Source organism: Tasmannia lanceolata, unplaced genomic scaffold (assembly GCF_043159265.1).
Source record: "Tasmannia lanceolata isolate RefF3 unplaced genomic scaffold, GAP_Taslan_0.1 ptg000021l, whole genome shotgun sequence".
In the NCBI taxonomy this organism is placed as follows: domain Eukaryota; kingdom Viridiplantae; phylum Streptophyta; class Magnoliopsida; order Canellales; family Winteraceae; genus Tasmannia; species Tasmannia lanceolata.
The window spans coordinates 5,579,045-5,723,223 of record NW_027518698.1 but is presented as its reverse complement, the minus strand read 5'-3'; the positions used below and the strand labels follow the sequence as shown (position 1 = coordinate 5,723,223).

General features: G+C 40.3%; 3 protein-coding genes and 1 pseudogene across 5 annotated transcripts; 2 read left to right on the top strand and 2 right to left on the bottom strand.

Moving 5' to 3' along the window:
* Positions 1 to 42,710: 42,710 nt before the first annotated feature.
* LOC143855482 (glyoxylate/hydroxypyruvate reductase HPR3-like) lies at positions 42,711 to 68,739 on the top strand. Its single transcript, XM_077365598.1, has 2 exons — positions 42,711 to 43,271; positions 68,055 to 68,739. Exons 1-2 carry the CDS (start codon positions 42,816 to 42,818, stop codon positions 68,574 to 68,576), a joined length of 978 nt encoding a protein of 325 aa, XP_077221713.1. The 5' UTR covers positions 42,711 to 42,815; the 3' UTR covers positions 68,577 to 68,739.
* Positions 68,740 to 79,049: 10,310 nt separating this feature from the next.
* LOC143855488 (putative receptor protein kinase ZmPK1) lies at positions 79,050 to 82,102 on the bottom strand. Its single transcript, XM_077365606.1, has one exon. It carries the CDS (start codon positions 81,681 to 81,683, stop codon positions 79,260 to 79,262), a length of 2,424 nt encoding a protein of 807 aa, XP_077221721.1. The 5' UTR covers positions 81,684 to 82,102; the 3' UTR covers positions 79,050 to 79,259.
* Positions 82,103 to 86,933: 4,831 nt separating this feature from the next.
* Positions 86,934 to 130,015, bottom strand: LOC143855485 (uncharacterized). 3 transcript variants are annotated; one of them, XM_077365600.1, is made up of 4 exons: positions 129,859 to 130,015; positions 128,058 to 128,256; positions 88,166 to 88,261; positions 86,934 to 87,716 (listed from the first exon to the last, which is right to left on the bottom strand). In XM_077365600.1, exons 2-4 carry the CDS (start codon positions 128,171 to 128,173, stop codon positions 87,152 to 87,154), a joined length of 777 nt encoding a protein of 258 aa, XP_077221715.1. In that variant the 5' UTR covers positions 128,174 to 128,256; positions 129,859 to 130,015; the 3' UTR covers positions 86,934 to 87,151. The 3 variants fall into 3 exon arrangements, with proteins under 3 accessions (XP_077221715.1, XP_077221716.1, XP_077221717.1); XM_077365601.1 differs by lacking the exon at positions 128,058 to 128,256 and adding an exon at positions 89,032 to 89,110 and having other exon boundaries at positions 129,859 to 129,886; XM_077365602.1 differs by lacking the exon at positions 129,859 to 130,015 and adding an exon at positions 89,032 to 89,110 and having other exon boundaries at positions 128,058 to 128,176.
* A 2,157-nt stretch (positions 130,016 to 132,172) lies between these two features.
* LOC143855397 (2-dehydro-3-deoxyphosphooctonate aldolase pseudogene) lies at positions 132,173 to 135,153 on the top strand (annotated as a pseudogene).
* The last annotated feature ends 9,026 nt before the right edge of the window (positions 135,154 to 144,179 follow it).

Genomic DNA, 144,179 nt, shown 5'->3' with positions numbered 1-144,179 from the left:
ACAAGAGATCCGTTTACGCACCATAAAGGTACTAGGCTAAGGGTGGAATGCTTCTCTAGCACAGAGGCACCAGGTGATGAAATCCCAGTCAACCATGCTAGATAACACTCCGGGTTCCTAAAATAGGACGTGTGTGCATGTGAAATGCAAGGGTTTAGATGCAAGTGATGTAAGTGTGTGCAATAAGTTCGCGCAATCTATGATGCCTTCAGGTTTTGTTAAATTAAGTTCGAGTAAAATATGATGAGAAAATAAAACGAGACAAACTAATCTAACAAGTATAGAGTTTTTATGAGCCAGTTAAATTAAATTCAAATGAATTATCTTTTGAAATTTTAATGAAGTTAGGTGGTCCCCAGCAGAGTCGCCAGACTGTGGGACATGATCCCGCGAGAGGGGCGTGGGGCGCGAGCCGCCGCGCGCTCTCTCTTTGGTCTCTCGTTCCCACGCGATTGGCGTGTGCATTTTATTTGTTGATTTGAATTCGTCTTTCCTGTGAACTTGGGATCACTAAGGCAATCCGAATTCCACACGAAAGAGATTGACAGAGTCGCCACCTAGATGTGGGATCTAGGACCCATAATTAACCAGAAATCTAGACTCGCTACCTGGTTACGAGAATGGAAGGTATGGGGAGTTATCCACCACATGCACCATTCTTGTCCGATAATCGGTCTTCGATTCCAAAAGCTAACTCTTTTAAATTTATTTTAAATGGCTCATTCAACTCTATGTTAATGTGCGAACTAAGTGACATGCATCCTAGAATCTAATTTCAATGTGAATCCTAGATGTGTATCTTGATTTATTAATTTGTCTGGATTCATTCTAAGTGAAAGTTCTCCTAGAATTCTAATTTCATGGAAAACCCTAACTGATTTGATTAAGTATTTACAAGAAAATTAATATACAAAACACCACAATTTGTTGTGGTGCCGACTCGCGGGTGGTATGCCGTCAGACATCCAAGCTGCCTACGTACCCAAGCCTCACTGGGATCAGAGTCGACGTAGTTCGGTGCACCTAAGCTAAGCTACATATGCCTAACTCAACTAGGACACCGACTTAGACGGATTTGACTGTTTCAACAGTTTTAAGAGGAATTATTTAATTCAAGTTGAGGATTTTATTATCTTAGGATTTCATCTAAGATGCTATATGATTCTTATCTGAATGCAAGTTGTCCCTTAGACTAATGCAGGTTTTGCCTACATCCTAGTTTACTAGGCTTGTCCTAGGGAAAGATCGGGTGACTAGTGTAACTAGACCTATGGTACGGTTGCTATTCATAGCAAGCGTCCGTGATGAGGCTGGACTCCTAACTCTAGGACTCCCTAAAACCTAGGACACGGCACGACACCAGTGTTCCTAAATTGGGCTCTAATGGTTCTTAGATTGGAAACCATAATCGAATGGTTCCGGAAGACTTGAGACAAATCGATTCAAATTCTTGAAGTTAACGAATTTCAGATTTTGAGGATTTTCAGTTTCTGGACATTTAAGGAATACCAACGGTTCTAGGGTTCGCCAATTTCGGCTAAGAATGGCATCCAAGGAAGGGAATCGTGCTCTCTTTCCTTGTGCAATTTAATACTTAGGTTATAGCATCTTATTGCCTGGCAAATCTCAGGATTTCCGTGGACAGTAACCTCGGAGCCAACAACATGCTATAGCTTAAATATTAAAATTGTCAAAGATCGGTTGCAATTAGGATACGATTAGGGATGCACTGGCCATTTTTCCAGGAAAATCTAAAGACCCTAAAATTTCTGTTTCAATGGATTAAGGAATGAACATGTGACAGAATTTAAGGTTCTTTGGAAATTTTCACAATAATTTTTAATTGATTTCGAATTTTCAATGGATTTTATCAATTTTAAGCATATGAGTGATTTTACAAGTGAAATTGTTGCAAATAAATTCGAAATGATTTGAAATTTCTACAGCAGCAAGATGAAAATGTATGTAGCTTACAGGATGAGTTTTGCATATTTTTACATTAAATTCACATTTAATCTTGATTAAACCATTAAATGTCCAGATTGCACAATTAACACATAAACTAGTAGAAATATAACTCTAAATTCTATGAAATTTCTACAGAAATACTATATGAATCAAAATAGCATGCAGTGAGATTTTCATGAATTTTAGAAATTATTTACTACCAATTTCGGATTTTACAATTTCCAGACCAGATTATAAATTAACACTACATCCCATATTAAAACAGATCCAAATCATACGAAAATTTTACAGTAACAAGTAATATGGAAGATAAGACTACTGTAAAAATTTTATGAATTTCAATGATGATCTGATGTTAGTAAAAATTCTCCTAAAATCTGATAAGTTTCAAAGAAAATATTAAATAATATACCAAATAAACTCCAAAAATCTTTACAAATTCATGGTAAAATGAATCAGTAACATATTATTTTCCCACGAAATTTCATTAATTTTAGAATCTGTTTGGTATATAATTTAATTTTTCTTCGTCAAAAGATGTTTTTTGAAGAGTTTTCCATTTTTAAAACACAATTTGCGGAAAAAATCAGAAAAATTCGGAAAAATACAGAAATATTTTGAGAACAATGCACCTACCTGTGGTGAAGATCTCCGCCCAATCCAAAAAAATATAAAAAATCCTGCCGCCGCCGATCCGCTCCGCCGTCTTTCGCTTTCTCTGGAGTGTTTAGAGGGAGTGATTGAGGGAGTGAAGAGATAATGGAAGAAGAATATTAGGGAGAGGGATGGAAGAATATATTGAGGAAAGGGATTGGAGGGAGTGATTAGAAGAGATAATGGAAGAGAAAGAGATAATGGAAGATAAATTTCCTTTTTTTTTTTTTTTTTTCTCTTATGGATGGGAAGGGAGATATATATAGGGAGAGAAAGAGAGAGAGAGAGATATGTTGGTGGAGAGCTCATCATGTTGTCCCTCTTAGTGGAGAATCCATCATTATTGTTCTTAGTGGAGGGCCCATCATGTTTCTTAGTGGAGAATCCATCATTATTGTTCTTAGTGGAGGGCCCATCATGTTTCTTAGTGGAGAGTCCATCATTATTGCTCTTAGTGGAGGGCCCATCATGTTTCTTAGTGGAGAGTCCATCATTATTGCTCTTAGTGGAGGGCCCATCATGTTTCTTAGTGGAGAGTCCATCATTATTGCTCTTAGTGGAGGGCCCATCATGTTTCTTAGTGGAGAGTCCATCATTATTGCTCTTAGTGGAGGGCCCATCATGTTGTCTTAGTGGAGAGCTACCATCATTGCTCTTCATAAGAGGCCTCACAAGAGGCCCCACAACGCGGGCCCCACAATGTGGGCCCTCGGTTGATTCGATTTTAAACAAATGTTCAATGCGGGCCCACCAAACGAGTCCAAATTTAATCAAAATGCATCATGCGGCCCCAGCAAATGGGTCCAACTTTCTCGATCCAAATTTAATCGAAGCACCCAATGCGGGCCCACCAAACGGGTCCCAATTCTCTCTGGTTTAGATTTTTCTGAATAATCCTTCTCAACATTTAGCGGGAAAATACGAAACACGACGGAAACGGCCAAAAATATTTAGAAATGTAACAAACGGATGCGGGAAAGAAAGACATTGGAAAACCGACGGAAAACAAACCCTAATTTCTTTATCGATTAAGGTAGAGCAAAATGGGGTGTCTACACCAGGTTAATGGGCAATGGAAAACTCGAGAAGACAGATTGATCCCTTACAACACCTATTTGGAATCTTTAGTCAAGAAGTTCAGGAGTATTACTTTCACTCATTTGTCGAGGACTAGGAATCATTTTGCAGATGCTTTAGCTACTCTTGCTTCGATGTTAGATATTTCTGCTACAATGGAGGTCCAACCCTTAACTGTGAGATTACAGTGGGCTCCATCTCATGTGAACACAATTGAGATATCAGCCAGGTATCCAGATGGTAAGCCATGGTATACGGACCTAAAGAACCTCATTTATTGGAAAGGGCATCCTCCTGAAGCTTTGAGCAAAGAGAGGAAGACTCTTCATAGATTAGCTGCCAATTTCATCATTTGTGGCGAAGAGCTGTACAGGCGATATTTTGATGGTATACAACTCCTATGTGTTGATGAGGACAAAGCTACAGAGCTTATTGAGCAGACTCATGAGGGAGTCTGTGGCCCTCATATGAATGGGAAAATGTTATCTAGAAAGATTTTGAGACTTGGTTTTTATTGGCTCACAATAGAAGCAGACTGCTTTGCCTTTGTGAAGAAATGCCACAAGTGCCAAGTCTATGCGAATCTCATTCATATTCCTCCTTCGGAGTTCCATTCTTTGTTTTCCCCATGGCCATTCTCAGTATGGCGAATAGATAGCATTAGAAAGATTTATCCAAGATCCATGAGTGGTCATGAGTACATTTTAGTAGCTATGACTATTTTACAAAGTGGATCGAGGCTGCCTCTTATGCTTCCATAACTTCGAACACAGTTGTGAAGTTTATCCGTACAAACATTATTTGTAGATACGGAGTACCTCATGAGCTGATTTCTGATAATAGATTACATTTTAAGAAAGAGGTAGTACACCTGTGTGAAGAATTTAAGATAAAATATCATAGGTCATCTCCCTACAGACCTCGGACAAATGGGCTGTAGAGGCAGCGAACAAGAATATCAAAGTCATTATCAGTAAGATGACTGAGACTTATAAAAACTGGTCGAACAAGCTACCATATGCCTTGTGGGCTTATCGGACATCGATCAGGTCTTCGACAGGTGTGACTCCGTATTCTTTGGTGTACGGAATGGATGCGGTTTTGCCAGTTGAGTTGAGAATTCCCTCTTTAAGAGTGATGATAGAGGCTGATTTACCAGAGTCTGAATGGGCAAAAGCCAGACACGATGAATTGCAGATGATAGATGAGAAGAGGCTAAGAGCCTTATATCATATTCAGGGATATCAAAGGCGGATAGAAAGAGCTTTCAACAAGAAAGTTCGAGTCCGTGACCTAAAGCCAGGAGATCTTGTCTTGAAGTCCTACAGGACACCGGTGTTTGATCCCAGAGGGAAATTCAGGCCAGACTGGTCTGGTCCATACATTGTTGATGAAGTTCTGCTTGGAAAAGCCGTAAGGCTCCTCAATGAAAATGGAGAACAATTAAATGAACCAACAAACATGGATCAACTCAAGAAGTATTATGCTTAAGTACACCAGGAGGCCATCCTTGAACGATTTGAGCCTTCAAGCTAACATCCCAAATGTTTTAAAACCATTTGCACACCCTTTGGGCCTAAAAAAAATTATTTTCTTTTATAGCCACAAATTAGGAGCATTTTATTTTTTATTTTTGTTTTGAACTACGTTATGACTTGATCCTTTTTTAAGGGTACGTAGGCAACCGGTCAATTCAGGTTCGGTCGCAACCTTTTAGAAAAACAAAAACAACAAACAATCTTTGAAACCCCAAGTGGGCGAACTACGCAGACCTGATTCACATTTTCTTTAGGGATACGTAGGCAGTCTGGAGGGTTCAGATTCGGTCTAAATACATTCAAACACACCAATGTTTTAATCTGTTTTTAACCTAAGCCTACCTGAAAGTCCTTCTGGTGTATTTTAGGCCCAGGTTTGTAGAGAAACAGAAAGAAAGAAAAATGATGGAATCTTATACTCGCTAGACTGAAAACCCAAAGGGGCGGTCTAGGCAAAAGTTAGGGTCATTCACCCGCTAAGCTGAAAACCCGAAAGGGCAACTTAGGCAAAAATTAGGGTGCTGAGCCTGCTGGATGGAAAATCTGCAAGGGCAGACAGTCCAGGCAAAATTTAAGGCATATGGTCCGCCAAATTGAACACCTGAAAGGGCGATTTGGTAATGGCAGTGACTTCATACAGAAAGGACAGAACTTCCAAGAGCCAGCTAGACTTTCATTTTTTTGTTTGGCATTACTTCAATGTCTGAGTAAGCGCATTTTAAACACGATATTCAAAAGACTCTAAGAGTGGTAGACTTTTAACCATTTTAAAATATTTATCAGACTAAGAAGCAGATTTCAGTCTCTCTTAGTGTTGAAGTCATGTGTCTATAAACGTCATCGTTCATTGTTTGTCAAAGTCCTTCCTTTGTCGAGTCGAGTTCAAGTTTCGAGGTCTTGGTAGCCCAAGTTCTCCCAAAGCCGGGGTGATAAAAAACAGAGAAAAAAAGAACCTGTGGCTCCTGTGGACAAAATGCAAAGCAAAGCAAAGTTCAGAAGGTGACAGGCTGTTAGCTCATTTTCAGCATCAGCAGATGGCATAGATGAAAGAAGATTTTGAGCAGAGCTATGTTCTTGTACTTGTGAAACTTTGTAAACCCAAGTGATCATTAATGAAAGCCTTTGGCCAATTCTTTTTGTGTTGCTCTCCAATGAATTTTATCACGGAAGTTATCATACTAGGGTTATCTTTAATGACTTACGTCATAAAAGATGTCAAATCAAACAATGATGCTTGAGATGTGTATACTCATCAAATAGAGATTAGAGAAGTTTGAACACTTTTTGAGATGAACCTCTCAGTCAGCTTGTTCTCTTTTGGAGTCAAGTCTTTTGACAACTCTTATCCCTAGTAGAGTCTAAAATTCACTTTTGCAATCTTTAAACCTTTAGCATAATGCTTTGCATCTTTTGAAAAGGGTTACAACCCGAAAATTCCTTCAAGTTGCTTGAGTGTGCTCTTTTGGAAAAATCATGCATCTCTTTGAGAATTGATTCTTTCATCAGTAAAGTCGATTTGAGATAATTTTTTTGATTTGCTTCTAATAAGGAAGAAATTACTAGATTCTGTGATTCATGGCCTAGTTTCTTCCTTTCATGTTAAAAAATAAAACCTTTGGTTTACATTTGTTTTGACAAAAATTCCAAAATAGCAATAAAAACTCTTTGAGTGATTAGTGTATACTTGTTTGATTTGTACTCTTTGAGTATTTGATTTGTGCCGGCTTTGATAAAAAAAGAGAGGAGACTCATTGAGTGTTACAGACTCTTTGAGTGTTGGAGGTGTGTTTGAGACTCTTTGAGTAATTGAGACCCTTTGAGTGTTGCAGACTCTTTGGGTAGTTGAGACTCTTTGAGTATAAAGTTTTTTGTGTGTTTGAGACTCTTTGAGTAGTTGAGACCCTTTGAGTATTGCAGACTCTTTGGGTAGTTGAGACTCTTTAAATATAAAGTTTTCTGCGTGTGTTTGAGACTCTTTGAGTAGTTGAGACCCTTTAAGTCTTGCAGACTCTTTGGGTAGTTGAGACTCTTTGAGTATAAAGGTTTCTTACTTGCAGACTCTTTGGGTAGTTGAGACTCTTTGAGTATAAAGGTTTCTTAGTGTGTTTGAGACTCTTTGAGTAGTCGAGACCCTTTGAGTGTTGCAGACTCTTGTGGGACCCGATCCCGCGAGAGGGGTGGGGCGCGAGCCGCCACGCTCTCTCTTGGTCTCTCGTACCCACGCGATTGGCGTGGGCATTTTAATTATTGATTTTAATTCATCTTTTATGTGAACTTGGGATCACTAAAGCAATCCGAATTCCACACAAAAGAGACTGACAGAGTCGCCACCTAGACGTGAGATCTAGGACCCATAATTAACCAGAAATCTAGACTCGCTACCTGGTTACAAGAATGGAAGGTATGGGGAGTTATCCACCACATGCACCATTCCTGCCCGATAATCGGTCTTCGATTCTAAAAGCTAACTCTTTTAAATTTATTTTAAATGGCTCATTCAACTCTTTGTTAATGTGTGAACTATGTGACATGCATCCTAAGATCTAATTTCAATGCATTTCCTCAATGGGGTGAATGTGAACTTTATTAACATAAATGCATTCTAATTCTTTTAGTCGTTCACAGTTTAGACTCATGCGGGCCAGGAGTGCATCCTACATGCAACTACATGCCTATGTGCCTATGTGATTGTTTTAAGATTGATGAGATTTGTTTTGAGTTGAATTAGGTTGATTAATTTGAAGTGGAGTGACTTATGCTATATGAACCTAGGTTTAATGCAATGGACCTAAGTTACATTCTTAGTATATTTGTGAACTTTGGATTCTAAGAATTCTATTTTGAAAATCTAGAGTGTGGTCTCTAAGTTTAGAGCCTAGAATTTTATGATTGGGATTTTTCATCTTAGATGATTATAAGTTCTTATATTCTTTTAAGATTTTTGAATTCTTTTGAGTTCCAAATTTAACAAACACAACTAATCATGCAAAGAAAGCAACTAGCATACTAAAAATCAAAACAACTAGCATGTGATTCTAAGCTTACGATAAGAATAATTTAAAGAAATCTAAACATGCAACTAATCATGCAACTAAGTAAAAGAAAATATCTAACATGCAAAAAGGGTTTAAGGAAAAGGAAAGAGTGAATAGGGGAATGGAAGGAATGAAGAAGGGTGTAGGGGAACGAGAAGGATGGAGAAAGGTGCGACTGAACTTGGGATTTGAGATGAGATCTTGGAGTAAAGACTCAGGTTTGGATTTTGGAATTGGGCCTTCGGATTTGGATTTGAATTTAAGCTTTGAAAGAATCATTAAGAAATTGGATTGTGAGGATTCAAGAGGCGAATCTATGAGATAGGCCAAGCGAGATCGGTTTTGAAACCATTGGGTATTTTGCTAGTGGGTTTTAACTCTGGTTTGAACTGGACAAATTGGTTTTGAAAATGGTTGTGATTCGGTTATGCGGAGTCTGACTTAGTTAGGAAGTTGGGGACACAACTCGGTTACTCAGTTGAGTCATTGGGTTGCGACTTGATTGGGTTGGAGAATATAAAAAGATGACTCGGTTTGAATTAATTGGGTTCGGCTGGATCCTTACACACTGCTGGGTTTTGAACATTCATGTACGTGTGTTGCTGGGCATAATATATAGCATGGTTCATGTGTTATGGGTATGATGGGGTATAGGGAAAGTTGGTGGAAGACTGCCATGGAGAGGGGTTGGTTACAAGGTCAGAACCTGGTTGGGCCTTGGTTCAGCCATGAGACCATGATTTTGTTGGGTTGGTTGGTTGGGTCGAGTTCAAGTTGAACTGGGTCAAGTCGGATTGGGTCCAAATGGGTCGGGTTAGATCCAAATGGTTAGGTTGGGGTTGAGTTGGGTCTGGGTAGGACTGGATTGGAATGGGTTGGAAGGGCTGGGAATCGGGTTGGTTTTGGTTGGTCGGGCTGAACTCGGGTTAACGGGTTGACTCGGCTTAGACCGGGTTGGACTCGGTTACGAATTCGGGTTGCAAATCGAGTTGCGGTTCGGGTTCAGGTTCAAGGTGACTCAGTTAGGTGATTCAATTAGGTGACTTTGTTATGGCGACTCGCTTGAGTTGAATGGGAGAGGAAACTGTTGGGTCAGTTTATGGTGAATGGTCGAGTGATGTGGAATATAAGGGGTTAGGGTATGGGGATAAGCATGTTGGGTCTGTTGGAATGTATGTGATGATGTATGGTGTATGGGATGGGGATAAGGCATCAATAGATGGAGCATGGGAGTGTATGAGGTCTGTGGATGGCTATTGTAGGCTACTGGTGGTGGTGAACCTGGATATTAGTGGATGGAAGTAGGGTGTTGGGTTAGGTTCGGTTGGATCAAGTCAAATGGGTCATGGGGTGCGACTTGATGCGTATTGTGTGGCCATGGGTTCTGGGCATAGGATTGGATGCATCGGCGTGGGTATGAGCATTGGGATGGATAAGTAGTGTAATTTCGGGTAAAGGTCTATGCCGAGATCGGTGTCGGGCTAGGTACGGGATGGACCAATTAGATTGAGCCGGACTGGGTTTACTTGGATGGGCTGGGTTGAACTTGGGCTGACTCGGTTTGACTCGGATCGACTCGGGTTGAACAAGGGCTGACTCGGTTTGATTCGGATCGACTCGGGTTGAACTTGGGCTGACTCGGTTTGACTCGGGTTGAACTTGGGCTGACTCGGTTTGACTCGGATCGACTCGGGTTGAACAAGGGCTGACTCGGTTTGACTCGGATCGACTTGGGTTGAACAAGGGCTGACTCGGTTTGACTCGGATCGACTCGGGTTGAACTTGGGTTGGCTTGGGCTGATCTGCTTGGATCGGGTTGGATTATATTCGGTTGGGTAGAGGTTGACTCAAGTTGGGTCATGCTGGGTTCGAGTTGGGATGTGGCTGAGTGGATGTGAGTAGGGGTTTGGCTATGATTGGCCGAATGGCCATGATTTGGGTGAGGGTTAGATTAGGCCGACTAGGCCATGGGAGGTGGGTTTGGACCAAGCGCTAGGCGGGTTTGGGCTAGGGCCGAATGCTAGGGGTTTGGGCTTAGGTGATACGGGTTGCCTAGGATGAAACTAATGGATGTGCATGTATGGGTATGATGGTTATGCAACAGTGGGGATGATGGTACATTGTTCGGTGGGATGATGCTATGGATGGGCTGATGGTGTGAATGAGATGAGAACATGGGTCATGGGATGTAGCATTTAAGATTTATGCCACGGATGAATGGAGTGATGGGGTGTGAGAATGGGACTATTGGATATGGATAGGCTGTTGGATAGAGATGAGAATATAGGGTGTGTGGTTCGGATGAAAGTTGATGGTTGGGGAGGTGAGGAAATAGCTATGAACGATTGGGATTAATTTAGGCATGGGGATATGATAACATTGCAGAATAGCTAAGAGAGGTGGGATATTGGGTTCCGCCAGGAGAGTTGTGTCGGGTGAGCCGAGTGGGCTGCGGCTTGGGTCAAGGCCGACTGAGCCAGGGGTTGGGGTCAAGGCTGATTAGGCCGTGGGCTTTGGGTTCGGGGTGCCGATGGGGTGCGGCTTGCGGGGCTGAAGCGGGTTAGGAGTGCGGCTTAGGTTGGGTACAGTTTCAAGTTGAACCAGGTTGGGTGGGGTTTGATTAGGCTGGGTTGGGTTGGACGTAGGTCAGGTTAGGTTGAGTGGGGTTAGGGATTGGATAGGGCGTGGGGTAGGTTCGGGTTTGGGTAAGGCTCAGGTGGGGTTAATGTGGAATCTGGGCCGGGTTGCGAGGTTCGGATTTGTGGGGCTGATGCGGAATCAGGGTCGGATTGCGGGTTTAGGTCTGTGGGGCTGATTTGGCATGGGGTAGGGTGCTGATTGGGCGTGGGTTAGGGTTGTAGCCAAGGAGTGCGGATTAGTGCTGGATTGGGTTAGGTGCATGGGTGAATTGGGGCTGGATTGTAAGGACATGCATAACACAGTGCATGGGTTTTGGTTCACATAGTGCATGATAATTTTAGAATTAAAAGGGTCATGTTCACAAAGTGTACAGCACATACAGGGGGCAAATTATCCACAACATAGGTTCAATTGGGTTATGGGTAAAAAATGAAAAGAGAGAGAGAGAGGGGAGAGAGGATGCATGCAAATTACTTTTAGATCAAAATTAAAGAATTTCTTCTCTTTTAGTTTCTTGAAATCTATTGAACAAAGACTTCTTTTTTTCTAAGATTTGTGAATTTGGGAGTCTCTCAATCCAAAAATTCTAGTAAATTGAAGAAATTTGTATGCTTCCCCATTTTAGAATAAAAGAAAATTCCAAGTTGGCCTACCTTTTCCGAAGCTTGATGTTGCTCCCCCGTGAGTTTCGAATTCCCTTGTGAAGTCTTTTGGATACGATGCTTCCTTTGATGGTGATTCTCAAGATGATTCCTAGTTGATGTGCAATTTCAACCCAAAACAATCCAAGAGGATGAATGACGCCAAATAGATGTTTTGGCCGAAATATAAAAAACAAACAAAGAGAGGTGGACTAGAAGAATTTAGAGGGAGATGGAGAGAAGACTGAGAATGGAGTATTGGACGATCTTGATGGGGGATGGAGAGAAGGCTAAGAATGTTTTTCCTTTTTTTTTTAGATGGAGCAATAAAGGGGGTATTTATAGGTGAAGGTTACCTATAAATACTGGAAATTTATAGGTAACCTTGCCTCTTTTAGTTTTAGGCAATCCTTTTGACCAATAAGCTTGAAACACATGCCTCTTTTCCAAAGTTTGTAAAATTAGCCCAAAATCATTTCAAATCTCTAAACAATAGGGGAGGAGGAAACAAGCCACGTTTTCCCAAGCTTGGGAAAACGTGTGGTGAGAGGAGAGAGAGGGTGAGGAAAGAGAACTCTCTCGAAAACGAAAAAATGTCGTTTTCCGGAGATTTTGGCATCCGACTCCGATAATTCTTTCGCCTATGGAATCCCTGATTTTTTCTCGTTCATTTAAGCCCAATATTGCCATAGAAAACTGTTTTCAGAATTTTCGACCAATGCGAGCCTTCGATCTCCGTCGGTAGATCATTTTTTCAAAGATCGAGCAAATTGGTGGTCCGAACGAACCAACTGATTCGATCAACTTTGGGCCAACGGTTAAAACCATTAAATCATGATATTGACAATAGTTGAGACATTAGAAAGTTTTGATATTGATGATTTAACGGGACAATTTCGACGGATCTCTCTTATCCCGCCTTGATCCGTGACTTTTCACTAGGTTTTTGCTCAATTAAGTGACACAATGTTTAATCTGAATTTGAGATTAACCTTGATCGATCCTATTTTGACTAAATGATCACAAATTCTTAGTAAGGAAAGACACCCAGGTTAAGATCTGCCCTTGATCTAACGATTTACGGAAATCGGGTCTCGGAATGGAATCAGGTCCCGGGCTGTGAAGTGACCCTAGCTTATTTTGTCCCGATTGATGATCCGTAAAGTCAGATCGAGATATTAATGACCTAAACATATAAATCCATGATAGAGGGGCTCTCACATGGATTTAACACACTAAATTCACCAATCAGGGTATTTTTCAATTTTTCGGATCTAATCATCTCACCAGGTACATTTCTTTATCATTTCGGTTTTCAGAAAATTTGAGGATGCATACTTTACCAATGAAATTCCACGGATCAATATATTATGCTATTGTTGGTTAAAGTGTAGCAAAATGAGGGTGTCTACAACTCTTTGAGTAGTCGAGACCCTTTGAGTGTTGCAGACTCTTTGGGTAGTTGAGACTCTTTGAGTATAAAGGTTTCTTGGTGTGTTTGAGACTCTTTGAGTAGTTGAGTCCCTTTGAGTGTTGTAGACTTTTTGCGTAGTTGAGACTCTTTGAGTATAAAGGTTTCTTGGTGTGATTGAGACTCTTTGAGTAGTTGAGACCCTTCGAGTGTTGCAGACTCTTTGTGTAGTTGAGACTCTTTGAGTGTTGTGGTTTCTTTATGTGTTTGAGACTCATCTGAGTGTTATGGATTCTTTGAGTGATTAGATTGAGACTCTTTGAGTGTTGTGGTTTCTTTATGTGTTTGAGACTCATCTGAGTATTATGGATTCTTTGAGTGATTAGATTGAGACTCTTTGAGTCGTTGATTTGTGTTTGTTTGAGTAAATGATTTGAGACACTTTGAGTGATTGGTTGAGACTTTTTGAGTAATTGATTTGCATCTGTTACAGTGATTGATTCGTACTTGTATGATTGAAGTGGTTTATACTCTTTGAGTGATTGAAATTGTATTCGCTTTTGCAAAACCTTGATTTAGAAATAAAAGAATATGTTGTGCTTTGTGCCTATTTATTAGTTGAGTCGTGAGCGTTAGAGAGAGGCTATCTCTTTGAGATGTCATAGGTTGTCTTGTTAAAAGTTGGTGAGAGATTATCTCTCTATTGTTTGTAGTTTTAGAGTCTTGTTAAGAGTAATTTTGTGGCTTTACCCTTGGGAATAAAATTTTTAGAATTGGAAACCCAAAAATGTGCTTTGTTTTATTTTCGGGTCGATCAAAATGTGTTGCTTGTTCAGCTTTGGTATTCGCGCGTCAAGCACGCTCTGCCAAAGAGGGGCATATGTAGACACCCCATTTTGACCGAACCCCAAATGACCTTGTTTGAATAAACATCCTATCAAATAAGTGAACTAGAGTCCCAAATTTGTTCCTAGAGTAGTTTAGGGTCGCAATTAAGTACCTTCAAAATTTTGTTAAAATCCGCCAAGAAATGGCAAATAAGACAAGTGTAGTTAGAATAGTAGTGTTGAAGAGGGGAATGTATTATCCAGGCTAGGGGGTTGCTTGGAAGAAATGAAATGTGAGTAATTTGCAGTGAAAGGGTTGTCCTGGGGCAACTAAAGGACCTTGGTTTATTTCCTAAATTTTCATTAAAATCTTTTCTTGCAGACTACCTAACCCAGTCAAAACCAAGTTAAAATGTACTTAGAGGGAGTGTCCAGACAACTTAAGGGGCAAAAAATTAGGGGATTTTTCTATAAATAAAGTGCAAAGGCCCTCATTTTTGCTAATCTAGGGTTTCCCTAATTTCTAGAAAGAGAGAGAGAGGGAGTGAGAAAATTAGAGAGAGAAAGGGGATCTTATGCACAAACAATAACTCCATTCACAGATCATCTTCTCCGGTGAGTTCGCAGGAGCTCCGGCCGGAATTTTTCCTCCATGATTAAGCCTATTTTTCTTTCACAAGTTACAAATCTTCTTCATCTTCAACCTTGTAACCCTAGTTTAAGCAATATCTTAGAATTGATCCTAAAGGTTTTTTATCTTACTTCTTTATTAGTTTCAGCCACTAAATCTCAGATCTGATTCATTATCTTCTCATAGAAATCCAGCTTAAGCCCTAAATTCCATTTTTATTTCTTAAAGCCCTAGTTCTGCAACTTCGGGCCATAGATCCAATTATCACCGAGACAAATCTATGATCTGTAAGACAAGAAAGAAATTGCTAACCTCATTACAACAGCAACTGGTTCATTTATTTCATTATCCTCTGTTAGAGAAGAAAAGGTAAAAATTGACAATTTCTCATTTAGTATATTGATCTTATTTTATTTTTTTCTTACTGTTGAAATGTTTAGAATAAGTTAGTATTTTTGTGTTTTATGGATATTCGTTTGAAAGATGTTACCTTAGAGTTTTTTTTATGAGATTACTCAGTAGTTGTTGTCAATTTTGAAGACTTTTTTTTGGCATAGCACTCATGAATTTCATCATTCTTCTAAACCGGAATTTGATTTTTTTTTATGATCTTTGTATACTTTGTGATTCTATAGATTGAATCTTATATGAATTCGTATTAATTATACAGCCATGAAGGCGTGAGAGAGGAAAATGTGTATATTTTGTTCATATGATTGGGCATATATATATATATATATATATATATATATATATATATATATATATATATATATATATATATATATATATATATATATATATTTTGGAGGTTCAGGTTCATGAACATGTGTTGAATGCTTAGATTGTTCAACTTATTTTGAAAAAGCATTGCTCACAATAAGTACTTCTATCCTGTATAGTGTGTGAATGTTTGAGTTTTATATAGGATGGCTGAATACATAAAGGACTAAAGATGTGAATAAATTCTCCACTGATCATTGCACTTATACATTCTGGACCAAGTTGGATGTTCTTCTTACTCTCACAATTCACAGTTACATAGTTCTATTTGGGACGAAATTTTCAGGCTAGCATTGTATTTTTTTTTTATGCTTCCATGATAGGCTGTTCAACCTTAAACTTAACTTCATTAACCTATCATTCATGTACTGACATAGGCATTATCATTGTCTCCCACCTCTCATTTTACAAGACACTGCTGCATTATACAAACTTTCTCTCTAAACAAGATTTTATAAGTGAACATTTCAAACAGGTTCACAGTTATCATCTTCAATCTTGGCAGCCCATACCTCTTTGACAGTGGCAGCCCTTATACCCTTGATAACACTTGATTTTGGCATCCATATCTTCACATTGATAATGACAGCCCTTTCATGTCATCGAACCTCCCGTTTCTTTTTATTATTAAAGAGTTGTTGTTACTTATATTATAATATAAATGATTTTGGATGTTTTCTGTCATTTAAATATATGTGCTTCCTCAATTTGGGAGATGAGAGCCATATTAAGTCATTCATATGTTTTACAAGGGAAGGACTTGTTTTCCTAAAGGCATGCTTAAGTAGTTTGTCCTATGGAGGTGCTACAAGTGTTTGAACGAATTTTGAGTGACTAATGAATATCAATAGGGGAGCTGTTAGTATATAGGTTTTGATTAAAAAAGGTGGTTGTGATTGATATGGTAAGTAGATAAATACATATTAGGTTCAGTTCATATTATATTATCATAAGAGATTTCTTTAGGAAAACTGACGCTTAATGATTTAGCCTTATTTGCTTCATTTATTTGGCTAAGTTTGATATTTGTACAATTTAGTCCTGAGCAATGGAATTTAGTCAGCTCTCTTATTTGAATTTTCTTTTGATCTTGAAGGGTTATAACTATATAAATGTCTTACTTCACTGGTCTTGCCGATTTGGGAATTGTTCTTTATTCCTACTCCCCGTAGATTTTGACAACATCCAAATGAGTATTCTACTCCAGGTCATAAAACTGATCAAGACATGGTTGAAGTAAAATTAATGGAAGTTTATTTTTTTAGTATATCTACATGTATTTTGTTTCTTTATAAGTTCAAGGTAGCAATAGGTAGGCGTGTAAACGAGCCGAGCCGAGCCGAGCTTGGCCAGGCTCGGCTCGGCTCATTAAGCTCAAAAGCTCGGCTCGGACTCGAACTAGGCTCGGCTCGGTCAGGCTCGGCCAGGCTCGCGAGCCTTATCGAGCTCGAATTATATTAATTTCACACCCCTCATCTTCCCTGGATAGCCCTATCTAGTGTTTTTTTACTACTCTTTTTACACTACGGGGGGTGGTCCAAGTAACAAATGGGGTTCCAAAAAAGAACTGACATATTTTGCCTCCCCCAAGTAACAAATGGGGTTCCAAAAAAGAAGTGACATATTTTGCCTCCCCCTTTCACTCCCTGGACAACCCTTTTAGTGTATATATTAATATATAATATATATATTTAAATATATTAAATTCTTAGCGAGCCTTAACGAGCCAAGCCGAGCCGAGCCTGGCCTAAGTCGGGCTCGGCTCGTTAGCTTGACGAGCCTAGCCAGCCCTCTCGGCTCGGTTCCCTAAGGATTCGAGCCGAGCTCGAGCGAGCTTCCGAGCCCGAGCCAAAATTGACACCCTTAGCAATAGGGAGTTATTAATTAACCTTGCAGGATTCCTTTAGGACATTGCAAAGGCAATGAAGGCGTTAGCCCAAGCCCATCATTATAGAGGACTTACCAAGTTCTAGTAGCTCTCCCTTCTTTATTTAGTAAACTTTCTTAGTCTTTTACACGCCCTTAGATATTTATTCTTTCATTGCAAGGGCAATGAAAGAGTCATCTAGAGCCCCCACTAGGAGACACACTCTGTCTCACTAAGGCGATTCTTCTTTGAAGACAAGCCTTGTCATTTAGAGCCTATCCCTCAGGGAGTTTACCTTGGTCACATTAGAAAGCTACTCATAAGAGGGATGTTTCGCCTCATTTATAGAACCCTCTCTAAGTTGTACCCCGACTTGTTCCCCCTACTAGTTGGAGACCAACTTGATTTGTTGGTAACCTGTACCCTTACTTATTCATTGCAAGGGCAATGATAGGGATACTTGGAGCCCTCCTCAATGTCTAGGAGACTTGCTCAGTCTCACTAGCACCCTTGTTTATCTCATTTCGTTTAGTAAGTCTTTGACTTATTTGCCCTCATGTTGGTAGCGTTATTAGAGGTCTTTGACTTATTTGCCCCTCTTCTTAGAGTTGTTAGACATGTTTTGATCTACTTGTACTCCCTCCTTAATAATGTCAGTTATGAGTTTATCCTTTAGAGTTGTCATTCTCTTTGGTTAGAGACTAATTCAGTCTTATTAGTGCTTACCTACTTGGGGATCTTATCATTATTTACTATGGGACACTAGTTTATTTATTTTAGGACCTTACTATTTCATTCTCTTTGAGGCATTAGTTCATTCATTTTGAGATCATTTTACTTTTAGTGAGTTTGTTTGTTTAGGGGTTTCCCCTTTAGCACTAAGGTTAGACCCTAGTGTGCTGTTTGCGTATTCCCTTTTTAAGGGTTAAAACATTTTAAAATTCAAAAAAATATTGAAACATTTGAAAAATTAAAATTTTTAAGAGTAGTTAGAAAAGTTTGTTTCCGAACTACATTGGCTTGATCCTCTTCCACGAGGTACGTAGGCAGCTTGGGATTTTTATCTCAAGTCCAACCAAACTTTGTAAATAAACCGTTCAAACCTTTCAAAATAAGCATTTCAAACTTTGTAAATAGAACTTTATAAATCTTTAAAATACCATTCAAACAGCTTTAAAATCTTATTTTTTTCAAAAACACTTCCTCTGTAGTTAGGAGTTTGTCTTAGATAGAGAGTTTTATGGTTAGTAGTTTGTCCTTGATATGTTGTTTGATTGTTGTGTGTTTATTTTAGAGTTAGGAGTTTGTCCTAGCTAGGAGCGCCTCCGTTATCGCCAACTGATGACTAGAATAGGATGCGTTAGTCTGCCCATTGTTTTTCTTAGGATATACAGCCTAGTTACACATAGGGTATAGGAACCACCTGCATTAGTTTAAGGCTAATTTATATTTAGTTAGGTCATACAGGGAGTCGTAAAATTCACAATCCACTGGAATATAAATAATCGCACAAGAAGCTTCAAAACTCAGTCCGGTCTTTTAAGATTTAGTCTACTTTAGTGGTCTAGATGTCTTAGGCATCATAGTTTAGAATAGGCGCGAAGAAATACGTTGCTTTGATTCTCGTGGAGGCAGGGATACGTAGGCGGCTTTGGATGAATACCAAACCATCCGAAGAATCGGACGAAAACATTTAGAGTTTAGGGTTAGTTTTTAATATTTTGGGTTTTCAGTTTGTTATTCAACATTGTTTCTTGCATAGGATCGTGTTAGAGTGCTTTCATTCTTTGATTAGATTGTTTGTGATTTGTTATTCACATATTTTAGTTAGAGTTTTTACTCGTTTATCATAGACATGTTTAGTTGTAGTTTCACCATGTTTAGCTGTAACTCTTATAATTCTTTACTGCTTTCTTTTATTGCTTATACTCATGTTTAGTTTTAGCTCTTCATTGTTTTCTTTATTGTCATATCACATGTTTATCTATGGCTCTTTTAGTTTTTATTGCTTATCACATTTGTCATTATCTATTTAGTTCTTTTAATACTTTACTGCTTATCATACCCGTCATTATCTGCTTAGCTGTACTTCTGCATGTGTATGTTTACTGCTTTCTAGATGGGATGTGTTATGATCTTATATTATATTAGGCGCTATGTGTTCGCCATAATGTAGATAGGCCCTATGTATTCGCCCTAGGTTTTTATTTCATTATTGTTTATCCTATCTGTCATTTACTACTTTCTAGATGGGATGTGTTAGGATCTTATATTATATTATATTAGGCGCTATTTGTTCGCCCTAGGTTTTATTTCATTATTCTTTTATCTGCCTGTCATTTTGTTTATTCTTTATTTCTTTTACTGTATTCTTAATTCATTTCATGATTAACTGCTAGTTTTAGATTTCTCATCCTGTACAGACCTTATACCTTTAGCTGTAGCGTGTATGTGTTTGTCCACCAGAACCTAGACATCCATTAGGCATGTCACTTATAACTTAGCTATGCTTAGGTGACACTTCTTTTATTTATTTTGTATGTTCTTATTATCCCCGGGTCATGCATGTTTAGGTAGACGTTTTCTCAGGAATATTTGTTCCCATTTCATATGATTTTCACAAAAAACTATTCAAAGTTAATAATAAATGGCATAAGAGACCAAGTGCTTGCACTCGGGCGAATTGAGGGTGCTCTTCGGACCTTCTCCATTCGTAATCGTGCACGGACCCATATATATTTCTGGTTATCTATTGCAGAGAGAATTTTGTTTTTTTGGGATCCATAGCCGTATACCATGGATGGCGACTATGAGTTTGTTTAGATACGTCTCGAATCTCGACTTGTTCCCGAATCGAGAGGTATCTCATTTATATCGCCACTCGTGCTAAGTTATGAGGGTGGCATCTGTTTTGAGATTTCCTTAGTAAAGCTCTCTTTCAAGTGGATGATCTAGAGGATGTGGGGGCTCGTCCCCCACCTCTCTCGGGATCGGGGTCCACACTTTCCGGTTGTTTTCTACAAGATAACAAAGATTTTTGGAAATCATGTCCTTTTGTAAACACCTTAAAGAGAGATTGAGAGAAACACAACTGGTGCTCTGGGACTCGTCATAAGGTTCTTCCTCGCAAGCCCTATCGTTAATACTACCTTGACAAAATTGGGTGTCTTCAGATTGGTATTGATATTTGACCCAGGTGGGAGAATGAACTGCTTCTTTTCTAAAAGGTCTTCAATAGCATGTTTCAAAGTGAGACATCTATCAGTTTGGTGTCCTTTACCCTCATGGTACTCATAATATTCTCTGTTGTTCCAATTCCTTGGCAGAGGATTGGGAGGTGGAAGGGGTCCAAGTAGAAAAATCTTCTTTGCTTGAAGAAGTAATTTCATGATGGTGGTAAGGTTGGCTGGTAAGGGAGTGAATTCTCTGGGTGTTCTGTTCACAATGGCAGGTCCAGGAGGAGCATTGCCTTGTTGTCAAACAGCTGGAGATTCAGAAGCTGGTTTGGCCTCATTAACTTCCTTAGATACGGGTGGCTTTTTGGACTGAGCATTTCTAGAATCAGAGGAGGCTTTGTTGAGCCATCCGCGGGCTATAGAGTCCTCAATTTTGTTGCCGGTATCTATGAAGTGTTTGAGACTAGTGAAACTCTGAATTGCCATGGGACACTGGAAGGACAAGGTTAGGTTCTGCTGCATCATGTCGATCTGCTCTTCCTCGGTGGGCCGCTTGAGCATCTGAGCTGTCTTATAACGCCAACGCTTCACAAAATTGGAGAAGGACTCCGTGGGTTCTTGTCTGGTGGTCTAAAGATTTCGGCGAGAGGTGTCAATGCCATCCTCGTAAGAGAATTGCTTGATGAACTCATTTATGATTCGTTCCCAACCCATAGTTGATAATTCATGCAAACTTAGAAGCCATTTCTGTGCTACACCTTTCAGAGACATCTAGAAGACAAGATGTAACTGATCTGGGGACAGACCCTATGATAGGAGCATGCTTTCAAACATTGCGAGGTGATTACAAGGACAACTGGTTCTGTCGTACTTGTTGATATCACGCCATTTGAAGCTGGCTGGGAGCTGTACATCTGGAAACAACGAGACATCTCAGAAAGAGAGTCCTGTTGACCCCTAAACTTTGATAACTTTGAGGTCTTTGTTGACCTTAGCAAACTTATCTTCCCACTGTTTCAGAATCTGGGCGAAGGGATGACTCTCATCGGCATACTGTTCTCCCAAAAACGGGTCCGGAGGCTGAGTTGTAGACTGGTTGGTGGGCTGGACAGGTATGGTTTCCTGGATAGGAGGAATAGGTTGTTGAGGTATGGTAAGTGCCACGGTAACTTGAGGAGGTGATCTTAATATGGCATTCTCTTCTGAGAGATGACGGAGACTTTGAGTGAGTTCAATTACTGCCTGTTGCAGTTCTTGGATAACCTGGGATTGGTCTGAAGGTTCTGCCATAATGGCAAGAGGAGTTGAATGACTAGAAGATTCTAAAATTTCAACTGAAGGAGTAGGAATTGAAGGACTAGGTAGATCCAAGGTTCTTTCAAGACGGGTGTGGGAGCCGGTTTTTTCCATCGCATGTAGGGCGGCAGGGGATCACCACATCCGGGATCTCTAGGAGTGTTCGTTTGATCTGTGTTTCTTGCGGACTCGGGACCGGCGTCCTAACTTCGCAAAAAAGAGAAACTCAGAGTCGCCACCTAGGTTAGGGCCTAGGACCCGTGCATGTTCTTTTGATTAAATGAGTACCGGTACTTGACTTTCATTGGAGGAACAGTAACCAAAGGGGTTCTTTTGCTCTGGGCCTTTGAACCTTATATTTTGCTCTGTTTGCCTTAAGGCATGGTCCTTACAAATATCTAGGTAAGGGTTATGGTTACAATTGGGGAAGGTGTTAGGCACCCCTCTTGCCCGTATTAATCCGGTCTCTTGACTTGAATTGGCATTTTTCAAAGAATTTAAATAGGATAGCTTATCATTTTATCCTTTGTTCAAATTATGCTTAATTCCAAGATGTAAATAAAGTGAATTTACAAAAAAGATAAAAAAAGAAGCGGTAGTTTCCTGTTTGAGACCATAGGTCACAAGTCCCGAAAGATCTTGCAACTGATCCCAATTAGGTTTCCAAATCTAACGAAAAAGACAGTGCAGAAAGTAAGAGAAAGGTAGAGGGATTTATATTATAAGGTCCGGGCATTCGTAGCCGAGTACCTTATAACGTCACCACCTCGTACCTTACTCTGTAGAGGAAATTGCAGAAAGTAAGAGAAAGGTAGAGGGATTTATATTATAAGATCTGGGCATTCTTAGCTGAGTACCTTATAATGTCATCATCTCGTACCTTACTCTGTAAAGGAAATTGCAGAAAGTAAGAGAAAGGTAGAGGAATTTATCTTATAAGTTCCAGGCATTCTTAGCCGAGTACCTTATAATGTCACCACCTCGTACCTTACTCTATAAAGGAAATTGCAGAAAGGCTAGTAAATGAATATAAGTTTTACCAGAATTTAGGTAGCGTAACGACGCTATGAGGAACTAGGTGCTCCGAAATCACTGAGATTTTGGCGGCGCAAGGCGCTATGCGGCCGAAAGAGGCTCCGAAGTTGTCAAAATTTCGGCAGAACAACGACGCTACTATTGAAAAGTAAGTAGCTCGTAGTTATGCGAAATTCGGTAGAACAACAGCGCTGAATGAAGGATGTCGCTCCGAACCTTCAGAATTTCGGCAGAGTGCTGACGCCCAGTGTGAGCTACCTAGAGATTTCTCTACTTTCTCTCTTCTAGAAAACAAAGAAACTAGGGTTTTTTTTTCTGAAAATTCAACAGAGGTTTGGAATGGATTGGCTAGAGGGAAAAAACCAGGGTTTTCTAAAAATAAGAGCAGAGAGAGGAGAGATAAAACCCTACCAAAACCTTTGTTCTCTCTTTTTTCTTTTTTTGACCTTACCCCGCTATTTATAGTTTTTTTTTGGGGGGGGGTGGGGGGTAAAAAAAGGTAATTTTGACCAAATTTTGCCCTGGGCGAAATTTGATGTTTTTCTAGATGACATCATCCTTGGTTAGCGCAATGTTTCATCTTTTCTCCCGTTTGTCTTTTATCTGTTAGTTTCGAATGTTCATAACTTCTCCAATTGAATTTCGATTTACGCACGGTCAGGTCCATTGGATTCCTAGTTCTGTGGACTTTCCAATGAATCTAATATCTCATTCTTTCGGGAAACAAAGTGCCCTTTGGGTAAAAATGGAAGTTTTAGACCCAAAGCTAACTTACCGATTTAAATGCCGTGTGAAAACGAGTTTGCCGGTTCATGCCGTAAAAGGCGGGTGCTGTGTAAGAGCGGGCTTTCCGGTTGTAAAAACGGCTTTCGAAAATTATTTCTTTTTAAAAATACTCTAAAGAGAGATTGAGAGAAACCTAATTGGTGCTCTGGGACTCGTCATAAGGTTCTTCCTCACGACACCTATCATTAATACTGCCTTGACAAAATTGGGTGTCTACAGATGGCCCTCTTTGGTAGAGGGTGCAAGGCACATGAATGCCAACGTAAGGAGACAATAAAATTTTGTCACTGGAGACTAATGATAGGCTTGCAAGACTCACAGCGGATCCTAAGGCGTACAACCCTCACCGAGGAATCTTGCTGTCAGGTCATCGAGTGGAAACCTCTCGCCGAAGGTTTTGGGGTTTTAAAAATATGAGCGTTAAAACGACTCTTGGGCGGACGTCGCTACTAACAGCCGGGAGGGTCATCGGTAAGTCAAGTTCGGTGCCTGGCTTGGGGAGGGACCTCGGGGGATGTCGTTATGACATCCAGTGAGGACACTGATAACAGAAATGCAGAAGAGGCATCCTGCCGATTGATATGACAGATCGTACGCAAGGTTTCGATATGATACTTTGTTTTAACAGTATATGATTTTGACGAGTTACCGTGTACAAACGGACTTACTCAGGCTTTGATTTGATTTGCAGGATCACTGCATAGAAATAGATTTATCCCAATTTGGAGGGGTACCACGTAGAAACGGACTTACCCTGAAGAGCTACCGTGTGATAACGGGTTTGCTTGAATTGGATAACGTGTAATAATGGGTTTACACTAGTTTGGAGGGCTCTACCGCGTAGAGATGGACTTACCCTGAAGAGCTAACGCGTGATAACGAGCTCGCTCTGATTTGATACTGTGTAATAGCAGGTTTAGAGGGTTACCATGTAGAAACAGACTTACCCTGAAGAGCTACCATGTGATAACGGGTTTGCTCGTATTGGATACTGTGTGATAACGGGTTTACACTGATTTGGAGGGTTACCGCGTAGAAACGGACTTATCCTGAAGAGCTAACGCACGATAATGGGCTCGCTCTGAGTTGATACCGTGTGATAACGGGTTTACATTGATTTGAATTGCCTAAGTGAGCTTCCATAGTCTGGAAATTCTAGGCAGATGCTCTTAGGGAGACTTTGGTTGTATACTCAGGGAAGGTGGTCTCAAGGAGACTTTAGTTGTATGCTCAGGGCAAGTGCTCTCAGGGAGACTTTGGTTGTATACTCAGGGCAGGTGCTCTCAGAGAGACTTTGGTTGTATACTCAGGGCAGGTGCTCTCAGGGAGACTTTAGTCGTATGCTTAGGGCAAGTGCTCTCAGGGAGACTTTGGTTGTATGCTCAGGGCAGGTGCTCTCAGAGAGTCTTTGGTTGTACGAGATGCCCCAAGGGACTCACTCTAGTTTGATGCCTCAGGGGACTCACACTGGTTTTATGCATCAAGGGACTCGCTCTTGTTTGATGCCTCAGGGGACTCATAATGATTTGATGCCTTAGGGGACTCACACTGATTTGAAGCCTCAGGGGACTTACACTGATTTGATGCCTTAGGGGACTCACACTGGTTTGATGCCTCAGGGGACTCACAGTGATTTGATGCCTCAGGGGACTCACTCTGGTTTGATGCCACAGGAGACTCACACTGATTTGATACCTCAGGAGACTCACACTGGTTTGATGCCTCAGGGGACTCACTCTGAGTTGATGCCTTAGGGGACACACTTTGGTTTGATGCCTCAGGGGACTCACTCTGATTTGATGCCTCAGGGGACACAGACTGGTTTGATGCCTCAGGGGACTCACACTGGTTGGGATGCCTTAGGGGACTCACACTAGTTTAGATGCCTCAAGGGACTCACACTGGTTCGATGCCCCAGGGGACTCACTCTGGTTTGATGCCTCAGGGGACTCACTTTGGTTTGATGCCTCAGGGGATTCACACTGGAGATGATTCAATATATTTTTTGAATTGGTTTTGCCAGGGAATCGGTTACAGACTCTGCTGGGGATTTGGTTATAAACTGCTGGAGAATCTGGAAACGTACGTCCTTTGTTAGGAACTGGATACGAACGACTCTATGAAGTGCACGACTCTCTGGGGATATGAGGTGAAATACTCTCTAGTGATATGAGGTGCTATGACAATGTGTCATCTTAGCCTTAGCGAGAAAGACCGTGAAGTTAGCAAGGTCCTTTGAGCGCCTTAAATCGGCTGAGTGTCAGGCAGAATTGATTCTGATTGGAAGGGATCCGACTATGTCGGGGGAGTCAATGTCATACCAACGGAATGAAGAATTGACTCTGAAGAGGATGGTAAACATCCGCCAACCGAGTTTTGACAAATCTGTTTGTAGCCGGATTGCACAAGCAAGGGTCTTCGTTCAGGGAACACCTGAAAGACATTTGTATGCCTCGACTCTGCTAAGGAGAAGGACTTTGGCATTCAATTTTACAAGATATAAACCAAAGTTTATCAATCTTTTGAGTTCATGTCACGATGGTGAGGACTCTCTTGAGAGTCTCTGGGTGACCTTGTACTTATTGAAGAGTACATTGGGCTCTGCCAAAGAGGCTTCAGATGGCAGTAAATTGCCTTGGAATAGTTTCATTGGTGAGTGACTGTTAATACACTCAGCTGGATTCGATTTGAAACAGCAGGAGACTCCTTTGGAGTGATTGGACTCTATCATGGATGATGTAAGATATATTGGATTGTCACTAAGGATCTAGGGATCCCGATGGAAAAGATTTTTAGGAGGCATTGGTTGCCTTGAGCATTCCTTACACAGAGTCGGTGCGGAAGGATATATGAATCCCTAGTTATTCGGGAATACAGACAACTTAATTCTGCTGGGAGGACTCCGAATAGACGCACTTAGAAGTCTTGAGGGACACTTAAAAAGGTTGATTGATTCATCGTTGAATGATTTCGGGAATCCATGGGAGAGACAATCAGTGAAACAGGCTGAAACAGGCGAGAGTTCGGGAACTCTTTGATGTGATGATGATGGTGAGCTCTCTAGAGTGTCACCTTGGAGAGATATCGGCTGAGGGATCTCGAGATCCAGGGGAGTCTTCACTCTCCCAGCCCAGAACAGACCCGTCGTCCGCCTCAGATGCAGTCCAGGATCCTTAGGAGCAAGGTCCGACAGATCCTCCTGCTAAGCAATGATCTCATTTGTTTTCTTTTTGGTGTTTCCCCTTTTGGGAATGAGATGTATTTATCTTTTTGGATTGATCAGACATACATGGATCACTTTTCTTGTTTTGGTTTTATCTGCATTTTATTTGTGTTGTTGTATTGAAATTAAGTGCATTTTTTTGTATAAATAGACACCCGTTCTAGGTGGATATTTATACAAAAATGCCCCTAGTTTAATTCTTTTGAACAACTTTGATTTTGAGCATTTTGCATTATTAGTGAAGGCTAATAATGCAAAATGCCCCTTGCATGGTTTTCTTAGTGATTTGATCATACATTTTGTGTTATTAGTCATATTTCTATGACTAATAACACAAAATGCTCCCGTAGATTTATTCCCATAGACAAGAAAAAGTTAATATAGGGTAAGAAACAATGATAACAATTTTGAGAGGAAGGGACATTATGAGTGTCCCTGATTGTGACGTTACATTCTTCTGAACATTTTGGTTCTGTACACGGAGTACTGAGCTGAATCCTGATATGATCTTCTGAAACGGGAGAGAAATCTGCTGTGTTTTCCTTCAACGTATTATTACCTTCGCTGGACGAATGACTTAGCTAAGGGAAATGAGCTTTTCTTTTCTGAATTATGTAGACACCCCCATTATGCTACACTTTAAAAAAGTAAAAGATTCGGTAGTTTGTCAAGTTTCGAGTCCGTATTCCACCTAGGATTAGGCATCTGTACATTTTAGGGTAGATTTCGCCTGGTTGAAGGAATTCTGAAGTTGATTCGCGATCCTAAAGGTTTCTAGGGTGTTCTAATGGTATCTAGAAAATGAAAATTCAAGTTTCCAAGCAAGTGAAAAAACCGGCTATTTTTAGGATTTTCGGGGTTTCCCTCATTTTTGCCCATTTTCACACTACAGGGGTATTTTGGTCATTCCCGATGTATCTTGTTTGACCCCCGAGTTATATTTGAGAAATCTTGAGTGATTTTACAAATTTTTAGAAAGCTGCTATTTTTAGAAACTCATGGGGCTTCCACATTTTCATCACCTTATGTATATTTCAATCATTTCTCATATATCCAAAACCATCTTGAAGGTACAGCTGATGAATTATGAGTAATTTCGTAAGATTTGAAAAACTTGTTAAATTTAGATCTCTCAAGGTTTTCTCTTAATCTTGCACTTCGGGGGTATTTTAGACATTTCTAACATGTCATATTTGGTCCCTAAGTTGTGTCTAAGGAAATCTTGAGTCCGTTCATAAATTTTTGAAAATCTGCTATTTTTGGAATTTCTCAGGCTTTTCCCTAGTCTCGCCAAATTCTTGCACTTCGGGGTAATTTGGTATTTTCCTGTGTAATTCATTTGATCCCCGAAAGGTGTCTGAGAGATTATGAATGATTTCCTGAATTTGAAAAACCTACTAACGTTAGAATTTCTCAAAGGTTTCGCTTAATTTGGAAATTCTAAATGTTGAGGGCATTTTGGGTATTTTCAGGGGATACCAAATGATCCTGTTTGATATTGCTCACCGAACGGACCAAACTTTAGAAGTTTCTATTTTTTAAAGTTTGACCACAGAGACTTTCTATTTTTTTTATTTCTTCCTTTAGGGGTGAACCAATTTGAGGGTATTTTGGTTGCATTTGGGTGTATAATGGTCAAATAGGGGCATTTTGGTCTGAAAAGTTGTTTTCCCAAAAAAAGATGTTCGATCACATGTTATAGGTGCACTATAAAGATCATATGGGTTGGGTTCAACAATCAAATTTTTGAATTTAAAGGATTTTATTGAATTTTCATTGAAAAAATCCCAAAATACATGTCATAAAAGCCTATTGGGCTAAAGCCCACAAGGGGGGTCCATGTGGACCTACCCATGTGAGTCGGCCACATAAGTGGACGCCCCACATGAGGAGGCCACATGCAAAAACGTCCAACATGGGATGAGGTGGTTGGTGACATCATATTTGTTTTAGAAAAATAATAAAGAAAGGAAGAGTTATAATTAGAAAGGGCTTGTATGGTCATATTACTAAAACTCCCATAAATTTTTACCTTTTTGTCTAAAAAATTTGCCAGTATACTTGTTTCGAACGTCTCGAAAAAATCTACAACTTTCAAGTTTATGACTTTTCCTGAATCAGCCTTTAAATAGGTCAAAAATTAGGTTAAACGTTGGACAGCCCTTTTTGGGCGAAAATCATTCATAAAAGCTAGTTTCCTATGTGAGAAGGCTTCTAGATTGATCTTGAAGGATCTCCATTGTGTAATTTAGGATTTGCTTGGCTTGCAAGAAATCAATATTAGAAGTAAATACAATTTAGAAGGTAAGGGAAAAGCAAGACATAGGTGAGAATTAGAAACTAACTAAATGTAGGAGCCCTCCCATTGGAAACTTCCAAATCTAATCTAACCCTAAATTTTTCTATAAAAACAAAGCAAGCACAACCTTTGGCCTGGCTCCAGAAAATTCATCTCCCTCTCTCTTCCTCCTTGGAATTCATTCCTCTCTTCAAGTGTGTTCATCTCTCTCTCAAGTGTTCTTCACAAAAGGAGTTCTTGAACTTCTTCTTCTCAAAGGCATCATATAATCAATGATTATTAGAGTGTTCTTTGGATCTTTTTGAGCTTTTAAAATGGTTGGACAAAGTGTATATCTCGGATCACCAACCCTAGAGGCAAAGATCGCGATCAAAGGTAAGGATCTCTCTTCTTTGCGAATTAGAACAAGCATGCTAGGATTTTATTTTTGAAATATCAAATCAATGAGTTTTCTTTTAAAATTCTAGTATGTTATAGTATAGATTAAAGGCTTTCAAAATCCAAATTTTCAACAAAAAATTAGTTTTCCTCCATATAAATATTAATTTTCTTTCTTTATTCTTCAATATGAGTTTAAATTCAATTTTCAAGGCAAGTGTTTGAAAACATAATCTTTTTCAAAAAATGAATTTTTTTAGGTGAATAAAAATTTTAAAACTACTGGAAAGTGAAATCTTGGACCACGGTTTGACCGCCTCGATTTTCGTTTTATTTTTCGAAAGATAACCCAGCAAAGGGTTATTTCTTGAAGAATAAAATGGAAAACGGGTAAAATCAAGTCCAAATTTCATAAAAATTTGGTTCCAAACCGGTTTTCTAATTTCCAGTTCACCATAAAGTTTTTGGAATTCTTTGATTTTTTATTCCAGTTTTAATTTATTTTAATTTTGGGTTATTTTTAATAAATATCAAACGATTTTAAAAATTGATGAAACTTTTTAGAACTCATGTTTAATTATAAATTGAAGTTTTCATAGAATAAAATTTTGAAAAAAAATATTTTATTTACTGTTTGCTAATCGATTCTTCGGTTTACGTGCCGTAATTCTTTTTCGTGTTAAATTAATAAATGTTCAAACATTTTCTTTACAAACCAGTAACTTAGGTTACTGGAATGTCAGATAAAAAATTTTAATTGGTTTTGCAAAGTTTTAGTATTGTTTTGTAATTTATTTTAATAAACGGGTTTCAATTCCTAGGAAACAAATTAACTTTTTCTATTTAAAAATCAATTTTATGGAGAATATTTAATTTTTAAGTTTTGAAATTTTGATAGAAAATTTTATAATCTATTATATATCTACTGAAATTTTTTATTTGATTTTAGGATACCATTAGGTTTGCGTTTTAAGTAATTCTTTAGTTTCATCCGATTTTTATGTGAATTTCAATTGGCATTAAATCATAATAAAAATCCATGAAAGTCATACACTAGTCTAATCTTATGATTATCTTTATACTGTAAGAGTTTGAGTCGATTTAAAATTGATATGCTATAGGTTGCTGTGTTAATCTATAATCTGATTTGAATTTTGAAAAATCAGAATCTGATATCAAACCTTAATGATAATTCATGAAACCTTTTTAGTAAGCTATAATCATCTATATCTTTATTCTGTGAAAGTTTGGATTAATTTGAAATTGATATGCTATAAGTTACTGTGTTAATCTATGAATTGATTTAAATTTTGAGAAATCGGAAATTGATATCAAATCTTAATGAAAATTCATGAAAATTTTTCAGTACGCTATAATCATCTATATCTCTATTCTTTGAAAGTTTTGATTAATTTGAAATTGATATGCTATAAGTTACTGTGTTAACCTGTGAACTCATTTGAATTTTAAAAAATCGGAGATTGATATCAAATCTTAATGAAAAATTCATGAAATATTTTTCGTAAGCCACAATCATCCATATCTTGTTACTGAAAAAGTTTCAACTGATTTGGAGTTCGATTGCTTAGGACTTCATGTTAAAATTCAACGCCGAATTGGCCCAGCTTTCTAACATGGACGTCCAAATAGCGGTCGCAACACTGAAGCATGCCACCACCGACCCGAATCTCAAGCTGCATCTTACCCTCAAACCACCACCGGACCTGCAAGAACTAGAATCCAAGGCTGATAAGTTCGTACGAGCGGAAGAAGCCTATGCCCGAGAGCAGAGCCACGCCGGCCCCGATGAAAGAAAAAGCAACGACGGCCGAAGGGCCATGAGGCCACGGGCCGAGGAAAAACAGGCGAGCCGGAACACCGTCCCCATCTTCAAAAGACTAGGAAGCGCCCTACTGAAGGTTTCCCTCTCCCACGTCCTACTAGCTCTCAGAGATCAGGGTCTCCTGACCCCCCCCCCCCCAAGAGAATGGCCACGGACCCGAAGAAGCGGTCCGCAAGAAAGTTCTGTGAATTCCACGGGGACCACGGCCACAAAATTGACCATTGTTTCCACCTCTGCCTCCAACTAGAAAAGCTGGCCGAGGAAGGGCACCTAAATCAATATCTCAGGAGCCCTGGCGAAAACTCGCGCGAGGCCCATTACCCACCCGACGAACCCAGAGGCAGGTGTCAGTCACACAGTAGGCGCCGGTCCAGCAGGCGCCGCCGATCCACAAGCCGACACCGATCCCCGAGCAGGCATCACTCCTGAAGCAAACACTGATCCCGCAGCAGACGCGAACAGCCGCCTACCATTATTGGAAAAATCAATATCATCACGGGCGGGCCGGGGGCGGGAGGGCCAACGACAGCTGGTCGGCGGGCGTATGCAGAGCGGGTGTTTTCCATGGAAATGCCTTCCAAAAAGGCCCGAACGGATCCGCCCCATGAAGATCAGGTCATCACTTTCTCCCATGAAGACCTCGACGGACTACAAGTCCCGCACGACGATGCACTGGTTGTCAGGCTAGTCGTCGCCAACTTCGACATAGGAAAAATTCTGGTTGACACGGGAAGCTCCGTCAATGTGTTACACCTCGGAACCTTCGAAGAGATGAAACTGGGCAAAGAGAGGCTGGGACCCGTGGAGTATTCCATCTACGGGTTCTCCGGGGCGTCCGTACGGGTCAATGGCAAAATCGACTTACCCGTGACCTTTGGGACGTACCCCCTCCAAAAGACCATCCTGACCACCTCCATGGTCGTAGACATACCTTTCACCTACAGCGCCATCATAGGGCGCCCCGCTCTGAGAGACTTGGGAGCGGTAGTCTCCACCCCTCACCTCAAGATGAAATTCCCCACTCAAACCGGAGTAGGGGAAGTCCGGAGGCAGCAGATGATAGCACGCCAGTGCTATGCGGCAAGCCTAAGAGGAAGCAACGCCCCGGCCGAAAACTTCACGATCGGGAGTGAAGACCCCCGGGAGCGGGCCCGCACGATCAGAGGAGAGCCCGCCGAGGAGCTAGACTTCATCCCCATAGACCAAGATCAGCCAGAGAAACAAGTCTGGATCAGTTCACTGCTGAAAGGCACCTTGCGAGACCAAATGATCGACTTCCTCAGAACCAACAAAGACGTGTTCGCATGGTTGTCTAAGGACATGCCCGGGATACCCAAGGAATTGGCCGTTCACAGGTTAAACATGAATCCAACCCTCAAACCCGTCCGACAGAAAAAGAGGAACTTCGCGGTAGAGTGCCAAACTCACATAAAAGCCGAAGTGAAAAAACTGCTACAAGCCTGATTTATCAAAGAGATCCGGTACCCCGAGTGGCTGTCAAATGTGGTCATGGTCAAAAAAGCTAGTGGGGGCTGGCGAGCCTGTATAGACTTCACAGACCTAAATCGGGCTTGCCCAAAGGATCCTTACCCCCTCCCGCGTATAGACCAGCTCATCGAATGCCACATCCGGGCACGAGCTCCTCACCTTCCTAGACGCCTTCTCGGATTACAATCAGGTGAAAATGCACGAACCAGACATCCCGAAAACAGCGTTCTTTGCCGATCAGGGCGTCTACTGTTACACCGTCATGCCCTTCGGGTTAAAAAATGCGGGCGCCACCTACCAGCGGCTCGTAAAAAAGCTATTCCGGGCACATATCGGAAGGAACGTGGAGGTGTATGTTGACGACATGCTTGTAAAAAGCTTGGAAGCCTCCAAACACATCTCCGACCTTCAAGAAACCTTTGACACCCTGCGACGGGCCCGGATGAAGCTGAACCCCGCAAAATGCGCCTTCGGGGTGACTTCCGAGAAGTTCTTAGGGTTCATGGTTAGCCAGAGAGGCATCGAGGCCAACCCCAAAAAAATCCAGGCCATCCTGGACATGGAGCCCCCGACAACAGCGGTAGAGGTGCAGAGGCTCGCAGGAAGAATCACCGCCCTCGGCCGTTTCATGCCCAAGTCGGCGGAGAAATGTCAGCCCTTCTTCAAACAGCTAAAAAACATACGAGAATTCGAATGGACCCCGGCCTGCCAAGAAGCCTTCGACGCCTTGAAATAGTACCTTCAGACACCGCCCGTACTCGTCAAACCTGAGCCGGGGGAAGAACTATTCTTGTATCTGACCATCAGCCCTAAGGCGGTAAGTGCGGTATTGGCCAAACAAAGCGACAAGAAGGAACACCCAGTGTGCCATGTGAGCAAGACTCTCCCGGGTGCGGAGGTCCGGTACTTAAACATAGAGAAATTCGCCCTCGCAGTCGTCAGCGCCGCCCGGAAACTCCGCCCCTACTTCTAGGCCCACCCCATAGTACTTCTGACTGACCAGCCCCTAAGGAGAATTCTCCAAAAACCAGAGACCTCGGGCAGGATGGTAAGCTAGGCCGTCGAGTTGGGAGAGTTCGACATACAGGTCCGACCGAGGCCGGCCATTAAATCCCAGACCCTTGCCGACTTTATAGTGGAATCCACAGCCCCTGCCACTGAACCAGCAATAATGGAGAATGCTAGGGGCCCCACCAAACAGACTACTCGCGAAGACACGAGGCCAGATTCAGCGGAACAGAGCGGCGAGATCGACTGGACCCTGCACGTTGATGGCTCAGCAGGTAAAACAGGGCGCGAGGCGGGAGTGGTCCTCCATGGCCCCGAAGGATTCACACTAGAATACGGCCTCCGGCTAGATTTCAAAGCCTCCAACAACAAGGCTGAATACGAGGCCTTACTAGCAGGGCTAAGCCTAGCCACGGAGCTCGGCACAGGAAAGTTAAAAGTCTATAGCGATTCCCAGCTCGTCGTCAATCAAGTAAACGGGGCATACGAGGCCAAGGGCCCCAGGATAAAGCGATACCTCCAGAAGGTAAAAGAAAAGCTGCAGAGAATGGGGGAAGTTGAGATCCTCTAGGTACCACGAGACATGAATAATCGAGCGGACGCATTGTCGAAGATGGCCTCCGAAGAAACCCATGACTTCAGCACCCTGCTTACGGAGATACTGTCCCACCCCAGCATCGATGAGGTACAAGTCTTGGAAATTCCGCCAGGACCAAGCTGGATGGATCCCATCATGCGATACCTGAAAGACGGGATACTACCCGAAGCCAAGCGGGAAGCCCGACGCCTAACCGCAAGAGCCGCCCACTACGCGGTCCACGGACCAAGGCTGTACAAACGGTCATACACATGGACGTACCTCCGATGCCTGGTACCCTCCGAATCGGAATACGCACTACGAGAGGTACACGAAGGAATCTGCGGAGACCACGGAGGCGGCAGGATCCTAGCTCAGAAAATCGTAAGGCACAGCTACTTTTGGCCTACGATCCTCAAGGACGCCAAGGAGTTCGTCAAGAAACGCAGCCCGTGCCAGAGATACGCAACCACCCCCCATCAACCGGCCACACCATACACCGCGATGGCAGGGCCCCTGCCTTTCGCCATGTGGGGCATGGACCTGCTCGGGCCATTCCCAAAAGCCCTCGGGGGACACACGATGTTGTACGTCGTCATCGACTACTTCACCAAGTGGGTCGAAGTTAAAGCCGTGGCAAAGCCCAATTCAAAAGCGACGGAGAAGTTTTTCTATCATGACGTGGTCTGCCGCTTCGGCATTCCAAGGATACTTGTAACAGACAACGGACCCCAGTTCGTAAGTGCTGAATTCGGCAGATTCTGCGATAACCTAAGCATCGAACACCGTTTCGCCTCCGTAGCACACCCGCAGGCCAACAGGCAGGTGGAGGTAACTAACAGGATCTTGCTCTAGAGCCTCAAGAAGCGACTGGGAGAAGCTGGAAAGAACTGGGTAGATCCCTAGCGTCCTCTCGGCCTACCGAACGACGCCGCGGACCGCAACTGGGGAATCCCCTTTTAGTTTAACCTTCAGAGCCGAAGCAGTCATTCCGTAAGAAATCAGCCTCTCCAGCTTCCGCACGGAGAACTACGACGAACAAGGAAATTCTGAGCTCCTCCGGAACGCTCTCGATCTCGTGCTCGAAAAAAGAGAACAAGCCCTCCTCCGAACCGCCTCCTACCAGCAAAGGGTGGCACGATACTACAACACCCGAGTAAGAAAGCGCACAGTAAAGCCCGGAGACCTAGTACTACGACAGGCGGAGGTATCCGACCCCCGCAACACCAGGAAACTCGCACCAAAATGGGAAGGACCCTACAGGGTCGTTCGAGCACTCCGCCCCGGGGCCTACCAGCTAGAGCACCTCGACGGGACCCGTCCCTCGAAGTTGGAGCATGGATAACCTCCGAGAATTTTACCAGTAAGAAGGTAGGGTAAGGTCCGTGTTTTTCTTTTAAGATATGACGCATGTTTTGTTTGTTTCCTTTTTGTGGTTTTCTAAAAGCAAAGCCGTGTTTTCCCCTTTACAAATCAATGGAATAGCGTTTCTACCTGAGCCATGTGTATCTCCACTTTCCGGCCCATGATGAATAAAGGGCCGGAAAAAGACAGGGAGTGAGACAAAGGTAGCATCGGGGCCGATCTCCCCGAAAATACCCTAAAATGCTCCCCATGAAAAAAAGACCTCCCCTTTAAGGGCAGGCGGGACCCATTAACTCCGAGCTGATCACTCGAGGGGAAGATGGTCCTTCCACGAACAAGACACCCTACAAGGGTGCACTAGAAGTACTCTCGCCAACCAAGATTACGACTTAATAGCTCGAAGAGAAATACCGAAAAGCTCAAGGGGCCCACGGCGCATTATATAAAAAAAAGAGAAAAATATATATAGTTCAAATGTTATTACAGACCAAGCATGTCAATAATACCATGAAAAAGAAACAAATCCCCAAGGCATCCGAGCCTCACTGAGCCCCCGCAGAGGTCTCAGTAACTGCAGGAACTTCCAAGGCAGCCGCCGGATCCCCGACCGGTGTCGGTGTACCACTGGTGCCGGCAAAAGATCCTCCGGAACGCTTTCCTCGGCCTCATGCACCAACTTCTCGAGAGGGAAGGAGGGATCAACCTCGCGAACGCGCCGCCGGCATTCAACAAAAGCATCTATCTCAATATCCACGCTGAACGAAGCTGCGGCCTTGAGAAACTCCTCGGAATACCGCCATTCCTCCCGCGCCTTCACCAGCTCCTCAGCGTGCTTCTGTTGAGCCACCACCAATCTATCTTCCGCACGGCTTCTCCCATCCACTGTCTGCCGGAGGTTCACCCGAAGCTAAGCAACAGTATCATCAAGCGCCACCTTTTCCGCTTGGGCCTTCTCCAAGTCCTCGCTCAGCTTTCGGACTCGCTCCTCGAAAGCACCTATCTCAGACTCATCCTCGACCAGGTACTGCACCATCTTCCTGGCATAACTTTGAGCCTGCAAAGAGCAAACCGTTAGGAAATTTCCGCTTACGGTCTCAAAGGCAACAAAAAGGGAAAAACACAAGCAGGGAAGCCGGCCACCCGGTACTTACGCAGGATGTCGACTGAAAATACCGAGCCCCCAGGGCCCTGCGGTCGAAGCCTTCTAACTCAGCCTCATCGCCAGGAAGGCGGTTGTCACCCCTAGCTCCACCCCGACCCGGGGATTCGCAAGTACGCCATCCTCAACACCAATCTTCCAGTCAGGTTTAAACAGCTCTCCGCGCGTCCGAAAGCACTGCGAAGAAAGCTCCATCCACTCCAGAAGCAGCTTGGTCATAACCGACCCTTCCAGCCGACTCGGTACGTCCTCCGTAAAGGCAAGAGAACGCACCGCACGGCCAGCCTTCCCCTGTTTAGCGCCAGAAGGGGCAACCCTCTTAGCGGAAGGCTCCAACTCCCGGTGAGGAGATCTGGCCGTACCCTTTTCTCCGACCGATTGACCAGAGGAGTTAGATGTTCCGACCGGTCCAACCTGGCCGCGGCCATAAAACCGGAGGGAATCTTCTTCCGGCTCACAGGACCCTTCGTCGCCGCCGCCGCGACCCCCTTTCCCCTGCCAGCATCACCGGAAGAAGACATACCTGCTGCCAAAAACAGAAGAGCAACAACCACTCAGAGCAAAGAAAAACAACAACTCAAAAAAATATATGCTTAAGGCGCATATGGACAAACCCAGGGAAAAAGGCTCACCGCGATGACTGGCGGAACTCTCCCCCGTTTCCTCGCCCGTACAGCGGGCCCTCCTCTCCATAGCTCCCAGCGAACCGAGCCTCTTCAAACCCCTCTCCCATCTAAACTCGGAAACATCAATAGCCTCCCCAGAGGCGAGCTTCCCCAAGTCAAACTTACTACAGTCGGACTCGTTGGGGAGGGACTTCCTTCGCCACTCAACGGAGCACTTCCAAGAACGAGGAAAGCCCCAACCAGCGTCCGACAGAGGAATAATGAACACGTACTCCTCCTTCCACTTCTTAATGGAAGAAGGCAAGTTCGCCGTAATTTTCACCTGAGGACGCTGGGTCAGATACAACCAGCTGTCCTCCCCCTTCACCAACGGGCTAAGGGCAACACAACCCCGGAGCAGAGGGAGGGTAGGCTGAATCTTGTGAAGACCCGCCTTGGCCACAAAGGCCAAGAGAGTACGCCAACTATTAGGCGCCAGTTGGGAGGGGGCCACCCGGTAAAACTTGAGGGCCTCTACTATAATACCCAAGAGCGGAAACCTAATCCCCACCCGGAAATCCTCCACGTAGAAAGCTACCTCCTCCTCCGTGATACCCTCACACACCCCCTCCACAGAGGAAGGAACCCTAATCCCATAATCATCATGAATGTGAAACTCCCTCCTAATCTTCTCTGCCGCCCCCTCTTCCAAAGTACTCCTATAACACGCCACCCGACCAGGGCGGATAACGGCACCAGACCGAATGTCCCTAATCTCCGCCTCACGAGCGGAAGAGACTCGAGCAGGAGATTCCAAGGGAGCGGCCCTCAACGACGATCCAGAAGCCCCGGAGCTATCCTCCGACTCCCTGGGCAGTTGTACATCTCGAGAGTCGCCGCCCCCGCCCTTTACCAACCGCCTCCTTTTCCTTGGCGGAGCCCTCTCCACTACTTCTACTGACTCGGAAGACGGACTCTGAGAACCGGTTGCGACAGACATCGTAAAATAATCAAATGTCGGACGGAATAAAAAGCACAGAACTCACCAGGGCAGACAAACGAGAAAAAACCAGAAGAAAGTTGGTGAAGAGCAACACGTAGAAAAATCGCTGCAGAAGAAAGCCCGCTTCACCCGAGGAAGACTAAGAAATGAAACAAAGAATGAAATCCCCAAAAAGGCTTTAAAAGAGCTAGGGTTTCAACACACGTCGATTGGTCTCCCTTCCCTTCTAATCCGATGGGACGCGCACACGTGGCGCCGATTGGAAAATTCGAGGGAACCGCCGAAAATCGAAAGTGCCATACCCCCGACTGAAAAGATGTTGCTACCCCTACCACTAGGTGACTTCCCCAGCAAGCCATCCCTAAATTCTCCCCATCTAAGGGGAAGAAAGGGTCTGAATGGAAAATACCACGTACGGTGGGACAAGGCTCGGGACCCATCACAAGGGCCCGGCATACAATTCCACAAGATGGAAAATACCACGTACGGTGGGAAAAGGCTCGGGACCCATCACAAGGGCCCGGTATACAATTCCACAAGATGGAAAATATCACGTACGGTCGGGAAAGGCCCGGGACCCATCACAAGGGCCCGGCATGCAAATTCACAAGATGGAAAATACAACGTACGGTCGAGAAAGGCTCGGGACCCATCACAAGTTTCCGGCACACAATACCACCAGAAGAAAAAATACCAAGCACAGTGAAAAGGGCTCGGGTCGCATGGCAAAGGCCCTATCTTACCTCTACCGCTCCGCTCGGAATAATTTGGCTACTATGCAAAGGGAAAGGAAACATAAGGTACAAGTCGTAAATGCAAAAAAAGGGAGAGGGCCATTCATAACTATTTCCTTCTGGCCCACGGGCCTACAAAAAAAGGGGGAGGAGGGTGAAGACAAAAAAAAATAAGGGCACGCAGGCCCGGGCCCCCAACAAGACCCCCAATAAAGAAAAAAATAAAAAGAGGAAAAAAGGGAAAAAGCCCCTCCAAAGTCCCCCTCAACCCACTCCCTCCCGCCTAAAGCGACTAGCCACTGAAAGAATTTTCCGCGTCAGAGAGCTCCTTATCACTATGCTCCTCCTCCGAAGAGCTCCCCCAACGTGGATCCTCAGCAAATCGGGTCGGTCATTCAGCCACCTCACCCGGTTCCTCAACAAGTCGTTCTCCGCACGCAGGGCTGCTATCTCTCGATCCATGTCCGTCATCCGGCTACAGACCTCCATTTCCCTATGATGGACATAAGAGAAGAATGAGCGGTGATGATGAACAAAGGCTTCATGAGACTCCCTCTCGTAAAGGGGGGGAGGATGAGAGCGCGGGGGAAGCCCTTGAGGCGGGTTCCTCTCGGGAATTATTTGCTGAGGCCCCAACCCGTCAGGGTTTGTCTCGGGGCTACTGGGAGGACTCCCCTCAGTAGCAACTCTCCCCTCGCCACTTACAGAGAGACCCTGGAAAGACGACGACATCTCTGACGAGCCCGAAGAAAGGCCGAAAGAAAGCAAAAAAGGAGAAAGGAGCGAAAGGGCGATCTGCATAAAAAGCAGGAAAACTCACCCCTTATGAATCCTATGGGAAACCCTTGGGTAGGAAAACGAAGCAACTTGCCCTACGCGTGTCCGTTTCCTATTGGATGACCGGCCAGCACCGCGTGATGGCACCACAATTCCTCGGGAAGGAACCGCCGGACGAAACAGCACGTCCTCTCGTATCCCAAAGCTCCCATAAATGCCTTCGTCACGATATTCCTTAACCAGGTAAACAAGCCTGCTCTCGTGGTCCATTCAACAAACCAAAGGTAGTGTTATGATGAGACATAAAAACGGCGCTGCTCTCAGATCTCGCCACGTGCCGCCCATGCACCAACACTGCCTAACCATCATAAAGAAAGGCGATGGGAAACGGCAAGACCGTACGAGTTCGACACGTGTCACTTCCTCAAACAAATCACTTCCAACTCCTCCCCACCTAATAAAAGGGAAGGGTCCAGAGGTGGGAAACCAAGCAGAGAGGTCCAACCTCAATTCCACTAGAGGAAAAACGCGCGCCCAGGCCCGGAGCCCCGGCACGAGACCACGGCGCACAAACACAACAGGTGAAGGAAACTAAGCGCGCTAGGAAAAGGCTCGGAATCCCGCACAGGTTCAAACAAAACGCCACAATCCCTCACAACAAAGATAATCTATGCCAAACACGGTAAAAAAAAAAAATAACCAAACAGATGGAAAAAGCAACACAAAGAGACACGGCACAAACTCATAAAGATCGTCCATTCACATCCTCCTGGGCCACAGGCCTACAAAAAGGAGGGGGGATAAGAAACAAAGCATAGGGCACGCAGGCCCCAAAATCCCCGATAGGAAAGGGGAAGAAGAAAAAAGAAATACACAGAAAAACAGGAAAGGCCAGAAACTAATTGGAATAAGACTCCTCTCCCGAAGGGTTCCCCTCCTCTTCCCAGGAGCTCTCCAGCAGGGGGTCCACCTCATATTCCAGCAGCTGCTCATTGAGGGAGTGAACCTTTTTCTGCAAAGCCTCGTTCTCCCACTTCAAGTCCTCGATCTCCTTACCCATCTTCGAAACACGGCCACGCAGTTCCATTCCCTGGTGATAGGCTCGGGAGAAAAAAGAGCATTCCCTGGCGACACGGGACTGAGACGACTTGTCCTCCCTAGGCAAGGAGGAAAGGCTAAGGGGGGGAAAGCCCGAGGAAGGGCCCGAGTCCCTCCTAGCCCTCTTCCGACGAACCGCAAGGTCCTCCTCCGGATCGGAAGACAAGTCGGGGTCACTCGATAATTCCTGGGAAAGAGAGGCCTTGCCCCTAACTCGCGAAGGGGAACCGGACATGTTGTTGAAAAAAGGCACGGAGAAACACCTACCTCAGAAAAAGAGGGGGAGAGAGGCCACAACAGTGCGCTGGGGTAATCTTCCTTTTTCAAGCTCAAGGAAGAAAACATCATGTCTCGAAACAAGGCGACCCACATAATGACGCTACCACTTCCCGGGGATGGCCGCCGGATAAAACGGCACGCCTCCTCGTACTCCGGAGCTCCCATAAATGCCCTCACCATGACGTCACTCGACCAAAACATTACTCCCTTGGCCCATTCAATGGACCAAAGGAGTAAGGGGGTGTTATGATGGGACATAAATATGGCGTCGCTCTCAGATCTCGCCATGTGTCGTCCATGCACCAATAAAACCTAACCATCATAAAGAAAGGCGTTGGGAAATAGCAAGACCATACGATCACGACGCGTGTCGCTCTCTCGCCGTCCAGGCCTCATCATTACAAGTTATGGAAGGAAATATCCGGCAAAGCCACCCGCGCCGGCGGAGCAGGAGAACGGCCCAATCCTGCAAAGGATGGTTTTCTCTCCATAATGATGAAAAGGTCCGCGCGCCTCCCTTTAAAAGGGAGGAAAGGGAAGAAGAGAGGGATCCACGTTTTTTGAAAGACATCATTTTTTCTCAGCTCCCGCATAACAACCGGAAAAAGAGGCGAGGCAACAACAGAGGAGACTAGGAACTTAATCTCACTCTCCCTGTTAGTCCCCTCCGACCCACTCATCCGCACACCCAGAAAAGAACCCGCGCCTTGGTCCTGGTAAACTTGATCGAACCCCCTCCTCTTCTCGCTGTCCTTTATATTGATTGGTCGAATGATCTGACTTGGGTGTCGATGTGGTGGTCCGGGACCCACCCCGGACCCCCTGACCCCCTTTGTTTGTGATTGCAGACCCCGCGGAGGCCCTCTACCGACCGCGCGATCGCAGACCCGGATTCAGATGCCATCACCATATTTACACTGTGGCCCATCAAATGGATGGTTTGGATCATCCGATGGTGTGAACCGTAGAGTAATTTTTGAAAAATATTGAGCTATATGGGCTTGCACCATGTAAAATCTTTACAATAAAATGCAAAACAAAAAGTTATGGTGCCAGTTTTTTGCTACGGACAACACGTGAGAAGGCTTGTCGTACACGCCTCTAATTGACCTAAGGTATCTCAATCACCTCTGTCGTTTTTGATCAGGCACTCCAACAAAACTACATGTTCTCTTAGGACTGTTTTCATACATGCCACCCCACCAATTTCGGTATTTGCATTATCAAAAGAGTCTCAAGGTGTTTTAAACACTCATAACTTGTCTCTCTCCATCCATTGTTACGGTGTAGATCAGCTCGCAGAGAAGATAGACGCTTGTGTTATCGTGTGAGTCATCAAATTCAGCACATTACCTAGATTCTTATAAGCAGTTGTCAATCATCAAGAGCTTATAACGCGTGCATGAAACGGAACGTAGGACATGACAAAAAGAAAATGGGACAGTCCGACAATGAGAATATGCCATGTGGGCACAAAAAAAGAACTTTTTGTTGATTATCCTAAACCTAAGGGCTGAGTTGTGATGTTTTAGTGAGAACCAATTTGTTCCTTCTCACTTACCCATTTTCTTGATGTTTTAGTGAGGGAACGAGAGGGAGAGAGCTTTATCAGTAATGGCAGAAGGAGGAGAGTCGGAACTGGTTTTGGTATTGACACCCCTTTTACCTATTTTTGAGGAGGTTTTCTCAAAGAAATACCATCTTATCAAGTCATGGGAGTCCTCCATGCCTCTGCATCTCTTCTTGACCGCTCACGCCCAGTCGGCCAAAATCCTGCTCAGCTCCGGCCGCACCCCAATTGACCTCACCCCAGTTGACTCTGCCACCCTCAGCTGCCTCCCTGCCCTCGAGTGTGTCGTCACCACCACCACGGGTGTCAACCATGTGGACCTGCCCGAGTGTAGGCGCAGGGGCATCGCCATTGCCAACGCCGGCACCGTCTTCTCGGAGGACGCTGCTGATTTTGCTGTGGGACTCTTGCTCGACGTCTTCCGAAGGATCTCCGCCTCCGACCGCTATGTACGTCGCGGACTTTGGTCACAGCTAGGAAACTATCCTCTCGGTTCCAAGGTCATCACTCTCTCTCTCTCTCTCTCTCTCTCTCTCTCTCTCTCTCTCTCTCTCTTATTTTATTTTTATTATTTGGGTCTTCTTTTTTTTCTGCAAATTTTAGATATTGCTGCTTGCTATTTCCATTATATAGGTGGGACATGTATATGGTGATCAATCGTGTTGATTTGGTGGGTTAAAGCATGAAAGAACACAAAAGAATATAATTGGAGTATCGAACATGTGTGATTTTTCATGTTAAATGTGGTTTTTTGGTATTTTCTGCTCAATAGTTCAAAACAAGTCCATGTTTAGTCAACTGAACTGACATCTATTGTAGTATGACAGTCTTACTTTATGGGTTTTTGGCTTATTTATGGTCTTGTTTGTTTTGAATTTTGAGAACGCATATTAAGTTCAAAAATGATTATTGGAGTAAAATTTATGTTTAGTTTGAGTCCAGTAATCAGTTTTGTTCTCACACTCAGTTCTCAAAATCTAAAACAAAAAGGACCTATGAAATGACACACCAAATCAGCAGTTATGATCACTTTATCGTGCGTTGGGCAGATGAAAAAATGGTGTTTTTAGACGGTCTAAGCATGTATAATCCAGTTTTTTTTTCAAAAAGTACTTTACGACTTACACCGTAGAATGATCTAAACCATCCATTTGATGGGCCACAACTTAAATAGGTTGTCCCTAAAAAATCATTTCCATAGGATGATCCCAACCCTCCGATCTATAAAAGTCTCCGTAATATGCAGTTCCTATGTAGATCGGAGGGCTATGATCATCCTATGGGAACAATTATATGGGCACAAACATTGTGGCCCATCAAATGGACGGTTTGGATGATTCTATGGTGTAAGCCGTACAGTAATTCTTGAAAAACACTGGACGGGCTTACACCATCTAAAAGCTCGTGAAAAGGCTGGATGAGCTCCCGTTTACTATCATGTGAACATGATGGAGTAGTAATTCAAGCGTGAATAATTTTGTGGGGCCCACCCAATTTCACAATTCACGTCAAAGTGTCTTTCTAATATCTGACGAGTGGGTATTTGTGTTTGAGTTGACTATCTTTATTTGAGGAGAGTTAGAATACAGGTAGGTTTGTTATTGATAGTCTTTTATCTTCTAGAAGTTCTCTATCCATAGTGATGGTGCCAAAATTTGGATCTGTGATCGTGTGGCTGATAGAGAACCTCCGCTGGATATCTACAATCACAGAAAAGAGAGGGTCAGGGGTCCGGGCTTGGTCCGGATGACTACTTCGACACCCAAGTCTGGGGTATAAGTCATCAAGGATGAATGTAGGGTCCGGGGAAGGGGAGTGCGGGCGTCTGACACCTTTTCTCCTCTTTTCCAGTAGTTGCACTAGCCTTAATGAGCAATTAAGACCTTTTTTTAATGGTGAACATTCCTCTGCTTAGTGTTCGAGGTTTCCAGTAGGCAAATATCGAGTAGTAGGTGGTAAGAGGAGAGACCTCTTTGTACTGTGATATCCCGTATATATAAGCTTGTTTCCTTCTGCATGTATCTTTTTGTCTTCGTGCGCCACGTAGACCCTTCTAATCATTCGACAAAAAGCTTTGATTCTCATGATTGGTTGGGGCGTTATTTACTATGAAGGGTTAGTAGCGTGTTTGGCTAGTTGATTATGCGTGTAGGTAACAGATAATAGTCATGATGGATAATGATGGGAAATCTTTTAGTGATGCGTATGGACATGTGGCATAATCCTATGGTTATGCCATATTTTATATGCCATATTTTACCCCATCATAATACCTCCCTACTCCTTTGGTCCATATAATAGGCCAAGGGAGTAAGATCTTTACCCTGTCATTGAATCTAGCATTTTCCATAATTACGAAAGTCTCGGAATACGAGAAGACGGGACAGTTAGTCGGCTACATCCCTTGGGGGGTTCCAATGTAATTATGACGCACCTGTTGACCTCCCTATCAGTGAATGCCACGTGTGAAGCGTGTTTTACCTTCCCCTCCCATGGAGGTTTATTTATACCTAAGGAGAAGAAGTTTAAAGTATCCCTTTAACCAAAACAGTTCTTTGTTCCCTCTCTTTTTCCTTTTTAAAAGATGTCTAAATCTTTTTGGGGATCCTCTTCTGGTAAGGGTAAGGGAAAAGCTACGGTGGAGGTCCATGACAGTTCCTCAAGCGACTCGGAACAAGACAAGGATTTGATGCGGCCCCCATACACATCGAAGCGGGCCTGGAAAGACAAGCATGCTCCCCCTCTTACCCCTTTTCCAAGCCTTCCCTAACCACCCCGAGAGGATGAATCGGTGGAGTCATATGTTGCCAAACAGAGGGGGTTGCTTTTCCTCGCTCATCATCAAGGAGTGGAGCTCTGCAATCGGGTTTTAGAGCTTAGTCATCGCGTCAACTATCTGGAACTAGAGAACCACTCGATGGGGCAGAAGATCGGTGAGCTCAACGCCGAGTTGGTTGAATATGAGATTGATCCTGTCATGGATAGTTCTTCGGAGGGGGTAGAGAACGAAGACCCCTCCGATGAGGAGAACTCTCCGAACAGCCGCTAGGATTGAGCTAGGAGGAGGGGTATCAAGCCGGCACTTCAGTAGCTTTCTCTTTTTGAAAAACTTTTTAAGAAATTTTTTGTACTTAGGTTCTGTTGGTTAAGAACCTCTTTTTTGTATGGAAGGAGGGGGCCTTTTGGCCCAGAATTGTAGGGGCCTGGGGCCAAGATTTTGTAGGCCTTGAGGCCATATACTTTGGGTAATGAAATGAAATGGTACTTATTATTCCAATTCTTGTCTGCTCTCCTTTTCTTCTTTGTTTTCTTTGTTTTTATGTTCTGATGATTCTGTTTGAAGAACCTACGATTGTATTTTAGATAGATGGGTGGAATAGGTAGTCGCTTTACCCAACCCTTTTTGCTCTCAACCTGACCTCCCATTTACCTTAGAGTGGGGTTGGGGGAATCAGAAGGTAGGGGGGACTTACTTTTCCGAATCTGCACCCATTTACTCAATCTGATTCCCTCCTTTACCAGAAATGGGATTTGGGGGAATTGAAAAGTAAGGGTAATTGGACTTACTTTTCTAAATCCGACCCCTTTTTACTCAATTTGATTCCCTCATTTACCCAAAAATGGGATTTGGGGAATCAGAAGGTAAGGGTGCACTCACTCTTCCGAATCCGCCCCCTTTTACTCAATCTGATTCCCTCCATTACCCAGAAGTGGGATTTGGGGGAATCAAAAGGTAAGGGTGGACTTACTTTTCTGAATCCCCCCCTTTTACTCAATCTGATTCCCTCTTTTACCCAGAAATGATATTTGGGGGAATCAGAAGGTAAGGGTGGACTTACTCTTCTGAATCCGACCTCTTTTACTCAATCTGATTCCCTCATTTACCCAGAAGTGGGTTTGGGGGAATCAGAAGGTAAGGGTGGACTTACTCTTCCAAATTCGTCCCCTTTTACTCAATCTGATTCCCTCCTTTACCCGGAAATGGGATTTGGGGGAGTCAGAAGGTAAGGGTGGACTTACTCTTCCGAATCCGACCCCTTTTACTCAATCTGATTCCCTCATTAACCCAGAAGTGGGATTTGGGGGAATCAGAAGGTAAGGGTGGACTTACTCCTTTGATTCCGACCCCTTTTTGACGAGAAAGGTTTTGACTGGTTCTTCTAGAAGCTAGAGGTGGGGATATTTGCATCCTTTCCTCCAGGAATAGTATTTTAACTTAAAGCTTTCTTTTCAAATTCCTCCAATTGCGCCACGTGTATAGGCCACACCCTATTGAAAGGACGAGAATGTTGATCCGCCCGTGTTGAAACTTTAACCTAAAAGGGGTTTTTCTAATCTTCTCTCTTATGTTTATTACTTTTTGATAAACTAGGGTTCCGTTACCTGGAGAAACTTTTCGGCGAGCTTTCCAACGACTGGTTGGGTCTAATCCTCTTTTCAGAGCTTCTTGGTTGCCGGTTACGATTCAACTCATCTTCCTCCTTGAACCTTTTCATTCCTTATTGTCGTTTCTTCTGGTGAGCATCGAATTTCTTGATTTTAATAAATTCTGACTTTTATTTTCTCTAAATATGTCCGATGCAAACGATTCTCAAAATCCTTTCAGTGAGTCCATAGTAGTTTTGGAAAGGACCAAGCCAAAAAATGTAAATCGTAGACATAAGTTTTTTGTTAAAGGCAAGGGCAATGGAGGAGCATCCCAACTCCCTCAACATTTCAAGGACTCTGAAATTGGGCCTAGGGTTTCAGGGAGAGGATCCGCATCTTCAGAAGCCACAAAATCTAATGCTCCTCTTCCCGACTCACCTCCTCTAGCCCTTCCTGGCCGTGAAACAAATAAAATTGTATTAGTTATATGGATAGTTTCCATTCAAAAAAAAAAAGGTTATATGGATAGTTACCAAAAGAAGTGGGAAAGAAGAAATGATGTGGAAAGAGGAAGGGGTTAAAGGTGAAATGTTTGGGGATCTAATGTGATATCACCCTTTCCAGGATGACTGGTATCCTTTATGTGATTTTTGAGGGATTTGAGCTATCCTTTAGCTAATGCAATGGAGAAATCTTGAATGTTATTTCGTTGATTGATGTTGCTAACGCGGAGAAATTACTTTCGGAAGGAGAGAAGAACGATCCTTGGCTAAACATGAGTGCATGAATATCTTTTTTTTGAAAATTAACTATATCATCCAGTAATCATGGGATCCAAAGTTACATAATGCAATCAAGAGCGATCGTGCACACCTCCCCCCCCCCCCCCCCAACAAACACACCCGCGCGCGCACTGTTATTTCGTCGAACGTCACAAGTGTGGCCGTCAAAAGGGCCCCATCTTTCGCCAAACCACCCGCCATGGCACTAGCGGATCTGTACCTGTGCAATAATCTGGAACATCACATGACTATTTCCTCGCTTGACTATTTCCAAAAGCAAGGAAATTATCCATACACATAAAACTAGAGCCATGTGGCTGAAAGAGGGGGACAGGAATACCACATTCTTTCACCAAATGGCCAATGCACGTGGAAGAATTAATTGGATTCACTATGCTATGGAGGGAAACCAATTGTTGGAGTCTAAAGAGGATGTGGAAGGTGGTTTTCTTTCTTATGTTACCCGTCTTTATTTTTGTGAGGATTGGTGGGCACCGAGATTGGATGGAATGGCTTTTGACACTCTTCACCCAAGTGTTGGTCACAAATTTGGGAAAAAGTTTGAGATTGATGAAATTAGGAAGTTTATCTTTATTCTGGAATGGCTCCTTGCTGGGACAGGTTCTCCATAAGATGATGTAGGACAGATCTATGGAAGGGCCGTTAGGGGTGAAAATGATGGTTGTGTGATTAGATTATAAAAGTATTTCTACTAGGTTTAGGATTGGTTTGGACGGGTGCGCAGGCATATGCTGGGAAGCTGCATACGAATACCTGCATACATATGTTAAGAAGCTACAGACGTATACTGACAAGGTATAAGCAAGGATTTTTGGGCAAAATTAAAGGACGCAGGGTTTAGGCTGAGATGGGATGGGTAAGGCAAGAAGAAAAATTAGGGGTTTTAGGTTTTAGGCAAGGGAAAAGAATATTTTTGGATCCCGAGCACATTGTTTTGGTAGAGAAAACCAAGAAAAAAAGAGAGAAAATAGGAAAAATATGTTACAAAGAATAAAAAAAATAAGATACGTATATCAAGGCATCCCACAAAGAGTTTTTTTGGGTATCTTTCAAAAGATGCTTTGTCATCTTACCAAATGTGAAAAAGATAATCCTAGAATCATATTAGCAATCCTGAGGCTTTGCACCAAGGGTAACCCGGGCATCAGACCAATGAGATCAAGGCATCGCATTCTCAAGAACATAAATCACATAAACACGTGAAAAAACTTCATATCTTTATTTAATCATCATTCCATATCATAGGATAGCATCATCTGTAAAAGAAAAGTGCCATGGGGCATATATATATAAGGCTCTTTTTATTTGCAGGTATTCACCTTGTAGATTAGTGGTGTAAGTAGTCAACAAGGAGGAGATAAGTGTTGGATTTAAGTGGAACTTGCCTCGTAGAATAGTGGTCAGTAGTCTTTGGTTGTCAATCTCGTAGAGTAGTGGTAGGGAGTGTCATTACAGATATAGAGAGAGAAGAGAGAGGGAAGAGAGAGCAAGAGATAAAAAGCATCGTTCCCTAGAAACTCAAGCAAAAAAGTTTTAAAACTATGGTTTTTTGCTGGGATTTTATTACGAGGAGACAAGGGTGACACATCAGCAACAAGAATGATTAACCTGGAGACATCCTTAGTAGTCATCTATGGATTTCAATGCTATATCGGCAACCAAATACGAGTTTTACTGACGTGGAACCCGAATGCAAAGCGAAACTCCTAATGACTTCAAGACTCTCCCCACTTGAAATTTTTGTATTACATATGTGGGGCCTATTTAAAACACTCATTAGTCAAAGAACTTAATTGATTTTGATGAGAAAAGAATATGGTACCCGTGCTATAACTTAAGGGACTTAAAAGACACCTAAACATTTAGGATGGTTCCACCATGGCAACCTGTAGTGATAGGACTTATCAGTTAAGGAACTCCAGTCCAATGGTGATAGAGTTGCTCATCTAACCGACATGCAGATAGCATGGAACGACAATTTCACGAACTGAATTTATGAATCACGAGATATGCCACAAACGTGGATATTTCTAAGAATTTTGTAGATCTCCATGTTAGGAAATAATCCTAACGGTGGATGTGGCTTTTGCAAGATCGACGGTCAAGATCATTTGGTTAGTTAATTACTTTTGTGAAAAGTCATTAATGAAAAGACTTTATGTGAAAAGGTATAAACGTAAAGAGACGTTTGGGGAGAGGGATCGGCGCGATGAGGAGTCGCATCTCTTCCCACAAACGCTTATAAAAAGTACTCTTGGGTCCTATTTGCAAACAACGAATTTGTTTCCAAACTTTGAGAATCCACGCTTGAAGAGAAAGGAAACCGGTCCCTATCACCGACTATTGTGTAGCAAAGAGAAACCTTAAGAGAAAGAAAAATAAGATTCATGGCTTCCGGTATATCTTTTTCTCATTTCAATTTATTCCATATTGTTACATGTGATTTTCTCAATGTTGAATCGCTAAGATCCGTTGCCGGTGTTCATATTGTATCGAACACTTACATGTGGTATCAGAGCCACGGTTCCGGCGAGAAAATAGCGAGAAAATCGCATTAAAAGTAATTGAAATAGGGTTTGTGACAACTTGTATTTTGAGTGCCGCCATCAATTTTGGAGTCGGATCGATGATTAAATGGCACTGAAACGTTGCTTGTGTTCCCATGAATCCAACGCAACGAACGGTTCGTCGATCCGATGTCTGGATTGCGTTTGGCGGCGATTTAAAGATGAAAATTTTAACTTTTGGGGAAGTTTTGGACCTTGCCGGAAAACAGTGTGCCGCCGGCGACCGGCTTGTCCGACCGGAGATTTTCCGGCGTGGTTGCGAAGTTCGTCGAGAGACGAGTCCAACGGCGTATTGTGAGCCTCAATCGGACTTCAAACGAAGCCGCAATAATAAATCGAACTTTGAGTGTTTTTTCGGATTTTGCTGGAATTTTCACTATTTTAATGAAGAAGACGATGAATAGTGTCGGGCTTGGCGGGCCCAACCGGGCCGCGCGGGCCCATCAAGGATCCGCGACGGGCTTTTCAATTAAAAAGGGCCCAGTAGACCCTCTAAGCCCACCAGACCGCATGGCCCAACCTGACCTGAACCGGCCCATAGGCCTAAACGGCCCAAATCTGTGTTTGACTCGGTTTGGCCCATTTTTGTGAGATTTTTGGCCAAATTATAGTGGTTCTGGAGGTTTTGCACCATTTTGAATCCATTTTTTGGGTCAGTTTTGGCATCTGGCATCTGTATCATATAGGTATAGTGTAAATTCAAAAACTTTTGATTTTTCAACTTGGTTTTTTAGTCAAATATTTTAGGGTTTTAGCCCAAGTAAAACTGGTTCCGAAGGTTTTGCAACCCTTTGAAACCATTTTTGCTATCCATTTTGCCATTTGAGCACTGTATAATACACTTATAGTGTATTTTTAACACTTTTGACTTTATAAATTTGGTTTTGAGTCAAAAGTTTTGGAGTTTTGGGCTCGGATTAGATTGGTTCCTAAGGTTACAGATCGTTCTGGACCTATTTTTGAGGTCATTTTTGGTATTTAAGCACTGTATGATATAGTTACAGTATAAAATCAAGACTTTTGGTTTTGTAAGTGTAGACACCCCCATTTTGCTCCGCCTTAGTCAACAAAGAGGTTAATGTTTTTCTATCGATTCTGTTTTCTATTTCCGTGTCCGTCTCTTATGTTTTCTCAATCTTGTCGGTTATTTCTGCCGTGTTTCGCATCTTTTCGCTAAGTGTCGAGAATGGTTATTCAGAAGAATCCAAGCCAGGGGAGAATTCGGACCCATTCAGTGGGCCCGCATTGAACATTTATTGAAAATTTGGACCCGTTTGGGGGACCCGCATTGAGCATTTCCTATTAAAATGAGATCAAACAGGTGAGCCCTGCATTGTTTTTAATGAAGAATATGGTTTTTAAATTCATTTGGATCCGATAAACGAGATCAATTTCCATGATGAGCGGAGTGTATTTTTACCAATCTGATATGGACCCATCATTGTGAAAAATTAAAATTTAAAGCTGTGGCTCGTCAAATTGGACAATTTAGATCATCCCATGGGAGTGACTTAGGGGGCCCACGTTATGAGTAATCCTAGCCCATTAATTGATAGCCAGTTATTTGAACGGCTCGGATCGGCCTACCGAAATGATTTAGAGGGGCGCAACTAATTCATATATTGATGCATGTTTAATGGACGGTTCAGATTATGCGACAAAAAGGATTCGCTAGGTGCAACTAATTTGCATTGCGGCTCGTCAAATAGTTGGTTCGGATGGCTCCATGGGGTGGGCCCCATCTTGAGAGATACTTGGCAGTTAAACATTGTAAGAAGGAGGTTGATATTCACACCCATGCTTGCATGATCGGCTAAAAGAAAAAAGAAATAAATCATACATGCATGATACTCTCCCTTTTTCCCTTATTAGGATTCTATGCTCAAGGTAAGAATTGGATTTGGGCCAAAAATATATATCGAAATCTTATCAAAGAGGGGTAGATATAGAGCAATATTTCCTTGCTCACTTGGGGAAGGGATTTAAAAATGGCAATTTCCAAAAAAAAAAAAAAAAGGAGAAACAATCTCTATTTTCTCCTCATCTTCTCGGTTGAAAAAGGGAGGTGCTCTCGAACTCTTGGCTCCTTCTCTCCATCGCCTCTCTCTCGGTATTTCATCTCACCAGCCATACTCTCTGTGTTTTTTTACGATCTCTCTCTGTTTCCTACCCCAACAACGATTCCCCATCTCTCATCTTCCAACAGAGCGCCCTCTGTGCAAAAAGAAAAAAGAAAGAATCGTCGAGCGTTCCCAACAGAGCACTCTCTGTGCGTACTAAGAAGAAGAAATCGTGTTCTCTGCTTCCCCTCTCCCTCATTCCCCCATTCGGTCCTCTCCTTCAACCCTCACCATCTCATACTATCCCTCTCTATATTTCTTCCCATTCACATCTTTTTTTTAAAGAAAAAAAAATTAAAAAAAACACACGTGAAAAAAAACAGAGCATCACACATGCTCTGTTTTTTTTGTTTTTTTATTCTTTTTCGGTTATCTCTCTCTCTCTCTCTCTCTCTCTCTCTCTCTCTCTCTCTCTCACCCTCCTACTCTCTATATCCTTCCCACCCTCTCTCTGTTACACCCTCTCTCTTACTCCCCTTTGTCTGTCCCTCACTCTCCCACTCTCTCTGTCTCACGTTCTCTCTCTCTCTCTCTTGGTCTCTCTCTCTGTCGATCTCTTTTCTCGGTCTCTCCCTCTCTCTCTTACTCTCTTACTCTCTCACGGCCTCCATCTCATCCACCTCATCCCCATCAGCAGTGAGAAGAATAACCAGCAAAATAAAAGAAAAAAAAAAACGAAGAAAGAAAGAAAGAGAACTGAGCGGATCGAGCTTCGGCGGGATTTTCGGACTCTGCGGCTCTCGGATTCGGCGAGGATCTTCACCGTAGGTAGGTACACTGTTCTCGGATTTTTTCAGAATTATTTGGTATATTTTCGGATTTTTGCATGATTTTTAAGCATTTAAATGAATTTAATTTAATATTAAATGTGTGTGCTTAAAATCATGATCTACATGGGTGTTTCAATTCCGTTTCGTCCCGAAATTTAATACAACGATCTATCTAAATAGAGTAAGATAATCATCGGATCGGATCGGACATTGGATCAACGGTTTTCGAAAATTTGAGTGAAGAGGGGTATTTTATTTAAAATAATGGCTGAGTAATTACGGAATTCGAAAAAATAGCCATCTCGGAATGATCTATTTTTTGGAATTTTAAATTTTTCTTGTGTTCATCACATTAGAACAAGGTTGGAGGACGTTTTCCGGAATCGTAATTTTCTCGAAAATCATGTTTTAAAAATAGAAAACTCTTCAAAAATATCTTTTCGAAGAAGAAAACTAAAATATATGCTAAACGAATTCCAAAATTAACGAAATTTCGTAGGAAAATAATATAATGCTGATACATTCTACCATGAATTTTTGACAATTTTTGGAATTGATTTGGTATATTATTTTATGCTTTCTTTGAAAATTATCAGATTTTGGAAGAATTTTTACAAACATCAGATCACAGATAAAATTCTCAATATTTTTACAATAGTCTTATATTCCATATTTGTAGTTTCTGTAAAATTTTCAAGTGATTTAGATCTTTTTTCATATGGGATGTAGTGTTAATTCATAATCTGGTCCGAAAATTGAAAAATCCAAAATTGATAGTAAATAGGCTCTAAAATTCATGAAAATCTCACAGCATGCTATTTTTACTTATATCTTACTACTGTAGAAATTTCATTGAATTTAGAGTTCTATTTCTAGTAATTTCTGTGTTATTTTTGCAATCTAGTCAATTAATTGTTAAATCAAAATTAAACATGAGCTTAATGTGAAAATCTGTAGAAATCTTCCAGTAAGCTACATCTCATCATATCTTGCTGCTGTAGAAGTTTCAACTCATTTCGAATTTGTTTGCAACAGTTTCACTTGTAAAATCACTCATATGGTTTAAAATTGATAAAATTCATTGAAAATCCGAAATTAATTAAAAAATCATCTGAAAATCTCTAAAGAACCTTAAATCTCTGTCACATATTAACTCCTTAATCCATTGAAACAGCAATCTTAGGATCTTTAGATTTCCCTGGAAAAATGGCCAGTGCATCCATAATCGTATCCTTATTGCACTCGATCTTTGACAATTTGAATATTTAAGCTATAGCACGTTGTTGGCTCCGAGGTTACTGTCCACGGAAATCCTGAGATATGCCAGGCAATAAGGTGCTATAACCTAAGTATTAAATTGCGCAAGGAAAGAGCGCACGATTCCCTTCCTTGGATGCTATTCTGGGCCGAAATTGGTAAACCCTAGAGCCATTGGTAATCCTTTAATGTCCAAGAACTGAAAATCCTTGAAATCTGAAATTAACTAACCTCAAGAGCTTAAATTGATTTGTCTCGAGTCTTCCGGAACCATTGGATTATGGTTTCCGATATAAGAACCATTAGAGCCCAATTTAGGAACACTGGTGTCGTGTCGTGTCATGTCCTAAGTTTTAGGGAGTCTTAGGTTTTAGGGAGTCCTAGAGTTAGGAGTCCAGCCTCATCACGGACGCTTGCTATGGATAGCAACCGTGCCATAGGTCTAGTTACACTAGTCACCCAATCTTTCCCTAGGACAAGCCTAGTAAACTAGGATGTAGGCTAACCTGCATTAGTCTAAGGAACAACTTGCATTTAGATAAGAATCATATAGCATCTTAGATGAAATCCTAGGATAATAAAACCCCCAACTTGAATTAAATAACTTCTCTTAAAACTGTTGAAACAGTCAATCCCGTCTAGGTCGGTGTCTTAGTTGAGTTAGGCATAAGTAGCTTAGCTTAGATGCACCGAACTACGTCGACTCTGATCCCAGTGAGGCTTGGGTACGTAGGCAGCTTGGATGTCTGATGGCATACCAACCGCGAGTCGGCACCACAACAAATTGTGGTGTTTTGTATATTAATTTTCTTTTAAATGCTTAATCAAATCACTTAAGATTTTCCACGAAATTAGAATTTTAGAAGAACTTTCACTTAGATTGAATTCAAACAAATTAAGGAATCAAGATACACATTTAGGATCCACATTGAAATTAGATCGTAGGATGCATGTCCCGTAGTTAGCACATTAACAGAGAGTTGAATGAGCCATTTAAAATAAATTCAAAAGAGTTAGCTTTTGGAATCGAAGACCGATTATCGGGCAGGAATGGTGCATGTGGTGGATAAATCCCCATACCTTTCATTCTTGTAACCAGGTAGCGAGTCTAGATTTTTGGTTAATTTTGGGTCCTAGATCCCACATCTAGGTGGCGACTCTGTCAGTCTCTTTTGTGTGGAATTCGGATTGCCTTAGTGATCCCAAGTTCACATAAAAGATGAATTAAAACCAATAATAAAATGCACATGCCAATCGCGTGGGTACGAGAGACCAAGAGAAGGCGTGGCGGCTCGCGCCCCACCCCTCTCGCGGGATCGGGTCCCACAGTAAGTTTGATTTTAAGTCAAATATTTTGGGGTTTTGGACTTAGGTTAGACCATTCCTATGGTTTTAGACCATTATGAACCCGTTTCCAAGGTCTGTTTTGGTGTTCGGAGTCTGGATTTTAAAATTCCAGTGTAATTTTATAACTTTTGGGTTTTTTTTTTTTTAAAGTGGGCCTTGAGTTTAATTTTGATTTCAAACTCTTGAAGAATTAACTAAATGCCATGGAGACCCAGTTATGTAAAGTTTTGATGTTGTTTAATGATTAAAACTCAGTCAATGAACACCTTTGGTTTCTAATTCTTAACTTAAGCACCCCTATATGTTGTTTATATGCTTTATGTTTTGCATATAACTTAAGGGTTAAAATGATTAGTTGAAATCATATATGGGACTAAACTTTTAACTTGAATGCACATTAGTTCATGCCAGATATGCTTAAAACCCAAGCTTATGGTTATAATAAACTGATAGTGTGTATTTTCAAATCCTAAAACATTGAAATATGTTTGATCATGGAACTTGAAAGTTGGTTTTGTATACACAAGTTTATTACGTTGTTCATTATTTTTAGTTGAAATTGGACTATATCTTGTTATGATTGGTCACTAAATGAATGAACAAAGAACTGCGATTCTAACTGGGAAACGAAATCGCTTAAGGTTACGTGGTTAATTTTGAGAACAGTGTCGCATACAATGACACATTTATGGACTATGAACCACTTTCAATTGCGACTATTTGTCCAAGAGCAACACTTAGCCCAACGGATGACTGTTGTTTTGCACAAATAGGCGGTGTGAGAGGACTAGACCTGGGTAACCTGGTTTGGGGTTATACTTCTGCCCAACGGTGATGTGCGCCTCAAGTATAGGGTTATCAGGCCCTAGTTGGTCTCATGGGAGAGCCAATTGTGTGCTGTGGCACGGCCCAACGGACGGCCCACGGTGACACGCCTGGTGTCTCGCTAGAATCACAGTATTGTGATTTCCTGAATTGAAAATCGTTTGTGTGTTGTGGCACGGCCCAACGGACGACCCACAATGACACGTCTGATGTTTCGTCAGGGTCACATTTTTGTGTTTTTTTTGTGATTCTGGGCAATCTAACTAATTTTCCCTTAAGATAGATTGATTGAGTATTGTATGTGAGAACCAATTGTGTGCCGTGGCACGGCCCAACGGACGACCACGGTGATACACCGGTGTCTCTTCATAATCATGGTATTGTGTTTTCTAAACTAGAAACCAATTCTGCATCATGGCACGGTCCAATGGACGACCCACGATGGCACATATGGTATCTAATTAGAAGCACACTTATGTATCATCATGATTTTATACATTTTAGTCATTCTTTTCAGTTGGATTGATTAAAATCGTGGATTGAGTTAATTAAACTCCATTTCTGGACTGAATAGGTGTTATAAGAAGTGAGCATGTTTGGAACTGCAAGTCTGTGTCTGTGACATTGAAGTTGTTGGTATCTTAGTGTCTTTTCTAGATACCGATTATGTTGAGTACTTTAGTGGGTCAGAAACCTTAGCAAGTGATGGAATAGATCTGCATAATTCAAGACTACAAAAGGCTAGACTATGTATCATTGAATTACAGGCTCACTAAACCCACATCTAAAAGATGCTTATGAATAGTGGGAGTTCAATGTTAGTATCACTCTAGTAGTAATGGTAGACCTCCATTTTTTATGCAATTCGAGATATTTTTAAGACTCGAAAATGCAAAGGAGTTCTTGAATGTAGTTAGTGAATATTTTAGAGGATCATTGGAAGCACTTGTAAATACCCTTATGATGTGTTTTGATAACCTTAAAGTATATTCACCAAAGTTGTAGTTTTGAGCACACTTTGAAAAGCTTTAGATTCAGAACCTTGGTTGTGCTCACTTTCGACACACCTCTTGGTTATTTTAAATGGCAGCATTAGAGTCATGAAGATATAGACTAGTCTTAGCATTATCAATTAAAGAGAGTGAACTTTGTATCAAGTGCCATTATCTTGAATAATAAATGACACATACTTAAAGTATGGATCCCTTAAGTTTGATATGGCCTGGAATTAATACCATATCTTTGTATATTATGATTTCTATTTCGTAAGTACTCCGGAAAAAGATTTGTACATTTAGAATTCTATGTGAGGTCTTGGTGCGAGTTAGGTGCTTAGTAGAGGAGAGTATACCATTATATCGGGAAATAGAATAAAGGTGGCTGTTGAATCCATTATTACTCGCCACTCTTTTCTAAAATTTTGGTTTCATATGAACTAGAAATCTTATTCTAGAAAAACTTGATTCCTTTGGCTATGAATCAAGGTTTGGAAGTATAATGGATTCTCTCTAGTTTTCCATTTCCCATTTAGTGATTTTGGTTCTCTTCAGGGCAATCCTTATTGTCTTGGATTGCACTTCTCTCAAGGTCAGACTTGGCCTACCTTGCATTAGAATAAGATAATCAGTATTGTTAGAAATCGCGTGAACAAGAATTTATCCAATCAGTAGGTTAAGTTTTTTAACCACATATCTGAGGATAGTTGGGTAAAAGAAGAATTCTAGATTCACTTGATTTTATCGATTTAAACAATGATACGGGGTACATTGAAGGAGAAATATACAAAGATTAATCGGTTTAGGGTGTTACCAAGAGTATTGATCTACTAAAGGTCATTCACAATGACATCTTGGATCTTTGGACTCTGACAGTTGGTGGCGGAAGGTGTTACCCTTTTGGTTAAATTTTCTAGCCATATTTAAATGTGTCTCTCTAATCAGAAGTAGAGGCCCTATCTTTGTTTGTGATCTATAAGGTAAGAGTCGAGAATTAACTTGACATAAACGATCAAAACAATAAGGGTCATTTATGCAACTCTCTGTTGCCTAAGATTGTGGGTTAAAACTCTTAAAACACCCATGTATTTTGTGATCCAAGTAAGGCTGTGCCTAAGACCCTTTAAAATTTATAGGTCATAAGGAAGCTGAAATTGGAAAACATGCAACTTTGGGTTGTTTACATGAGGCAAAAGTTTATAACCCACGAATATAATGATTAAGCTCTATGACCATAAGTTACAATTTCATAGATTATCTTAAAGTATTTAAGGGTTTTAGGTTCTGTTGATTGACCCATAGTACGTATATTGTCGGGATTAAATGTGCCAAGACTTCTAGAGGATGGTGACCTTAGTGGGAGTGTAGTGTCTTTAGTAATATCACCTTTAAGGAGAACCAGATTGTAGTACCCGTACTGGTGATCCAAGATAAGGTGGTACCAATGCTCATTGGAACATTAAAAGACACATATAAGTTAACAACCCACATTATAGATGTTTTGGTGGTGACAACTACCGAACAATCCTTGAGGCTAAGGAAAGAGGCACATAGTCTGTAGACTTAGAGATTCTGCTTAAGGTTTAGAGCAGACTTCTCGACAATTGTACATAAAGTTTCATCAAGTATTCTCTATGTTAAGTTTTAAGGAATTGTCACAGAATAATGGATATATCTTAAGGTCGGAGGAGTAATATTATTTTCCTTGTGTTATGTGTTGATGGTATACTACTTGCTAGTAGTACTTAGCCATGTTCAATGATATTCATACAAAAGAATTCAGGTGAAGCATCCTACATAATAGGAGTTTAGATTCACCTAGTTGGGACTCGAGGATTGCTGAGATTGCAGAAAGTCTATCTTGGTAAAGTCCTAAGTATTGAACATGGATAAATTACTCAATTTGTAGTGTTCTTATAGTTAATGGTGATATATTCAGTCAGTTCCAAGGTCCCAGGATCGATTCATTATAGGAGTAGATAAAGAGGTTCCCTAATAGTTCCGCAATTGGGGTCTATTGAATATTTAAATCTGCACCTATCTGTGTATAACCTATATGGTGGGCAAATTTAGAAAGTACCAATGTTATTTATGTATGGATCATTGGAAATTTGCCAAAAGGTTATATATTGTCTGTAAGGGACTAAAGGTTTAATGCTCACATAAAGTAAATGAGATAACCCTAGTGTGATTGGTTAATCTAATTCCGACTGTTGTCGGAACACCTAGAGTTCTGCTCTAATATATTTTGCAGAAAGTCCTAAATCGTGGAAGAATGTCAAATTGACACTCAGTTGCTTCCACCTTGGGTACGGAGTTTATTGTGTACTTCAAGGCCTTGTACTATGCCTTGAAGTCGCGGAATTTTATCTCAGGATTTTATCTTCTTGATAGTCGACAAGTTACTGGGAATGTATTGTGATAATTCCGCTGCGGTTTTACAATTCCAAGAACGACAAATCAAGTAATGTGGTCAATGTATTGACATATTGTCGTGAGGAAGTTCAGAATCAGTGTGTATCTGAAGATTACATAAGCACCGCACTTATGTTGGCAGATCCTTTGACTGAGGGCTTGTCACCAAAGCTCTTCAGAGAGCATGTAGCGCACATAAGGTTGGTTGACACTTTTGATAGCCTATGACAGTGGGAGTCTGCATTAGGTATTGAGATACACTGTTGTGATCACATTTTATTTTATGATTCTGTTATATATTATTTTCTACCGCTCCATTTTGTGCACATTACGTAAATGGATTGTGAGTAAGAGGTAGAATGTCTGTAGACTATTTTGGACCATGTTTACATCTTATGCATGTATGCTTTTACATTCATGTTAGTAAGAATTACTAATAATATAATCATGGGGTAGGCTATTGGGTAGAGTTGGTGACCCAATGGTTACATGGTTTATTGTTGGTAGTTTTTGCTAAACGGAATGTTGGGTTTATTATCTAACTAATTTAAAGTTATGATCCTTATGTTTGGCTCAAAGATCTTGCTAGCCAAGTGGGAGAATGTTAGGAAATAATCCTAACGGTGGATGTGGCTTTTTCAAGATCGACGGTCAAGATCATTTGGTTAGTTAATTACTTTTGTGAAAAGTCATTAATGAAAAGACTTTATGTGAAAAGGTATAAACGTAAAGAGACGTTTGGGGAGAGGGATCGGCGCGATGAGGAGTCGCATCTCTTCCCACAAACGCTTATAAAAAGTACTCTTGGGTCCTATTTGCAAACAACGAATTTGTTTCCAAACTTTGAGAATCCACGCTTGAAGAGAAAGGAAACCGGTCCCCATCACCGACTATTGTGTAGCAAAGAGAAACCTTAAGAGAAAGAAAAATAAGATTCATGGCTTCCGGTATATCTTTTTCTCATTTCAATTTATTCCATATTGTTACATGTGATTTTCTCAATGTTGAATCGTTAAGATCCGTTGCCGGTGTTCATATTGTATCGAACACTTACACTCCAAACAAGCCGAGGAATGAAGCTGAGAAAGAAAAGAAAGACCATAGATTAGATGATCTGGGGTTTATCCATTACAATTTAAGTTGCGAAAAAGGTTTAATATGTATAATTAATATTCTCACTTCTCATGAATGAATCACAAACTACGTTTAAAGTTAAACTCATTGGTAATTATTAAATTTCGTGCTACACATTTACGGAGGAAGACATCAACCACTAGCAACCCCATTAGTTTAGACAAATTTAAGTTCTTGATGGATTGGATAATAGAGGATGGATCTTGCTATTTTCACCGCAGAGGATTCAATTGGTGACAAGTGAAAGAATCTATTATTGTTGCTACTTTGAACGACAAAGATGAGGATGTCGATCCTCATGATGATGTTCATGGAGCTATTGGTGGTTATGATGTGAGGTACCTTTCAATTGATTATGGTGATCCGACTTATGGAAGCCCATAAAAGATGGCTTATTATGAATTTATGTTTGAGAGACGACATGTGATATGTGAGAACTTTAAACAATTCTATATTTATTTTTATTTATAATAATTATAGTTATCACTTAGTACTTAGCATCTTGTATGAATAATTTTTTCCTTTCATTGATATATTGCAATAAATTTAATATTCTAAGCAATAAAATTTGTCATTTTTGTTAAATTTAGTTGTTGTAATAGTTTCTTATATTTTCTAACAATTTTTTTTTATTTTTTTTTCAATTTTAAACTATTCAAAAAAAAAAAAAAAAATCTCTACCTCAATGTATTTTCTGAAACATCAAATTAGGTTAGTGTAATAGTTTCTTATATTTTCTAACAAATTTTTTTATTTTTTTCAATTTTAAACTATTTAAAAAAAAATTCTCCAATGTTGTGTATTTTCTGAAATCTAACATCGAAACAAAGGAAGCACCGAAACGTCATGTTTTATGTTGAATGAAACGGAATTGACAACTATGGTCACCCCTTTCTCTAGGTTGTCCTACATCAATTGGTCACACAGCTATAATACCTTGTGTCTTCCCTTTTAGTCATGCATATGTATAAAATAACTCAATTTGAAATGTGATAACCCAAATTGAAAACGCTCAACTTAAACGAGAAAGACAGGACTGTTTTGCTCATATGAATTCCAAACTATAGAAAGAATATAAAAAATTGTAAATGGAGTACAAATGATGTTGTGAAGATGTCTTGTATTATGGTAGTGATTCATCACCCTGGTGTACTGAGATGCATGACGCACACGGATTGAGCTGTTGTGGCTTAAAGAGATGACTTTAATTCGATTTTCTTGATGTATTGGCATTAATATATAAGCTACAAATTAAGGTTATGGGAGTAAGAGCGTTTTGGGTATTTTTGTGGCTGATAAGGAATGGAAGAATAGATAGTTTGTAACGCTAATCAAAATAGTGAAACACTCTTATCCCATGGATGTAGGCACACTGCAGACCACGCAAATCTGGTTTTTTCTTTCTTTGTGTGTTTGTGTCTTTTTGTTGGCTGAACATCAACTCTGATACTGTTTTGGGAGATTAGAGATCTCTCAGTTTTCAACAAAGAGTGGTTTCTTTAGCTAAGATATTGACAAATATAGATATGCAATAACTTGAAATAGATCGCTAATAAACAATACAAAAATCAAAATGTGATGCACCTTGTAAGGATTCGAAAATGGAAGAAAAGGTGTAAATCCACATTGATCCATGTTGGGGATGCCTCCACCATGAATTGATGTGTTAGGAACTCTATTCCCGTAGACAGATGTTCGATGAAATCTCTTCCCACTAGTTGATACGCTGAGAAGAGGCTTTCACACAAACTGACACACCATAAACTCACTTCCCACGGACTAATATATTGAGAAGAAGCTTTGGCAATGAAGAATAGAAGATGCAATGCAAGAAGAATCAAGAAACAAGATGAGCGCCAAGGGATCTTGAAAATCCTAGAAAGTTTCGCTTGGGCATGAGGGTGGATGGAGGAGAAGGGAGCAACCCTATCTCACAATTGTGCCCAAAGTAGGTGAAAACCCAAATATTTTTCATGTAGCCCATTGCCTTTTTCAAACCCTTATAAAAACTTGATTGGGGTCTACATCCTACGCTTAAGCCCTTTTGAACACATAAGACTCCTCATATGCTTCTAAATGATGTGAGGGTTACTGCCCACCATCTTTTCCCACATCTCGGTGTTCTTGCCATAAAGAGACATTACAAGTCGTACCTTCCCAAGATTGCTTGTCCTCGAGCAATCTTTGAAGCCTTTAGATTTTCTTTGATAGTATCTAAATAGACAGTGTTGGCTTTGTGGGATGATTTCTCCTTGGCGGGGACGATTCCTTTCTCTGAAGAGGAACCCCTCTATAACATGTCTAGTGAGGCTCCTTCCTCAAGAGATGACGAGAGGGCTGATGTCAATGGCAAAAGAAAGATGGCGCGAGAAGTTGGTTTAGGGGTAGTGGAAAAGAGGTCCTTCAAAAGGGAAGGTCAAGTTTCAGTCTCGAGAGGGAAGGTGGCCCAGGCCTACTTAGAGCTCCAATGAAAGAAATTTCAAGAAGGGGCTAAGGGAAAGGAAAAGGAGTTAGAAGAGCTAACTGGTAAGAAGTCTTAGGCAGAAATCTGTGTTCCAATGCATGAACCCCCCTTCTTTAGAAGAAACTTGGAGGCTGTAAAGAAGGTGCTTGAAGAAGGATTATTGGAAGAAGATGCAAAGGATGAGGGTAGTGAGGGGCCATCTCAAGAGGCGGGATTTTCCAGAGACTCAATGGATGTTGACCTTAGTGGTCAGATCAAAGACTCTTTGGGAAGGGCTTAGTTCGATTCGAAAGGGGAAGTTGAAGAGCTGTCTGAGGAGGAGAAATAGGAGAAGGAATTTGATGAGATGTCGAAAGTGGGTAGGGCTCTGGGGAGTGGTTTTGAGGAGAACTTGGAGAATTCGAAAGAAATGTTTCTGGAGCTTGAGAAGAGGGATGCGGCCAAAAAAGGGAAGACTCCGGCTAGAGGCAGTAGGTAGCTCAAAGCTCTAAAGAAGTGATGGAAGGGGATGCTTTTGAAGTTTTTGTGAAGGAGTTGCTGGAATCTTGTTGGTCCGTTCTTCTGATTTTATTACTGTTTCTCTTAGGGCTGCAGTAGTGTGTCTAAGTATGCTAAGGGACTTTGGTTCTTTGCTTCTTGGGGGATTTTATCCCTCAGATACATTCGCTGTTCCTTTTGTTTTGTAAGTCTTTGGTTTGACTCAGGGGTTGTTTGGAGGAAAAAAGGAAGTTTTTTTTTTATGTAGATGATGTTTTGGGTGAGGGAGGAGTGAGCCTCAATGGAGGCTGTAGTGAGCTTGCTGCACTTTTGGTGCGGCCCTGTTTTTGTTTTGGCATTGGAGTTGTTCCTTGGCCCCTTTGTACTTTGTTTTACAGGGAACCTCTGGTCCCCTCTACCTGTAAAGCTCAGTATGAATAAAATTTCTTTATCTTTCAAAAAAAAGAGGAACCCATCTATGAAGTGACTCGGTTGGGTTAGATTTAGATGGTGGCAAATTTGGAAACCTTGTCCAGTAGTGTTTTTCAGGATTCCAAGTTCAAATCGCTTTTAATGGTGTCCTATAATGTTGGAGGCTCGAACTCTTTCACTAAACCCCTCAAGGGATCCATAAAACATTCAATAAAGATGAATTTTGTTCCTTCCCCCATCGTGGTCCTTAGCTTGAGAGTGTCCATATCTCTAAAGAATTCATTGTCATTTCTTCTCCCGAAGCGATCTAAGATTCTTTAACTGGAATCATCGAAGGTGCAAACCTCACCATAATCTGGTGTGGTAAGCCGATGAAACCAACAATCGTACGCAACATCCTCCAACTGTAAGGTTCCAAACTAAATTGCATCCTCTTCTGCCTTGGGGCTGAGAATAAAAGAGGTCTGTAATTTCTGCAGCTATGCTCTAGCCGACATGCCAACTCCCCCGTTGAACGTCGACACATGCATTCTTCGTTGTATTTTTTTTCCATCATACTTGTTACCTCTTCCCACATTTTCCCAAAATCTCTAAATAACTTTGGAAGGTAACCACATTTTTTAAAGGCTTTCGATTTTCTTTGATAGTTTGTGAATAGTCTATCCAATTTGTCAGAGGCCTGGTTTGACTCAAAACCTATCTCTGTAGAAACGTGGGTTTTGCAGACCTAGACAATGTTAGATGGGTGTACCAAATAGACCTCTCACTCCGTTGGTCCTTAGAAGCTTCCCTATTCGAATGTTCCTCTTGGTTTCCTTTGGTTTTGTTGTGGCTGGGGATTTCCACCCTAATCGAGCATCTCCACAATCATGACCAATAATTTCTAGAATCAAACATCTCTTCGGCCGTAATACTGCCTTGATTTTCCACCTCTGTTTCTTCCACAACTGGATCCAAAATCTCTCTCAGTTGGATATCTAAGCTAAGGTAGAGTTTATTCCTTGGGTTGTACTTATGATTGTAATGTGGCATCCATGTTCCTCACAGGATGACAGGAACAAAGTTCAGATACCACTGAATAACTCAATCTGAACTGTAATAACCCAAACTTAAAACCAAAACAAGAAAAAGAGTGTGAACTGTTTTGCGCAACTGATTTTTAAAACAAAGCAAGAACTAGTAAATCTGTAAATGGAGTACAAATGGCTTAAAGAGAGCTTTCTTGAAGTTATAAAATGACAAATACAGATCTGAAATAACATGGAACAGATCTCCATTAAACAGTTCAATAATCGAAGCATAATACACCTTGTAAGAAGCCATTCAAAAAAAAAAAAAAAAAACTTGATAGGATTTAAAAAATGAAGAAAATTTGTGGATCCACACTGGAGATGCTTCTACCACGAACTGATGTGTTAGGAACTCTCTTCCTATGCACAGATGTGCGATGACATCTCTTTCCACCAGCTGATATGCTAAGAAGAAGCTTTCCCACGAATTGATACACCATAAACTCCTATCCCTGTTCCCACAGACAAATATGCTAAGAAGAAGCTTTGCCAATGAGGAATAGATGAAGTGCGAGAAGAATCCTGACACATGATGAGCACCAAGGGATCATCACTTGAAAACCCTAGCAAGCGCAAGGGTCATCATTGTCTCTTGGGCATGGGGGTGGATGTAGGAGAAGGTAGCAACCATCACAATCCTGCGCAAGGTAGGAGAGAACCCAAATGTTTGTCAGAGGCAACCCCATTCCCACTTTGTTAGTTTACAGCAAATGAAAAGGTGGCTTTGTGACGACTCTGCTTTACACATAATTCATCTATTGGCTAACAGAAATTCCATCCCAGTTTTACATCATGCATGTGTTGATTTGGTTCACTAATTTGTCGGACGGAACACTTGGAGTCATGGAGAAACCGGATGTCATGAACGCTCTCCAAGGAGAGTGAGTCCCCATCCCTAATAATATTTTGAGAAAGACAACCCAAAGATCCTTTGGCAGTTCAAACCAAAACACATTTATCATTGATTGAAGCGAAAATGTGCACCTCCTTAAGAATTAAGAAGAATGACTATACTCTAGCTTCCAGTGTCTCAAGTAGGAGGAAAATGATTTACTCGATCTCGATAATTTCTTTCTTTAAACAATGATTAATTTTTCTAAATTAGAGAAAAAAATAGATTGGCTGTGTCATGACTCGGTTCTATAATAATTCATACTTAGAATCAATTGATAATTAAATCCTTCCACTGTTTTGTATCTATAATAATGGGAAAAGAATGTCCATCCCCAAATTTTGATGAAATTTCAACATGTTATATGAACCAAAAATTTCAAACAGGGGTTAATCTCAAAATGGTTACATAGGGACAATGCCCTCTCAGCATATTACTATAAAAGCACATGACAAGAGTACTGCTTTTACACTTGAAATTTATGCATGTTTACACCTATTTGGAAATATTTGGGCATCGTAGATCAGTTAACAACATTTCTGGAGACTCTAGGAAGGAGTTCCCAATATTTCTGGTCAAGCAATATACCCCCATATTCCTTTTCAAAAAAAAAAAATACCCCCATATTAAGTCCTGGATGTTACCTTTTCAGTAAGACAACAAATTATCAAATGCAGCAACTAGCTCAGTCTGTACGTTCCAAACCGAAGAATCCATCACCTATTGGTTGTATACTTCAATCATCATTTTCACTTGCACCGCATTACACCTGATTCTAGACTAGTTAAATGTTACTTAATGAAAATAACATGGTCAGAGTTCAGCACCGGAGTTTCTATCTCCATGTTATAAGTCAATCCCGTATGTGGCCTTCCTGTTATCCAGGTAGTTCAGGTGCAAATTGCAGTTTGCAAAAATGCAGCTTAAGCAAAAACATCTCACAATTACAAATGGGAAAAATAGTGGAAGGAGTCAGACATTCGATCAGGTATACACATCATGTTTGTGATTTCTTCCCCGTGATTTGTGTAATTCTCTGATATGTGACATTTTTTTGGTTGTGACATATGACTGATACGCGTGGATTAAGATGAGTTGAATAATGTTCATGGTTGTGCTACAAAAATCCATTAGTTATATTTTTATGATACTGTTATGCTGTACTTATCTTTCCTCAGTGGCATAAGAGCTCCCTGAGCTGCTAGTGATGCCTTTTTTGAGGGTTTGCATAGTTTTTAACCTCTTCAAACAGGTTATTTGTTCAGTGTGTTAGTTTTGTTAGTGACATCAAAACTGTTCTTCATGATTATTAGTATTATGTTGATTTCCATGATGCAAATCTTGCAGTTGGGAGGTAAGCGTGTGGGAATTGTTGGGCTTGGTAGCATTGGTTCAGAGATTGCAAAAAGGCTGGAGGCTTTTGGCTGTATTATCTCTTACCATTCAAGGAAAAAGAAGCCGTCTGTGCCATTCCCTTATTTTGATAATGTCTGTGATCTGGCCTCTAAAAGTGACGTCATCATAGTATGTTGTGCGTTGACTAGCGAAACCTTCCACATCATCGACAAGGATGTCTTAACAGCATTGGGAAAGGAAGGAGTGATCATTAATGTGGGGCGTGGACCGCTCGTTGATGAGAAAGAACTGGTTCAGTTTTTGGTTCGCAAAGAGATCGGGGGTGCTGGTCTCGATGTTTTCGAGAACGAGCCCAATGTGCCCCAAGAGTTGTTTGGAATGGACAATGTAGTGTTGTCTCCTCATAAAGCAGTTTTGACACCAGAAGCCTTCTCAGCATTGCTTGAACTGACCATGGCCAACATGGAGGCTTTCTTTGCCAATAGACCCCTGCTCTCGCCGGTGAAGGATTGATTGATGAACCATATTTTTTAGGTCTGTATTTGCTTATTGATAAAGAATAAAAGCGCGGCTGGAGAGCTGGCGGTGGCCTATGTAAGGAACTAAACTCATTTGACGTAAACTTTGTACTGGATATTTGAAACTAGATATTGAAACAGAGACAATTTGTTGGATAGTTATGCAGCTTAGGTTGAAATCTGTATCAAGAGTCATTGGGTAGCTCTTGATGTAACAAAAAGAAAGCTACTTACCTGAACTTATAATTATAAGCAAACTAGAAGATAAAAACTGTTGTAGAAAATTTGATAAAAAATTGATTGTTTACTTTAGTAGATCAAAAGATAAAGAAATCTTGAAACCAAACTCAAGAGCAACCTTTTCATCTTCTGTCTCAAAAATAATAACTATGCTTAGAGTTTCCATGCCTCATTTGAAAGACTTTACAATTGGTTGACCACTTTCCCAAGAGTCCACTCCTAAAGCCCCTCGTCGTGCAACTCTTTTGGAAATAAGAAATTCATGTCTCATTCGTTTGGCTTTTCAGTCCATTAATTTTCAAAATCTGGAGGTTCATGCGGAGAAGCAACTCTTTTCTTTCTTATGTGGATCTGGTTCAAGTCTGTGAAGTAGCAACAGGTCCTCCTGCATGAGCAGCAATGACCTCTTCTTTTCTTTCCTCCACATCCTCTTTAAAAGAAGTCACCCTCCAGTTCTCTGTTTTAACACTTATATTAGGAGGCAACTTTACCTTATGGGTGAAATTTCTCTTTAAGAGTTTCCTTTCCGGAAATACAACATTCTCCCTTTTCGGTCTTGTATTCTATGCAAGGAGAATACACAATTGTTCCACCTCCAATCTTTCTCTTTTAGAATTTCCTCTCCCTTTTCCTTAACATTCCTCTAAGCAAGAAGGAGGGTTGCTCGGGCTGGGCCTGGTTCTCGAACTCGTCCTCATCATCATTTTCACCTGTGACCTGATCGATCTTAGACATTTTGACTAGAGAATTTTCCAAAGTTTCCTTCTATAATTTCTTATTCTACAGTTTGTACTCCAGAATTGTCACACTCTCCCCAACATTGGACTGTAATCTAGTACATAAGAGATGGAAAGAGATGAAATAAAAAATTTTGAGAAGGGAAGGAAAGAAGAGAAGATGCGTGAATGGGAGAGAACAGAATGAATTCTCTCCCCCCATGTTTATATATATATATATATATATATATAAAGAGAGAGAGAGAGAGAGAGAGAGAGAGAGAACGGTTCCTACACATATGTGTAGAGAGTTCTCTACACACTAGCTTAAAATACAGTGGGGGCCCACATTGTTTGGGTGATCCAAGCCATCCATTTTAAAGGCCCTCACATAGATAGGGTGTCTACAAAAAATCAGATCCATAGGATTATCCCAACCCTACGATTTGTGGAGGTAAAATGGATGTCTTTAAACCTTCACAAATTAGTCCATTTTTTGCCTCCACAGTTCGAATGGTTAGGATGATCCTATGGATCTGATTTTTTGTGGACACCCTATCTATGTGAGGGCCTTAAAAATGAATGGTTTGGATCACCCAAATAATGTGGCCCCCGCTGTATTTTAAGCTAGTGTGTAGATAACTTATCTACAAATATGTGTAGGAACCGTTTTCTCATATATATATATATATATATATAGAGAGAGAGAGAGAGAGAGAGAGTGGTTTCTACACACAAGTGTAGATAAGTTATCTCCACTAGCTTAAAATACAGTGGGGGCCCACATTGTTTGGGTGATCCAAAGCATTCATTTGATGGGCCCTCACATAGATAGGGTGTGCCTAAAAATAGGATCATCCTAACTCTTCGAACCGTGGAGGCAAAAAATGGACAAATTTATGAAGGTTTATACACGTCCATTTTACCTCCACAAATCGTAGGGTTGGGATAATCCTATGGAGCTGATTTTTTGTGGACACCCTGTCTATGTGAGCGCCAATCAAATGAATGGTTTTGATCACCCAAACAATATGCCTTCCACCGTATTTTAAGCTAGTGTGTAGATAACTTTTCTACATTTGTGTGTAGAAACCATTTTCTCATATATATATTATCTTCTAATATAAGATAGCTAGATGGGGGTTTCACTGTGGCAGCGTGAGAGAAAAGGGGTGGATTTTATGAATTTTTTGAAAATCCTTTTTTTGACTTTTCGTTTTTCTTGGAGATTTACAGCGTTGCTCTTTTACCATTAACCCTTTACTGATATCTAACATCTATCTCTATGAGAAATTATGGAAAAAATCTACATACGAAAAGTACCGACCCGGGTACCTGTCTATGACAATTACGAAAAAAAACTACCAAGGAGAGGTAAGGACATATGACAATGACGAAAGAACTACTTTATATTACGCATGCGGACACTTGCAAAATATTGACGGATTCCGGGCACCTGGAGAGGAACAACAATTATGGAAACCTCTATCGATTGGAGGTCTAGGATCAGCCTATATCGATTGGATGGCTAGGATCAACCTATGGAAATGATTTTACAGGCAAAACCGATTGATGTTGTGTTCCATTACATGGACAGTTTGGATCAACATATAACCCGCTATAGATCGGAGGTTTCGGATCAACCTATGAAAATTATTTTTGGGGCACAACCTATGTAGGCAGTAGCCCATCTCATTGACGGTTTGGATCATCCGATGGTACAGGCCATACCGTACATTTTAATAAAGTGAGGACTGCGATCATCACAATACGGTGCGTAGTGGCATTATAAAATATGGTAGTGAGGACATTAGCACTATATAATTTGAAATCATTGTTACTTGGATGTTCCCACACGGGTCGGGTTCAATCCGAATTTGGGTTGGGTCGGGTTGGGAAAAATCAACCCGAATTGGAAATCGGGTCGGGTCGGGTTGGGCTATCGGGCAACCCGACCCGACCCGAAACCCGAATTTGGGTTCTATCTCAAGAAGTTCTATATATGTGTTTTTCTTTTTCAACACTTAAATAGTCTCCACAGTCCACAATGGATGGTTTGGATAATCCTATGGTGCGGGCCATACCGTACTTTAATAAAGTGAGGAGTGTGATCATCAAAATATAGTAGTGCGGATAACATTTCTCTTTGTTAATTGTTAGTCTCTGTTTGGTTTGGATTTTGAGAACCGATTGTCAGTTAAAAACTGATTATTGCTGACTCATTATTGCTTCTCAAAATCCAAAACAACCCGGCTTCAGTTGAGGTCGTCAACAATTTCAACCATATCAAATCGGCTCAACCCGACCCAACCCAACCCGAATTGGAAATCAGGTTGGGTCGGGTTGGAAATCGGGAACTACTTTTCCTTATTCACTATGTGCGGATCAAATTAGAGAAAATTTGATCTTACGAATGCAGGACACCTGTAAAAATATTGACGTCTGGGCACCTTATGATGTGGTCTGTACAATTCTTTCTCGGCCCGTGCATCGCACGATGTTTTTTACTAGATGGGGGTTTCACTATTCACTGCTGAGGAGGCCACAGGAGAGAAAAGGGAAGGATTTTATGAATTTTTGGAAAATTCTTTTTTTTTACTTTTTCAAACAAAGGCACCCATTCAACCCACATATTTTCAATCATACCCCTCATTTATGCTTTTTAACAAAGGCACCCATTAGAGCCACATAATTTCAATCCTACCTCCCTCCTTTATGCTTTTTAAATAAAATAAATCTAATGGGTGATCGTAACCATCAGATTTAAGAGGAGCAACATATTATGGAAACCTCTATAGATTAGAGGGCTAGGATCAACCTATGGAAATGATTTTTGGGGCACAACCTATTGAAGTTGTGTTCCATCACAGGACGGTTTGGATCAACCTATGATGGGGTCCGTACAGTTATTGGGCCAGGTACGGATCGAAGATTCGAGACCCGTAAATTTCTTCGGGTCATTTTGACCTTCCCCGTGTCACCGGACCCTTACGGGTCGGGTCAAACCCTCCCATTTTTTTTCAAAATCCTTCAAAGGAACAACATATTATGCAAACCTCTATAGATTGGAGGGCTAGGATTACCCTATGGAAATGATTTTACCCTATTGCTTTTAAGAGCATGTACACATGTCTTTTGTTGGATGACCTTAAAGGAGAAAATAAAGATGGGGCACTATTTTGTTTTAGACATTCCATAATACCTTTAGTAAAGCGTATAGTAGTGTTAGAGAAAAACATCAGGTTTCTTTTACTGCATGGTGGAAATTTAAACCAACTGCTAGTTAAATGGATTTTAAAGAATCAGGTTGTTATGACTGAATAGTAAAAAGAGAAAAAAGCCCCATTTCATTTCAGCTTTTGATATCAGGACTATGGAGAAAGGTGTATCATTTTCTTGATATATGATCATTGAGAAATATAACTCTGTTCAGGTTTATAAACAGTTGTGTTGTTTTGCATCTTTAAGTGTTTGGACAAATCATGACATGGTGCAATTCAAGGAAATCAAAATGCAGGGGGCTATTCATTGAATTATCTGTTTATGAAACTGTGTGTTAAAACACAGGTTTCTCATTTCATGGTTTAGTACATATCAATTTTTGTAAAATGTGTGTCAGGAGAATGTAAATTTGTATGAGTATTTATTTGTACATAGGCTTATTTACAATAGCTTGTGTATAGGTTTGAGTCTTTATATGAGTTGAATATTTTCTTTTTATGCTCAGATTGCCTAAAGTAGTTATTTGTGTAACATTTTTACCGAAATATGGTGACACAGATTTTGTAGAACATTGCTTTATTTTATGGCTCAACTCATGATATTAATTAGTTGCAATAGTAGTATAGAATGAGCTTATCATTGCTGTTGTTGACCTGCTGCATCTTTTGTGTGATTGTAATAGATTATGTGGTTATCTTGAAGTAATGATGGTGCTCAAGGCAGCCCCTCCTTTGTTTTGGACCATGGAAATGTTCTTGGCAGCCCTCATCTTGTTGTTGAACATGATAAAGCCTATAGCAGCCCTTTTTCTATAGTTGAAATATAATAATATCCCAAGTAACCCTCACAATATTCACATTATTGGTATTAGCAACCCTTCTCCTCAAATCTCAAACTCACCTATTTTTCACACTCATTTAGAATGATTCTGAGTTATTGTTATTATTCTTAGAAGTTATGATTTACACTTAATTAGCTGAATTGGATGGGCATATTTGTAATCACCAAGTAGAATAAATATCTTATAAATAATGCTTTTGTTTGTCATGGTGTTTAATGGGGAATTCTTCCTCTTCATATGCAAGTAGCTAAGATGATTCAATGTTTATAATTATTTATGACAGTGGTGTTTGTTGATTCAAATATTGGAGTCTGACTCATTTTAAATTATTGATATCAGCTCATAACTTTATTGATACTTTAGATCAATCAGAAATTATATCATCTTGTTAGTGATTCACTTTATCTCTAGTCTTAGATACGTGTATCACTTTATGCATTAGCTCATTTTAGTCAAAATAGTTGCTAACTTTTGGACATTCTTACAGATCCTAATGGGGGGTGGGTTTATAAATTTCTATTATTGTGTGATTGAAAGTAAATGAAATTAATACTATCATTCTTCATTAATTACACTAGTTCTCTCATATCTATTGTTTTTAGTGTATATTCAATTATGAAAATCATGGTTAGAAGAAGAGAAATTCTAGAATTATCAATGTTCAGTGGCTTTTATTTGATTCAGTTCATTCTTATTTGGGATTATTTCAACCTAGAGTGATACCCATATTAGGCCTATATGTTTAGAATAAAATTGATAATACAGGATTATGCAGACTTTGTCAGTGAACTGCTTCCATTATTTGTATTGATGTGGCATGATATAGGTTTAATAAAGCCGAGGTGAGCTTTGTAATAGGGTAGAGATAAATTTGGTACCATAATTTGTTAACATTAGTATGATGAGTTAGGTTTTACATGTGCTTTTATAACTATAACAAAATAATATGAATGAAAGATCTTCGTTAAGGGCGATGAAGGCGTTAGCCTAAGCCCATCTTTAGAGGGACTTACCCGGTCGTGGTAGTACCCTCTTCCCCCTTATTCCTTTTTTTTTCTCTCTTTAGGTAGAGACCTCTCCTCCTTTAGGTTGAGGACCGACTTGGTTTGTTAAAAACCGTGCTCTTCTTTTCATCGTAATGGTGATGATGGCGCTAGCCTAAGCCCATCCATAGGGGACTTACTCAGTCCAAGTAGCACTCCCTTCTTTCATTTAAAAGACTTGCCCAGTCTTTTAGATGTATACCCTTGAATATTAGAAATCCATTCATTGCAAGGGCGATAAAAGAGTCATCTTGAGCCCATCCTTTAGGGAGACAAGCTATGTCTCAGCAGATAGTCAATACCCTTTAGGGAGACAGGCTATGTCTCATGCAGAGAATGTTGTATCCTTTAGAGACAAGCTTTATCTCATTAGTGAGTCCATCCCTGGAAGACATGCTTTGTCTAAATAGCACCCTCTCATATAGTTACCAGTTTAGAAAGTCTATTCCTTTCTTCTAAGAGTCAGTCCTTTCGTATAGGAGTCAGTCCTTTAGCATAGGATGTATGTCCTTAGCTAGAGAGTCAATCTTTCAGGAGTCTGTCCTATCATCATAGGGGTTAGGATTCTATCCAACCTCTCATCAAGTCATGTGATTTTATCCAATCTTGCAAGGTATAGGATGCTGTCCAACCCTTGCAGATTCGTGATTCTGTTCAATTCCCCCGCAAAGCATAGGATGATGTCCAACCTTTTAGGGATATTCAGGAGTCTGTCCTCCCCTTATGATGATAGGATTCTGTCCTCTTGTGTCAAAAACATCAAAAACATTTTAAAAACCCAAAAATCTCAAAAATCTTGAGTCATTCAGAGTAGTTAGGAGAGTCTGTTTCCGAACTACGTTGACTTGATCCCTTTCAACAGGGTACGTAGTGCAGCTTGGGATTCATATCCCAAGTCCAGCCAAACCTTTAAAAATAAACATTTCAAACTCTTCAAAACTACAAAAAAATTATTCAAAACCTTTTTTTTCAAAAAGATCTTCCCCTAGAGTTAGGAGTCTGTCCTAGATATTTGGGGTGTTTTAGAGTTAGGAGTCTGTCCTGATTTGTATTTGATATGGTGTGTCCTGTCGTGTGAGTGTCCCTAGAGTTAGGAGGCCTCGAGTTGATCGGTTAGACATTTAGTCGAACCGATGGCTAGACTAGGAAGCATATAGTCAACCCATGGTTTTTCTTAGAATGCACAGCCTAGTTACACATAGGATGTAGGGCCTACCTGCATTAGCATAAGTCTAATCAACTTGCATTAGTTAGGACATATAGAGAGTCCTAAAAATTACAATTCACCTGAACTTAAGCAATTGTACAAAAAGCTTTAAAAATCAGTCGAGTCTAGTGATCGAGTCTAGGATAGCAGTTCTAGATGGTTAGGCATCGTAGTTTAGAATAGGTCATCGAACTACGTTGACTCTGATTCTTCCCGAGGCCGAGATACATAGAGCAGTTGGGATGGACGGCCATCTTGGTCCGAGTCAAGTCGCATTAGAGTTTTAGGATTCGTCTTGTCGAGTCGTGTATAAAATTGATTTGTGTTGTATGTTTTGCTGTGTTTTCTTACTTTCATGTACAGATCATATACCTTTAGCTGTAGCATGCATGTGTTTGCACACCAGAATTTAGACACAAATTAGGTTTGACACTCATAACGTAGTTATTCTCAGGTGACACTACTTTCATTTATTTTGTATGTGCTTATTATTCCTCCGAGACATGCATGATTAGATAGACGTCTTCTCAGAGATATTGGTTCTCATTTCATATGACTTTCGCCCAAAACTCTTCAAAATCAATAATAAATGGCATAAGAGACCAGGTGTTTGCACTTTGGCGGATGAGGTGCTCTTTAGACCTTCCAAATTCGTAACCAGGCACGAACCTTCTTTTTATATCTCTGGTTATCCGTTGCAACAGAGCATAGTATGGGATCCTTGGCCCACTTCCTTGGATGGCGACTCTTCCTTGTTTAAGGTACGCCTCGAATCTGGGCTAGTCCCCGAATCGAGAGGTATCTCACCTTTTATCGCCACTCATGCTGTGAGAGGCACATTCTTTCGAGAGTTCCTTGGTAGACCTCTCCATTCACGTGGATGATCCTGAGACTCTGTGTGGGGCCCGTCCCCCGCCTCTCTCGGATCGGGGTCCACAGGCACCCATTAAAGCCACATAATTTCAATCATACCCCCTCCTTTATGCTTTTTAACAAAGGCACCCATTAAAGCCACATAATTTCAATCATACCCCCTCCTTTATGCTTTTTTAATTATGGAAACCTCTATAGAGTGGACGGCTATGATTAGCCTATGGAAATGATTTTACGGGCACAACCTATGAATGTTGTGTTCCATCACATGGACGGTTTGGATCAACCTATGATGTGGTACGTAGTGTGTGTGTGTGTGTGTGTGTGTGTGTGTGTGTGTGTGTGTGTATATATATATATATATATATATATATATATATATATATATATATATATATATAGCATAAGAGAAAATGAGAGAATTATTTGAATTTCTCCCAAAATTCTATGAGAATTACACATCACTTTTTTTGACTTTTTTTAACAAAGGCACCCATTCAACCCACATATTTTCAATCATGCCCCCTCCTTTATGCTTTTTATTTTAACAAAGGCACCGATTAAAGCCACATAATTTCAATCCTACCCATTTTCAGAATTATTTGAAAAAGCAAATCATTATTTGCTAGCCACATTCTCCAAAGGCTACATCTCGCCAATCCTTTGCAATTGTATGTGTTTAGAGATTTGTCTTACTAGACGTGGTGAAAAACTGCACGAAAATACTATTTCTTGAAAGGTGCCAGCAATGATAAGTACCGAAAGAAGCTAGCAATAATAATAATTACGTAGTAAAGTTTTAGAGTGAAATTACGGACAACGGGTACCTATATATGATAATTACTAAAAACTACAAAGAAGAGGTATCTAAATATGACAATTACGAAAAAACTACTTAGTAATTTTTTTAGGATATTATGAATTCTGCATACCTTTAAAAATATTTACGAATTCCGAGCACCGTAAGAGGAACAACATATTATGGAAACGTCCATAGATTGAGGGCTATGATCAGCATATGGAAATGATTTTACGGGCACAATGTATTGATGTTGTGTTCCATCACATGGACGGTTTGGATCAACCCATGATGTGGTCCGTACTGTTCTTTGTCGGCCCATGCATTGCATGGGGTTTTTAACTAGTACTATAATAAGTTAGGAGGAAAAGTCCAGCCTTTTTTGAATTTTGTGAAAAATCTGTGGAAATTACACCTCACTTTTTTTTACTTTTTCTAACAAAGGCACCCATTCAACCCACATATTCTCAATCCTACCCCCTGCTTTATGTTTTTTAACAAAGGCACCCACTCAACCCACATATTTTCAATCCTACCCCGTCCTTTATGCTTTTTAACAAAGGCACCCATTAAAGCCACATAATCTCAATCCTACCCCCCTCCTTTATGCTATTTTAATAAAAAAATGGACAACGTCAACATAGTGACGTTTTTTCTTTGCAAAATTACGGATTTGGTACATATGTTACATAATACTACGAATTTTTATGAACATATTAAATAACACTACGGATTCATGATGCCTTTCAACATATTGACGAACCCGATTATTTTTTAATATAGAACGTGTTCATTTAGTACATAATACTACGGATTTCGGCAAGCTTTCAAAATATCTCGGGTCCCACTCGAATGCATGGGTTTAGATTTGTGGGACTCCCACTCACATCAATTTGTTCTATTAGTAGAAAAAAATACAAAGTAAGACAAACTCAAATGCAGATACAACACATTAGAATGAGTGGTTGTAACTTAGTGAGAGGCCATATCAACCCCCTACTCTAAAGTAAGATAAACTCAAATGCATATATAACATAATAGAATGAGCGACTGTGTGTAGGTTACAAGTACAAGGTTCTAACCAATACTTCCATGAAATGATCCATTGCCATTGATTGGGTACAACCAGGCATAAGTAGGAAATTGGAAAATATAAATTTTTTGAAAGAATACTTTGGGAAACCAAAAAAGGTCTTCCTACAAGCATTCAAAATTACAGCCACTGACTTCATTTTGGAATTACTAATAGCTAAATTTATTTGAACAGTAAATTTATTTGACCAATTTAATATTTGTACCCTCTTCATTTAAATCTTAACCGCGGGCCTCAAAATTAACTATAGCACATTAAAATTAGCTATAGCCTCATGCCAAATCTTCTTTCTGGATATGAAAATCCAAAGATTACAGTGCATTGCACGTGCATTTTTACTAGTATGTATATAAAGATTACGAAGAAAAGTGGGAAAACTCGAAAAAGAACATCATGGTTGAGGTGCTATACAAATTGGATAAAATCAGAAAAGAAAAAAAAGCATGATGACTGATGTTCTCCAAATTACTTTGAAAATCTAAATACCTTGCTTAACAGGTATACGGAAGGAATCTATGTAATATTACATACTATATTATAATGCCGTTTAAATAGGAAATTAATAAGAAGTTCTACATTACAAAACTAAAACTTCGACAGAGTATTAGGACTGCTAAACTGTCCAATATAAAATAATAGGGTAGCTAATAGTCATTTTCATGGCGTAGGAGCATCTCAACAACTTGGCTCATGGTGGGCCTAGAATCTTTCTCCTCCTCAACACATTTCAATGCAACTTTAATTAGAACTTCCATCTTAGACGGATCATATGGGCTGTCTACACTGGGGTCCATGATCTCTTTGATATTCAATGGTGTCGCACTCATCTTCTCTCTCACCCATGGAACCAACTTTTCGTACTCACTTTCGCTTCCCCCAGAGGCAACGTGAAATCCAATTGGGCTCTGTCCGGTAACCATTTCTATCACGACGATTCCATAGCTATAAACATCTACCTTCGAAGTGATCTGAAGATTCGTAATCCACTCCGGGGCCATGTACCCTCTTGTTCCTCGGATCCTTGAGAAGTTCGAGTCATCGACGGAACGCCTATCTCTTTGCTTAGACAAACCAAAATCGGAGACTTTTGGTTGGTAATTTGCATCCAAAAGAATGTTTTGAGGTTTTACGTCACAGTGTAGAACCCACTCAAGACACTCTTCATGCAGATAAGCGAGGCCCTTTGCAGTTCCCGTAGCAATTTCAAACCTCTTCTCCCAAGTGAGAGAAGGGGAAAAGTTATCAGCCAATGATCCATGCTCCATGTACTCAGAGACCAATAGTCTGTGTTTTCCCTCTGCACAAAATCCCCACATCTGTATCAAGTTCATGTGATTAATCCTACCAATAGTACTTAATTCGGCGAAAAACTCTGCTTCTCCTTGGTTAACTCCTTCAAGCCGCTTGACGGCCACCACTCGCTTGTCAGACAACACTCCTTTATATACAACACCTCCTCCTCCTCTTCCAATCTCTTCTTTAAATTTTGAGGTTGCCTTCTTTAGCTCACGATAACTGAAGTGCTTAAATCCAGTGGCGGCCGCTAGATGGTACCCTTGATCTAGTACAATTGAATTGTTGTCCTTCTTGTACAGATACCACCACCCTGCAAGTATGCAAACCAACTCTACTCCCCCAATTGCAATGACAAACCATAGTACATACTTTACAGAGCTGTTCTCTTGGTTTTTATCATAATTTCTAACCAACTCGACATGGGCTTCGGTCGAGCAATTCAAGTTGACTTCTCGTAAGGCATTGCCGTTAGAAATCGCCCCATTTTTGGGCACTCTCAGATGCATGGTTCCTGAGAAAGATGGTGACTGGTAACCATTAAGCAACAATGTTTTAGGGTAACAACGGCCAATTCCATCCAGATGATACAAGAATGCCTTGCAAGAACACAATTCCAAGCATATATTTTTGCATTGTTCGAGCGTCAATCCTTCAGTGTAGTTGAAATCATAGCCATAAAAATCAACATTGGGGATACTAATGAAGTCTGATTCAAGAGGATCACAAGAGAGATTGAAGGAGGGTACACAACCCTGCGAAGAATCCGACGGGTCTTTCTCCTTAAACCCATGTGGGCAGAAGCATCTCTTTTCAGTCGCATAGCGGCACATCCCATAAGGACCACAAATGCCATGTATAGTACATGATATTCCTATTGCTTGCCAAGAAGTGTCCCAACTTCCCTTGTTATTTAAGCTGTAAAGCCTAACATTCCCATCATAATCCATGGTTAGTCTTCTTCTTGGCCCTTTCCCAAAATCAGCAGCGAAGAATTGCAATGCATCTGAAGAATTAAAATAGCCCCAAAGATTGAATGCCGCAATTCTACTATTGTCGTATGTTGTTCTCCCAGCTACCCAGGTAACGAGGCCCGGGTCTGGCCAGTAGACACTAGATATGCTGGGGCCATCATAAAGAAGGCGTAGAACATTGTCGTTGTCAAAGTAAAGAGAATAAAAACCAGATGAGTAGTTCCCTAGCGATCTAGACGAGACAAGTCTAGTGTTTCTTGTGAGATGTTGATCTGGAAGAAGAGTATCTGTCGGAAAATCAAAGCTTTGCCAAAGAACCCCATAGACAGACGTTTGGAGCACGAGATTGCCCGTGTTTAAAAGGTTCAACTGAATTGAAGAAGTTGAAGTGGTGTTAGTTTCCCACACAGTAGCCCGTCCAGCGTCTGTTAAGACAAGATTTCCATCTCTTTGTAGGGAGAGTGTAGAGAGTCTTCCATTAACAGGTTGGTCTCTATTTGCCATCCAAACAATTGTGGAGTTTGCAGATTTAGCAAACCATATGGAGAAGCAATAGGCATTTTCTCCAACACTACGAAAACCGGCAGAGAAGGTACCATCAGGTGAAACTAGACTATCTTCGTATCGCTCGACGGAAAGGGACGAACCTGGGCTTAAACTTTGGATCGTTGTAGAAAATGATCTGTGGAAGATTATGAAAGAGATGGTGAACAATAAGAAGAAAGTATTTCCAAAGGGCTTTGGGCAGTTCATGATCCTGGCAGAAGAAGCTATGGGGACTGGATGTTGTGATAGAACCATAGGTTTGTTGATTTATAAATGGCCTGGTGGGGAAAGGAGAACTAGTCAAGTTGAAGAATAAGAGGTCACTTCATTTTTATTTTTATTTTGTATGAAGGATCTAGTGATAAATAAAAGAAAGATCTAATAACAGCAGGAGAAGAAGTGGGCGTTCTCAGGTCCCATTTGGGGTCGCTGACTCAAATGTGGTTGAAATCAGAGCAATTCTCCAAGGAATTAAATTGACCGAGGCAAACATTCTTTATCATGTAATAGTGGAAAGGATGACTCGTTAAACGTTATAAAATGGTTGGAGGGAAGTCAGGACCGTCCTTGGAGGTTTGCTCATTGGATAGATGAGATCCAGGGCGGTGTTGTTGGATCCTCCATATATTCTCATAATGTAAGAAGGTCGTCTAATTGTGATGCAGATAGACTAGCTAGGGAGGATGCATCTAGGGCGGGCATGGAAATTTATGATTTTCTTCCCCCCTTGATGGATCTTTGTTTTGAGTTGGTTTTCCTTATTTTCCCTTGTTTGATTGTCTTGATTTTCTTTCTTTCCATTTTTTTTTTTTTTTTGGGAAAATGACAAAAGAAGGTAAAGACTGAACAGGTTCATTGGGATTCCCCTATTAGATTATGGGGGATTATGGATTCAAATGTGGACGAGGGAATAAGTGGTCCCTCAAGAACAGGAATGGAATCTTTCTCTAGGGCTTAGTCCTTTCTCGTGTTGCCTTGTCCTCATTAGAATTGATATATTGAGATGTCATCTAAAACAGGAGATTTCAATATCCCATTTTTTCCTAGCCATTCATTTCCTCTGTCTGCCCACCAGAAATAGACCATAGACCGACAATATCTGGGAGGGGGATTTTTTTTTTTTGTTTATTTACACTTAATTGTTCATTTGCATACAATGAATCTGATGGTAAAGATTGATAGGGTAGCTTGTTTTCACAATGTGGATCATCTACAAACAATGCAACCAATTGGATGACATTTTGGCTCGACTCGGTTGGGTCGAGTGGATGTCTTTATTAATGTATGTATAGTATTTGTAGCGCATCATATGCTTCCTATAGATTTAACACAAAAACATAGAGTACTTTGTGGCTTGACTGTTGTTAGCAGCATTTTAGGGGTCTGCTTTGGCAAGGCTTCTAATTCTCGTCCGATGAAATGAGCAGAAGTGGATTAATTAATGAGAATCTTAGGAAGTGACTCTGAATCGCTCTAAAGAATCTCATATTTTAGTCGAAATATGATAGGGAAATTGGTAAACAGGCTTTGCCGGTCTGGTAGCCGAATGGGATTTTTGGGAATTTTGACTTTTATCATTCTCCCAACTTAAAAAAAGGATGGAGAATCCCTTTTAATAATGGTTGCCCAAGGCAACCTTAATTTCTATATTTACTATGTACTCGATCAATTAATTTGACTTTTTCCAAAGTTGACTTTGCGAATTAACTTTATTTAAGTACTTGTAAGCAAGGTTTAAAATTTCGGTTTTGGTACCGGTTTCAGACCCTGAAATTTTGAAATTTTGGTCGAAATCAGGTACAAAACCCAAATTCAATATTAAATTTCGGTGAAATATTAAATTAATATTTTAAAAAACAGATTTTTTGGGTCAAATTTCGGAAAAACCGAAATTTCGACCGAAATTCCAAAATTTCGACCGAAATAAATGACCGTTTCGGTTTTGGGTCATTTTGGTGTCGGTCTCCACCGAAATTTCGGATTTCGATCGAAATTTAAAACCATGCTTGTAAGGAGACCCAAGTGCTAAAGTTGCTTTCAGTTGATGTTGAGAGTATGGTTGCAACTTGGCTCGGGTTTTACCCGACTAGTTCAAAGAATAAAACCCAAAACCAAATCCAGATCCGACTCTTATAAGCGTGCTATGATTTTCTCAAATATCCCTTAAATAACAAGCCAAATTATTTTGTAAGTATATTGATATTGCTGTTCTCACACATTTGTGATGTGAAAAAAGTAGTTTTCTTCTTAAATCTGTGCACTTGATAACTTAAATTTAAATATGTTTAGTGTGAAGATTTGTTGCTTTCTACACCATTTAAAATTAATTACTATAGTAAGCTAAACATTAAACACCCGACCCGACCTGACCTGACCTGACCCAACCCGAGAAACTATCTCAGGTTGGGTCGGGTTTATGAATCTCGGGCTTTCCCAAAAAGATCCAACCCTAGCTAGATCAAAGTCAGCTTGGATTTTTTTATTTTTTTTTAAAGTGACATATTTTATTGATATTGGAATATCATTAGGGACCAGGAGTCCCGTCCTGGATTACAAAATATCAAAGAGAGCTGGAACGGGCATACGCAAGACCAATAATAAGAATGCAGTAAAACAAGGCAAAGTATAAACATTTCTCTTCTTCCTTCTTCATACCATTAGCAACTCTTCTATTCAGACTCCAAAAAAATTTGTGTACACCTTCAGGCTTCCTTTGAAAGTAAAACTCATTTGTTCTATTCACTTAACAGGAGCTCGAATTAAAACTCTGAATTAGTCGCCACCCCAAGAGAAAAACGTAGCAAAGCAATAGAGCCCAGAATAATATCAAATCTAAGCGAAAGACATAGTCTCTCAAGCCTAAACTTGTGGGAGTTGTTGTCTACTGAACGCGGACAAATTTCATCCCCTTTGCTATATAACCATGACGTTCTATCTGTGAAAATCCTCAAATCAATAAACAAGCTCCCAAAAGCTTTCCTAGTCTTACAACTAACAGCCTCCGGATAAACTTCAAGAAAACGATTGAACCATTTAAAGACAAGAAAAATAGTGAGGAAGGATTACACCATGAGCGAATGACACAAAGCTCTCTCAAACCCAAGGGAATCAACTTCCTGACTACACCTTTAGGGGAATCAGCTTCGCTTTTTATCTATATTATTATTATTTCGGTACAAAGATTTCTCATCTCCACTATTATATAAAGAGAATACATTCCTAAAAAATCAATTTCTATGTAGAAGTCTTGCATATAAGGGTGTAAGAACAAAAAAAAAATACTAAATTTATTTTAAAGACTGATTTATTTTCTTAGCCCGAAGCTGATATAAAGATATAATACAAAGAGGTACTAGTAGAAATAATGGCTATTTGCATTATTGTAGGTGAGAATGACCAGAAGGGTTGCAGCATAAATTATAGTTTAAAACATTAGCAAATGAATCTAAAAATAGATAAAGAAGCTGATTTGGTCAAAACATCAAAGAGTTAATAAGATGAACAACTTAACAATTAGGAAAACACTTGTAAAACGGGATCCCCTACTGAAAATAAAAAAGAAGGGAGTAAATATGGCCGATCGATTTGGCAATTTTAATGTGTGTTTTTTTTTTCTTTTTGCATTTGTCGAGATACGCACCTCTCTTTATATGTTTTATGAGCACGAGTCGCAATAGAGGATGCCCTGCTTTTATTTTCAGCACGGGCCGTATTGCTAGAACCCTCTAACAAATAAGTAAGATGCAGTAATTGGGCATTATTAGGACAGATACCAATTTTTTAATGCATTTGCAACAGATAGGATTGAGAATAAATAGATATCTATAGAAACTACACATCTCATCGAGTTGATGGGGGTGCAACTTGGGTAAAGACCGGTTCAACTTCTGCTAAAAAATAACTTGGAATAAATACGAACCCAATCCAATGTTAGGGTGAATGATCAACCGAAATTCCCAAAAATCGAATGGTGTTGCACCCTATTTGATGATAATAAATAAAATCGAATAGTGTGGCACCTCTGAGCCTTCTAATGATGGTCCATCATGCTACGTAGCGCTGGCCGTCTGTGTAGAGTTAGTGCCCTAAAAGTCGGTCTTTGATATATTTAACTTATCAATTCATTAATAAAGCTCCAATACATGACATTTATTGGGTGCATTAATGGAGTGAGTGATGTGCTTGTTTCATTTGACACACATTTGTCCCTAAGTAGCATCGTAGCAATATTACGCCCATGGATTCACAGATACTAAGGGGCAAGGAGATATGATAAGTGCCTTGAACATCTAGAAGTTCTAGGTTGGGATTGAGAGTGGACATCTCTTTTTGTACACAACTAACATCGAACCTTGTCTCGATACATGTATTAGGGTGGCTTATCTCAGTCACTGGAGTGATGGACCCTAAGCAGTTAGAATGGGTGCAGCAAAATGATTTGTGCACTAAATGGATCATTACATAATAGCATGTGGACATGAAATATGGATAAGATTGTTCTGCCAGGCAGGCATGACCCTTTATATCCTTAGACCTAAGGGGTCATATTGATCTGTGAGCCCACTCTATGGCTTTGGTCTATTTAACTTTGATTATGATCTTGGATCTCATGCTGTAGGGTAACCCACGAGGTAAATAGGGATCCCCAGTAAGGAAACCTCCACCTGTTTTTGAGGAAAGTCATTACAGTTTCAATCTCAGCATAGGCCTCTAAATATAATTCTAGCCAGATGATTTGATAAGATGTTTATCAAAATATTTTTGTGAAGAAGTAATTATTTTTCAAAGGATTATGCAAATGAATTTGCTGGACCGGGCTGATAGATTGAAACGTATACCATTGGATGGGCCGATGGAGTAGTTAATGTCCACACACCACCACCACCACCACCCCCAGCCCCCGGACCTAGCCCAATAAATAAGGATTTGAGATAGTATATACATGTAGGACGTGATTGGGGGTATTTGGATGATCAGACGGTCATCTTCTGCTAATGTCTAGGTGGAGGCCACTTACTTAATGCCCCGTTTGGTTGCTCGGGGGTGGCTCAGAGAGTAGTGGAGTATGAAGTTAAAAGTGAGGAGACAAGCATTTTGATGTATAGAATTACCACGGCAAATAGTGGGATTCTTAGAGAATCTGGGTCTTGGATTTCATCACTTGGACAGACGGATGAGATTAATTCTATAAGATACGAGGATGAAATACACCGTAACTATGATGTTATGCACTTGGCGCATATACGGTAGTAGTGATGTATGTTAATTAATTGATTAATTGGATTAATTAATTGATTAATTAATTTGATTAAAACTATATGCTAGAAGAGGTGGGACTGGTTGGTACCAGCTGAACATGAAAGAGAGTGAAGGAGAAGAGCCTGCTTAGATGTTTCGATGGTGGATTTGAGAGTCAAGATCGTATTCATAATCAAAATAAAATCCTAAAGCAAAGCAAAACAAAACAAAAAACATCAAATTCTAGACATAGAGGGAAAAAGCTAATTATGAGTCGCAAAAACTCCCACCAGTAATTCCTTCCAATTGCAATCAGCATTTAATAGAAAAGAAGTCCTACAAACCAACTGCCCATTTTTTTTAAAGTTAACAAACCAACTGATCATGATAGCCAAAAGCAACCAGTAAAAACATAAGAAATGCCTATTCAGTTTGTTACTATGTCCAAAAAGGTTTAACACCTAAAAGCGACCATCCAGATCTCGTCAGTACCTTCGAGACCCACGGTCCACAAATCTAGCGGACGGGCATTCATATGCGAAGTGTCCTCGACCTCCGCAGTTCTGACAGATCATCATGGGACCCATACAATCCATGCTCATGTGGCCCACCTGATTGCACATCCGACAGATTACGTCCCGTTCACGATAACCACCTATGTCTCGTTCACGATAAATGCCATTACGGCCCCCACCGCCCCTCTCGCCAAGCACTTCAGCCTTGGGGCATTCCCTGGCAACATGCCCAGAAATATTGCACAAATTGCACACAGGTTCGTTCGGACAGTCCCGTGCAAGGTGACCTGTCTTCCTACAGTTGTTGCAGGCCTTGTCATTTGTACAGTCCGCGGCAATATGACCTTGCTTGTAGCAGTTGTTACATAGCCTCAGATCACCAGGAGGCACCGTTGGGGCCGAGCAATCTCTAGCAAGATGGCCTGCTTTGCCACACGTGTGACAGATGCCTTTGTTTGTACATTTGCTGGCCATGTGGCCAGGTTCTCTACAGTTCCAACATAGTGTCTTCGTAGAGCACTCAGAAGCAATGTGCCTGTAAGGACAAGAAATGAGAATTTACTTAGAAGAAGAAGAGATTGGTTGAGAAATTTTCTGTGTCATGCAGGCAAGGGTGTATTTGTTCCTCGATGTCACGAAGGGTTTGTTTTTTACTTTTATTTTTGAAAAATTCCAGTTTTGCTGAATGAAACAAAATATTTTTATTCAGGGGTAACCCAGGATCGAACCCACGACCTCAGCATTATGGCCTTTACATCCTAACGTACTAGGGCACAGAACTGGACCCCAGTAAAATTTATTTAATGTGTGTCCTGCCTGTCAATTCTAGAGTTGGCAGTTGGTATGTCAAAAAATATGGTATCGGGATCAAAGACCAATCCAGGAGTTCAGTACTAATTAGTAACGCTTCGGGTGCATACCCAATATACCATAGCTAAGCAGAAAGAATATATGAAAGCCAGAGAAATACATAAATCTAGTTACCCTGGAAGACCACAATTGTTACAGACAGCCACATTAGGGCATTCCCTTGCATAATGTCCTGGGCGCTTGCAGTTTTTGCACAGATTGTTGCTTTGCCTGAAACGGAAAATGCCAAAGTTACTGTACTGAAGCAGACTTGTAATACCAAGAATTTATATATTCAATATTCATTTTAGGCTCCGATTCTTTTGACGTACAAATGGACGTAAAATTTGTTCTATGTTCATTTTTACAACATAAAACAAATTTTACGACCATCTTTACGTCGAAAGAAACGGAGCCTTTTATTGAAAACCATCCTAGTTTCCTTCAGCACTTATTTTTCACTGCAAATCTCTAGAGGTTTTCCATTTCAATTCCTCAAGGATAGGCTACAACCAGTAGAAATCAGTTTTGTAACACCAAGAAGTTGTAATGACCTGTTTCCAAATCATTCTAGAAGCCTCAAAATGTAATGAATAACAGAAATACACCATATGATATTTTTTCCTTCTTTGAAAAACAACTAAAATATGGAGTAAATATTTACTATAAAGTTTCATTCATTATCAGGGAAATGCATTCCAAAAAATTTTCCGGAAAGTAAATATAATGCAACTTCAAATATTAACAATTCACTCAGTAAAGCATCTGATAAAAGTTCACAATTGAAGGGGACGAGAAATCATAGCACAAAAAAGGAGCCATCCATTCGAAAAATACATGTGTTCACAACTTTTTTGAAGAGAGGGATATCATTAATTTGAAAACAAAAGACAAGTTGGAAAGAAAAAAAAACAACGGGACCTGATATACTGTTTTTGGAATCATGACATCAAGTTTGGCGTTTGTTCCTACATAAAGAGAGATAAGAGGGATTGCAATACATAGCTGCGGAAAAGTCGTGGACAGCATCAAGAAAGTCTTCCTAACCTCGTTCAGGTCGGCTACGCAACCTCAGAAGCCCTGAAAGCACAGGAGGAGAAAGGGGAACGTTGTCATAAAAAAACTAACTGCAGCTGGAGGAACCAGGAACAAATGGAACAGAACCAAAGAGAAGACGGGAGAAAACCATCTGGTCGGAAAAGATTAAGATTGTGGGGAATCAAGGAAAAGAAAGAAAAAGGGAATGCCAAAACTACCCCCATCTAGGGTTCCGATATTTTCTAGGAGATTCGAACTATAAAGCCTGCGGGTACCATAACTTAGGAATAATAGGCTTAAAAGAGTTACTAGTTTATTATGTGCTGGCAGTTAATTTGTTGTCCATGGGTTCTTTTCCGGTGAGCCTTGCTTCTTTTCCGGTGATCTGAGGGCCCAAGCCGAACTATAAAGCCTGCGGGTACCATAACTTAGGAATAATAGGCTTAAAAGAGTTACTAGTTTATTATGTGCTGGCAGTTAATTTGTTGTCCATGGGTTCTTTTCAGGTGAGCCTTGCTTCTTTTCCAGTGATCTGAGGGCCCAAGCCCTTCTCGCTCCTCTCCGACTTCGTAGGGCCCAAGCCCTTCACGATCCTTTCATCTGTAAGGTTAGTGGCGGAAAGAAAAACAACAACGCATAGAGGTGTCGTGTCCCAATCTAGGGCCCCGTGAGGCGAGGGGATTGGAGATGCGTGTAACATGCAAATATCATAATTAAGTGCTGCAGAAGGTGTCACTATGGAAAAAGTGGTTGGCTACCAGCGTCCCCTACACCCAAACGGGAAGTCCTGCAATCCCAAAGCACGGAGGAAGAAAAGGTCTGGCCCGATTCTGGGGTGACCTCATTTAGTGAGTGTGCAGGATGGGATACCAGTAGTCTCTCTCTAAAGGAGGTAAACGAGAGGAGACGAATCTTAAAATCATGCTTGATTGGAAGACTGAAGCACGGAGTGGAACCTAAAAGATCTATGGAATTGGGCTAAGTGGTTCTGGAATTTCCCCACTCTCCCTAAACCTTCCATCCTAGCCCCCAATGAGGTCCTATTCATGTTTGAGAAGGAAGATATGGTTACTAAGATCTTGCAATTGGGGGGAAAAGCAGGCGGTCATTATCTCCTATCTCTCAAAGCGTGGAATCTGGATTACGAACAGGGGGCTAAAGCAATTTGCGTCAAATTCCAGGGAATCCCACTCCACGCGTGGGCTATATCAACGGTGGAAGCTCTGTGGAAAATATTTGGTACAGTTCTAGAAACAAATATGAAAGGGAATCACGAAGATTGTATCAGCTTTGCTTCGGCCAAAATTTTTGCCTCGGAATGGGAACTTTCAAGGCCCCACGTTGATCTACGGATCCAAAATGTTTACTTCAGAATAGGTGTTGAAGTTTTTGACCCTCAGTCAGCGGGAAGAGCGGTGGATCGAGGGTTTATTAGGACTCCCGAAGAAATACCTCAAACCTCATCTCCTTTAACGGAGAGACAAATGGCAGCTGATCGGCGGTTGGAGGAGCTTCTTCCTGAACAAGTTCTGGCCCAGAAGAGAAGAGGGGAGATACCGGAGCATGGGTAGGCTCTTTCCAGCGACACACGATTGCTCGTGGGATGACTGTTGTCCCCTCTGCCACATGGGAACCACGTGTTCGGGAACGGGGTGACCCTGGCCCCAAGTCTCAAAGAAGGATCCAGGGGTAGAATTCAAATTTCAAAGGCCTCCGACAGCTCAGAACCATCCTTCCCCAGCCAAGCTAGCAGGCCCACCCCAAGTGATCACCAGATTTGACGTCCTTGCCAAAGCACGTGATGATTCAGCGCGTAATCTAAGGGTACGAAAAAAGTCCCATTTGCCCCTCCTCTCGTCAAGATTACAGGAAAAAGTTGCCAAGGCCATAGGCATCCTAAAAAAAGGGTCGAAACAATCTGGAACCTCAGGATTGATTGTGAAGGACCGAAATCTCAGCTGGAATACGGCAAAAAGGGGAAAATACTCAACCAAACCCTTGGGGAGGATCACTTGAAGGAAAATTCTGGGGGAAAAAACAAGCAAACGAAGGTCCCCTGTCACGAAGGAAGGTCGGCCACACCGTAGAAATATAACGAAACTGCTCTCATACTTGGGGAGGTGGGCCCTCGTCACACGAACTACTATCTGTGTGGAGTCCTCGTTTGAGAGGACAGAAAAGGCATTGGGAGTTCCAATCCCTGCTCCCAATGAAGCTAGGTTTTTGGAACATTAGGTGATTGAGGGAAGATTGAAAGACACAGGCGGTGAAGGATTTTATTTATCAGCAGAGGCTAGATTTGATGGTTGTCATTGAATCCAAGCTAATGGGGGCAACAAACAACATCATCAATAGAACACGGGGCAGAAATCATCGAGAATGGGTCACAAAAGATGCAATGGGTACAGCAGGAGGGATCATTGTAATCTGGAAAGAAGATTTCATAGAGAGGAAGTTCGCATGGGGAGGTTCTCGATTTCGATCATCTTCTCCTTTTATTGGATTGAAGAATGGATGATTACGGTCATTTATGGACCGGTCAAGGCCTCAGAGAGACGAGAACTATGGCTTGACTTGATGAATATTCGAGAATCCTGGCAAGGTGTGTGGCTCCTCGGTGGTGACTTTAACACAATTCAATTCCCATCAGAAAAGAACACACCAGAATCACAACCAGCATGAGAAATTTCTCAAAGTTTATCCAAGATCATGCATTGATAGATCTCGCACTGAACGGAGCAAGTCTACCCGGTCCAACAATCAGGAACGACTGATAATGAGCAGGATTGACTGGATTCTTATAACACAAGAATGGGAGCAGTGCTTCCCCCTAATTTCTCAAAAGGTATTCCCAAGGTCAGTGTCCGATCATTATGCGATTGTACTGGAAATCTCTAATTTCTCTGAGGAGACCCCGGCCCTTTAGGTTTGATCTGGATCTTCTGGAGGTTACGGGTTTTGGAGACAAGGTTAAGCAGTGGTGGGAAGAAATTGAAATCAGAGGCTGGAAAGGGTATGTTATTTGTCAAAAATTGAAGGTGTTAAAACTGAAAATTAAAGAATGGCAAAAGGTTGCTGATGAAGAGACCAAAAGAAGGAGGAGATCTCTAACAGTTTGGCCCTTTTAGAAAGCAGAGAGAGTGAGGGTCTGCTTTCAATGGAGGAAAAAATGGATCGTCTACAATTCCTGGAGGAAAGTGAGGCAATTATACGAAGAGAAGAAATCCGGTGGCGACAAAAATCGTGAGCCTTGTGGCTTAAAGTAGGAGATATGACCTCTAAGTTCTTCCACCGAGTCGCAAATTCAAGAAGGCTAATCAACTCAGTCAAGTGCCTGAAGGATGGGGGATTCAATAATTGAAGATCAAAATCTGATTAAAGCAAAATTTGTGGAATTCTATTTCGTGTTATACTCCAGGTCTACAAAGTGGCGACCGAAGTTGGCTGGAGTTCAATTCAGAAGCATAACTCTTGATCAAAGATTAATGCTAGATCGAAATCTCTTCGAAGAAGAGGTCGAACAGACCATTTTTTCAATGGCTGGGGATACGGCCCCGGGCCCAGATGGTTCCCAATGGCTTTCTTTCAACATTTGTGGAGCAATCTAAAGGGAGACATTATGGCTTTCTTCCACGAATTCTAGGAAGGGAATTATTAGTGAGGCAGCAGAAGCCACCTTCATCGTTCTAATCCCTACAAAAGAAGGGGATACTGGGATTAAGGATTTCCACCCAATTAGTCTCATGCATACCATCGCTAAGATCATATCTAAGTTGCTGGCCAGAAGAGTGAAAAATACCATGGGAGGTATTAAATCCCAGTTTCAAGGAGCATTCGTTGAATCAAGGCAAATCTTGGATGGGGTCCTCATTGCTAATGAACTTATCGACTCGGCAAAAAGAAGTGGACACCCGAGCCTAGTGTTTAAGATAGGCATCGAGAAAGCCTATGACCATGTAGACTGGGATGTCCTTGATTTTATACAAGAAAGGATGGGCTTTGACCCAAAATGGAGGGTGTGGACCAGGTCGCTCATATCATTCAATTCTTTCTCGGTTATCATCAATGGTTCAGCGGAAGGTTTCTTCAAGGCCACAAGGGGTATCCAACAGGGCGACCCTTTAGCTCCTTACCTATTCATAACGGTGGTGGAGGCTCTCAGTCAGATGATGATGAAGGCGAATAGGTAGGGCCTGATTCGTGGGCTGCAAATTGGGCCTTTTGGTGAAGAAATAACACATCTGCAATTTGATGACCATACGCTAGTGTTCTTGCAAAACAATTCTCAAGCCATCACTAACACCATGAAGATATTTAAATGGTTTGGGGTCACATCTGGCCTTAAAATCAATTTCAGCAAAAGTATGCTCTTGGGAGTCAACATGGATCAGCGAGAGGTTCAAAGGCTGGCACGGATAGTTGGTTGCAGTGCCGGAACCTTCCCTGTGACCTATCTGGGCTTACCTTTGGGGTTTGGAATACAATCGGCTGCTCAATGGGATCCCGTGGTGGAACGAATAGAAAGGAAGTTAGCGACGTGGAAGAAAAGGTACATATCTATTGGGGGAAGAATCACACTAATAAAAGTGGCAATCTAAAAGACATGGAGGCCTAGGGATTGGGAAGCTCAGACTGCGAAATAAATCATTACGTGGAAAGTGGTTAGGAGATATGGTCTGGAGAAAATGGCACTGTGGCAACGGGTAGTTGGGTCGAAATATGGATCAGAATGGGGGGACTGGAACATTAAAAAACCATCGGGTGGGAAGGGGTCGGGAACATGGAAGTCTCTCTGTTTGGTTAAGGAAGACTTTGAACAGGAAATTCGTTACAAAGTGGGTAAAGGCACGAATGTGAGATTCTGGTTAGACCTCTGGTGTGGTAAAACACTACTGAGCACGGAATTCCCACGATTATTCAGAATTGCAGTAAGGCCTGACGCTACGGTATCAGATTATTTAGTTAGAGAGGGGCAAGGAGGCAAAGGCTTCTAGGATATACGTTTACGCCGGAATCTCAAGGAGCAGGAAATTCATGAATTACAGAGGCTCTTATCTGTATTGGAGTCGACATATTGCTCATAGTTTAGGGACGATGAGCGGATATGGATCCAGGAATCCAACCTTCTTTACGGTTTTAGATTCTGGACAACCAATACCGGGTAGGTGAATTTGGAAATCTCTAGCCCCTCCGAGAGTGGTTACCTTTGGATGGACGTTGGTTCATAGGAAAATAAATACCTGTGATCGCCTGAAGAAAAGACATTTTAGTTTAGCGAGCATGTGTGTCCTCTGCCGGCAGCATGAGGAAACGTTGGACCATCTTATGTTGCACTGCCCATACTCATACCATATGTGGGTAAGAGCGGTAGGAATTTTTGGCATTTGCTGGGTATGTCCTGATACTATCAGCTCTATTCTTCTTGGGTGGCAAAATGGACCCATCAGTGATACAGGGAGAGCACTATAGTCGACCTTTCCCTAAGCTATAACTTGGAACATCTGGAAGGAACGTAACATATGGATATTTGAGGAAAAAAGTAAAACTTGTAGTTGGCTGGCATCGGATATCAAAGTGGAATTGCACTATGGACGACCTTTCCCGACGCTATAACTTGGAACATCTGGAAGGAACGTAACAGATGAATATTTGAGGAAAAAAGTAAAACTTGAAGTCGGCTTGCATCAAATATCAAAGCGGAATTAGTCTCATGGACAAGGGTTAAGAAACGAATTCCTTATGGGATGGGAGACCTCATAAGGAATTGGTGGTCAGTTATATGGGACAAAACGATCAGTATGGGACAAAACGAGCAGAACCAAGCCCAAACCTAAATGGGCATCACCACCACTAGGGTGGTTGAAACTTAACTTTGACGGCTGCTCTCTCGGTAACCCAAGGAAAGCTGGTATAGGGGGAATCATTAGAAATGATAGTGCATCGACAATTATGACATTCTCCGGACCGGCTGGGATCTGTGACGCAAACGAAGCGGAAATCAGGGCACTCCTCTTCGGGTTGCGGTGGGCATACGAGAACAATCAACATCCCTTAATTATTGAGGGTGACTCTACAAATGCCATCGCATGGGCCTCTGGTTCCCCAAAAGGACCTTGGAAGTTGCAAGAATTGGTTGCGGACATACTGGATTTGATAAGGGTTCCTGATCCGAGGATTGAATATCATAGGAGATCGACGAATGAAGTGGCCGATAGCCTAGCAAAGGCTGGAGCCCAAAGGGAAGAAATAGAAATTGCATCTTTTTTGTAAGCCTGATTCAGGGCAATGACTATAAATAGTATATATAAGCTTATGGGGACCCCTTTTCCCAACCATATTATAATAAATTGTCATCTTTCAAAAAAAGTAACATAAAGGAATGAATGTTGATGGTGCCGAGGAAAGTTTGGAGACGGCAAACAGAGGACCATCAGAGCAAAGATGACAAAGTATAGTCAGTTCGAGAAACAGGAAACATGGCCGAACAAAAGGAGTGCTTCAGACTTTCGGTGGCAGAAGACTATCAGTCTGTGATAGTATCAGGAAAGGAAATGGAGGAACGGGTGACAATATTGAAAGCATGATTAATAGTGACTGTGAAGAAAGAACATTGGAAAAAGGAAGAGTTGCATGAATGGGTGAGGTGGTTTGGGGATTTGCTAAACATCTCAAAACCAAGATTATTGAGTTGAAATGAGGTGCTTTGTAAATTTGAGTCAGAAGCTCAGGCATCAGTTCTCACGAGGGGTGGACAAGCACGGAGAGAATGGCTATTGCCGCTGGATCACTGGAAGAAGGCATAAAAGACAGGATCCAAAAATTTTGCGTAGAGTTCTACTGAATCCGGTTACATGAATGGGCTAAAGAACACGATGGAGGAACAGGAAGGCTTGCACGAGACCCTGTTGGATATTGAATTGGAGGAGGATGGGAAGAGCATGGTGTATGCAAGGGCATTAGTGTTCTCTTGCCTTTCTAAGGTCGACAATCAGGCTAAACGAATCTTGACACGCCCCTGAGACCAGCGCATTAACCCAAATTCTGGAGTGGGGCACTTCACACACTTCAAATACATGGTTCAAACTTCAGAGTACACTAGCAATCCACAAATATACAAAAGCTTCCATTTGCTGGGATAAAACCATATTATTATTATTATTATTATTGAATGGTAGGATAAAACCATTTTATAATACCATTTTTTTTCATTTATTCATTCATTGAAGCTTGATACATCAAATATCCAGTGTATAAATGTACATCGCAAAACATCGTCCATCTTCCACCACTAGTCCTTCCTACACTATATCCAAGTTGTCCTATACACTTTGCAATCACTGCCACCTCTACAAAATTAAGAGGCGTTTGATCATTTTCTTCCAATTCCACCAAATTGGCAGAGTATAAAAATATACTTTGCTCCACAATGTGCGATGTCATTTCTGTTATATATTTCTTGTCCATCATCCTAGGAATTATCGTGCACGTTCTGATCCCTACATCTGCAGTCGAGGATGGCCATACTTCTCTATATATATAATTTACCACATATATATATATAGGGAGCTCGAGCGCAGATAGCTTATCTGCGCTCAAGTGCTAATAAATCATGTGGGCCCACATTTATGGGGTGATCCAAAGCATCCATTTGGAAGGACCCTTCCAGAGATAGGGTGTGTACGAAAACTAAGATGGGGTGATCCAAAGCATCCATTTTGTGGACACGGTTTGTCCACAAAATCTGCCCATTTTTCTCCTCCACAAATGGAAGGGTTAGGATGATCCAATGAAGCTGATTTTTTGTGGACACCCTACCTATGATAGGGCCTTCCAAATGAATGCTTTGGATCACCCCAACAATGTGGGCCCACCATGTTTCTGCACTCGAGCGCAGATAAGCTTATCTAAGCTCCAGAGCAGCCCATATATATATATATATATATATAGAGAGAGAGAGAGAGAGAGAAAAGTGTTTCTAGCCTGCCGACTAGAGATCATTCTCTAGTCCGGCGACCATAAACACTTGGGTCCCACATTTTTTGTGGTGATCTAAAGCATTCATTTTATAGGCCCCATCATAGATAGGGTGTCCACAAAAAATCAGCTTCATAGGATCATCTTAAGCCTTCTATTTGTGGAGCTAAAAAATGGACAGATTTGTGCCTATTTATAGCCGTCTATTTTGAGCTCCATAAATCACAGGGTTGGGATGATCCTATGGAGCTGATTTTTTGTGGACACCCTCTCTATGTCAGGGCCCATCAAATGAATTCTTTAGATCACCATAAAAAATGTGGGACCCAAGTGTTTTTGGTCGCCGGACTAGAGAATGATCTCTAGTCAGCAGACTAGAAACACTTTTCTCATATATATATATATATATATATATATATATATATATATATATATATATATATATATGGACACACACACACACACACAGAGTCAGCATCAACCACTGCTAAGGGGGTAGCTGCCAGAACTCAGAGGTAGCTGCTGGAACTGTCTAATGGTGCTTTTCAAACTATTATCTAAATTTTGAGAACTTTTCCTGCTTTATGTAAACACAAATATAATTGTTCTCTTTCTCACTCCCTTCAAATCTCGAAATAATCTTCACATGGATTTTCAATTTCGGTTTCGGTTGTCAGTGAAACGGATATTTCTGTTATGGTACAAACGTTAGGGCGAAATCTTGTAAAATCACGAAAAAAAAAATCGGTAAGAAATCACAATATTTTTCACCACTATTTTTTCATCTTTCTATTTATTATCCGTTTTTTAGAAATATTCTAAAGGAACCGTGTTGCTCGTCTTTAATGCGAGTGGAGTTAATTTTTATCAGGGTTTCTGTCGAAATGTCGACATTTTGATAGAAACTTTAATTTTATTTTATTTTTTGAAAAGTTGCACATTTCATATATTTCGACCAAAACATTAACGAAATACCAAATTTTTAGGAGAAATCCAGTATTTTTCCGAAACCGTGGTTTTCATTTAGGTATAAAAAAATCAAAACATTTTGGCTGAAACATTTCGTTTCGGCAGAAAGTAGATGAAAACAGAAAACTGGCGAGGTCTGAAGCACCAACTTATGATTCAAAAATGGGGTTATCAAGATCTGGTTGGCTTGAAATTGGTTCCAATGGAAAGACAATGTAAGTCTGGATTCTAGAAATATAAATATTTTATTCATATAATAATAGAACCTAATTTATGATGAAAACATCATATAGGGGTCAAGAAATCAATTTCGGAAAGGGTTTTTAAGCAGCAAAGGTTTTATATTTTTCAATGGTAGTTACATAATTTATGTAACTCCAAAAATTTTAGAGAATGATGTTAATATCAAGGCTTTCTTAATATAAATTTCATGGCAAAAGTACTTGAAAACACAATCTTGCCCAAATTTACAAAATAGCTACAGGATGTAGGAAAAAACTACCCATTAACTCATGGAATCATTCAAAGATAAAAATACATAGAACACTGAAAAAATCTGTGTTTAAGTATTAATTTCCTACCACCAAGGGATTCAAAATGACAAATACTTCCAAGCTTTGGATCAGCACCAACAAGGCTTCTCTTCTTCAAACTATGAAAGACTCAAGGCATTCTTCTAACGTGGCTAGAGTTTTCCCAAAACTAAATGGTTAAGGCCCAAAGAGGAGGTTCAAGGATGGCAAAGAGGGCCGAATTATTTAGCATTGGGAAATTTTGGAGTTAAATAATTTATACAACTACCATTGAAAAATATAGAAATTAGTACCGTTGAAAAACCCTTTCTCAACTTTGTAGCTCGACCGATGTATGATGTTTTGCATCATAAATAAGGTTTTTTTTATTGATTGGATAAAATATTTATATTTCCAGAAACTACACTTCAATATTTTTCTATTCAAGCTAATTATAGATCGATAACCCTATTTATAAATCATAACAAGCTGCGGTGCTTCAAAACTTGCAGTTTTTCTAGCTGATTTGTTCACCAATTTTTAGGGTGCAACTTGGGTCGGCTGCGTCGGGTTTTCCAAAACCGTACGCTACGCAAGAATTATCTCGGGTTGGGTCGGGTCTAATTTTTTTACAAGAAAACCCGAGATTCATAAACCCGACCCTACCCAAGATAGTTTCTTGGGTTGGGTCGGTTCGGGTCGGGTTTTCATTTTTAAATGTAGGATAGTGACTAATTTTAAACAATGTAGGGGAAAAAAAACAAATCTTCACATGTTCGCAACAAATTTCATATGCATGAAAAAGAGAATCACACCCATAAAATGCATTGAAATCAAATTTCCCTCTTGCGAGAAGAGGTTTTATTAATTTTGGTAGGGATCGTACACTTCCGGCTCTATCAGCCGTTAATATAATTTCTTGAAGGAAAAATCGCCTTTGATTATCCATCAAGAGGTTCCCCATCTAAGTACAAGTTTTGATTATCATCCCAAAAGAGAAGCTTTTTTGAAACTCCTGGTGAATGCGAGTTCCTTTTAGTATAGGAGAGAGTGAATTTGTGATGTAGGACCGGGAAGAGAAATAGAAGAAAGAGGAGAAAAGGAAAAGAAGAAGAGAAGATTAGATATAGAAGAGATGAATTTAGGGAGAAGGAGAAGAATAGAACAAGAATAGGGGAAGAAGAGAATAGAAGAACAAGGGGAGAGAAGAAAAATAGGAGAAGAGAAGAAGAAACCTGTAGAGGGGAGAAATCTCAATCAATTCAATTAATCATCAAAAGTTATCATTCTTAATACAATGAGGCCTATATATAGGCAATGGGATGGAAATAAAATTCCACGAAAAATAATTAACTTTCCTAATTCTAAAGAACATAGAAAATAAAATCCTAGAAACTAATAACATGGAAATAAAAATACTAGAAATTAAATAATACGGAAATAAATCTTAATATCTGCATCATTCCCCCCCGCTTGAAAAGAACTCGACCTCAAGTTCTAGTCCACCTGAATCAAATATATAGACGAACCACTGAAGCAGTATGTAATCCGTCAAACTCTGGAATGCCGTACAACGCTCGTGATGTCTGTGAAAGTGGTATGGAATGCGAGCGTAGTGATAGAGAAGACATCATCCATGAAGAACCATAAAGAAACGAACATCTCCTGACTAGTAATGTGGAAGGGAATATAGCAACGTACTCCTGTACTGGAGTGATGACCATGGTTAGCATCAATCCCTGCTCTACAAGGTCAATCTCTAGCAAGCCTTAGCAAAACTTTCCCATAATACTCATTTGTAGTCTCATCGTGTCCAGCTGAACCAATCTCTGTAAATGATAAAGCCTCATGATCAATCTGCGTAACAAGCTCCTCTGTCTCAGCACAAATCTCAATAATCTGCTCAACCGGCTCAGCGATAGGACAAGCCTCAACGATATGCTCTCGAACATCCGTCTCAGGTAATGACTCATCAGTCAAGTCACTCGCCTATGACACATGACGATGCTCAGTCAACTCAATCAGTGGAGTAGCCTCACATGGCTCGATCACAATATCTGTCTTGACTGTGAAAGTGTCAAGCTATTTCTCTAGATGCTCGGTAACTGGTGTTGGGGAAATCTCTGAATCGTTATGCTCGTCGACGTCGGCCTCAACAATCACTGGACTCAGTAGCTCTATATCTGACATCTCTGACTCAGTATCTGCCATCATGGACTCAGTATATGACATAATCAAGGACTCAACTATAATGATCTCATCAACAATGTCAGCTGGATCATCAGGCGGCTCCTCAGTAGTCTTAGTAAAGTTCTTATCACGCATGCAACGCTCTTAAGATCTGTTTTCTGCTTCAATTTCGGCTTCTCGTGCACGTCGGGCTGTGGCTTTTCGTTCACGACGAGCAGCTTCTCGTCAGGCAGTTTCTTCACGCATCAAATGTTTTTCATACCGACATGTCATTAATGCATAAATACCCATAAACTCATCACTGACCTCCTCCCATCGATGGAATAGAGGCCTGCCATCGTGATGACGGTCCGTCACTCGATGTATCCATAACCTCTGGGCTTGTCATCGCACAGTTTCTCTAACTCGGTAGATGGTCGCTCGGTGATCATAGCCGTAGTACTCATGATATGCATCCAAAGCATAGATCCACCGTAGACACGCATCCTCAAAATAGCTATAATGAGTACGGCCTTCGAAATATTGATCGTCGTACCCATCAAAATAAGGAACAAATGATGGATCCATTGGGATCGGTGTCAAAACTAAAATCAACCGTCTGATTTGTCTATCATGTCGAAAGGAACAAAGTGCTTGTCGCGGATCTGAAATCGGACTGTCAGATGGCTCGGATTTGCAATCGGACCAAAACGGACGGACGGCAAAAGTTGGTCATTGCAGGAAAATAGGGTGGATAGAGTCGAAAAGTTGTCACGAACAACTTTCGTGTTGATGGCGAAACCCAATTTTGAGCAGAAATAGCCCAAGTGAAGAGAGAGAGAGAGAGAGAGAAAATAGTAGGAGAGAGGAGAAAATGTTTGGCGAAACCCAATTTTTTTATTTTTTTTTGCGGGGGAGGGGGTGTTTAAAGGTAAAATAGCGGGGTGAAATTGCCCTTCCTTAATATGGAAGCGGTGCCTAGGGGAAGAATGGGGTATGCTGCCCTCTTGTTTTCTTTTTATTTTTTTTCCTCTGTTTATAAAAAGAGGGGGGTGCCTAAGGGGAATATGAGGGGAACTTACCTTAGCTTATAAGGTAGCAATGACTTAATAGGGGGGGGTGTCCAAGGGCATAAAGGGGTGGATATAAAGTAAGTGAACTTACATGTGTAAGGTGGGCCCACCAGTTTACACTTCATGCTTTGATGAAGGGGACCCATTGTTTAATAATAAGATGAGGCCCACCATGATAAGTTACCATTTTACATCTCCTGGTTTGATGAGGTGGACCTACTATGGTCATTTTATACCATTTGATTTAGTAGGGCTTATTATTATATGTAGGACCCACTAATTGTGTTGCCAATTGCCATTCTTACTCCATGGGCAGTATGGATGGGCCTACCATTTTCTAAGATCAAACAAATATGGGCTCGAAATTTTGTGTATTGTCCCGATAAGAGTCAATTTGGGCCCACTTGGCCCGGCCCAATAAGGGTAAATTTGAGCCCGTATGTCCCAGCCCGATAAGACCTACTATCAAACCATTTTTTCCTTAGAACAAACCCTTGGGTCCGAATTTTTTAAGTATGGTCCGAATGCGGCCCTTAAGAGTCAATTCGGGCCCGATAAGAGTCAATTTGGGCCCATATGGCCCAACCCGATAAGACTTATTTTTCTTTGGATCAATCCTGATTTGGGTCCGAAATATTGTGTACCATCCGAATGCGACCCGTTTTTCTGGCAATGTGTGGGCTTGGTTCGGTGATTCCCCAGGCGTAGATCTACTTGTTGTTAATGGATCGATAAGAGTATTGTTCCGATAGATAACTCTTCGATAGAGTTCACTAATATCCGAACTCATTGGTTTACCCCCATCTATCTGAATGATTGGTCTCAACTCCGGAGGAAGACCTAGTAATAGGCAGAAAACCATCCGTTCTGGTTCTACATTTGTTCGAATAAGTCATCATGACTTAAAGCGGGTGCAAAAAATCAAATGTAGGGAGTTTCTACAATTGTTATTGTATGCATTACCATACCGAGAATCAATCAAAAATGAGTGGACGGTTAGGAACACCAAGGTACGCAAAGGATTCGTCATGTAAATAATGTAAGGTATCCAAAACCAAAGGGATATTTTCGAATAAAAGTTCGGCCTGATAAGAGGATTTGGGCCCATAAGGCCCGGCCCGGTAAGAGTAAGTTTGGACCCAAATAAAAAAAGGGGTATCCTCGCCGCCAATTATATGTATTAGTCGGGCCCACAATTTTACACCCACAATTTTACACCTTATGCTTTAATGAGGTGGGGTCTGTCATTTTACAAGATATATTATGTATAGATTGTTCATGCCTACTATTTTCCATCTGATGTAATTTGGTATGACATTACACCTTATGCTTTAATGAGGTGGGGTCTGTCATTTTACAAGATATATTATGTATAGATTGTTCATGCCTACAATTTTGAATCTGATGTAATTTGGTAAGGAAGAGATAAGTATGAATATGAGAGCCCTATCTAAAACCTAGTGTGGTGAGACAGAATAGGGATAGACTTTTGAGAGTTATTGGGGGAGATAGAACCGTAGACTCTTGTGGGAAATAGAGTTTAAGTGTAATCAGGTTTCTTTAATTGTTTTTTTTTAATAAAAAGCTCTAAAGCCCAAAACGCAAATAGAGTTTCTCCCAGACGTCCTCGCCAAAACGTGAAGCAAGAGAAGAGGAAAAGAAGAAGAAACAACAAAAAGGTACTTCCCTCTCTTTTTTCTCTCCTTTTCATCATTTTTTTAGCATCAGATCTTCTCCTTTACTGACCTAGAGTCTTTCAAGATTTTCAGGTTCAGATCCTCTCTTTGGGCTGTCTGATTATATGATATTTTTCTTGTGCTAATGCTTTCTTGGATCTGTTTTCTAGGCACTCATTGTCGTAGCAGGTGGATGTGCTTTCTCGGATCTACATTCTCGCCAAAACGTGGATCTGCTTTCTTGGATCTTGTGCCAATGCAGTGGCCTCCTCACCCACTTTTTCCTGTGCATTGTCTTCAAGCAACCTGGTCGTAGCAGGTGAAGCATGAGTGATTTTATCTGGGTTTTCCTCACCCTTAAAAGGTCATGATTTCCATCTTCTCAGTTAAACACGTTTCAAGATCTTGTTGTTTGGATATGTCAGAAGCTTTAACCTGTTATTCTCTCTCTCCTTTGTTATGGATGTTGCATCGTTGGCTTTGGATCTCCGATGAAGATCTTCTTCATGCCCTTGATGTCGATCGACTTTGTCAGATCCGTAAAGCCAGAAGAGAACTGACATTACCATTACGGGTATCCTGCCAATCACGACATTCCTTTTCTCTCCAATCTACAAACCTTTATAAACAAATTGTTCTTTGTTTGTAACTCTATATTACCCTTGTCCCTCTTCAGATTATCCAGGACATATATCCAAAACAGCCACTTCTAATTCCATCTGAGCGGAACAAGTCATATTCTGAAACAGTGCACGCTTTGATAACAATTTCAAATATTCCTCTTTGAGGTCACTCTTGGATTCCTTTCCCAGCCAATAGGCATTCCAATATAACTTCCTGAAAAGTGACAGACGCACGTCTCCAGGGACTATCCCCTTTCTTAGATGGTCATAGTCTAACCCAACAGTGTGATCTCATTGATAAAGAAAAGGGCCTGTTGTGCTTTTCATAGAATACACTCAGATTGCCTCTCTCAAGATATCACACCAATCATCCATCGTGACAGAATTCCGTTCATTTCCTTTGCTTTATTGTACAATTCACTTTCAGTACTATAATAAGCATGTGCGGAACACAACATTGTACAATTCACTTTCAGTACTATAATAAGCATGTGCGGAACACAACATTTTAGCACATTGATCATCGATTTTCTTTTTTTCTTTTTTTTTAATAAGTAGAAGCAAAGAGGAACTGACTCTTTCCTAGGGTTCTCCTTCTATATTATGTTGATTTTTTTCCTTCTTTGTTTTTGGATGATGAATTGACCTTGTGTCTGATTCCTGTCACATTGTTTGTTTGCAGGTAAAGATCGTTCATATTGACCGATTCTTGCCATGTCAAGGCGGCAGGATTTGGTCGATTACTCTTTGGAGGTCGATCTAAATCCCAAAATTCGCCCGGTACACTTCTCTGGAAGTCAAGCTGAATCAAATCAGACCATTCAGATCTTAGTCGACTACTCCTTGGAGGTCGAATTACTTAGATTTGTATCAGATCATTTAGATATTACTCGACTATTGTTTGGAGATCGAATTCCTTAGATTTGCATCAGATCTTGGTCGACTACTCTTTGGAGGTCGATCTAATTCCTTAGATTCGCTTGGTACACCTCTTTGAAAGTCGAGTTGAATCAGATCATTCAGACTTTAGTCGACTACTCTTTAGAGGTCGATCTAAACTCCATATTCGCTTGGTATACTTCTTTGGAAGTCAAGTTGAATTAGATCATTCAGACTTTAGTCGACTACTCTTTCGAGGTTGATCTAAACTCCAGATTCACTTGGTATACTTCTTTGGAAGTCAAGTTGAATCGGATCATTCAGACTTTGGTCGACTACTCTTTGGAAGTCAATCTAAACTTCTTCAAGTCGACATTCTTTGATTCGAATTTTGTCCCTTCGGATGCGCACTCTTTCGTGTGATTTTCCTTAGGTGAAAAATGCTTCGACCGTCACTTATCATTCACTAAACTAGAGCATGCTAGCCATTTACTAATCTTTAAAAGAACCGTCATGACCCTTATGTGAGAACCTTCCAGTGTATAACGATTAACATGTCAGGACCTTCCGATCTATTCTTGCGCGCTTTAATAAAATTTACTACTAGTTTATTTCGGCATGTTGAACGAACAGGCTTCTTTTGGAAAAGCTAGAGACTGACCATGCTGCGTGGGTCAAAACATAGCGCAGATATAGGACTTGATGAGCCCTAAAATATAAAATAATGACTTTTGAAACAAAATCTTAACAACCATCAACCCAGCATTATCTATTTCATTTCAACAGCAATCACTAAGGATGGACAGTCACTACGGAACAAGGCCGCATGCTATCAGAGTATTGCAATTTTCAACTTGTCGGTTAACTCAAATTTGAAATCAATTAGGATAAATGCTTCAAGCCTGATAAAGGTTTCTGTTGGCTCAAATTTTCATCATAAGCTGGGCCAGCATGTCTTTTAGAAACTCATGCACATCTTGTCTGACAACTTCTGAAACAACTAAATGCAGTTGAAACACTGGCTAACACCATGCAAGTTGAACATCAGTGAGACCAAAGGATTCTTTATGGGCTGAGAGACATCAATTCATCCTCTTAGAACCACTTGGAAACAGATGTATGGTCTTCTTTGGACTCTAGTGATGAACAAATTCTTCACTGTGCATTAGTCATTATGGATGTCCAGGCCCACAATTCCTTGAAGTATGTTAATCGATAGAAATTCCATTGGATTCAAAGCTCTTAATCAAACAGTAAGCAGCGGATTTGTAGAGTTGAGGTTTATGAGCAACTAAGGAAGGCAAATCAATTGAAATCCAACTCTATTATAAGCAGGTCTAAAGATCAGTAAAATCAACCCAATCAAGACGGACCAGATAACTAAAATGGAATGGGTAAGAAACCCAAAGTTGTGCTAGACGAAGAAAAGTCCTAATGGAAGCGAAGGCTGGTGAGATGAAGGAAAATATTAAGGCGGGAGACTGGATTTGCAACGAATGCAGATACTTTAACTTTGGATGGCGGAATAGCTGTCGGCTTTGTAAGACTGGAAAAGAAAAGGGTAGACTCTGGCGACCTAGAGATGGGTTGGATGATGATCCCGGGGGTTCTTGGCCGGACTCTGGTAAAGAAGTGGTAGAGAGATGCACCCTTCTTAAATCCTGCTTGGCTGGTAGGCCAAAATGGGATAATTGAAATCTGGCGGATATTTGGAATCGAGCTAGAATTTATTGGAATATCCCTTCTCTCCCTAGGCCAGGCACCTTTGGCCGCAACAAGATCTTGTTTATGTTCACCAGTGAAGCAATGTCTGCCAAGGTTTTGAAGATGGGAAGAAATGCTTGTGGGAATTTCCTCTCTTCTCTTTCCACGTGGAGCCCAATTACCAAGCCTAAGAGAAAAGTTATTTGCATCAATTTTTCAGGTATCCCACTGCACGTTTGGGCGTCATCTACGGTAGAAGCTTTGGGCCGTCTTTTTGGAACTGTTTTAAGAGTAAAGATGGATGGAATGACAATTGCTTCAGCTCTGGTCCTTCCTCCGGATAAGAGTGTAATCAAGCCTTTTGTTAATATCCAAGTCGAGGACACCACCTTTAGGATTGACATAGTTACTCGGGTTTCCAAGGTCCCTTTTCCGGAGCTACCAATGAGGGGGCCCCTTTCCCATTCTGATGCTCTGGTCCTCCATTAAGTCCCTCGGCCGTTGGTTTCGGAGGATCGGCAGAGTTTGGGGGAGGACGGACTCCTCAAACCAACGTCAGTTGATGATAGCAAGGGCGTTAGTCGGGAGGTGGAACCAGTCCTAACTCACTCGAGTCAACTTGGTACCTCCCATTTTAGTGGATCCCATGGTTTACCTGTGAAATTCAAAATTCAAACTCATAAGTCTAATCGTAGTGAATACTGCCAGGCCTTGGATGATGTTAAATCCAGGGGTTGTACTATGGCTTCCACCTCGAATGGGCAGAAAAGTGGACGTCAAGGCCAAGTCACAAAAAAGTTTCGGAATTCAAACAGAAAAGATTATAAATTAATGGGAAATTTTTTGCTGAAACTTTTCGGCCATCATCTGCCAAAGTCTGGCTTGTCTCGCTCGAGTCATATTCTGCAACTTTTGTTCGGTCGTCAGGCCAGGAGAAAAGCTTTATGCTCTCTCCAGGTGTAGTTCTTTCGGGACAAGGAATACAGTATTAATGGGCCTTATTAATAATGTTCTGGTTCTCGAGACGGGCGCTCGAGGTAAGGAACAATTACTATTTTGGCTCTCGTACTTAAAGGCTTTCTCACCGCCGAAAATTGATGACAGTTGCTTCGGCCTCTACACCTGGCCCTTAGGAGTTATGTTTTGTTTCTTGCTTGATACGTCTCCTCCCTTTATAAGATTGGGTTTGTATTTGTTAAGGCATTTTTTGGTCTTTGATATTACGGTTCTAGGTTTTTTGAAAGGTTTTAATGGAGGTCCCGGAAAATCAAACAATACAGAGAAGATCGGAATCAGTCGATTGTTCTGACTGGATTGGTACTCTGGATAAGGTTAGAACCCTTAGGTATGATAGGTCCAGTTCGAAATCCAACCCCTAGTGAAGTTGCTAAACGGGGAGCAAAAAGGGAATGGAAAGAGCTCATTGAGGAGGCCCAGCGGAATGTGGAGGAACTACTTTCTTGAACTGGCTCTCGCGATATTAAGAGTATTTGTAAACCGGTATACAAACTGCAATTTTTCAAGGACAAACTGCACTATCAAGACCTGGTGCGCCTCTTGGAATGGGAGGCAGAGCGTTCTCTCTGTGTTGATAAATTAGAAGAATTAATAGCTACTATTCTGAGGAGAAGTCCCGACACCAGGATTTGAGATTGTCTTCTTTTCTGAGGAGAAGAGACTGCAGCAAAGTGTGGAACTCCTTCTTCACAAGCAAAGGAAGTGTGCTCTGAGCTAACTGATGGTACATGGAAGCAGTTCTGTTGAGGGATTTTGTTTTGTTCTCTTGAAAAGGATTTTTTTTTTTTGGGGGGGGGATTTATGGACAGTGATCGAGCTTATAGTATACATAAGTAATTTCTAGGTATGTTTATAGGTTTAAAAATGGTATTGTAGATAAGTGGGTGCTTTTGTTGGCTGTTCTGGGCCATATAACATTAAAGGTCAGGTGAAAAATTTTAGTTCTAAAATGATGAAGTGATGGTCTGGAACTACAGGGGTTGGATGTTCCTTTCTAAGAGATAATGAAGAAATGGAGGAGCAACAGTAGCATATGACAGACTTCTGGATGTTTTTGGGGTGAATTCATGTTGGTTACATCATAGAGTATGATATGTCTATGGTAGGTGAAGGTTCCTACGGCCTAAAAGGCTCTCTTTGGTATTCAGGGTATGCCCTAGAATGCCTTGTTTGATACTTTGTAATGACAGTCGGAGTCCTGGTCCCTAATGTAATGTTCATGGTATCAATAAATATAAGTCAATTTTCAAAAAAAAAATCAACCCAATCAAGATACTAAACTTAAGTAGGATTCTCATTTGCAACCGTACCAAACACAAAGATACGTCACCATATTCATGAGGCACAAACTCTGCTAGCTGAATGAATTACAAGTAGCACCATTAATGTGAAATGCCAGGGACAACAACTGCATAAGCTCTCAAATATTCATTAATTGTGTTCAGGCATTCATAAGATTTCAAATTCAGGCATTCATAAGATTTCAATGCCAGGGACAACAACTCTGTGCACAGCTCATTGCTTAGATCTCATCTTGGAGTATCTGTGCAAACCGACTGTATTTCCTCACATAGCAACCACAATTGAGAGGGCTCGGACGATTACAAAGTTCATCTACAACCATGGAAGCCTCTTGAATTTGATGAGGAAGAAGTTCACATGTGGGAAGGAGTTGTGCCGCCCAGCTGCAACCAGATTTGCTACAAATTTCATTAGCATACAAAGTCTGGTGTTGAATCGGAAAGCACTTCTGCAGATGTTTGTGTCTGATGAGTATAGTACTAGTAGGTTTGTCCAACACCCACTGAGTGAAGGGGTAGTTAGTACTGTGTTGGATAAATCTTTTTGGGACCAATGCAAGTACATTCTAAAGATCAGCGAGCCTTTAGTGAGAGTGTTACGTTTGGTAAATCGGCAGGACAAACCGACAATGGGTTACCTATATGAGGCCATGGATAAGGCCAAAGAGAACATCAAGGAGAGGTTGAAGAGAAAATCAGATTGCATGCCCATCTGGAGGATCATCGACCAAAGATGGGATAGGCAACTCCACAGTCCCCTCCATGTAGCAGGATATTTTCTTAACCCTACTCTCTTTTTCACTCCTACCTTCTCTAGGCACAGTGAAGTAACCAGAGGCTTGTTGGCATGCATCACTCGACTTGTACCTGATGAAACTACACAAGACCTCATCACCAATCAGATTGAGGATTATCGAGAGGCTAAGGATATGTTTGGAATGAAGCTTGCAATCCGCAACCGAACGAAGTGGGGACCAGGTATATTTGAGTTGTTTGTTTAATTAAGTATAATTCATTTTAACTTTCAGTTTCTCAACAAATAATGCTTTACTGTTTGTTACTTTACAATTGCATGGTGGAATCAATTCGGAGGTGACATGGAAGAATTACAAACCTTTGCGATCAGAATCCTCAGTCAGACCTGCAGTGTGACTGGGTGTGAAAGGAATTGGAGCACCTTCGAACACATTCACTCTGCAAATAGAAATAGGTTGGAGCACCAGAGATTAGATGACTTGGTGTTTATCCATTACAATCTTAAGTTTCGAGAAAGGTATACAACGTAATATAATGTTTTCAACTCTCACCTTATCACTTTAAGCTTTTAAGTTTAACCTTTGACATTAAACTTAATGTTTTCCTTTTCAGGGACTTGTTGAGGAAATCATCTACCACTAGTGAACCTTTGAGCATAAACCATCTGGATGTCATGATGGATTGGGTTGCAAAAGAAGATGTCATATTCACGCCGGAAGACATTGGGTGGAAAAATCTTGAAGCACCTACTGCTGTGGTTGGGGCCGGGGACGACGACGACGACTTTCTCATGCCTCTTGAAGAAGATGTCCCTACTGGTGGTCCAAGTGGTGATTACGGCGGCGGCGACGACGACGAAGAAGGCATTGAGTATGATCATCCGGGTTATGATGACTGAGAGTTGTTGCTACTAGCTATTGTCTATGTTTCACTTTCATGTATCTTGTTTTTTTATGTTTTTCTATGTATCAGACTATCAGTTGGACTTCGCGAAAGTTACTTTATTCCCTAAAATTTACGGATTTTCTCTTCCCTTAGCCGTAGGCTCCTTTTTTTTGTTCTCTTTATTAAAGTACGTTTTTTATGACATAGGGTGGTGTCCCCACCCCATTTTAGGGCGGGACTAATCATTACTTTATACTTATCCTTTTTTCACTTTAGGGAATAACATAATGTATAGCCACCCTTTTTTTCTCTTCTTAATTTACTAAGGAATTTTACTATATTCCCTATTTTATAAAATTTCAAGTCCAACATCACACCAAAAATCCAAAATTTATGTCATCAAGTGTATAAATTTAAGGACACTATATTTTCACATAGCAGACATCATCACCTCAATGAAAACAATTGTATCAATATATTGGAAAATAATTTGCTATGTTATTCAAGAGATTTAAGAAAGTCACAGTACACCCATATGAGTCGGGTCGGGTTTCAGGTTTCGGGTTTGTTTTTTCTTTAAACCCGGCCCTACCCAAGATTAGTCGGGCTTTCCAATCTAAAACCTGACCCTACCCAAGACCCATGATTTCTAAACCAGACCCATGTTATTTTTGGGTTGGGTTGATGCAGTCCTACCAACTTTGCTGGAAATTACATGGAAAAGTTTGATATGAAAGTCTTCTTTTAGGAATAATTAAAAAAACGTAATTCCATTAAGTAAAACTCTAGTTATGGATTTTTAGCAAATTGTATCATCCTAGAAATTTTTTTTTTTTGAAGAAGATCATCCTAGAAATTTTGCAATGGTATAACTATGCATTTTACTAAGGTTCTCTAAAAATGAAAAGATGAATCCCTGATGCACATTATCCTGGAAGTTGATACTTGATACCATGACTGTGTTCGTGTCTTTCAACCGTAGAGTATGTTATCTTGGTCTTATTTTCCTACTTGTTTTTATATTCAAGGGTTATAATGCCCTGACCCGCTTGAAATATATGGGGTCTTATTAACCCATCATGCCTGAGATACCTGAGTTCCTATAGCAACATTACTGTATCCCTCTCTCTAACTTGACCTTTGATCTAGAATCTTAATAAGAACAATAAGAAACTGATACAAATGATATCGTCTTGCTCTTAGATCCCACCTCTGAGAATCATGCCTCGTTTTTGGAGGTATAGGCCCTTAGTGCCTGTGTCCACCTTAGCACAGGTGTGACACTGCTCTTGTTCAACTCCCGGATTCTTTTGACCTTGACTGTTGGGGCTGTGGCTGAATCTTCTATTCTTTGATCTTAGGTCTTTTGACATTGATCGTGTGTATCCTGGTTTAGAAATCTTGCATGCACAACTACAGTTGGTGCTCATGGTGTAATTCACCGTCTAATTAAAAGACATAAAACTTTAAAACGTCTCAACTCACAATTTAAAGGACTTTATCCTTTTGACCAATGAATTCACACTAAGATACTCCACTTTATGTTAAAAGCATGTATTAACACTAGATGTGTAATTAAGCGCTAGTCTTTTCTTTTTCTTTTTCTTTTTTGAAAAATAACGATTTTATTCCATAATAGGTAGTGCTTATTCCACTAGATGTGTAATTAAGTGCTTGTCTTAAATAAAACCTATGCTACTTTATGAAACTTTTAAACAAGGGAATAATATTTACCCCCACTCATCTTTAGATCCTGTTTACACCGTGGTATTTGAATCTAACATGAAATATTGCCTGTGAAAAATTCCTGGAACCTTGTGGAGTAATCAACTTGTCACCAGGGAGAATCTTGCATGTTAACTCACCGCAAACTTTTTGAGTTTTAGTGCATACTTACTAAGTTGTCTAGCTCACTTTATTCCTTTGCTTGCTTTTGTAGACATTTGAGCCCCTGGGGTAGTAGTAAGGAGTGAAGATTATTATAAGACTTGAAGGAAGAGGAAGGGGGAGAGAGAGAGAGAGAGAGAGAGAGAGAGAGAGAGAGAGAGAGAGAGAGAGAGAGAGAGAGAGAGAACAATTATACTTGTGTAGTTGTGTTTACTAGAAGCGAAAGGAAATATGTTGCGAAGTAAGATAACTAGAAAAAAAACACTATTAGACAGTGTCAACAACGAGCCCGTTTAGCCAAGGCGCTAAGTCCAAGGAGTCGATACACATTGGAGTAAGGCCACCCCCACCTACAGATATAGGGATCAGAGCATGCATCATATAAGTCTTAGGATGATGACCAGGCAGTATAGAACAAAAATGGCGGAAGACGATCAAACCCCTTCTAATTCATGGGAGGAAGTAGCGAGTGCAAAAAGGATTCAGGCAAGGTTGAGATCGATCATTTTTTTTAAATGGTTTTAAATTTTATGAGGGAGGCTCGAACTCTCTGGCAAGGCTGAGATCGATCCTACGTCATCAAAAAAAAAAAAAAGGTGAGATCGATCATAAGCGTGGTGGTGGACAACTTAGATATACTATAGAAGTGACTAGTGGTGGAAGATGGATAAATGTTTTGCGATGTAAATTTGTACACTCTGTAATATATCTTAGTAGGGGTTTTTGATGAACATAGCTTAAATGAATGGATGAATGAAAAACAATTATATTATAATATAGTTTGATCCTGACAATGAAGACTTTTGTATATTTGTGGATAATTAGTGTACTCAAAAAGTGCGTTAGCCGTTAAGTATCCCACTCAAGGATTTTGGTTAATGCCCAAGCCTTGGGGCGTCACAAAATGTCCAAGATATTTGGGATTGGATAGGGGTTAGTAGTGAAGTGGGGGTCGAAATCATGAGACATGATTGTTGGTTCGATCCGTTCACCATTGCATTGGATGACCGTGACCCCAAGCATGTGTAAAATATGGAAGGTAAAGGTCTAAAACTGTAAAATGATGTCGAAATGACAATGAAGAATTGAGAGCATAGATTAGATTTTCTTGGTGCAGCTAAGAGGATCGGTATGGTACTGGAATCTGTTTCTTGCTTGCAAGTGCATCACTGGCAATGTCGATGCCGCAGAATAAGGAGAGGAAGAGAAGCTCGAGACGCTGGTTTTGGAACAGAAGCAGACGACGAAGTCGAAAGATCTCAGACGTTAAATTGAGAAGATGAAAAAGGGATGGATCCGACGGCTAAGGAGGGTGAAAGGAAAGATTACTATGTGACGATGAGGGACGTAGCGGGTCCAGTTATGGTTAGGGACTCACTAATTTATTCAAAATTTGAGAATGAGGTGAAATCAAAGGATGCAGCAGAAGAGCATACAAAGATTACCAAGATTACAACTGACAACGATCATTCCGTTTTTTGAAAAGAGTGTGGATGGGGCGCATTTATTAAGAGGGTTTAAAAAAGGCACGAGCAGTGAATTACACATTACAACCTCAGGTAGTCAACTTTCCAATAGTGTTCTTTGGGAACATGGTGAGGTCGATAGCTATCTCGTTCACCTTCCGGTGTCTACGAGCAATATAGAAGCATGCGAGCCGGTTGTGGCAGTAATTTCAACTGTAAAGGAAATTAGTGGCATATGAAGATGAGAATTGGGGAAAGGAAGAAGGAAATTAGTGGCATATGAAGATGAGAAAAAGGCTGCAGCTCAGTACATATTGAATAGAGCAATGCAAAAGATGGTGCTAGCAGTGTCCAGCTACATCTGTGAACCAATAAAAAGAAGACAGCAAAAAAAAATGTTGGTGTTGGGATGTGAAGGTAAAGGAATAGAGGTGGAAGAAGAACATGTAGAAGGCCCGAGTACTGGCGAGGACTGTGAAGGCAATGTGGAAGAACCATCAGTAGTTGAGCCTAGTATTGGCGAGGAGAGTGAAGCACAGAATGTTGCCGGCCTACAAGACCCAGATGCAGGAAATCGAGACAAGGAGGACCCCCATAGAAGTAGAACTAAGACAGACCATCTTTGCAGCAAATCAATCAGAAGTGGACACTGCTAAATATAGGAAAGGAATTGGGAATCCGCTTCAAGGATTATGAAACTGAAACCTGGAGGATGTTGAGTGACATTGAGTGCAAGATAAGGGGGTAAGGTTTCAAGGAAAAAAGTAAGGTAGCTAAGAAGTCCGACCTTAGGTCAGTCATGGGGTTAAACTAACAAATTAACAATTGTGGTTGGGTAAAGATTGCTTGGTGGAATATTAGGTGCCTGGGTTCACAAGCAAAGTGCAAAGCCATCAAGGATATCATCAACAATCGTGGAATTGACATAATGGTGATTGTGGAATCAAAGGCAGTAGGGGTATCCAAAGAGCTAATTAATAATCTATGGAGGAGAAGAAATCGGGGGTGGGCATCGGTGCATGCTAAGGACACCACTTCAGGCATCATAGCTATTTGGAGAGAAGATAACTTCTTGGTGGACAGGATTGATAAGGAATTTTCATTGAATAAGCTAATTTCAACCGTGGGAATTCCATAGAAATGGAAAAGTATCAGCAGTTTATGGCCCTTCCAGAGCGAGGGAGGACAGCAGGTTTTGGTATGAACCTAAGGAAGTTTCAGACAATTGGCAAGGCCTATGGATAGCAGTGGAGACTTCAACAGAGTCAGGTTTCCTCATGAAAAAAAGTTGGCCTGGAAGATTGAATCGAAGCATGAAGAGCTTATCAAAGTTCATACAGGATAATGAGTTGGTAGATTAACCACTAGAAGGCGCAAAGTTTACTTGGACGAATAATCAGACAAACCCCATCTTGTACAGGCTCAATCGGGTACTAATCTTAAACGAGTGGGAGGAGAGGTTCCGGTCGATTTGTTAGAAGGCGTTGGCCCGCTCTACCTCTGATCACTGTCCAATCCTTCTTGCGATGAAGCAATATGAGAGCAAGCCTAGACATTTGAAAGCGGTCATGGCCTTATTCGAGGTTCCCCAGTTCAATAACAAGATTAAGTGGTAGGAAGAAGCTACAGTAGAGAGGAGGAAGGAGTTCGCAATAAGTTTGAAGTTGAAACTTCTAAAATCAAAGATAAATGAGTGGAAAAGCCTTATGATGAGGAACACAAATTCAGAAAAGAGCTGGTCCTACAGGAAATCAAAGCCCTAGATAAAAAGGAAGAAGAAGGATGGTTGGGAGGAAGAGAAGGAAAGGTGGATACTTAAGGTGGAATAAGAGGAAATTGTGAGGAGAGAGGAGATAAGTTGGCGACAACAAATCTCGAGTTTTATGGCCTTTTTTTATGGCTTATGGGGACAAGAACTTGAATTTTTTTCCACAGGAAGGCAAATGTCAAGAAAAAGATCAATACGAACAACTGCCCTGAAGAGGGGGAGCACTTGAACAGTATGATTGAAAATACTTCACAAAGCACTACCCAAGGAACTATGAATGTAGACCCAAGCTGGGGAGTTTGGAATTTAAGCAAATAAGGCAGGATTAGGACCAGTTAGAGAGAGCCTTTGAGGCAAGGTTTTAAATCTCGGTTTCGGTTTCTGTTTCGGTCATCACCGAAACCGAAACGTTTCGGTACGAAATTTCGGACGAAATCTTGTAAAAATTTTACCGAAATTTCACCGAAAATTTCCGAAACGTTTCGGCCGAAATTTCCGAAACGTTTCGGCGAAGTTTGGTACTTTTCCGACTCACTGTGAATTTCGTTTCGTTTTCCAACGAAACGTTTCGGCCGAAATTTAAAACCATGCTTTGAGGAAGATCAAATAAAAGATAAAATTTTTAGAGTGCAAGAGAACAAAGCACCTGGCCAGACAGATTTCCAATTATTTCTAGCAAACATACTGGGGACAGTCATATATGATGTACAGGATTTCACAAATGAATTCCATATAAGGATCAAGAGCTGTTAGAGAGAGCCTTGAGGAAGATGAAATAAAAGCTGCAATTTTTAGCATGCACAAGGACAAAGTGCATGGCCCAAACGGATTTCATCCAATATTTCAAAATTGTATCTAGAATGACTGGAAAGGTAGAAACAAGACCAGATATAATTTGATCGTTATGGACAAATCCAAAATCTTTGTAATGGAGTTATATAAAAAGTAATGTGGCATAGTCAAATACAAGGTTTTAAATTTCGGCCGAAATCCGAAATTTTGGATTTTGCCCAAGACCGAAATCGAAATGTAACAAATTTTGGTCGAAATTTCGGAAATTTCGGCCCAAAAAAACGAAATTTCAAGCCCCTTTACCAAATTTCGGGATTTCGGCTGAAATTTCGGTTTCGGTGGGGTCCGAAATTTAAAACCTTGGTCAAATATGATGTAGTGGCTTCATGGTTTGAAGCTCCCTTCTTAAACCACTGAAATATCTGCATGCCTTATATACTAACCCCCCAACACTAAATGCAGTTAGGACGATGATGGTCATAGAACAAGGTATAATCCCGGTCCTAACCATCTCCAAAAGAACAAGCTTGAAGCCCTCCTTGCCATCTAACATTCATTCATGGCTAGTCAAGAGACTAAAGTCGTCGAAGACAACCAACATCCATTCATGGCTAGTCGGGCGACTAAAGTCATCCAAGACAAACACGTGTCTTCCTCTTAACGTAGCAAAAACCTTAATGGCTTCCTCAACAACCCCTACAATACATGTTTATCAAACTTGTGCATATAGTTTTAAATTTCCACCGAAACTGACACAAAATGACAGAAACATTTATGTTTGCAACCCCATCAAAACGCATATGAAAACCAAAACCGCATGTGTATTTGTGGTATATGCACTAGTATGTGTTACATAATTTTCTTTATATAAATTGCTCGTGAATAATGATATATGTATCCTGCATGAATATTCGGTATGTGTTACATAATTAAATGTTAAAAAAAATCCAGTGAAACTAACACGAAATGACTGAAACGCTTCTGTTTTCATCCCCATCGAAACACATACCGAAACAAAAAAACGCATGTGTATATGTGGTATACGTACTAGTGTGTGTTAATAATTATATTTATATAAATTGCACGTGAATTATGATACACGTATTATTATTTTTTTGAATGGTATGACATACGTATTATGCATGAATATTTAGTGTTTTTTTTTTCTTTTTTGAATGGTAAGAATAAATTTCATTCAAAGAAAAAGACCGAGGAGGTCTCAACAAGGGAACAAGAACAATAAGAAACAAAAAAGGACAACCCCTCTAAGGGCGAGAAAAAGATAAATAAGACCTGAAGAAAACGAGAGTCAAGGAAAGGGAAAGATAATCAAACGACTCCACCTCCGCCCTTGATACCCCAGTTCTAGCCGGGGAGTCGGCTACCGAATTACCTGTCCTTCGAGCATGGCAACATGATATATTAGTTCCTGCGACTCTATCCTGGATCTCATAAAAAAATAAAAAAAGATGCAACCCGCCTAGGATGCAAACCGCCAAGAATATTTAGGTGTTATATTATAAAATGTGAAAATTTTCCACTGAAACTAACACAAAATGACTGAAACGTTTCTGTTTTCATCCCCAACGAGATGCATACCAAAATCAAAAAGCATACCGGAACCAAAATCGCATGTGTATATGTGGTATATTGTATTAGTATGTGTTACATAATTATATTTATATAAATTGCCACGTGAATTATGGTATACGTATTGCCACTCAAAAAAATTATGGTATACATGTTATGCATGAATATAAAGGAAGCGTTACATTATTAAATGTGAAAATTTTCCACTGAAACTAACAAGAAATGACGGAAACGCTTTGTTTTCATCATAGAAAAACGAAGCGGGAACGAGGGCGGGGAGCAGGGATGGGGAAGCAGGGGGTTCTAGAAGAGTCTAAGGTTGGAAGCACTATGGGAGCGCTAATGTAATATTTTAATCACATGTCTTTCATAATTCAAGTACATAAAAATAGTAATTTTAACTATTTTATATACTCTTTCAAAATTGAAGTACATAGAAAGCAGTAATTTCTAACCATGTTCATTTTCATGCCCTCTTTCCTCATGCCTTCAGAAGATATGCCGACGTGATTGCTCCAATGAAGTACTTTGAACAGTTAGAGGAGTTTTATGCAAGTAAGTTGGTGAGGGGGTCACTAATGGAGTAATATGAGCGGGTTGGGAGCGGTTTCCATCTCTTCGGGATCGCGCTCCCTGGAAACTCCTTCCTAAGGAGCGCCAAATCGAGGTTCTGAGTCGGGAGCAGTACCCCAAGGGAAGATTCCTGCTTCTAAGGGTTTCATCCCCATCGAAACGCATACCAAAATCAAAAATTAAATGCGTATATGTGGTATACCGTACTAGTATCTGTTATATAATTATATTTATATAAATTGCACGTGAATTATGGTATACGTATTATGCATAAATATTTAGTATGTCTTAAATTATTAAATGTGAAATGTGGTATACATTGGTTATTCAAAAAAAAGTTGTAGGTATTGAATTATAAGACATGCACGACAGCACACGTCACTAGCTGGTGTTAAACCATCATGGATGCATTTTTTCGATCATTGATTGTTTTTTAGCGTGCATTTGTACTTATTCCAACAATTCCTGAAGCTTAATCTTAAATGCCCACCAATTTACATATATTTCCATACATCCCCATGATTTTATGGGATTTTCACCGAAATTTCCATCCAAAATCGAAAAGTTTCCATTTGTTGCATAATCTAAACAAAAGTATGAAACCTTGCTTGTGCCTATGTTAACACTCAAAGGGACCTCATTACTTTATATGTAAGTGCGTCCCCTAGATTGAAAGCACCCAAATGTTCCAAGGAACAAAGCATGCTAACTAAGATCAACTCATTCGGAGTCAGACGCTCGATTTGAAATTCATTAAACAAATCTACTCTAAATGAACCTAGAAAGCATAGAGCTCCAACAAACAATATTGTCTCGGGAATTCTTTCAAATAATTTATGAGAATCGTCGTCAATCACACCATTGAACGAATAAAGATGCCTGCAGGGAGTTAAAGGACGACTTGCTCCTCTTCTTTCATTCAATAACCGGAGGCAAATCCTTTTTTCAGGGATTAAGAGTTGTAAATGTAAGGATCAGAGCTCGACCTGTTTTCAATAGGTGCCAATGAACAGCTTTTCAGAGAGCAAAGCCAATTTTGAAGAAAAATATTTTAGAAAAAATAGTGTAGGTGTATTTGTTGGGGGTGATTCGAGCCAATGGAGCATCAAAGGGAACAAGTGGCTGTATTTTTGGGGTGATTCTACCTTTAGCAACTAGTTCAAGGTATCAAAAAGAGCACAGAATGGTGCATTTCTGCAACTAGGCAAAAGTGAATTGAGATTTTAGTTAAGTAATGGTTTTTGGCAAGATCATTAAAATAATACAGGTGAACCTCTTCTGGTCGAATAAACAATCAGTGAAAAGGCCAAGCAAGAACCGTTCAAAAGAAAGAAGTAAAAAGAGGCAAAGCATGTTGAAGATAATGTTGTCAGCCTTCCACATCTCCTCCATATGTGTGACAAGTTGGCACACCTTCACTTTGTCTCTGAATCTTGTGAGGTGTATACGAGATCTTGGAAGAGGCAGTGAGGTGCTTGAGATTCAAACCACAGCCAAACCATATGGGCGTGAACTAAGGAGGGAGAAGAGGGAGAGAGAGAGAGAGAGAGAGAGAGTAGAATGAATCCTTTTTTTAAAGGATAGTAAAATGTAATAGCACTTTTTGTAATTAATGGAAGATAGTTTCTTAGACACCGAGAAACCAAGATTAATTTACAAAAAATGCCTTTGAGTGGGGATAATATCATCTAGTGAACTGTTGTGAAGTTACAAATCTCAATTGAACATGCTCTCGCTTAGAAGCCTCCTTACACATGGGACACACATTAATTGATATGAATCATTCATGAGGGAGGCTTCGCAATAGGATTTCCAATGTAGCAAAAATCAACCATTTTGGTAATGTATTAAATGATTTTTTAGCCATTGAATCTAAACAGTTGCATGTTTGAATTTTTCATGGCTTCTACTGTATCATGATTGTCATCCAATCATAACAATTTTAGATAGTGAATAACCTAACGTGGGGCCTACCACCTGACTAGTTTAGATCAATCATGATCAAGCCCAAATGTATTGCAGAAAATAGGAAGCATGGGAATATGAATCATAAGGCACATCCAAGCTTCAGAGATTTTTTCCCATATAGATGAATATATATAAAATTCATAAAAACCACTAAAAGGGAGGCATCGTTCTTCGTAGGGGGTGCATTTACAAATAGATAGATTTTTTTTGTTAGTGATTGATTAACTGAATATCATTACCGGATTGACTTCTAGATTGGCTCAACATCGGTGTTTAAGTCTCTTATTTTAGCCTAATACTTGTAGGAAGTGTTTATTTTGTGTGCTTCTAATGAATTATCCACACCATTATCAGTGTTAGGGTTTATGTTATTTGTTCATCTAGCTGTCCACCCCTCTTTTCAAATGGTTAGAATGAAAACACTTCATAACAACTCAGTGGTTTTAAGCTTTTCAAAACAAATTCCTTTGGCTTTTCCCTCAATTAAGCTAACATGAAACAAAATTCTTCAAATTAACAACACATGTGATGTCATCTTCAAGGGTGTTGAAAGAAATGAAAATCCTTTCGAGTAAACCTTCTCAATCTGCCAATGTGTTTCCAATGCCTCAACAGCCTTTTATCATTTTAAGAGAGGGAGAGGGAGGTTCTTCCTGAAGATTTAAAGCACTCGACCCAAGCCCAAACACGGTGGTTACCGATCTTTAGGCCTTCTCAACCCCAAATACGAGCTTGAATTTTGATACCTGATGGTTCGTTTTGAGTCAATAGGCAGGTGACTATTAAAGGAATTTCTGTTCTCCAATTGTGACTTTTTACAAACATTATGCTTCTTTGTTTTCCTTTTCATGACCAAGTTACAAAGGCTAGAGGAATCAAGCATGTTAGGCACACCTAAACGGCAATGGTGCAAGAGGACGACCACTATGACCATCTTACTAACACATATCCTAAACCTCAATTTGTCCACTCCAATCAGCACCATACATGCATGATTTTTTTTTATTTTATTTTTTTTTTTTTGAAATGGCAAATTGAATTCATAAAGAAAGGAGAGGGCCGAGATGGACCCCACCAAAGAATACAATAGATAATACAAATACAGAGAAAAACAAGAAGACTCTCAAGGAGGAAGGAAGTCAAACCACTCCAACTCAACACGGCAAACCCATACATGCATGATACATATGATATATGTGACTTAGTTGATCCTCTGGATGACAATTCACTCCTCAAATGAATTCATGTGACTGAGCAAACAGCAAAGACATACACCCGATCATCATATTTCTTGTGCCTATCAAAATCAGAGTCACAGATTCCACACACCTAATCAGAAAACCCCATATATTAATAATCATGCCCATATGTCTGACCACCCCTTGAGACAGATCCACATGCCCCCGAGGCCTCGACTACAACCCCTTTGTCGCTTTATCAATATGTCGCGATAAAAACGTGATATTTTGAAAATATCAGAGATATTTGTGACATAGCCCCCAACTACAACGCCACTCTTGTAACGATTGGGTTGGTTGATTCCTCCATCCATCCAATCACTTCACTACTCGTTTAGGATACAAATGGCTAGTGGACATTCAATATCTTAAAACTTTCTTGATTCTTCTGATTCTGGGTTACAAATCAGCCTTCTACCAAAGTCAAATTCGGACCTGATCCAATGAAAGCCAGCAAATGGGTCAAAATTGTCTTGTTATCTCTTTTCGAATATCACTCATATTTTGATCCTGATTCAAGTGATCATGCTAATCTAACTTCTGTTCTTGTCGTTTCCACCCGTTCTAACAAAATATAGATTGCCCACACCAATATTCAGTACTGCCTCAGCAACATGAAAAATTGAGCAAATGCTACAAAATTTAGAACTTGAAATTCAAGATCAAGATTTTGAAACAGCCATCAGGAACACAACTACTGTACCAGATATAAAGAACAAAGAATTCCCAAAACAAATATATAGGAAGTTAAAAGCAAATCCAAGCAATAATTGTAGCAGAATTTCCTCCAAAATTTATTATACTGAAACTAAACCAAAGGTTATCCTTTTAGTAGAGCTTTCTCACCCAAATAGAACTCCAGGAATAAAATCTGTATGTGCAGAAAAAAATGTACCTAATGAAGGGCATCACACCCCCCAAAAGATATGTTGGCATCAAACCGCAAAGATTTGATATCACTCCGTCAAAACTGAACTTTCTTCTTCCAAAAATCACACTACTTGAGTGTCTGTTTGGCTGATCTTAGGTCACTCAATGTAAAAGAAAACCCCCAGGGGCTTTTTACTCCCTTTTATTCATATGACTTTTAGAAGTTTTGGGTTCTTCAAAACTACCTCCAAAAGCCTAGAAAAAAAAATGCTCAATGACTAAAGTGAAGGCTGAAAAAAACTGGGGCAAAAACCCCCACCCCACGGCTGAAATTAAAAAAAACCCTTTGTCATCATAAAGCACATAAAAAATATTAAGGGCCACTGAAAATACCCATGTTACTCTTAATCAACAAAATCCACCTACAAAGACTAAAACTGAAGTGAAGGTCCACCACATAATTTACAACTTAAAAACAACATACAACTCAAAACTAAGCGATCAAATACACGTGGAACATGGCAAACTCTTTAGCAAGCTTACTTTATCTAAGTGATTGTCACTCCTACATCAGCAAGGTTATCCCTGTAGTACAGTTTTCTCCCCAACTAGAACTCCATAAATAAAATCAATAAGTGGAGAGAAATTTTACTTAATGAGGGGAATCACACCAAAAGGATAAGTAATATCAAACCACAAGTACAGTTCTCTCCCCAACTAGAACTCCATAAATAAAATCAATAAGTGGAGAGAAATTTTACTTAACGAGGGGAATCACACCAAAAAGATAAGTAATATCCACAATGATTTGATATCACTCCCACAAAAGTCAACTTTCTTCTTCCAAAAATCACAACTCCTTGAGGGTCCGTGTGGTTGCACCAAACATTGGGAAAATCGAAGTAAAGGTACACATGTTCCTTTTTGAAGGATAACAAATAAATTCTTATATATCACTCTAATACTAACCTAACCCCATCAACTAATCCTAATTGTTGATCTTATGCCCCTCAATGTAAACAACCCCTAAAACTCTCCCAAACGCCTACTTGTTTTTGTACTACTCTTAACTCCAAGGGTTTTTACTCTCTTTTGTTCATGACTTTTAAAAGTCAAGGGTTCTTCAAAATTAGTTTCAAAAGCCTTGAGAAATATGCTTGAAAACTAAAGCGAAGCGTGAAAATCCCCACCCACGCCACCCCGTGGATGAAATAAAAAAAAAATCACACCTTTGTTGTCATAAATCACATAAAAATACTTAACGGCCACTTAAAAATGCCCAAGCTACTTTTATTTGACAAAATCCACCTACAAAGCCTACAACTAAAGTGAATGCCCACCACATAATTCACAACTTAAAAACAACACCCAACTCAAACAAAGTGATCAAATAGATGGGGCCCATTGCAAAATCTTTGGAAACCATACTTTATCAAACTGATTGTCAATCCTAGATCAGCCTATTTATGTGCTCGAAATTATATGGACAACACTAATGGAAATTGAGGGTTTCGGGTTTCTGTATGTGAATTGTGATGAAATGAAAGCATGTCGGTTTCCAATGGAAATTTCAGTGCAAAGCCTGTAAAATCAAAAAAAATGTATGGATACATATGCAAATGATGGACATTTGAGATGAAACTCTAGGAAGTGCTATAAAAAAAAGCACAAATGAACACTCAGAAACCAACATTTTTTTTTTCGAAATGGCAAAAGATTTCATCAAAAAAGCAAAAGACGGAGAAGGTCTTTACAAGATCAAAAGCATCAAAGAAAATACAATTTAGGAACTAGAAACAGGCAAATCAAGGAGGGAGAAAGTAAAACTGTTCTACTTCCGCCCTTGCCACACCCTCCCTGGCCAATCTATCAGCCACTTCATTAGCTGACCTCCTAACATGGATGAAATAGATTGTAGCATCACCCACTCAGAAACCAACATCTAATTAAAAAAAACGGCCCATGATGGTTTAAAATTGAACACCCAGTGTCATGCCATGTCGTACATGTCTAATAATTCAATACATACTGCATTTCACATGTCTCAACTCAACTGCATTTCACATGTAATTCATATAAATATTTATACATAATAAATACACCACATTTCACATGCATCATATAAATATAACTATGCAACACATAATGGTATAGTATACCACTAATACGCTTCGGTTTTGATTTCAAGACTGTTTTTTTTTTCTTTTGAAATGGACTGATTTCAAGATGTGTTTCGGTTTCAATATGCATTTTGATGGGGGATGGAGACCTAATATTTCAGTCATTTTGTGTCAGTTTCGGTGGAACTTCAAACCAATGACCACGATACATGAGGCATTTTTGTGAGGGCATTTTTGTCAAAAGTTTTAGGATTTTACTCTCTCTCTCTCTCTCTCTCTCTCTCTCTCTCTCTCTCTCTCTCTCTCTCTGTATATATATATATATATATATATATATATATATATATATATATGAGAGAGAACGGTTCCTACACATATGTGTAGATAAGTTATCTACACACTAGCTTAAAATACGGTGGGGGGCACATTATTGGGGTGATCCAAACATTTTTAAGGCCCTCACATAGATAGGGTGTCCACAAAAAATCAGATCCATAGGATCATCCTAACCATTCGAACTGTGGAGGCAAAAAATGGACTAATTTGTGAAGGTTTAAAGACATCCATTTTACCTCCACAAATCGTAGGGTTGGGATGATCCTATGGATCTGATTTTTTGTAGACACCCTATCTATGTGAGGGCCTTTAAAATGGATGGCTTGGATCACCCAAACAATGTGAGCCCCCACTGTATTTGAAGCTAATGTGTAGAGAACTCTCTACACATATGTGTAGGAACCGTTTTCTCATATATATATATATATATATATATATATATATATATATATATATATATATATATATATATAGAGAGAGAGAGAGAGAGAGACACACACACAGTTCAGAGGCAGTTTTTGCAACTTTTGGAAAAAGAAAGGAATTAGGGTTCTGCTGCTTATTTCCTGTTAGTGGGGCTTTCTTGGAGAAGAAAACTCCAAGATAGCAAAGATTCCTACAGGATTTTCGTGGGTTTCATCTACTTAGGCCTATTTTCTACTGCAATTTTCATTCTTCAGGATTGGTAATCAATCAAAAGTTAATTGCTGAAATTTTCTACAGTAATTTAACTTCTTAATTGATTCTATATTTGAAGTATTTTGTTGACATCTATAATCAAAACCATAGTTACCGGGGTGGGAAACAAATTCGGGAAGCGAAATGTGAAATGGAAATGAGAAACAAGAAAACGATAGAAAATCGTATGAGAAACGTCTTAGGAAACGCATTAAAAGCGTTTCAGAAACGATAGAAAAAAAAAACATGAAACACAAGGAAAAACAAAAATTGTGGTTTCGTAGATTTAAATTTTGTTAGTTTCATATTTCCATTTGAATTTTTCTTATTTTATTTTTATTACAGTATATGCTATTGTTTTCTTTTTTTAATATCTATTCCACAATTTTTGATTTTTTTTTCCAAAATGATTTCTTTAACACGTTTGACAAGCATTTTCTACAAGTGTTGCATACGTTTATCACATGATTCACATGATTTCACACATGATTTACATAAGTTTCTCATATATTCCCCATGCGTTTCGGAAACATTTCTCCAATTTTTTTATCATGTTTCCGAAATGCAGGAAACTCATTTTTGGGGCATCGAGTTTCCCGCCCGCGAGATACACGTTTTAGAGGAAACGGGTTTCCCACCCGCGCAAGGAGTTTCCGGCAACTATGATCAAAACTATTTATTTACTCTCAGATTTTTATTTATATTGCAGGTTGCATCATATTTGGTATCAGAGTATCAATCAGAGACTTGTTTTACAATACGACAATTTGCCCAACATTGTCGACCGAAACCATAAAGACAATACCCTAACACGTGCATATGTAATTTCAAAAACCCTCCTTCACTACAGCATGACATGAAAAACGATGGACTACAGGCAATATATCAGATAAAAAGGGGGGAAAAGAATAAAAGAAGATTCCACATCCAAATTTAAGGAACAATAGGAGAAGGCTTAGATCTATTGAGATAATGAGAATCAGGAAGATGTGCCAAAATAAACATTGTTCATATTCTAAAGATCAGCAATTGTCAATGTAAACATTCAAAAAACCTAAGACAAGTGTTGCACAGAAAGAAATAGAAAGAAAGGTTGCGGGATGTAAAAAACCATAAGAAATTCCATAGTGGGCCATGTGATAATGAACATAAACAGTAACTGATATATGCATTTCTGTGTTCTTTTTAAAACATTTATCTATGAATACAATCAATCCGTGTAGAGACAAACTACCAGCACAAGAAAAGGCTTGATTCACAATCCATCTTTGGGAAATATATGGAGAAGATATTGTTCAAAAACCATCCCTGATTAGTATATTATGTAAAAGTAGACCCATAAATTGATGAGTCGCCACAGGTTCAAGAGCAATATCGTAATTGCAAAACCTAGAGGGAGCTTTTGGATATGACCTTCAATTCAATGATTAAATTGTAAAAAACTAATTTTGATGCTGAAATGGGAAGTAGAAAAGCAATGCTTGCCATCCAGTTAGCGTGCAAGGGCTGAATTTCAGCTTCCTAGCAGAAGCGCCTAAATTTGGAAGAAAGCATGAGTAGGAAACTCCATGTAAAAGCAATAGAATTGTGCCAAACCACAATGGCCCATATAGATCTACACAGGTTCATATAAAATAACTAAAGTACTAAACCAAAAATGGTGATATCCATTTGAATCATGTGACTCGGGACAGATATTTGGACCCAGAATGCAGCTTTCAGTAAACATGTCATGCAACCAAAAACCCGTCAAAAATCTGAATATCCATATTAAACAGAAATCAGAACGCAAGTGTTAGAGTATAAAAGATTAAATAACACCTTTTCCAAGAGCTTAAGCTTTTGAAGTAATTGGTTGCTTCACATAGTATCAGAGCCAAGGTTCAGGGGTTCAAAACTCCTTGATATTAAAAATCCACATCTAATGGCCCACCCAAAAGAGGGGCCCCATGTGCCACGTGTAGGCCAACCCTAAAAAGAAGAGCCACACGTGAGGGGGTGTTAAAGCATAAAAGATTAAATAAAGCCTTCTCCAAGAGCTTAAGCTGCTGGAGTAATTGGTTGTTTCAGAGCAAGCAACAGTTCTATAACTTCTATTTTCATGCTCACACACAAAAAAAGGAAAGTTAAAAAAAAGGGGTACAAGTGGATAAAAGCCAGAAGACCTGAAGCCCCGACGTGAATCCCTCCTGTAAGGCGCATCACGGTAGGAGGAACGTTCAGAGCGGATCCTGCGATCTCTGGGGCTGGGACTGGGGCTGGGGCTGCTGCTTGGGCTCATCTTCACTCTTCACCTTAATCAAACCAACCACCTCGGATGTGCAACACCACCTCCAACACCACTACCACCCAGCAACTTTCTCCCTGTCCACATTGCAACCATACATCCAAAACCACCGCCATGAGTCCATGTCAAACCCCCACCTTTTTCGCCATAAAAGAAAACACCCAATTCCGACATTAACACAAAATTCCTATCCAATAAGAATAATAATAAAACACCTTCCCCATTCCAAATCTGCATATTATTCGTGAAGACCCTATTAACTAAAAACCCAATTCTTCAACTAATCTTCTTCTTCAATGGAAAATAACTCCAATAGCTCTAAAAAATAATTTATTACCCAAAGCAGCCACCTATCTTAAGAAAACATATGAAAACTCCAAAGGTGTAAATGAGTAGATCTCCTTCTCTAATCCGCACCCTTACCGCCTTCACTTTCTACTATCACACACAAAAACCCAAATTCCTTTAACTTGTAGAATACAAGAGAAACCCCAAATTTCTTAAAAGAGAAGAAGAACGAAAGGAAAAATAAAAACCACCAAAAATCTGACAAACCTGGAAAAGAAATAAACAAATAGTAAGTCACATTTGGTATGACATGCATATTTCGTTATAACATTCTTTTCTTCAAGTATTCACATTCATGAAATGGAGAACTAATATGTTTCAAGAAAACAAGCCCGTTCTCCCAGCATATGAGCAGACCCTCCATCAATTTTTTCTTTGCTAAGTTCCAACCTTTACTGAATTTCATTTCACTTGAAAATATATTCATAAATTCAGCAAATATACAACAGCAAAAAAAAGGTACTAAGTTTCCAACCCCCACAAATCATCCCACTTCCCACGAATGAACAGACGCCTACACTCTTGAAATATCGAATGTTCAAACTCTCCCCATCTTATTAAGACCCTATATTTCCATCCCAAACCTCACCAATGAATAGAGAAAGGAAAAAAAAAAACATAAAGTTAACAAAAATGGGAAGAAAAATAAAAGAGTTAGTCACAATACCTACTGGTCACTGTTCTATGCAAAATTCCCGCAAAACGTTAATTCTCAAATCATCCTCCAAAATATCAATTATACAACAAAACAAAACTAATTTCCCCAAACAACAAATAGCCATAGAATGAAAGAAACAGACCCCATTCTTTGTCACCTCAAACCAAATCTGATGAAGCCTCGGAAACTCTCACTGTTCTATGCAAAATTCCCGCAAAACCCTAATTCTCAAATCATCCTCCAAAATATCAATTATACAACAAAACAAAACTAATTTCCCCAAACAACAAATAGCCATAGAATGAAAGAAACAGAACCCCATTCTTTGTCACCTCAAATCAAATCTGATGGAGCCTTAGAAACCCATTACTCAACTCCACCCCACATTAAAAAATAGGAAAAAAAACAAACAATGAACATACAACAACGGTATTCGTAATAAATGTAGAAATAAAAGCACAACACCATCAATAGCTGACCATATTTCATATAAAAAAAGGTTCTTCAAAAAGAAAAAATCGAGAAATACAAGCACCAATCAATAATAGACCAGAAATATCAGAAAAAAGTTATAGATCCATACTATGAGAGAGATGAGAAAGTTTCACAGACATAAAATCAAAAATCTAGGGTTTGGAGAAAGGGGCTAAGATCTAGGGTTTTTAGAGCGTACCGAGCTTTTGAGTTTGATGTACTTTAGGCCAAATGAATAAGCTAGCAAGTTCGATCCGAAAATTGAAGCGGAGGCAATATATATCGGACTATCGGAGACACTCCCGCTGTTATTATGTGGGCCCTAGGCTTTGGTTGATCTGGGCCGTCCACCTGGTAGGTGTTATATTGAATCTCTAATGAAACAAAACATTATGTCGATCTGAATATCCTAACTATCCAAGTAGTGTATTCTACTATTCTTGGTTGGTCAATTGGGAACTTTGCCTTCGTAATTTGTGACTGGACATTGGTGGGTTCTTAATGCCCCAGTTAGGCTTTTTGAGTTCAACAATCCGTTTTGGAGTCAAACGGTTATCAAGATCCAAAACCACATAGTCTTAAGCCCTGATCTTTTAAATATTATGACAATTGATTTTGAGTGCCAAACCGATTATTGGACTCAAAATTATGTTTAAATTTGAGTCCAATAATCGGTTTTAGCACTCACAATCGGTTGGCATAATCTTAAACGAACAGGACGTTAGGCGGCTTGTTTTGGATTTTCAGAACTGATTGGAAGTCCAAGACCAATTGTTGGACTCGTAGATCATCCAATAATTGGTCTTGGACACGCAAATCAGTTCTCTAAATCCAAAATCGACAGGGCTTAAGCCCTGTTTGTTTAGGATTATGGCAACTGATTTTGAGTGCAAATCCAGTTATTGGATTAAAAAATACGTTTAATATTATGTACAATAATTGGATTTGGACTCACAATCAGTTGGCAAAATCTTAAAAGAATAGGGGCTTACTTGTATAAAAAATGCATAATAGATTGTTAGCGGTAGGCCTCATTTGGGTCACGGTCAATTCTGGATTTTGAGAATTGACTCAACTTTTTTTTTTTTTTTGAACAGCAAATGCCGAAGTTCGACTAATTATTAGACTCAAAATTACGGTCATATTTGTTTTGGATTTTGGGAATCAATTTTTAGTCCAAAACTGATTATTGGACTTAAAATTGATGAGTAAAAGGTGAGAAGTAGCTAAAAACAAGGAATGGTCAATCATATTTTGGGTGGAGTATTTTGTTTCCTTATTCATCTAACTTTTCTTATTCTCTTCTCTCCGTCCTTCTCATGTATGTACCTCTCCCACCCTCTCTCATCATTGGGTAAGCTAATATTCTAGAAAAAAATTCATGGTAGCCAGACACGCCCTTAGGGAAAAAATATTTCAAGTCTTTAAAACAAAGATGTTATATAACAACATGCTAGCAACACAATAAAAGCTCAGCTTATGATAGTGAAAAACTTTACCTGTTGAACTATTGTTGACACCCCATTTTCACCGGACCCTAAATCACCTTTGTTTGAATAAAACACTCACAATTTAATAAATTAGAGTCCTAAACTTGACCAAAGGGTAGTTTAGGATCCCAAGGAAATCCCTTTTAAATTTCAAAGAAATTGTATTAAAACTGCCTAATAAGACAAGCCAAGTTTGTGTCACAATGCAAGAGGGGAGTGAATTATCCATTCAGTAAGTCAGTCATACACGTGAACAAAAAGGGGATGAGGTAGCATAGCTTGGGACAATTGGTAGCTTACAAGCAAGCTAACAAACAAAAAGGGGTGGTTTATCTTGTTTTATTTTTCATTAATCATTTTTCCCAAAGACCACCCCATGCAATAAAACATGGTTATAAAATTTATCAAAAAAGAGGCTTTCCATAAGAATTTAAGACCCTAGGATCCTGGGTTAACAGATGAAATCGAGGAGAAAAGTTTTGTTCTACACGATTTCTAGTTCCGCTGCGCGTAGCAATTTCGCCCTAGGGTGAAAACTCTTCCAACACTTAGTGCATCATATTAGACAACACTCGTCCTTTTGGAAAGAGATATCGACATAACTTTCGGAGAGATGTCGTTGATGGCATTAATGGTGGTGTGACGACATAATCATGGTCACGTGAATCAGGGTAAATCAGAGAGTGACATGTGTCATCCATCCCTTGTCTCAAAACGACGTGACCTTTCTCGCGTGGGAACGAAGGGCTTATTAAAAAAGGCTTAAACACTTATTTGCCTATTTTACACATTTTAGAGGGTTTTTGTTCCGGCGAAGCCAGTGAGGTTCTTTGATGAGATTTCATTTCTTTCGGGGAGGCCACCACAATTTCGAGTCTTTTTTAGTGCATTCCCGGTGATTCTCCCTATGAAACGCAACCCAGCAGCCACCCCTCACCGGAATTCTCTTTTAATCGGTGTGTCCTATTTCTTCCTTCCATTGCTTTTGTTTCATTTCCCTATTTTCCCCTTTCTTTTCCGGCGATGCCAGACGCCACGGATTCCGAGAATCCGTCAGAAGGGGAGTTTTATGTTATAAAGTCAGAATCTTCTTCACTGGTGAGGAAGGACGAGAGTGAGAATTCCGGGGAGAGTGAACCTATGCCAATGCTTAAACAGACGGGGGGGGGGGGGGGGGGGGGAGAAAATGAAATAGATTCAGAGGTCACGATTAGTGATTCACGAGCTAGAAGTGAACCGAACCTAAGTGAGTCTGAGGAAGGGCTTGAAATCTCTAGACGCCTGTAGACACCCCATTTTGACCAGACCCAGGTTCGCTAGCGTTGGTGTGAAACCTTGTCAAATCAGTGAGCTGAGGTCCCAAATTGAACCCTAGGGTAGCTTAAGGTCTCCCGTAGGTCTCTGTAAAATTTCATCGAAATCCGAGCGCGTTTACTCAGTAAATGAGCCAGGAGAGCGAGCATAGTGCGAATCCAGAAGGGGGGCGATTTATCTGCAGAGGAGAATATCCAGTTGAGAAGGGGGGTACATTTATCCTGCGGAGGTCGCGCCCGGGCCAAATAGGACAAAAATGGTTGGCGCGCCTCATCAATATCCGCGCGCCTCATCAAGTGGGGATGCGGATATCAGCGCATTTATTTCGATATATTAAAAAAAAATCAAGAGAAGAGGGACACTGTTCATTTCTCATGAAAATTTTGAGAAAACGAAGAGAGAGCGAGAGCAGAGAAGCTTGGGTTTTTCTTCCACCGATTGTTTTTTTTCTCCGACCGGTCACCGGAAATCCTACCTCCGATCATAAGTTGAGAAAGAGAGGGAGTGAGAGATCGGAAAAAATAGATTTCTAGATCTTCTTCTCTGGCTGAGCTCGTCGGAGCTCCGATTGTATTTTAGATCTCAGATCTGGGGATTTCTCACCTTGAAGCTTGAGAGAAAATCCCAGATCTAAGATCTTGGGAGAATTTCTGGGCTTATAAAGAAATAGCTGAAGAAGAGAGGGAAAAATCTCCCGCAACCCCTATTCCGATCATCTTCCTCCAAGGCTCCGGTCCTATTCCGGCGGATCTTCAATCATTTTCTGGTGAAACTCTTCTTCTCAGGTTAGACATCTTTTATTTTTCTAAATGGTTTAGTTCTACTCTTGTTCTTGTTCAAAACCTTATTTGAAAGATCTGAGAGAGATTAAGAGGGAGGGAATAGATTTGGATCTAGAAAATCAAATTTGTTATTGATCTCGCCTGAGATCTGATCTAGTATCCGATTTCTTCTCCTCCAATCCTTAGATTTAATTCAAACCCTATGTTCAGCCTTGAAATCTTAGATCCAATCTCACAGATTTGGATTCACCTTATTTTGTTAAAATTGATATTGAGCCTCATTTATTCCGACAAAATATTTGCCAGAATCTGATCTGGTTTTGATCTTCAGATCTGTGTGATATTAGCTTAGATCTGAAATTTCTGAAGCTAATAAAATAAAATAAAAAAGAAAAAAAAAGAAAAAAAGAAGAAGAATTAGATTGAAGAAGCATTAGATTGAACGGTAGGAGAATAGAGAAGAAGGTAATAATCCTTGAAATTCCCTTATGTCTCATCATTTCTCAAGGTTAGTGTTTATTTTGTTCTTTATCTTGCTTTATGCCATGTGATTGTGATTAATGTTAGGATCTGTGCTAATTTTTCACGAGTTGGAGTTATCCTCGTTTCATATCTATTTGATGATGCATGATAATCAGTTTTGTTAAATTAAGCACAGTCTCTTTATGATTTGAATTTGTTTCTTGTAGAACTTTATTTGATTGTATCTGGTTATCCTCCTTGGAAAGTCTGAAATAATTCATTAATCACTTGTGAAAATTCCCCTCAGATAATTACAAGTTAATAGGGGGTCTTATGATTTGTAGTCATTTTATTTCTAACAATTATCTGATGGAATGTGATTAAGTAATATGATGTGTGTGTATGTGTATAAACATGTCCCTGTTATAGTGATATTTGGTTTCAATGCAAGCATATCAAGAGAAACAGTTTTCCGCCTGTTGGGTTGCATGTGACATGTTAGTTTTAAAGCTTCAATGAAAATTGGTATTTTGCCTCAAATTCAATTAATATATTAGTGTTACATCAATTCATTGAGAATCTTGAGACCCTTCTAATTACTGTGAGGCCAAAGGAAGGTCACTTTGGATTTGTACTCATGCCTTGCTCTTAGTAAAAAGAGTGTTTTCATTTGTTCCTCTAATGTCGATTCCAAGGTTGGGTTGCAGCTGGTTTTCAAGTCCAGCTTTGACAAAGCTAATCGTACATCTTCTAAATCATTTCGTGGTCCCGGAATGGAAGAAGGATTGAAGATCCTTGAAAAGGTTAAAATGGCATATGACCTTCCCATTGTGACTGATGTGCACGAGACTAGCCAGTGTGAACCTGTAGGCAGAGTTGCAGATATTATTCAAATTCCAGCTTTAATATGCCGCCAGACAGATCTTCTAGTTGCAGCTGCCAAGACTGGAAAAATTATCAATATTAAGAAAGGCCATTTTTGTTCTGCTTCTGTCGTGACAAACTCTGCAGAAAAGGTTAAGTTGGCTGGGAACCAAAATGTGATGGTTTGTGAGTGAGGAACGATGTTTGGCTATAATGACTTGATTGTTGATCCACGTTAACTTGGAGTGGATGAGGGAAGCAAATTGCCCTGTGGTAGCAGATGTTGCACATGCACTTCAGCAACCTGCTGGGAGAAAGCTGGAAGGTGGCGGTGTTGCTAGTGGAGGCCTCAGTGAGCTAATACCTTGTATTGCAAGGATATCTGTTGCTGTTAGGGTGGGTGGATTATTCATGGATGTGCATGACGATCCTTTAAGCGCGCCTGTTGATGGTCCAACGCAATGGCCCCTGTGCTACCTGGAGGAACTACTAGAAGAGTTGATACCTATAGCTAGGGTCGGTAAGGGGAAAAGGCCAATGAAAATTGATTTCATACCATTTCATGATCATTGGGACGCTTGAAACCATTGTATCAATTTCTTGTCAATTTCAAAAGATTCATTTATGTTAAGAGCGGGTGGGAGCTTCTTGAGGGCGATGAAGGCGCTAACCCAAGCCAATCATCCTTAGAGGACTTGCTCAGCCCTAGTAGTGTCCCTCTCTTTTATTTAAGAGACTTTCTAAGTCTTTTAGATATCTTTTAGATAGAGGAACGTTTTGTTTAGGAGATCACTGTGGTCTCAGTAATGAGTTGCACTAGGAGACATGCTTTGTCTCATTAAGGTGTTTATCCCTCGGAGACAAACCTTGTTATTTAGAACCTCCCTTCTGAGAGTCCTTTTTAGTTTGATAGAGAGTTTGTCCATAGGAGGCAGGCTTTGCCTCATTTACAGAGTCCCTGTTTAGGAGATATACTCTGTCTCATTAAGGTAGTTCTCATTTGGAGACAAACCTTGTAGCTTAGAGCTTATCCCTTAGAGGGTATACCTTGGTTTTGTATAGAGAGCTAGTTCTTAGGAGGCATGCCTCGCCTCATTTGTAAAGCATTTTCCAAGTTGTATCCTAACTTGTTTCCCCTGTTATTAGGAGACCAGCTTTGTCAGGTAATAGTCTATCATTCTTGTATAAGAGACAGGCTTTGTCTCATTGGAGAGTTTTCCTTTTAGGAGGCTTATCTAGCCTCGTGTTAGAGTACCCTTCTTTTAGAGCGAGTCTTTGATTCGTTTGTCTTTTTAGTGATATTATTAGAGAGTCTTTGACTCATTCGTCCTTTTAGGTGGCATTATTAGAGAGTTTTTGACTCATTTGCCCTTTGGTAGCTATTGTAGAGTCTTTGACTCATCTGTCCTTTATGTATAGGAGGCTAGCAGTATCAATAGAGCTTTTCTTATTTGTGATCTTAGATCACTCTCTCGTCTTTGGCGCTAGCTTGCTTTGTTTAGGGGTTTCCCCTATTTTCCTTAGGGTTTAGCCCTAGGGTTTTGCTCTGTATGTTCCCTCCGGTCTTTGACCAAAAGGGTGAAATCAAAATTTTAAAATCCAAACACATGTTAAAACATTTAAAACTAAAAAATATTAGAAATTTAAAACATCAAAAACATTTAAAAAACATTAAAACCGTTAAATCATTTGAAGTGTTAGGTTTTAGTTATGAGAGTGCCATCCGAACTACGTTGGCTTGATCCTCTTCCGAGGTACGTAGTGCAGCTTGGGATTTACATCCCAAGGCCAGCCAAACTTTTGTAAATAACATTTTAAATCTTTTTGAATAAGTAAACTTTTAAAACCTCATTTTCAAAAGATCTTTCTCTAAGAGTTAGGAGTTTCTCCTAGATAGAGATTTTTAGAGTTAGGGTTTTTCTTTTGATAGGTTGTTTGATTGATTGTTTGTTGTGTGCTTGTTTTAGAGTTAGGGGTCTGTCCTAGAGTTATAGGAGCGCCTCCGTCCGGTCAGTCGGCGATCCATATCGCCGAGTGATGACTAGAATAGGATACGCTAGTCCACCCTTTGTTTTCCTTAGGAAATACAGCCTAGTTACACATAGGTTGTAAGAACCACCTGCATTAGCTTAGGGCTAATCTGCATTTAGTTAGGGCATATAGGGTGTCTTAAAATCCACAATTCACTGGAATTTAAATAATCGTACAAGAAATTTCTAATAACTGGTCCGGTCTTTTAGATCGAGTCTAGGATAGAGGTCTATGTGTCTTAGGCATCATAGTTTAGAATAAGTGCGAAGAACTACGTTGCCTTGATTCTCGTGGAGGCGGGGATACGTAGGCTTCTTTGGATGAATACCAGACCATCCGAAGACTCGGGCCAATCATTTAGAGTCTTAGGATTTGTTGTATTGTTATTATATGTTTTGATGTGTTTTCTTACTTTATCATACTGATCCTTTACCTCTAACTGTAGCTTGTATGTGTATGTCCACCAGAATTTAGACACCCATTAGACTTGTCACTCATAACCCAGCTATGCTTAGGTGACACATCTTTCATTTTATTTTATATGTGTTTATTATCTTTATTCTCAGGAAATGCATGCTTAGGTAGACGACTCGTGATGATTGTTCCCATTTCACATGATTTTTACCCAAACTTCTTTGGAGTTAATGAAAATGGCATAAGAGACCAAGTGCTTGCACTCGGACGAATTGGAGGTGCTCTCAGACCTTCTCCATTCGTAACCAGGCACGAACCCATATATATTTCTGGTTATCCATTGCACAGAGGATTTGATTTTAGGGTTCCAAGGCATATCCATGGATGGCGACTCTGAGTTTATTTCAGGTATGTCTTGGTTTCGAGCCTTGGCTCCGGATGTGGACCCCGATCCGAGATAGGCGGCGAGAGGGAACGGGTCCCCCACATCCTTTGGATCATCCACGTGTGAAGGAGAGCTCTACCAAGGAACTCTCGAAACGGATGCCACCCTCATAGCATAGCATGAGTGGCGATATAAAAAGAAAGAGATATGTCTTGATCCGGAACCGAGGTTCGAAACCGAGACATACCTAAAATAAACTCAGAGTCGCCATCCATGGATATGCCATGGAACCCTAAAATCAAATCATCTGTGCAATGGATAACCAGAAATATATATGGGTTCGTGCCTGGTTACGAAAGGAGAAGGTCTGAGAGCACCCCCAATTCGTCCGAGTGCAAGCACTTGGTCTCTTATGCCATTTATTATTAACTCCAAAGAAGTTTGGGTAAAAATCATGTGAAATGGGAACAATCCTCAGGAGTCGTCTACCTAAGCATGCATTTCCTGAGGATAAAATAATAAGCACACATAAAATAAAATAAAAGATGTGTCACCTAAGCATAGCTAGGTTATGAGTGCATGCCTAATGGGTGTCTAAATTCTGATGTGCAAACACATGCAAGCTATAGCTAAAGGTATAGGATCAGTACAAGAAAGTAAGAAAACACATCAAAACATACGATGACTACACAACAAATCCTACGACTCTAAATTATTAGCCCGAGTCCTCGGATGGTCTGGTATTCATCCAAAGAAGCCTACGTATCCCCGCCTCCACGAGAATCAAGGCAACGTAGTTCTTCGCGTCTATTCTAAACTAGAATGCCTAAGACACCTAGACCTCTATCCTAGACTCGATCTAAAAGACCGGACTAGTTATTAAAGTTTCTTATACAATTATTTAAATTCCAGTGAATTGTGGATTTTAGGACACCCTATATGCCCTAACTAAATGTAGATTAGCCCTAAGCTAATGCAGGTGGTTCCTACAACCTATGTGTAACTAGGCTGTGTTTCCTAAGGAAAACCAAAGGTGGACTAGCGTATCCTACTCTACTCATCACTCGGCGAAGTGGATCGCCGACTGACCGGACGGAGGCGCTCCTATAACTCTAGGACAGACCCCTAACTCTAAAACAAGAACACAACAAACAATCAATCAAACAACTTATCAAAAGAAAAACCCTAACTCTAAAACTCTCTATCTAGGAGAAACTCCTAACTCTAGAGAAAGATCTTTTGAAAAACAAGATTTTAAAGGTTTTTGAAGAAAGTTTAAAATATTATTTACAAAAAAGTTTGGCTGGACTTGGGATGTAAATCCCAAGCTGCACTACGTACCTCGGAAGAGGATCAAGCCAACGTAGTTCGAAACGAACTCTCTAACTACACTCAGAACATTTTAAAACAATTCAAATGTTTTGATATTTTTGGATTATAGGTTTCTGATGTTTTCACTCTCTTGGTCAAAGACCGGAGGGAAAATACAAAAATAACACCCTATGGCCAAATCCTAGGGCTAAAAGGGGAAACTAGGCTCTACTAATACCATTATAAGAGCAAATGAGTCAAAGACTCTCTAATAACACCGCAAAGGACAAGTGAGTGAAAGACTCTCCGAAAGAAAAGGAATATGAGTCAAAGACTCTAACAATACCAACTAAAAGGATAAATGAGTCAAGGACTCTCTAAAAGAAATGAAAACACGAGTCAAAGACTCCAATAACACCAACTAAAGGATAAATGAGTCAAAGACTCTCTAAAAGAAATGGAAACACGAGTCAAAGACTCCACTAACACCAACTAAAGAATAGACGAGTTAAAGACTCTCTAAAAGAAATGGAAACATGAGTCAAAGACTCCAATAACACCAACTAAAGAATAGACGAGTCAAAGACTCTCTAAAAGAGAAAGAAACAGGAGTCAAAGACTCCACTAATACCAACTAAAGGATAGATGAGTCAAAGACTCTCTAAAAGAGAAGGAAACACGAGTCAAAGACTCCACTAACACCAACTAAAGGATAGATGAGTCAAAGACTTTCTAAAAGAAAAGGAAACACGAGTCAAAGACTCCACTAACACCAACTAAAGGATAAATGAGTCAGAGACTCCCTAAAAGAAAAGGAACATGAGTCAAAGACTCCACTAACACCAATTAAAGGATAAATGAGTCAGAGACTCCCTAAAAGAAAAGGAACATGAGTCAAAGACTCCACTAACACCAACTAAAGGATAAATGAGTCAGAGACTCCCTAAAAGAAAAGGAACATGAGTCAAAGACTCCACTAACACCAACTAAAGGATAGATGAGTCAGAGACTCCCTAAAAGAAAAGGAACATGAGTCAAAGACTCCACTATCACTAACTAAAGGATAGATGAGTCAAAGACTCTCTAAAAAAACCAATAAGAGAAAGATTGAGTCAAAAACTCTTTAATAACACCACCTGAAAGACAAATGAGTCAAAGACTCTCCTATAACACCATCGAAAAGGCAAATGAGTCAAAGACTCTCCTATAACACCACCTAAAAGGCGAATGAGTCAAAGACTCTTCTATAACATCACCTAAAAGGCGAATGAGTCAAAGACTCTCTAAATGAGGCAAGGCATGCCTCCTATGGGTACACCATTTATCAAAATCAAAGCAACCTCCTTGAGGTTAAGCTAAAAAAAGAGGCTTGCCTCCAAAGGAGGACTTCCTAATGAGACAGAATATGCCTCCTAGTACAGGTTCTAGTATCTAAAGAAGTCTAGAAGACTGCGCTAGTCCACCAAGAGAGCAGAAAAGAGCTACTAGGCAATCACAAATTTCCATTCAATTCTTATATAAACAAATCAAGTACTAAGCAAAGAAAGACTTATAACCAAAGAGTACACAACCTGTAATAATAGCAATCATAGCATGATAAACAACATTAATTAGCCCAGACCAGCCGCTAGGTAGCCTAATGAAGTAAAAACAATATCAAACACTTCAAAGCCAACCACAAACCCCAATACGGGGACTCCAATGAAATCAGATGATGCCAAAGTAATCATCTGATTTCCTACACGTATAATATTTCTACAAACCGCCTTGAAATCAGACGATATTCGTGTCAAGGACATCGAATAATGCAAATCATCTGATTTCCTTCTTCAATAAAACAATTTATTTAAAATAAAATTAATTAGCCCAGACTAGCCGCTGGGTAGCCTAATGAAATAAAAAGTGATATTAAACACTTCAAAGCCAACCAAAAACCCCAATACGGGGACTCCAACGAAATCAGATGATGCCAAAGTAATCATCTGATTTCATACACATATAATATTTCTACAAACCGCCTTGAAATCAAACAATACTCATGTCGATAACATCGAATAGAGTAGTCATCTGATTTCCTTCTTCAATTAAACAATTTATTTAAATAAAAAATAAGTATGATAAGCTTTCAAGATAGTCTCACCTGAACAGTCCATTCATCTTCAGAACCTAACTCAAAACTTAACATAAAAGAAGAATCTTAAATTTTCAACAAATTATACAAATGCATGCAATGATATTTCTGATTTTTATAAATTTTGGTGCATAACAGGGGGCATCAACTTGTGCAGATTCAAGTGCAAAAAAACGGTGAGCCACAAAACACAAAGATGGGCTCCAAGTAACCTTATCATTGCCCTTGCAATGAGGAAGAGATGAACTACCATCTAATGGTGTCTAAAAGACTAAGTAAGTCTACTAAACTAAGAGGGGAAACCTACTTGGACTAAGCAAGTCCCCTGAGCATGCCTCCCACCAGAAAAGGATTGAACCCATTTCCCCCTTCTATCCAAGCATAACAAGGGGCCTTTTCAAACCTATATCCCTCATTAATGTCCTCACATCTGCTAACTTGCTCCAACATCCCAACATCTGCATACATGTTAGCAATAATTACATAGTAGCCTGGATGCGCAGGCCTCATTTCTAACAATTTCTCAGCTGCCCACCTCCAATTTTTATGCTTTGATGGTCCCAACAAACATCGAGGAGTGCAGCCCACATGACAAGACTATGCCTAAAGAGCATCCTTATAATAATCTCCTCTGCCTTTACAACAAATACTTTAAGACTATCAATTTCAGTGAAGAGGTTGTCCCTCCCCTTTTTTCAAGGATTTTCGTTCATCTATAAACTAATGACCTACACAATTCATTATGCTAACAGGCCACAACACTAGTAATCATTCAGTTAAACCAAAAGGAAAACAACACTATGAAAACTCAGTAAAACTCATAAAGCAATCAACAATAACTGTGCTACTATCCTTTTTCTAGAAATAAGAGCAACTTATACCAATTAGAAGCAGAATTATAACTGGACAACACACAGATGAACTGATGAAAGGATCTTCTTTGCAAAGATCAACTGAAGCTAAAATTTATATGAAGAAACCCTCATAGAAAAATGAGCATCGAAAGGAAATATCATTCTAAATTCTAAGCATCAAGCACAAGCATTCCAAATTGAAAATAATATATTAAGGAAGTTAGTGTCACCTTCTTTGAATGCTTTGCTCTTTTCAGACCTAGGAAGCTCAATGCACAATCCAGTGGCTTGCAAATGCCGAGCAAGGGAGCTGAAAGGAAGATGAGCTTGAAATTTAAGCTCTAGGCCTCCTTCTTCCTCTGTTTCAAATTAGGGGAAAACCTAATCGAAACAGATCCTTAAATTTCAGATCCTAGATCTGAGGGTTCCTCCTCAGATCTGAGATTTATTTTTGATCATCTCCAACTCTCAAACTCTCTCTATCCCAGCTCTAATGGTGAAAGAAAATAGGAATCGAGTCCCAAAATTGAAGAGAATAATGGAGTGATGGTGGGGGTTTGCCGATTGGCCGGAGCTCCGGTCAAGCCGCCGGAGAAGAAGATCAACACTTCTTCTCCGAATCTGCCCAGATCTAAGGTTTCATGGATAAATCTCTTGAATATCAAAGGAGAAAGACAAATGCGAAGGAGATCAGAGATCGGAGCTCGACAGGTGGATGAGTTCTCAGAAATAGGTGATCGGAGCTCCAGCACCGTTGCCGGAGGAAAAGAAAAATCCTCCCTCTCTGCAATCTCTCTCGGTTTTTCTTTCTCAAGAAAAATCCTAATTCTTTTTGCAAATGGGGGTTAGATCTGGGTTTCAAAGAGGAGAAGGTTCTTGATCGGATTTGGTTCGGGTTGGCCGGAGGTAGGCCGGAGAAGAAGATAGAAGAAGAATATGATCGGTGGTGGGGAGATGGAATCTACCGGAGAGGGAGGTGGATTGGAGCACGGCCGGAGGATTAGAGAAGATCGGAGAGGGATCGGAGCAGAAAAGGTTGCCGAAAAAGGATCAAAGAAGGTGGATCGATGATCGGAGAGATTGCCGGAGAAGAATCGGAGAGATCGCCGGAGAAGAATCGGAGAGATCGCCGGAGGAAGAAAACCCTAATCTTTTCTCTTTCTCTCTCTCTGCGAATTTTCGTGCCTCAACAGTGATCTCGATTTTTCATATTTATAAAAAAAATTCATGTTGATATTGGCACTCCAAATGGATAAAGCGCGCGAATTTATAAGTGCACCTCCGCCGCTTTGTCCTATTAGCGAAAGACAAAATCGAAATTTCACATTTCAAAGGTGCACCCCCTCTTCGGCTAATCCACCCCCCTTACAGGTTTACACTATGACACTGATTCATCTCGTTCGCTGATCAAACGAGCTCGGATTCCAACAAAATTTTATGGGGACCTATGGGGGACCCTAACCTAGCTTAGGGTTCAATTTGGGGTCCTAACTCATTGATTGGATAGGGCTTCGCACAAACATCGCGAACACGGGTTAGGTCAAAATGGGGTGTCTACACCGGATCGAGACATATTTCTTTCTTTTTATATCGCCACTCGTGCTATGCTATGAGGGTGGCATCCGTTTTGAGAGTTCCTTGGCAGAGCTCTCCTTCACACGTGGATGATCCAGAGGGTGTTGGGGACTCGTTCCCTCGCCGCCGACCTCGAATCGGGGTCCACAACGCCGAGTTCAAGGTGGACCTAATCATGAATGTTAGAAATGTTGTAAAACCCCGAGCAAAATCGCTACACATAGCGGAAGAATAAACTGTGTAGAACAAATTTTTTGGTCTAACCTAGAATTCATAGGGACTAATTGATTTTATGGTGATTTAATAAACACAAATATAAATCAAATACCTTTAGTTGTTGTAGATAAAAGCACGTTCTCTTGATCTACTCCTCGAAAATTCGTCGGCGATCTAATCGACGCGAAACTGCAAGTTGAGGATTCCTTTTGTTGCGCATAAGAACTTGTGTACAACTTATTGTTCACTTTATAATCTGATCTAAATCGGATTATAATATGAGAATATCTGTTTAGATCAATGGAGCTTAGTTAGATGATTGTCTTTGACCTTCAAAAGACAAAACTAGTTGAAGGAATTAAGAGAGAAGAAGAAGAGAAAGAGTTTGGGGTGTCTCTACCAATTTTCAGCACATAGAATTATGGGAGAGCTCTAAAAAACTCGAGCAATATGTCTTGTATTTATAGAGTTTTCAATTGCCATTTGCACAATCCAAAGTTTATAGAGAAATCCCAAAAACTAAGGAAACTAGTCACAATTGGAAGCTCCGATTGGGGAAACAAGCCACCCCACTTTAGGAAACCCACATGGGGCACCCAAGGAGGGCGTCACTTGCTGTCCAAGCAACCCTAGGTTGCCTCATGTGGTTCCCTAGTCTCTAATTTTATTTATTCAATCTTTCTTTCTCTCT

What these genes read in the sequence shown, in the direction of transcription:
- LOC143855482 (XM_077365598.1), top strand. Translation starts at nt 42,816, where the DNA reads ATGGCAGAAGGAGGAGAGTCGGAACTGGTTTTGGTATTGACACCCCTT. An exon ending in ACTATCCTCTCGGTTCCAAG is followed by an intron (nt 43,272 to 68,054) that starts GTCATCACTCTC and finishes CAAATCTTGCAG; the next exon opens with TTGGGAGGTAAGCGTGTGGG.
- LOC143855485 (XM_077365600.1), bottom strand. Translation starts at nt 128,173, where the DNA reads ATGAGCCCAAGCAGCAGCCCCAGCCCCAGTCCCAGCCCCAGAGATCGC. An exon ending in GATTCACGTCGGGGCTTCAG is followed by an intron (nt 88,262 to 128,057) that starts GTCTTCTGGCTT and finishes TTTCCGTTTCAG; the next exon opens with GCAAAGCAACAATCTGTGCA. An exon ending in AACAATTGTGGTCTTCCAGG is followed by an intron (nt 87,717 to 88,165) that starts GTAACTAGATTT and finishes TTGTCCTTACAG; the next exon opens with GCACATTGCTTCTGAGTGCT.
- LOC143855488 (XM_077365606.1), bottom strand. Translation starts at nt 81,683, where the DNA reads ATGGTTCTATCACAACATCCAGTCCCCATAGCTTCTTCTGCCAGGATC.